Source organism: Rhodamnia argentea, chromosome 5, assembly GCF_020921035.1.
Source record: "Rhodamnia argentea isolate NSW1041297 chromosome 5, ASM2092103v1, whole genome shotgun sequence".
Lineage (NCBI taxonomy): Eukaryota > Viridiplantae > Streptophyta > Magnoliopsida > Myrtales > Myrtaceae > Rhodamnia > Rhodamnia argentea.
Genome location: NC_063154.1, coordinates 3,526,691 through 3,666,185, shown reverse-complemented (window position 1 = coordinate 3,666,185; position 139,495 = coordinate 3,526,691). Strand labels below are relative to the sequence as shown.

The 139,495-nt window shown below is 40.1% G+C and overlaps 13 protein-coding genes across 31 annotated transcripts; 7 read left to right on the top strand and 6 right to left on the bottom strand.

Moving 5' to 3' along the window:
• Positions 1-49,822: 49,822 nt before the first annotated feature.
• Positions 49,823-53,061, bottom strand: LOC115753556 (zinc finger CCCH domain-containing protein 11). Its single transcript, XM_030692209.2, has 8 exons — positions 52,679-53,061; positions 52,370-52,454; positions 52,056-52,196; positions 51,852-51,940; positions 51,130-51,318; positions 50,847-50,977; positions 50,663-50,765; positions 49,823-50,222 (listed from the first exon to the last, which is right to left on the bottom strand). The coding sequence occupies exons 1-8, from the start codon at positions 52,847-52,849 to the stop codon at positions 50,040-50,042; spliced, it is 1,092 nt and encodes a 363-aa protein (XP_030548069.2). The 5' UTR covers positions 52,850-53,061; the 3' UTR covers positions 49,823-50,039.
• A 631-nt stretch (positions 53,062-53,692) lies between these two features.
• Positions 53,693-57,147, top strand: LOC115754010 (probable adenylate kinase 6, chloroplastic). Its single transcript, XM_030692906.2, has 4 exons — positions 53,693-54,304; positions 54,518-54,658; positions 56,235-56,507; positions 56,771-57,147. Exons 1-4 carry the CDS (start codon positions 54,002-54,004, stop codon positions 56,912-56,914), a joined length of 861 nt encoding a protein of 286 aa, XP_030548766.1. The 5' UTR covers positions 53,693-54,001; the 3' UTR covers positions 56,915-57,147.
• A 7,100-nt stretch (positions 57,148-64,247) lies between these two features.
• On the top strand, positions 64,248-76,430 carry LOC115751088 (two-component response regulator-like PRR37). 3 transcript variants are annotated; one of them, XM_030688813.2, is made up of 11 exons: positions 64,248-64,481; positions 65,198-65,365; positions 65,493-65,576; positions 65,884-66,386; positions 68,960-69,121; positions 69,237-69,370; positions 69,635-69,790; positions 73,986-74,169; positions 74,266-74,692; positions 74,777-75,584; positions 76,060-76,430. In XM_030688813.2, exons 4-11 carry the CDS (start codon positions 66,017-66,019, stop codon positions 76,165-76,167), a joined length of 2,349 nt encoding a protein of 782 aa, XP_030544673.1. In that variant the 5' UTR covers positions 64,248-64,481; positions 65,198-65,365; positions 65,493-65,576; positions 65,884-66,016; the 3' UTR covers positions 76,168-76,430. The 3 variants fall into 3 exon arrangements, with proteins under 3 accessions (XP_030544673.1, XP_030544682.1, XP_030544666.1); XM_030688822.2 differs by lacking the exons at positions 65,198-65,365; positions 65,493-65,576 and having other exon boundaries at positions 65,895-66,386; XM_030688806.2 differs by lacking the exons at positions 65,198-65,365; positions 65,493-65,576.
• Positions 76,431-77,973: 1,543 nt separating this feature from the next.
• On the bottom strand, positions 77,974-92,612 carry LOC115751123 (elongator complex protein 6). The gene is made up of 6 exons (XM_048278548.1): positions 92,580-92,612; positions 79,724-79,981; positions 79,477-79,549; positions 78,848-79,050; positions 78,608-78,754; positions 77,974-78,344 (listed from the first exon to the last, which is right to left on the bottom strand). The coding sequence occupies exons 2-6, from the start codon at positions 79,955-79,957 to the stop codon at positions 78,222-78,224; spliced, it is 780 nt and encodes a 259-aa protein (XP_048134505.1). The 5' UTR covers positions 79,958-79,981; positions 92,580-92,612; the 3' UTR covers positions 77,974-78,221.
• Positions 80,164-84,251, top strand: LOC115751133 (CDP-diacylglycerol--glycerol-3-phosphate 3-phosphatidyltransferase 2-like). 6 transcript variants are annotated; one of them, XR_007198311.1, is made up of 8 exons: positions 80,164-80,707; positions 81,748-81,845; positions 81,929-81,979; positions 82,073-82,186; positions 83,175-83,231; positions 83,322-83,407; positions 83,519-83,741; positions 83,885-84,251. XR_007198311.1 is itself a non-coding variant. In XM_048278547.1 (7 exons), exons 1-7 carry the CDS (start codon positions 80,206-80,208, stop codon positions 83,634-83,636), a joined length of 1,026 nt encoding a protein of 341 aa, XP_048134504.1. In that variant the 5' UTR covers positions 80,164-80,205; the 3' UTR covers positions 83,637-84,251. The 6 variants fall into 6 exon arrangements, 1 of the variants encoding a protein (XP_048134504.1); XR_007198312.1 differs by having other exon boundaries at positions 83,519-83,751; XR_007198313.1 differs by having other exon boundaries at positions 83,519-83,751; positions 83,869-84,251.
• Positions 85,503-91,053, bottom strand: LOC115751116 (probable protein phosphatase 2C 38). Its single transcript, XM_030688845.2, has 5 exons — positions 90,658-91,053; positions 89,756-90,247; positions 88,710-89,077; positions 86,185-86,421; positions 85,503-85,977 (listed from the first exon to the last, which is right to left on the bottom strand). The coding sequence occupies exons 2-5, from the start codon at positions 90,078-90,080 to the stop codon at positions 85,747-85,749; spliced, it is 1,161 nt and encodes a 386-aa protein (XP_030544705.2). The 5' UTR covers positions 90,081-90,247; positions 90,658-91,053; the 3' UTR covers positions 85,503-85,746.
• Positions 92,613-93,075: 463 nt separating the features above from the next.
• LOC115754032 (deaminated glutathione amidase, chloroplastic/cytosolic) lies at positions 93,076-97,306 on the top strand. 2 transcript variants are annotated; one of them, XR_007198516.1, is made up of 10 exons: positions 93,076-93,367; positions 93,795-93,931; positions 94,123-94,251; positions 95,098-95,156; positions 95,638-95,750; positions 95,825-95,917; positions 96,036-96,138; positions 96,462-96,544; positions 96,791-96,951; positions 97,005-97,306. XR_007198516.1 is itself a non-coding variant. In XM_030692938.2 (9 exons), the coding sequence occupies exons 1-9, from the start codon at positions 93,140-93,142 to the stop codon at positions 96,830-96,832; spliced, it is 987 nt and encodes a 328-aa protein (XP_030548798.2). In that variant the 5' UTR covers positions 93,076-93,139; the 3' UTR covers positions 96,833-97,306. The 2 variants fall into 2 exon arrangements, 1 of the variants encoding a protein (XP_030548798.2); XM_030692938.2 differs by having other exon boundaries at positions 96,791-97,306.
• A 1,135-nt stretch (positions 97,307-98,441) lies between these two features.
• LOC115753802 lies at positions 98,442-99,258 on the top strand. Its single transcript, XM_030692620.2, has 2 exons — positions 98,442-98,577; positions 98,674-99,258. The coding sequence occupies exons 1-2, from the start codon at positions 98,560-98,562 to the stop codon at positions 99,157-99,159; spliced, it is 504 nt and encodes a 167-aa protein (XP_030548480.2). The 5' UTR covers positions 98,442-98,559; the 3' UTR covers positions 99,160-99,258.
• Positions 99,259-99,355: 97 nt separating this feature from the next.
• LOC115752465 (COP1-interactive protein 1) lies at positions 99,356-104,824 on the bottom strand. Of its 2 annotated transcripts, XM_030690675.2 has the most exons (6): positions 104,708-104,824; positions 102,919-103,379; positions 100,812-102,792; positions 100,023-100,229; positions 99,580-99,882; positions 99,356-99,541 (listed from the first exon to the last, which is right to left on the bottom strand). In XM_030690675.2, exons 2-6 carry the CDS (start codon positions 103,275-103,277, stop codon positions 99,530-99,532), a joined length of 2,862 nt encoding a protein of 953 aa, XP_030546535.2. In that variant the 5' UTR covers positions 103,278-103,379; positions 104,708-104,824; the 3' UTR covers positions 99,356-99,529. The 2 variants fall into 2 exon arrangements, with proteins under 2 accessions (XP_030546535.2, XP_030546529.2); XM_030690669.2 differs by having other exon boundaries at positions 99,356-99,882.
• Positions 104,825-107,377: 2,553 nt separating this feature from the next.
• Positions 107,378-111,278, bottom strand: LOC115751809 (serine/arginine-rich splicing factor RS2Z32-like). Of its 7 annotated transcripts, none has more exons than XM_030689819.2 (8): positions 111,177-111,278; positions 110,347-110,457; positions 109,753-109,792; positions 109,491-109,586; positions 109,246-109,281; positions 108,804-109,000; positions 108,614-108,694; positions 107,378-107,994 (listed from the first exon to the last, which is right to left on the bottom strand). In XM_030689819.2, the coding sequence occupies exons 2-8, from the start codon at positions 110,451-110,453 to the stop codon at positions 107,601-107,603; spliced, it is 951 nt and encodes a 316-aa protein (XP_030545679.1). In that variant the 5' UTR covers positions 110,454-110,457; positions 111,177-111,278; the 3' UTR covers positions 107,378-107,600. The 7 variants fall into 7 exon arrangements, with proteins under 7 accessions (XP_030545679.1, XP_030545691.1, XP_030545684.1 ...); XM_030689831.2 differs by having other exon boundaries at positions 107,378-107,991; positions 111,177-111,220; XM_030689824.2 differs by having other exon boundaries at positions 111,143-111,210.
• A 4,981-nt stretch (positions 111,279-116,259) lies between these two features.
• LOC115749915 lies at positions 116,260-123,507 on the top strand. Of its 3 annotated transcripts, none has more exons than XM_030686956.2 (6): positions 116,260-116,330; positions 117,115-117,326; positions 117,404-117,535; positions 117,617-120,138; positions 120,242-121,689; positions 121,833-123,507. In XM_030686956.2, the coding sequence occupies exons 2-5, from the start codon at positions 117,303-117,305 to the stop codon at positions 121,542-121,544; spliced, it is 3,981 nt and encodes a 1,326-aa protein (XP_030542816.1). In that variant the 5' UTR covers positions 116,260-116,330; positions 117,115-117,302; the 3' UTR covers positions 121,545-121,689; positions 121,833-123,507. The 3 variants fall into 3 exon arrangements, with proteins under 3 accessions (XP_030542816.1, XP_048134371.1, XP_048134372.1); XM_048278414.1 differs by having other exon boundaries at positions 116,271-116,331; positions 117,108-117,160; positions 117,251-117,326; positions 117,404-120,138; XM_048278415.1 differs by having other exon boundaries at positions 116,316-116,330; positions 117,115-117,160; positions 117,251-117,326; positions 117,404-120,138.
• A 4,133-nt stretch (positions 123,508-127,640) lies between these two features.
• LOC115751256 (SAC3 family protein A) lies at positions 127,641-136,252 on the top strand. Of its 2 annotated transcripts, none has more exons than XM_030689062.2 (14): positions 127,641-128,025; positions 128,159-128,230; positions 129,565-130,407; positions 130,727-131,167; positions 131,539-131,640; positions 132,451-132,548; positions 133,009-133,171; positions 133,419-133,904; positions 134,003-134,143; positions 134,350-134,409; positions 134,727-134,857; positions 134,994-135,127; positions 135,203-135,438; positions 135,657-136,252. In XM_030689062.2, exons 2-14 carry the CDS (start codon positions 128,171-128,173, stop codon positions 135,756-135,758), a joined length of 2,997 nt encoding a protein of 998 aa, XP_030544922.1. In that variant the 5' UTR covers positions 127,641-128,025; positions 128,159-128,170; the 3' UTR covers positions 135,759-136,252. The 2 variants fall into 2 exon arrangements, with proteins under 2 accessions (XP_030544922.1, XP_030544913.1); XM_030689053.2 differs by having other exon boundaries at positions 130,724-131,167.
• Positions 136,253-136,489: 237 nt separating this feature from the next.
• LOC115751267 lies at positions 136,490-137,409 on the bottom strand. The gene has a single exon (XM_030689075.2). It carries the CDS (start codon positions 137,348-137,350, stop codon positions 136,769-136,771), a length of 582 nt encoding a protein of 193 aa, XP_030544935.1. The 5' UTR covers positions 137,351-137,409; the 3' UTR covers positions 136,490-136,768.
• Between the last annotated feature and the right edge of the window lie 2,086 nt (positions 137,410-139,495).

Genomic DNA, 139,495 nt, shown 5'->3' with positions numbered 1-139,495 from the left:
TGATTGAACTCTGCAATTGTCCTCTTTGATTAGGCAGAGAGAGACTATGAATAACTAGTGACTGTTTTTCTGCTCATGGATATGGTTAGCCTTCTCCTTCTGGTGTAGTACTTCGTGGGTTTAGATAAGAGAATGAAAAACGAACATAATCTTCCTTTGGAGCCAAAACCTACTTCTGGTTTGACATGGATGAAGAAGTTCTTGGGCTGTTTGGTCCCATCAGATAGAGAAAATGTCGTCTAGGTTTACTTCACTTACACATTTGTAGATTTTCTTGGGGGAATTTAGATGCCCAATTCCATTTTCGTGCGTAAATTATCGTTAGAATATTCAAATATTAAGTCGCCCTTTCTTCCACAAGCTTAAGATTCTAGAGCAATCGATTGTGATTTTACAAAAAGTCAAACGGTATCGGAATAGGGTTATGGGAAAAAAAAAGCGTTTTTCATTAATATCGCGAGAGTTTCGAGTCATGTATAATAATCGAAAGAAAAATGAGCATGTTTTCCATTCTATCGAAATTAATCAAGTCTTAACTCTAGATGTATCACTCACTCGCAAGTCTTAAAATCACAATTTCAGAAAAGGTTTCCGCTTGATTTCATTTGTTAACATAGCATGAGAGTGTCGGTGTTAATCTAGAGGAGAGTCCGGGTCTATCTAGTGCCCGAAGCTAATTCAAAGTTTCAAATTTTTTTTTCATTGTTTATATTCTATTATCGAGATATATTGTACAAATTAAATTACCAATGTGGAGATAAAGATGAAATAACAAAGACGTGGCATTCTTTCAACTTGGCAACTATTATGTACTTTCTTATATTATTAGTATTATTATTTGCAATTTTTCCTCTGCTCTGCCCCCACCACCTAGTCAATTCGTGTGTTAGAGAGAGAGGAACGCACATGCCGTATGATAAAATGCCCATGTGAAAAGCTTACTTCCTTTTTCCAAGTCATTTCCATGAACAAGGAGCAAAGATTAGCAACCGTAAACATGATCAAGTAGTAACTTTTTTTATTCATTACTAAAAGTTTCCTTCCTGTCGTTAGCTTTTTGAGAAAATTGCCAAGAAAAATCATAAAAATTGTCCACATTAACATCAGCCGTCCTCCTATGTAGTTTTGCCGGCATCCACCTCAATGAATTTTGATCAGAATTGATGAAAAATTTAAGATTGAATTAGCACGGAAGCAATATGTTTACCATTTTTTTTTATGATTTTTCTCAATTATTTTGAGAGTGAAAGTCATGGCGGCTCCGAGAGAAAATGATCTTTGGGACACATGGTCAAAAGGACGTAACTTTTTTTTTAGGGCATTCGGTTTTGTCGGTCGTACAAAGATTTACCGATCATCCATGGATCTAATGAAAATCCATCGACATGAGCTGAATCCAATCGGAATCCAGCCCACACGACAAGAATCCATTGCCCGATGACCATCAAGTCCACCATTTTTCAGTGAATCTATAAAAGCATTTTACCCTTCTTATAGTCGTGTAACTTCTTCTTTCAAGTCGAGGACCTTTTCAAATTCGAAAAAGTACCCAAAAAAAAAGAAAAAGTTATTAACCGATTGCACTTATATTATTCAGTTATAAACCTTTTCATTTGGCCAATTTAGTCTTGAACCTTTTTGACGTTTTGCCAATTCAATCATAAATCTTTCAATTGCAATAATTTAACCGTAAAAATTTTGAAGATTTGTTAATTTAGTCATTCGGACTAATTTTGGCTGAAAAAATTTATAAAAATTATCCACGTCAACGTCGGTGGTCCACATAAGACATCCGGCGTTGACTAGACGGCTATCTCATCGATTTTCAATCAAAATTGGTCGGAAGAACTTAATTCGTAAATCGTCAAAAGTTTTATGAGTGAATTGAGATGATTGAAAGGTTCATGACTGAATTCGCAAATCTTCAAAACGTTCATAACTAAATTGGCACGAAGGTAATAGATTTAGGACTATTTTTGGAATTCTCCCTCTCAAAATCTTTTAAACCAATAATCCACGAGTTATAAGGAGGGATTCATTAGAGACTTATTTTTTGAGAAAGTATTAGTTGCTTTCGAAACACTATATGCCCGTCTGCCCCGTTTTATTATGGGTCATCCCGTTACACGATCTTTCTTAGCTTTCCTTCAAAGAAGAATCGCTTCATATTTTTAGGATTTTTTTAGTAATTGGGTGAATAATCTGGTGATTGATGCTGCGGTGCTCTAATAATTTCTCCATTTTGCAAAGGGAAAAGCGTAACTGACGACTGTCACCCTTACTATTGCAAGTAACGGTGACATATACGTCACAAGATATAATTTGAAAAAGGCGCCTGTGGTCTGCATTCCACCAACGGTGTTATGCTAGAAGGCCAACTGGTGGCTCACATTCCACCGTTGCTAAACGGTGACCGTCAGATAAGCACGGTCCTTTTGTAAATGTTTGAGACGATGCTACTTAGTACTTACAGAAAGAACACATTCTCCAACGTATTTATACGGTCGTGTTACCAGTTTAGTTATCTTGTTTGAATTAGTTACTCCACGTTATTTAGGATTTATTACTCATTTTAGTTATTTTCTGGTCGAATTCTCACATCAATTGCTAATAAACATAGTCCGAGGCCATAGCTCAGTAAACGTTCTTCTTAACTCGAATCGGGGATTGAGTTTTACGTGGACCGACTTCTTTTGCTCTCCTTCCCATTTTTCTCTTTGGCTCCGTTCGTTTCGCGAAAAATGTGATGTTTTTGAATACTATTTTCCAGAAAGTACCGAAAAATGACAATATTTTTCAATTTTTCAGTATTTAGCTGAAACCCGAAAATGAAGTTGAAATTGTTTTCCTTGTTTAGTAAAGAAAATATTTTTCGTTGTTTGATTTTCTGCATTGTCTTTTGGTTGAAAATTGCTAACATGGACCCAACCATCCTACATGGCACGACTAGCGCTAAAATGATTTTTTTTTAATTTTGAAAAATAAATAAATAAATAAATTTTCTTGTTGATTTTTGTTAAAATTTATTTTGAATTATCTTATATTTTTCTTTTATTTCTTCCTTTGTCGGCCGCCGACTATGGTGAGCTCGAGCCTCGCCTTGCTGACCTCGAGCGAGGCCGAGCCAAGCCTCGCCAAATCCGATGAGAATCGAGCTCGTTGGCTAGGGGAGAGGCTGAGCCTTGCCTGTGGTAGCCAACAACTGGTGGAGGAAAAAAGTAAACATAAAAAAATTATTACAAAGAAGATGAGTGTGAAGTTGTCTATTGATGGAAAATGTTTTTCTTGACTAGTTTATTTTTTGTGAATTGAATGTCGAAAATTCCAAAAAATAATTTTCTGCAAAACAAACAGAGCCTTTGTTTCTTTATGTTTCCTTGCTAGGGTGACTTCTTTCCCGATTCTACAATCTCGAATCTCTAACCTAGCTTACATTATTCCGTTGGCCGATCCAAATCGTCTACCATTTTTGTTCTTGCTTTATGAAAAGAAAATTATAGAGAAGGATAGCAAGTTGCAAGCATCTCTTATTATCAATGGTATTATCCAATTTCCCCACGAAAAATGTTAAAAGAAATTATAAACATAATGTACGGTGATCAATTTAGTCATAAATATATATTTTTTTTGACGATTTGTTAATATAGCAATTTTGTTAATTTTGGCCAGAAATTACTAACGTGTACGGAGGCTGTCCTAGGTGGCATGGTCGGTACTGTCATGAATAATTTTTATAATTTTTTTTTAGTGTTCTTGAATTTTTCTTTTTTCTTTTCTTGTTATTCCAACTCTAGGCTGGTCAGGTCGTGGGCTGACCCTTACCTGTTGGCCGGTGGGGGGCTCACGGCCCTCCCCTGCTATTAATGGTATCTTAGCTTCTAGAATGACTCAAAATAATTAACCGTCGCCCAAGAATCGTTGGCTGTCATAATTGTTCGTCCGATAAAGATTGTCTATAATCTGTCATGGGAAAAAGACTCGAAAATGGAGGGATGTCTTTGGATCGGGACCGGCACATATCGAGGGGGCCTTTCTGTTATTGCAGTTAAGCTGTCTAGTTTTCAAAAAAAAAAAAAAAAAAATTGACTGCTTGAAGTTCGTGACGGCGCATGGTCTCCTCACTCAAGTGAGAGACTCAGCCGGCCATTGCAGGGTTCACACATGCGAATATGTTTGAACACGACATGTCGCGAGTACAGAGATCTCCACTTCACAAGCGACCACAACACTCGTCGTCGCGCCGTAGTCGCCTGCCTCAGTGCTCTTTCGCCATTTTCTACCTGTCAACAGATTGAATCGAGCGATTTTAAGACCAATTGCGACCTTGCACGCACAAACCACGACCAAAGCCAGCACACCGATCCAAATCTACCAATCTAAGGTTTTCCCAGCACCAACCGAAATCACGAACAATCTTCACCAGACGATGCTTGGAACTTCTAAAGGAAGAGACAAATAGAGGCTAGTTCAGAGAGGATCGAATGTTCCAACTTCCATGGAGGAGGCGCCGGATATTGAGGTCCGGTGGACGGTGAAGGAGAGGGTGCCGGAGGAGGTGGACCTTACTGGCGAAGGTATAGTCGTAGAGGGTCGGAGGGTAGGGGAGAACTGTTTAGTCTTTTAGCTAGGTCGTCAGTTTCCTTTTCCATTTATGCCTGGCGCTTCGGGTCGATTTTGGTATATGAGCCAAATCGAATCGAAATGTCAAAATACTTATTCCTTTTACTCATCACCTGAACTAGAACGAGGCCCGACCCGAAAATACCCAAAACTTTTGATTCCAATTGGTTTGGATCGGGCCGGTTCGGATATTTTTGTCGGCCTATTTGACGGCCTTACATATGCTTGTTCGTATCGTTAAAGGAAAATGGAATATTTCTCGGAACATACGTTTACTTTGATATCAATATTTTTTTTGAATCACTTAAGTGCAAATCGGAAAAAAGATCACTTTAGTACCAACAACGAGAAATTCGAGCAACCTCACCGGAGTTGACACTTAAATAGTCATTTAAAAAAAATTTTGGTGCTTAAGTGATCCAAAAAACGATCAATTTAGTGCCAGCGACAAGAAATTCCAACGGCCTCACCAGAATTGGCACTTAAATAATCGTTTTTCAAAAAAAAAAAAAAGCACTTAAGTAATCCAAAAAAAATATTGACACCAAAGTGAGCGTCGTCAAATTTAAAAGATTTGATGGAACCACATCCAATCGCTCTAAAAACTTAAGCTTATAGAAGAATGCGTGATTTAATATTTATATATTTCAACACTTTCCCTCATGCTTATTCTGATCTTTTTGCCTAGTATTAAGCGTGGAAATATTCATTGTGTAGGTAAATAGAGATCCGAAAAGATTTGAACTAAGAACCTGTCTTTTGCCTAGTACTAAGCGTGAAATATTCATTGGGGACTACTCTAAAAGCTTAAGCTTATATAAGAATGCGTGATTTAATATTTATATATTTCAACAGGATTCATGGACCCATTTAGCCGCCTCTACCGACGTCGTGCCGAACTTGAGTTCGACAAGACTTATGGTCAAAAAAATGTCGTCACGTATTGTTTCTAGGGCCGAGAATTCATAATATTGTGTTACAATCGTGCTTATAATTTGTCAATTTTTGTTGGTCTAAAGTATTTTGATTTTGATTTTGATTTTAGTTGTCAAGTGATTGAATTGCGATGAAAACGTGTTGATTCGGAGCGTGGATTTTTGTGACAATCGACATTTCCTGTATGATATGTTCACAAAGAAACGATTGGTTTTCTAACCGCACCATGATTGTACTTTTGTTTTCTTTAGGGCCAGAAGTCACATTACTTATGATTCCTGCTATCCCCGTTGGTCTGAAGTATCTTGATTTGAATTTATATTTTGATTACCACATAATTAAATTACAATGAAAAAGTGATAATTCGTGTCAACATAGAAAGGTGGGCGCAATGTATCGTGTCGTGTTTTACATAACGTCGTGGAAATGGGTCGTGTCCTTTTTTTTTTTTGTTTTATTTTTATTTTTCAGAGATCACGCGCGGATGTCACGGGATTGGCGAAACTTGGTTGTTTTTTTTTTTTTTTTGGGTCGAAGAAATTTAGTTTTTTGAATACGCATGAAATTGAGCACAGGCAGAAAATTCCGCCCACTAAAGTTTGGTCTCATGAAGATGTATTGTATGACGTGATGATTGCTGTCGTCGTCACTTTGCTTCCGCCATTATCTAATTCGAACCCACCGCCGCCGGCGCCAACACCTTCAGCTTCCCGCGGGAGTTAAATACGACCCAAACCACCACGTACGTCTCCGTCGAAACACAGGCGGAGACTCCTCCGCCTCCTCTGCTTGAGATCTCTCTTTTGCGGAGGGAGGACCACGGAAAATGTCCAGTTCGTGGGCAGCGGGGAAGGAGAGCTCGAGTAAGAACTCGAAGGCGAATCTGCCTCCTAAGAGAGGACATGTCAAAGTCGGGATCTTCAGGATGGCTGCGGAGAAAGTGGCCGGGATAGCATCGATGGCAGGGCTCGGGAGGAAGAGAAGCCGTGTGGCGGACAAGCCGGACTCGGCCCCGGCGCTCAAGATAGGGCCGTGCTCACTGGCCGAGCAAGAGTTGCCTACCTCTGTTTCTTCGTACCCATTTTTTTTTGGGGGGCCGAAATCTACGTCTGGATCGACAAGAACGGAGCATCGGAAAATGTCATTGGGGGGGGTTTCCTTCATTCATACACAGCAAATTAGGATTCGGAGGTTGAAAGTTGGAAGGAGGACGGAAAAAAAAATCACAATTTCTAAAAAAAAAGAAGAGTCATTTTTCATAACTGCTAACTATTATAACAGGAGTTTGTGGGGTCCACGATTCATGGGGAGGCTAATAAAAATCCTTTTTGGGGTTTTGCAATGTTATCGTGCAATATTCTCCGAAATTACCAATGTCAAGAAGATGATAACATACTAAATTAAACCATACGAAAATCGGATATGGGGGCAAAGGCCCCAAAAAAAGAGAGAGAAAGAGGTGTTACTCTAGCGAGTCTGTAATTTTTTTGAGTTCAAGCCTCCAATCATTTTCACGTTTTGCACAATAACATTGAAAGAAGCCTCTCCATGATTATGACTTGAGCTGGTGTTATTAATATTGTCAAACCCATTGTGACGAAAAAGTTAAAAAAAAACCTAAACTGCTCGTATCAATTCATTGAAACTTTTGTTGAGCCAATTAAGTTAAACATTTTCGTATCAATTCGTTCCAATCATCTTGACTTAAATTACCGACATTGGTACTTTCTAAATTGGCCGGATAGCTAAATTGGACCACGGGCAAACGTGAAAAGGGAATAAAAAATAAATAAAATTAAAAATTTTTAAAAAAATGACTAATCCAGCCATGCCAGTGAAAAGTTTAGGATCAGAATAATGGTTTTCACCAAGTAAAATTTTTTAATAAAAATTTTATAAAATTAAAATTTTAGCTAATTGGTAATAATGCAATAAATTTATGACTTTTTTTATACTTGTTCCCAAATTATAATCGTAAAGCTGTAAATTTTCATGGAATATCAATCACTTTCTTGGTTATTGTATCAATCTTCGTGAGCGCCGATATTCAATTAGAGGAGCATGTGACCTTGTCCCCAAAGCTATTGAAAAGTTCCTATTTATTTATTTTTTTGCAATTTTTCATTTTTGGGTTTATTAGTGATATATGCCCTGGGAAATACCAATGGGGAGGCGCCGGTGACATCAGATAAAAACTCATATGTTGCTACACAGTTTGTTGTACTGAGGTGGTCTTTCTGGTATTGCAGTTAAGTTGTCTGGTTTTCTTTGAAAAATATGAATACTTGAAGTTTGCGACGGTTCGACCAAAAATAAAATAGTTTGTGACGGCGCATGATGGTCTCTTCCCTCACGTGACACACTCAGCTCCGCCATTACAGGGTTCACAAAGAGAGGAACTTTGCATTTACCATCTCGGAATTATTTTAATTTGAAGTGCGTTTATTTCACGAAAAAACTCAATATTTTTCAAAAATGAGTAGTTATATCGTTTGGAAAAAATTATTCAACTGGAAAATTTTTCATTATTGACAATATTTTATGCCTAGCTATTACCGTGGATGATAAAATTAATTATCATTTATTCATTTTTATAAGCGATACAAGCAATCATTTTTTTGAAAAATAATTTTCTAATCTCAATTTTTTCATGAAATAAACAAACCAAATTATAAGTATATGGCCGATCTATGTTGGCTTAGAAAAACAAGGGTTAGTCGTATTACAAACCTAATTTTTGGATTCAAATCTTTACAAGCAAATGCCCTCGTTTGTATGCATGACCTAATATCAAAGGTTGAAATGTTTTTTTTAAATGGCGAAGTGTGATCGATTTTAATAAAACAGCAAGAAGAATTAACGGATGTTTATTCTTTTTCTCTCTCTTCTCGTCTTTTAGTTTTCTTTTCCAGAGATTTTGGACCAAATAAAGTGGTGGAATGTTCCTCAGCCGATGCCTAGGCATCTCAAACGCGTGGGTTAGATTATTTTTAAATGGGTCGAAAGTGGTTCGACCTAAATCAATCCATTTAATCCATATAAACCCATTTTCACGTAGTACAATCTTAGCGATCCATACCCATCCAAAATCCGAGCGAAGACCAACCTAACCCGAACTCCAATTCAAGATAATAAAGAATATATATAAAAAAAAAAAAAAAAAGAGATGTTTGGCCTTTTTTGTTTTTAACAACAAGTCGATGTATATCACGGCCAACTATGTAAATTCACCCGGAGCAAGAAAAATCAAACAATTTTTTATAAGGGAATTCAAACAAGAGATGCTAACCCAAAACTAATCGACTTAATCGGAGAAAGGTCGGTAAATCACCCAAGATAAAAGATTGATAGTTCTTCGTGATTGCAGTAAATTTAAGGCCTTGGGAATAAAAGGTACGTCCGTGAGAATCTCTCGTGGTCGTGGCAGCAACAAATGATAGGGAGGCGAAAGAGAGCTTTTGATGTGACTCCCGAAAGAGATGGCAAAGAAGCTTTAGCGTTGAGATCGGCATCGACGCCGGTGAACCCGCAAAGCCTTTTCGCAGAAGGAGGCTACGTCCCTATAAACGCGTCGCATTTTGGTTCTTTTTTGGAATTTGATTTTCTATGGCTACGATAAATCAACGGCCAAAAGATTTGATATTTCACGATGAAATTTGTTCTCATATTCTCGAGCCGGATGAAATTCCAATCCAAACATTTTGTTCGGCTGAAAAGATGTTGAATCTAATCTGTACGAATTATCTACCGTAACCTCGAAAACGGGTGCTTAATTAGCTTACATCTACACCAAAAGGAAGGCGTGTATAATGATTGACTTTGGCTCCGTTTGTTCCGAGAAAAAATAATTTTCAGAAAGACATTTTTCCTCATTTTTTGGACGTTTGGTTTACTTAGAAAGAATGAGTTAACAAAAAACCTATGATTTTTAAGAATAATAATTTCTCTCTTTAAAAAAAAGTTGGAAATAATTTTCTTAAATATTGACCAAATATCGGCGCTTGAACCTGGAGCTCTAAGCTTGGGCATGGAAAGCCTGACCCTGGTTCTCGATTCCCCGGCGTCTAAGAGTAGGTCTCTCTAGTGCCCGGGAGCAGATTCAGTGAAGCTGGGCCTAGGACCCTTGTATTGGTGTACGGTTCCCAGGTGCTTGCTCATAAGTCCATTGAGGTGGAGCTCGATTCCTTGGCACCTGGGTCCCTATCCACAAAGACCGTGCGTAAATCCCGATACTCGAGCTCGGATCCTAACATTTGTGCCCAAGTCTTCAAAGGCTGTGCCCGAATCCATCGATTTTGGGCTTGAGACCTCATTGTCTTTGCTTGGGTCCATCGAGAACCAAGTGATAGTGTGCCGATCCCTAGTGCTCGAGTCAAGATCCATCGAGGCCAAACCCGAGACTCTAATGCCCATACTCGGTTCCTTGGTTGTTTATGCTCAAGTTACTAGTGCCTGAATAGTATATGTCTATCGAGAAAAATCAATAATTTTGCCATATCAAACGACGAAAAAAAAATTTTTAGTTCATTTTCAGATTTCAAATAAAAAAAATATCGTCATTTAAAAGAATTGGGTTTCTGAATTTTTTTTAAATGTCATAATCTTTCGCAAAACGTAGCCCTAAATTCATGTTCCTTTCTTTAGTGGCGTAATTACATTCGGAAATAAATAAGTAAACAGACAAGTAGAAGTCACCCCAAGAACTTCCCCGCTTCTTCCTCCTCCTCTCATTGGGACCCCCATGCAAAACTTCCCTTCGTTTTTAAAACTCCCCCGCTACCTCCATATGTACATACAACCGAACCCACATATTGCCTCCACCGCGACACAGCAACACACTCCGCCGCTATCTTCACCTGTCTGTGCTTGCTCATCCCTAGTAACCCTTTCCTTTGCAGAGAGAGGATCGCAGAAAAATGCCCGACGACAGGTGCTCGACGACGAAGAATTGCTCGAAGAAGAATTCGAGAGTGCGGCTGCCTCCGAAGAGAGGACAGATCAAAGCTGGGATCTTCAGGACGGCTGAGAAGAAACTGGCCGATATGGCGTCGACGGAGGGGCTCGGAAGGAAGGGAAGCCGCGTCGCGAACGGGCCGGCCTCGGCTGACCCCGCTCGAGATCAGCGCATGCGCACTGGCCAAGCACAGGAGTAGTCCTCAGGTTTTTTTTTTTCTGTAAGGGCACGATTCGACTCTGCAGTTGTACCGCCGAGGATTCCTTTTCTTCTCAAGGGTGTGTTTTTGCTTCTCCTGTTGTAATGGCATGTAGAATTTTTTTTTTTTGGTAGCTTTGAAATGTCCATAAATGGAATTGAACCTCGTACGTTGTATGTTTCTTTCATTTGGTCGTGTGTTACGACCAAATTGTTTGTGCACCCATGCCTTACGGCAGGAAAAAAAGAAAAACGAACAGGTTCACTTTCCATTGCATCGCGGTCGATTAGGTCCTTTGCCCTCGGCAGATCGCTCACGCGCGGCTCTGGAAATCACAACTCCAGGGAAAAAAAAGAGAGGCTTCAACTCGTTTTCATTTGCCGATGTAATTCGGAAGCTGATCGAAATCCGAAGGCATCGATGAGATCGAATGAAGCTCACGTACATATACATTCTTGAAGGAAAAAGTATCAAAAAAATCCAAAACCTATCGTATTGATATCAATTCGGTCATAAACATTTCAAATTGGACCAATTTAGTCTTGGGCATTTTTGCATTAGTACTAATTCAATCCATCCGATCAATTTTGACGGGGAAATAATTAACATGGACGTCGATAGTTTTACGTGACACGATTGGTGTTGACGTGGATATTTACGATATTTTTTTTAAAAATATCTTTTTTGAAGAATTTTGTTGGCCATACGTACACGTGTTCAGATCTAGCCCCTAAGAAACGAAATCTCTCTCAAAACATGTCACGTGCAAAACAATTGATTTTCAATATGTGCTGATGCTGTTGCTTACGCCAGCACGATGATGTCAGCCACACTGCAACCACGTCCTCACTTCCGGCCGTGAAAAGCGGGGTCATTAGATTTGATAGAATAGAAGAAAATGCCAACAATTAAAGAATTGAAAGTGAAAAAAAATCGAAGGAAGTAACATCTGATTTTTCAAAAGACAAAGAAAAAATCGCCAAAAAAAACCTACACATTTTACCTCAAATTTTATTTTAAGACACAAAAAAAAAACTCAAATTTATATTAGTGTACTACATTTACGTCAAACTTTCTTACATGATATTAAAAACCTCAAACTTATATACATGTAACACGTGTGACCTATTCACTGGTGACTAAATGCTAAGTGTGCTCTTAAATAAATAACTTAAAAATAAGCTCATTAGCCTCACTCCCATCAACATCCAAAAATAGTACAATTATTCCCTCGAAATTTCAATTTTCTTATAATAATCGTCCAACAATCCCCGTCGTTGGAAGCAGGCGGGCATCAAGAGTTAATATCCTTTCGATTTTTATACACATGATGAATGATTAGTCCCTATTTCTTCAAAAAAAAAAAGAAAACATGGTGATTCGAATATTGATTTTCCCTCCGGCTCGTTAATTTTCATTCGTTTTTTCTTTCATAATTTGTTTACTGTTCATACTAACCAAAGTACTAAAATCATGCATACATTGGTAGTCCAACTATGCCTATTCCTTTTTCGGTCGTAATGAGGAAGAAAAAGATTGTGGGACTGCCATATTGACCGTTTCTTATTGCTAACGTGGTGCGGTAGTGAAAGGGAGTCCTCAAAATTTGACTAGTCTACATTTTTAATTCAATCAATTTGCATAATATTAAGGCTCCGCTTGTTTTGCGAAAAATATCTTCCGAAAAAATATTTTCTTTGTTTTTCGGCGTTTGGAGCATGAAAAATGAATGGTCAAAGAAAATATTTTTCAATCAACAGAAAATATCCTTTTAAAATTGGAAAAAATAATTTTCGTTTCTGGAAAAAGGAAATAATTTTCCCCTCCTTCTGAAGATTTCCCTCTCTAAAATCCCTTCACTCCCACCCTCTCTTTCCTCGATCCCCTCCCAAACCCGCTTCCGATTCTCAGCAGCTCCTCCGCAACCAGTCATCCTCGTCTCGCTCTCTCCGCTGCCCTCTAAGCCCTGGCTCTACGAGGAGTCGCCGAATCCCCGCCGATGTAGCCCGATGTCCGATCACTCAGCTCCCAAGGCGCCGCCGTGCTCGGATTCGCCCCAGCCGAAGCTGCAGAACCCCCTCGATCCCCCGTTCCCCTTCTCCTCATATCGTTCAAGATTGCTCCGGAGAACTAGAGGCATCATCTCCTAATGGCCTCGTCTCTAATCGTCAGGGCAACTGCTTCGGCTCACTTCCCTTCTCTGTGTTTGGAGACGGCAATGAACATAGTATTGAAGACGGTGCCAGATTTAGTTTTATTGAAGAAGGCCAAGGTGAGGCTGAACAATGCATATGAGCGACGGATTCTAAGGGCCTGCCGAATGGTGTTCGAGGCGGCCATTTCGATTTTCCACTAAGGGGTGCATGAAATCCATCCAGAAACAAAATTTCTGTTTCGAACCTATTTCTGGAACAGAAATCTGTTTGGTAACGCAATTCTATTTTTCTATTTCCGAAACAAAAAGTTGTTTCAGAAATAGATTTGAAGAAGAAATGAGAAACAAAAATTTTCTACTTTTCCAAGAAATAGAAATAGAAATCTCAATTTTTCTCAAATACTCGCCGGCCGCCGGTCTCCACAGCCACCTCCCGCGGTCAGCCGGCCGACACATCTTTCAAAAGTAGAAATTTTATGTCGTTATCAAACACTTTTTTTTGCTCAGAAACTCATCCAAAAACAGAAATAGAAAAAATTATTTCTAGCCAGAAATCTATTTCTGAAACAGAATGGTTATCATTCACCCCCTAAATGTTGAGGTTACTAATTCTGCTCAAAAAGTGTTTGACAAATTGTCCAAGAAAAGAGAACTAGAAATTCCAATTGAAGTTACTGAGACTCTTTTTTTTTTTTTTTTTAAAGAAAGATGTCATTCATATCATAATAATAGTTCAAAAGTTACAACTTTCAAGTTTAGCAAATTTCAATCAACTACTAAACAAAATAAAATTCATAAAGCAAATAACAAAGCACAATCTACAGTTAGAAGCACACTCTCAATCCTCTAGAATAAATAAAACTTCGACGGCCAATCATTAACAGTGATGACCACACGACTAGATCTCCCACTCCAAGGTTCGATGCCCTCATCACCATTGTCGTACGAAAACACCAATATCAATATGTTTAAAAAACACAAATCTAATATCCGTAGGGAACTCCCATATCTATACTCTCCCAAACTAGATTTATATATAGATCTGAAGAGAAGACTAGCCTAATCTCGAAGAGATTGTGGAGCCACGTCATGAACATTCTCCTCGGCGGCCGTTGACTGGACGGATGAGCGAACTAATCTCCACGTACACCCAAAATCAGCTATAGATGTATTGGATCATGTATTGGATTTATGAGTGCTGGGTCCGGAGTTTTGATGAATTTTGGTTTGGAATGTTTAAGTGTACGGAGGGAAAACAATGGAACAAGCCAAGGAAATAAAAAAAAAATATTTTCCTTTCCAAATTACAAAAAATATTTTTCTTTTCATTTTTAGATTTCAGCCAAATACCGAAAAATATGGTTATTTCCTAAGAAAATGACTTCCTTGATAATATTTTTCAAAAATGTCATATTTTCCACTAAACAAACGGAGCCTAAGTATTATACTTGGCTGAAAAAAATAGGGATAAGCGCTCCGATAGCCCAAAACTTGTCACAAGGGGAGGAAGTTTCCATTTATCATCTCTGGATTTATTTAATTTAGATTAGAAGTATATACCGGATCTACACTCTATCTTTGTTGTGAATAAATATTTTAGTCACGACTCAAAAAAACAAGGGTTAGTCGTATTACAAACCTAATTTTGCTACTCAAATCTTTACAAGGGAATGTCTCGATATGTATGCATGACCTAATATCTAAGGTTGAAGTTTTTTTTTTTTTAAAAAAAGGCAGCAAAGTTTGATTGATTTGATGAAAGAAAATTTTTTTTTTTGCTCCTCGTCTTTAGCTTTTTTTTTTTCCTAGAGATTTTGGACCAAACAAAACAGTGGAACTATCCTTAGCTCATGCTTAGGCTTGTCAAACGCATGGGTCGAATTATAATTGAATGTGTCAAAAGTGGTTCACCCTAAATTGATCCATTTAACCTATATGGACCCATTTTCAAGTAATAATGTCGTAGCAATTCAAACCCAACCAAAATCCCAACGGGACCCAACCTAACCCGAGCTCCAATTCAAGATAATTAAGAAGAAAGCCGCTAGTATGATAGTTTGATAGTATTGTCGGTTATTTCTAATAATACGATATCTTAATTAATGAGTGCTTTATGAACACATGGTGATGTTGTGTGGGTCTACAATTGAGATTATGACACATCTGTCAGGGAAACATTTCCCAATTAAGAATACCAAAAACAAAGGTAGCTTTGTGCTGGAGAAAGATTTTGGCCTTTTTTAACAACAAGTTGATGTATATCACCGCCAAATATTTAAATTCATCCGAAACAAGAAAAATCAAATAATTATTGATTAGGAGCTCAAACGAGAGATACTTAACCCAAAACTAATCGGAGAAATGTGGGCAAATCATCCAGATAAAGATTTGATAGTTCTTCATGATTGCAGCAAATTTAAGGCCTTTCGAGGATTGGCAGCTACGTTAAACTTTCGACTTAGACGTCTATCTTCACCTTTGAATCAAATCACGGGGAGTCAACGATGTCCCGTGAGAATCTCTCGTCTCAGCAAAATGATTTGGAGGCAAAAGAAACCTTTTGATGTTAATTCCCAAAAGAGATGGTTAAAAAGCTTTGTGTTGATAGTGAACATATAAGCTTTTCAGGACCCAAATAAGTCTTTAAACCACTTCATTCGAGGGATCTCGAGATGTAAAACACTTACGAGGTATCCCGCCCTCCCCCTATCCCCCCAAATCAAGGAAGAAAAGGGTATGATGGCAATAGGGAGGGAGGACGGCGGGGAGTATAGACTCAATGTCATTTTAGATTGGTTGCTGTTGGATAGGCTCGTATAGTAGCGACCCATGCCCATGATTGAGTTGTTAGAGCTTCGACTCCTGCGTTGTTAGTCTCGTATAGTGTTTGTTAACCCTCTTGGTGACGACATATCCCTGGTTAAGAAGCTTTTTTGACGTTGGCCCCACAGTGCCAGTGGGCTAGTGCACAAATCAATCACTAGAGAAGTGATATATTCACTAGGAAATTTACCGTACCTTATGTACATGCACCCTTCTTCTATTTTGTCTATCTATCTATCCTTTTATTTTCGAGACGGGTGATATTCCGATCGAAACGACGTCCGATCTGTTTTATACAAATTAGCCGCCGTAACTTCGAAAATGGGTGTTTTAATTGCATAACGATTGGCATCAAATTCACGTCCATTTCTTTGCTCGCGTGATTATACTCCGAGACAACTAAATAAACAGATAGATAGAAGATACCCAGTAGCTTCCCAACTCCTTCCCAGTAGGATAGTACCCCCTCGAGTTTTGGGGGACCACAAACCGGCAAACCAGACCACGCCACCGCCACCCCCCTGGTTTCTCTCAAACCCCTCGCTTCCTTCATATATATAGCAAGACACTCCTCCACTTCCTCTGCTATCTTCACCTCTCTCTCTCTCTCTCTCTCTCTCTCTCTCTGTGCTTGCTTATCTCCTATAAGCCCGTCTCTTTGCAGAGAGAAGAGAGAAGACCACAGCAAAAATGTCCGACGCTCGCTCGGCAAAGAGGAATTTGAGAGCGAGGATGCCTCCGAGGAGAGGACAGATCAAAGCTGGGATCTTCGGGATGGTTGCAAAGAAAGCGGCCGATATGGCGTCGATGGCGGGGCTCAGAAGGAAGAGAAGCCGCGTCGCGGACGAGCCGGCCTTGGCCGACACCGCTGGGCTGGCCAAGCACAAGGGCGGTGGGCCTCAGGTTTTTCCGTGAAGGCACGATTCAACTCTGGAGTTGTGCTGCCGAGGAATCTTTTTCTTCTTCTTCTTCCTTTTTTTTTTTGGTCAAAAGGAATCTTTTTCTTCTTAAAGATGTGTGTTTTCGCTTCTTGTGTTGTAATGCTATTTACAAATTTTTTTTTTTTTGGTAGTTTTCCTGCGTCCCATAGGTTGCAAATTTGATGGAGCTTCAATCATTTTCTTGATTATGACAAAAAAAAATTTATTTTCTTGATCATAGCTTCATAGGGGATTTTCTTTTTTTTGTCCATGAACGGAATTGGAAACCCATTTGTTCCCCTATCGCTTTTTGGTCAGGAAAAGACGCCTTTGCCATCAAGAGAGAGAGAGAGGGAGACCGCATCGTCGGATCTCGTACGTTGTATGTTTTTTTGTTCTTTTTTTTCATTTGTCGCATCACAGAAGAGTTGTAAGCGGGCCACTTATCAAGATTAGGTCCGCCGCATTACCCGCATATAAGAACAAAGAGCAAATCCTCGCTAAATCGAGAGCGGAACTATTCGACCAAAAAAAAAAAAAAAAAGAGAGAGAGCGGAACTGGAATCCATTCGTGTTACGGATCGGAACTAGAATTCGATAGGCTGAGAATTGAGAACCCAAAATCTGGGCATGATCAACTTGTTGGTGCAGTCATGCTTTACGACAGGAAGAAAAGACAAAAAAAAGGTTCACTAGCCGATACATCACGATCGATTACGATTAAGTCCTTTGCCTTGCGGGGAATTACTTACACTCAGGCTCTTGAAATCATAACCTTGGGGGTTTCATCTCGTTGTCGTTTGTCGGTATAATTCAGAAGCTAATAGAAATCCGGGTGTCCGATGAGACCGAATGAAGCTCGCGTACATATACGTTCTTGAACATCTACGACTGCAAGACGGTTTCATGAACATAGTACGAACAAATGTCTTTATTTCCGTGGTGGACATTCGTGAATCGGTCAATGAGCCCTCTTTTCACAGCGGGCCCCTATGCATTTTTATTCTTTTATTTTTTGATCTTATTGCAATCTCTCTCTCACTCTCTCTCTCTCTCTCTGCTGAAAATGATTGTCGCCGTCAAGAAACCGACTCCTACTCGCACATGTTAAACTGTGGCTCACTCGATTTGTGTGTCGGATATATAAATTCGATGCAAATGCCCATGTGAAGTACATTTTATCTTTTTGCAATCGTTTTTGTAAACAAAGGAGACAAGATTAGGGACCCATGATCCCTATGGTGACTTGGTTTATCCCTATGAATTTGAAGGTAAGATGGGCAAGAATGTCCTAAACCTATTGTATTCTTTGCAATTCAATCATAAACCTTTATTTTCGAGGGTTCATAATTAGAAATGTTACGATAAATCAAGAGTAGGAAGCATGATATTCCACGTCATTTATTTGTAAGGGTTAATCCGCCCTGTGAATATGTTCATTTTTGTTTGATCTGTTTATGTCTCTATATTTTTGCACTGGACTAAATTTCAGTCGAAATATCGTTCGACTAAAGTGGCCGATTATTTATTTATAGAAATATCCACAATGACTTCCATAATGGGCATTCTTTAATAAACCTCACATCAACACCAAAATGACAAGTTGAGAAGGCCCTTATCATCTATCACGACCTCAAAGTCTAACTTCCTTTCTTTGCTTGCGTGTTAGCATTCGGAAAATATGAAAGTAATAAAAGTCACCCAAACAGCTTCCCCCCACCCTTCCTCTCAATCACTTTCTCTTCGATCACTTTCTCTTCTAACAAATAGCTGATAATATGTCAGACTATCGGGCTAACAGATTCCTCTATTTACATATACAAACCACAACCCACATAGCAAAGCACGTGTCCACTTAGTCTGCTTTCTTTACCTCTCTTTCTCTTTGCTTGCCTATCTCTAAATAACCCTCTTGAGATTTCTGTGTCCTTTTCGTCCCAAAGAGAGGATAAGGGAAGATGTCCAATGCGTGCTTGACGAAGAAGAGCTCGGGAAAGAATTCAACGGGGAGGCTGCCTCCAGAGAGAGGACAAATCAAAGTCCGGGTCTTTAGGTGGGTCGCGAAGAAAGTGGCCGACATAGCATCAGCGGCAAGGCTTGGAAGGAAGAAAAACTCCGTCCCCGACGAGACGGCCTCAGCGACACCACCGCTCAAGACCAGCGCGTGCTCACCAGCAAAGCAAGAGTAGTTCCCACGTTTTTCTGACCCCATAAATGTATGATTCCACTCTCAACCGCCCTAAAACATTTGATGAGGCAGAGAGAGAGACTATGAATACAGATGATAGTTTTTCAGAAAAAGAGAGGAAAAAAAAATCGATGATCATGCACTGATAATTCATTATGAAGAAAGGGAACAAAATACGGTTTGACTTGATGACCTTTCTTGGGAGTGTCTATGTTTACGTAAGTTTGTGCATGTCAAACAATAGTGGCATGTATGAAGATTTTATAATATTTTGTCCCATCAGACAGAAAAGGTTAGAGACAATATGAAGCAGGTTTACTTCGTTTCTAAGTATGTTAACTAATGTATGACTAGCCTCTCTGCCAACCCAGGTTATAATGGAAAAGCGGTTATTGTCAATGTACTTCAATAGATTGTGACCGAAAGTTGCAAATTTGGTGGAATAGGAATCATTTTTCTGGGTCGTCGGCTCGAATAATAGAGATAAGAACGTTCATTTCCATTGTATCAAAATAGATTAGGTCTTTACCCCCAATAGACCACTTGCATGCAAGTCTTATAATCTCTATTCTAGACAAAAATACAAAAAGGGCTAACAACTTGTTTTCATTTTTTTAAACATAATTCTAGACAAAAAAGAAAAAGCAACAACCGTTTTCATTTTTTTAAAATTGGACGAGCATTAAATTATGCATGGGTCTACCTTGTTCCCAAAGCTAACCAAAAGTTCCTATTTTTTTCTTTGTTTTTGTTCTGTTATCGACATGTACTCTGGAAAATATTAGTGTGGAGGCACTGACGAGATCGAATAAAGCTCATGTGCACATGTTCTTGAACATTTAAGTGTTTGATGACCACAGAAAATTTCATGAGCATGTACATTCGACCAAATGTTTTTAACTTCATGACATTGGGCCAAGAGGCCCCATAAAAATATTCGTAAGTAGGAGGTTTTTCTTGGTGAGTACTGGGGAACCAATTGGCAAGGTTTTTTTTAACCATGGTTGCACGCTTTCTTTATTTCATGAACATTTACATAACAATGAACCTATTGTGTTGAGGACAATATTTTTCTTTTCAACTTGATTAATTTAATCTTAAACCTTTTAATGGTCTTTCAATATAGCTTTTCTGGCCAATCTTGGATGGAAATCGATGACGTGGACAATTTTTGTAATTTTTTAACTTTGCTATAATTTTTTTCTTTTTTTTTTTCCACTGTGGACCAGTGAGGGTTGTCGTGGCCTTGGCGATGACCAGCGTCCCTTGCCAACCGCAAGTGAGGGCCTACATGCCCTCATTGGCAACTAGGTGAGGGCTTCGTGGCTCGTGCTCATAGCTAGCAAGGGCTTAGTGGTCCTTGCCTATGGCCAGGGAGGTTTGTCGAGGCCCCAATAACTCCCACCAACAATCTTGGGATTTGAATAGTGGAAAAAAAGAATAAGAAATTATAAAAAACTTTATAAAATTTTTAAAATGTAATAATTGTTCATGTTAGCAATTTTTTGTCAAAATTGATCGGAATGACTATATTGGAAGATCCTAAAGACTCAAAATTGCTAAATTGATAAAATTAAAAAACTCAAAACTAAATTGCTAATTGTATAATAGATTTAGTACGTTTTGGATAATTATTCCAAACATCGGTCGTTCCTTCGTACCTCGTACCCCCCACATCACTTACTACCACAAGCGTCATCTAATAATTAATTCACACCCTGGCCGGGCGTCTCTCTCTTTCCAAGATTTCTTTTCACACCCAACGTGAAGTCCATTCTGACTCTATCTCCAAGATTTCTTTTCACACCCAACGTGAAGTCCATTCTGACTCTACATATACATAAACCAAAACCACATACGTCTCCACCGCAACACAGCAAAACGCAAACCCCCCACTTCCTCCGCTTTCTTTACCTCTCTCTGCTTGCTTATCTCTAATATCCCCCTTGAGATTTCTCCGTCCTTCTCCTTGCACAGAGAGAGAGAGAGAGAGAGAACATCACTAGAAATGTCCAACGTGGGCGCGACGAGGAAGAGCTTGAAGAAGGATTTGAAAGCAAAGCTGCCTCCGAAGAGAGGACAGATCAAAGTTGGGATCTTCAGGTGGGTTGCAAAGAAAGTGGCTGATATCGCATCGATGGCGGGGCTCGGAAGGAAGAGAAACTGTGTCCCCGGCGAGCCGGCCACGGCGGCACACGGCAGCTGCTAATAAAATGAAAGGCGATCATGTGCTAATCATTTTTTACGACAATATATCAGTGGGGGGTAGATTTTCAGTTTCTCCTTCTATACAAGCACAGAGAAAGGGAACAAGATGGAGGTTGGCGTCATGACATTTTCTTGAGCGTGTCTATCTGTATTTGTGTAGGTTTGTCAATTTCAAACAATAGCGTGTGGCTTACCTTTGTAGAGGAAGGCATTTTGAATTACCCTGCATTTTACTGTAGCTCTAGTTAGAGAATATGCCATTGTAGTTTTACTTCGTTTATAAGTATGCCTCTATATCCACCGAAAGTTGCAAACTTGATGGGAATGTACGAGCCATTACTCGTACGCGAACTTGCAAAACCAACATTTTTTCCCATATCCCTTCTTGCCGAGAACATACGCCAATCGTTGGCCATCACATGAAAGAGGGGAGGAATCACAAAATCGTTGACTCGTACGATGTGAATCGGCCTTTACTCTTATCAGTCGCACAACAGAAGAGTTTCTAAGTGGGTCACTTGTCAGTTGTCACTTCCACGCCACCTTCTTCTAGCAAAAACGCAATCCAGATGGGTTCTTTTCTGTACTTTCCGGCTTGCCTTTCTTGACCGACTTCCGAGGAGGGACAAACAGAGGAAAAGAAAAGGTTCGCCCTTTCACTCCTTAGAACGACAAGGACAAAATGTCCACCACAGTTCGGACATATACACACAGTTAGAGACGACCCTAGCTAAACGAGAGTGGGCGAATCATATTATGAACGAAAAGAAGAAATTGACAGGCTCAGAATTGCCCCACCACCCACCCAATTTGGGCATGCTCGTAAGGTTTGCAATGTTGCGTATAATGATGAAAAGAAAAACCATTCGCTTTCCCATTGTATCAAAAGAAAAGGAAATATTTCGCTGTCATAGACGGTACAATTTCAACCGTAAATCTATATATTATTATCGTGTGTTTTGCAAAAACACTAATTAATTGAGAGATCGATGTTATCTATAAGATATTGTAATTCGATTCTTTTGAAATTAATTAGAATTGTTAGGATAAATCAAGAGTCGAAAACACGATATTTAATGTTATTCATTTATGAATGTTAATCTTCTCTCTCTATATATATTCTTTTTTTTTGTTTATGTATTTATAATTTTGAGCTAGATTAAATTTCAATCGAAACATCGTTCGATTGAAGTGACACTCGATTTATTTATAAAAAATATGCGGATGACTTCCATAACAGGTATTTAATAAAAAAATCTTCCATCAACATCAAAATGACAAGCTGAAAAGGCCCGCATCATCCATCTATCATGACCTGAAAGTCAACTTCCTTTCTCCGCTCGTGTGTTTACATTCAAAAAAGACGAAAAGTGAAAGTTCCCCCAATGAGGCTTGCTTTACTTCGTTTACAAGCATGTCATCGATCAATGTATGAGTGGTCTATATCTGCCAACCCAGGCTCTAATGAAAGTTCCAAATTCGATGGAATATGAATCAATTCTTTTGACCCATGATCATTGATCTCGTACCATGTTTGTGGATGGGTTTTTCCTTTTTTCCTTTTATAGTCACATCGCAGAAGAAGTTTTCAGTGAGTCACTTGCCACTAATTCCTTGCAACTTCAAGATCGGCAAGTGGGAATTTCCTTTGGGTTTACCTTGTTTCCAAAGCTAATCGAAAGTTCCTATTCTTTTCTCACGTTTTTCGTGACCCCCTAGATGTATGATTCTACTCTACAATTGTCCTGGAGGATCTGATGAGGCAGAGAGAGAGAGAGAGAGAATGCATAACTAATGATAGTTTTTCTTCCCAAGGATATGTGTGCACAAGGGGGAATAATTATCCAAAAAATCATAAACATATTGTATGGTGACCAATTCAGTCCTAAACATTTTGATTGTACACATTTAGTCTTATACATTTTGATTATTTGTCAATTTAGTCCTAAACCTTTTAAACGCGCCCGTTTAGTCTTAGGCATTTTAATTATTATTTTTTTTGAGATACTGTCATATGTCGGCTGATGATAGATTTTCGGTGTCTCTCCGATACAATCACAGAGAAAAGGGAACAAAATGGAGATTGGCGTCATGACATTTTTTGGGTGTGTCTAATCTATTTTTGTGCATGTCAAACAATAGCGTGTGGCCTACTCTTACAAAGGAAGGCATTTGGTATTTCTCTGCATGTTATTGTAGCACTAGTTAGAGAAAATGCCATCCAGTTTTATTTCGTTTGCAAAATTTGATGGAATATGAATCGTTTTTCTCGTCACGTCCTTCCATGCCCACTTCTTCTTCCGGCAAAAACACAGTCCACTTTGAAGTCACCAAAAACGGCTTGATTCTACTCTGTCCATTCCCACTGCCTTTCTTGACCAACTTTCGAGGAAAAGAAAAAGGGAAATGACACGCGCCCTTTCTAAACGAGGGGGGCATATCATGCTACGGACCAAAGCAAGAAAAAGGTGTAGGGCTAAATTAATCAAATTAAAAAGTTTAGGATTAAATTGACCGCTGCACGATAGGTTTAGGACTTTTTGGATGATTCTCAACTATTTGACTGAGTTTTGGTAGACATCAATTTGACCGGTCATAATCTTGATTAAGGCTTGGCGGATTTCATGACATGAACTTTAGCTGATGATATTGTCTGGGTAAAAAAAGGAGGAATTAGCTGAGGTAGCTAGGCAAGAGGAGAAAAATGTTAACTAATGGATGGGAAAGAAGTTTGCTAGATCATGTGAAACATCCTATTTTATGCCCAAAAAAAAAAAAACAAATTCTAATTTATAGTTAGCTTTTAGCGAAAATCAATGGTTTCGTGGGTTAAATACTATGGCGGCCGTGAGAGAAAAATATGTTCTGATATGATATCACCTTGAAGGAAAAAACGAATTTGGTTTGGTTTATGCCAACATGAGTTTTTATTCGATCTATTTAGGAATAATTACACAAATAGTTCCTAAATTTTGGTTCAATGTGCAATATCGTCACAAAACTTTTAATTTGTTCAATCTTGGTGTATGTACTTTTGTTAAATGTTCAATATAATCCCCAAAATATGTGAAAATATACAATATTATTATTCCATTAAATCAAGTCAACGGAAATTGTTGATTTGGCTTCTATTTTGGTAATTTGAATAATGGACAAAAAAATAAAATCACACGTCAACCCAAATTAGGCTATAATGCATGAGTTATAAGTTGGGACCCATTGAGATTTACTTTTGGAGATTACACCAGTTTCGACAACCGTCTATCCAATCAATTATTGATCACACCATTATATGATCGTCCTTAAGCAAATGAATTATGGGCCACCTTGAATATATTAATTGTCCCAAACTACATCAATTCTCCGATTTAGGATTTCTCTAACACAACTCATGCGCGCGCCCTAGCACCTTTAAAGAAAATTCGGTTCATACTTTCAGGGGATTTTTAATCAATTGGGGGAAAAGCCATGTGATTGATGTTGTGGGGCACCTAATAGTTTCACCTTTTTATGAATGTTTGAGACGATACTACTAAACACATTCTCCATTATTTTATTTGATTATGTGACTTGATTAGTTCTCTTGCTTAAATTAGTCCCTCCACATTATTTACCCTAGTGTTCTTGTTAACTTGAATTAAGTAATGAATTCTACGTGGACCGACTTCTTTTGGTCTCATTTCTGTTTTTCTCTTTCTTTCTCTGTCTTTCTTGCTATCGTGATTCCTCTCTAAGACCCTGCAACATTGAATCCAATCTAGTTTATGTGATTCCGTTGGCCAATCCAAATCATCTGACTCAATTTCCTATGATGAAATCATTATCAATAATCCAACGTTATGGAAACGATCACAAAGGATGATAGCAAGTTGTGGCTGTCTCCAACTATAAAGGGAATTATGCAATAACATCCCGAATGTTTGAAAAATTAATAGTTGCCTAACAGTTGTCGACTTTGTTATTTTCCTGTCCAAAGTTAACAAAGGACCCTTACCCTCCTTTGTTGATTCACTCATCGATCGAACTTGAATGGTCTTTTACTATTTCGATGAAGTAAAGGGATACTCTCGTCAACTTCGTGGTGGAAGGAGTTCTGCGATTCCGGAAGTTGGTCCAGTCGAAGTGCGTAAAAATAAGTACGAATATCACCTTGATCCGCTATACGAAAAAGGAAAACAAAAAGATCTCATATTTCAGTCCATAAATTTCTAAGGTAAGGGCGGTGCGGTATTCCGATTCGATGAGTTTACCGATGTCTATCGGAGCGAAGACAAACAACCTCTGGGTTCGGTTCCTTCATAAAGGACAAATAAAAACCAAATAATAAAGTACAAAGGCTTTGCAAAGCGATCTGATCTATAAAACAATCGATAGAGTTTGATTATCCTTTCCTTATCATCTAAGTTAAAAAAAAAAAAAAAGCAAACACAATTGGAATGGCTCAAAAAACGCTGTGCTGTTCACATTACATTATTCGTAGTAATGTAACTAATGCATTGACCCACCTCTCCTATCTGTCTCTCACTCGCCTTCTCGTTCCATATCTTTGACCCACATTGAACTCACCAAATAAGCTAAATTGTGTTCATCGTGTCAATTCGTCAATCAATTCCAAAAACATTCCAAACATGAGAGATTAACAAAAGGACTAGATGCTCAAATGGCCCTGATTTTAATCGAGTGTAATCCGTTCAACTTTGATAAACACAAACCTTACACCCCAAGACAACGATACCCCGAAAATTGTCTTGCGAGGTTGTCACTAATCGGCTACCTAATTCTCCGTTAACTTCCGAAAACTTTGACCTCCATTTTGACTAACTCTTTCGATGTAAAACTGTGTTTTCGCGTGCTTACGAGAGGGGTAATATGAAATTCAAAGTCTTGGGAAATTTTTCCAAAAGTCCTAAATTCATTGTACTTTTATCAATCATTTCTAAAATCTTTTAATTTTTTCAACTGAGTCCTAAATCTTTTTGCATTTTTCCAATTAAGTCATTTTGCTAATTTTGGTCGAAAAACGCCGACATGTACGTCGATTGTCCTATGTGGCATGACCAACACTTACGTGAATAATTTCTAATGTTATTTTAATACTTTTTATCTTTTATTTTTCTTTTCTTAGTGGCTGGCAAGGGCCCAAATGAGCCTGAACCAACACCTCCTACTCCACCGTCACCAAAGAAGTCAATCACTTCTCCCTTTGACAGAGTCTGTGATAGACCAGATTTGAAGATGAAATGCTCTAAGGCGTCCAGATCTAGGCGAGGCCCTGGGGACCCTCGACACCTGCTTAGAAAAGAAAACAAAGAAAAGGAAAAAGAAAAGAAAAAGAAAGCAAGAATTAATTAAAAAAAATTTATAAAATATCATTAAAATTTATTCACGTGACGATCGATCAAATTTTTTTAATTAATCAAAAAAAGGTTTAGAACAAAAAAGATTGGACTGAATTGATAAAAGTACAGTAAATTTAATATTTTTCGAACAATTTTTCTCAATTTTACAGGCTATCATGTCGTGGAAATCGCTCCTCCTGTGGACGATTCAAGTCAACGAACGTCTTTGGTCGATCCAAGGCAACGGCTGTAGAAACTATCCACTGCTGAGTCATTCACGGTCGTGAAACAGCTGCATCCCAACATCTGGGGTCTCAGCTTAGAATTGGCCTACGAGCACACGGAATTCTCCGTCGTACTGCTACACCATGCTTCTAGAATTCTTTTTTTATTATTATTATAACATGCCGGTGAAGTAAATAAAAGTGAAGAATATTGTTTTTCTTGTGTTGTTTGAAAATTATAATAAGTAAAAATGAAGGAAACATGGCAAAGATTTACTTGTACATCTTTTAGGGTTAATACCAAGAAAAATCTCAAACTTGTACATTTATGATCAATTTACTCTAAACTATTTTTTTTTTATCAAGAAAAATCCAAAATCGGTACACTTGTGATAAATATATCCTAAATTATTTTTTGACCACGTAAAACCCCAAACCGATACACTAGTGAAAATTTACCCAAAAACTATTTTTTCGATCATCAAAAATCCTAAACTAATACACTTCCGACAAATTTACCATAAACTTGTACACAAATTTACCATAAATTGGTACATTTATGATAAATTTAACCTCCATTAGTTTCCGTTAAATTGATTTAATATCTCAAAAATTTCAAAATTGATACACCTATAACAAATAAAGAGTAAAAATCCCTAATGAATACACCAATCAACGACCACATATCATCTAACTCAACAATTTGAAAGTAAAATTTAGTGAAAACTAACGGAGGGTAAATTTATCGCAAGTGTACCGGTTTGGGGTGAATTGGTCTCATGTATACTAGTTTAGGATTTTTGGTGGTAAAAAAAAATTGAAGTAAATTTGTCGCAAATGTACTAGTTTGGAGTTTTTTATGGTTAAAAAAATAATTTAGAATAAATTTATCATAAGTGTATCGGTTTGAGTTTTTCGTGATAGTAACCCTATCTTTTATTCATAAATGTTGTCTTCAAGCGCTAGTCCGTCACCGATTTGGAGAAGAAAGTCAAAGAGTGAGCTGAGTGAAAATTCTGCTAAGTACTCGAGAGGTTTTGAAGCCCCCTTGTTAATTTGTAAATTGCTTGTCAAATCAATAAAATGAGTCTATATGTATACATATCTAATTAAAATGACTAGGTTGAACAATGTAATTAAAATGACTAGATACAATGTCCCACTCCTGCAGGGTTGGAAAAAAGAGAGAATCGTCTTGGCAAAACTTGGAGGGGCTTCAACTCCTGTCGATCTATTCATCCTTTATTTCCTTCGCCAGCCACTGCTCGGCAACCCTGGCTGGCCATCATCACCCTCGTTGGCCCTTCTCGGTGATGGTGGGATTGTGGCGGTGAGGGTTGTCGGTCACCGACTGCGGTTAACGGAAAAGATACAATAATAAAAAAAAAGCCATGTATCATGCGAGAAAAGCGATGGTGGTTTGTAACATCTATTTTTTTTTTTATAGAAAAAGATTTAGCTTATTTTTAAATTAATTTAGATAAAATCTATATTAAAAATCAAATTTAGATCAAAATGACGTCCTCTTAAGTCTTAACCACTTCATTGCCACGTAGGATAGAGAAATAATAAAAAGAGCCACATCGGTATTTTCCGTCAATCAATTTGGACAGAATTAATGGAAGAATTCAATTGCATCAATTTGGTAAGTTTTAGGTTTCGATTGCAAATTTTTCAAATTTTATAATTCAATTACACCTTCATAATAAGGTTTAAAATGATATATTTTGAGGGGCTTTGATTCAAGCACGGAGATTGTACGTTCATAACCCTAGCTCATTCCCATTTAATTTGGGCGGAACTCCACGGATGAATTGAAAAAGAAATTTTTATTGGTTCTACCTCCTCTTTTTTATGAAAAGAACGAATCTTTTTATCGAAGGAAGGGAACAAACTATAGGTTGATTTCATGACCTTTCTTGGGTATATCTTTCTAGTTTTATGTACGTTGTGCATGCCAAACGAAAGTGGCCTTTTTTTTTTCCCTGCTCGTCTCCACTTCGTTTTCCTTTCTATCGTAGCAACAGTTAAATTGTTGTGTCTTCATCTATTTGATTTAATGCCCTTCGACATTCCCTACTTCTGTTCTTTTTTAATACTTTTTTGGGGCCAAAACCCGCTTTATCTGCCGCTTATTTTGTTATGAAAAAAGGGAAAGATCTCAACGTACTTTCGACAAATTGCCATCGAAAGTTGCGCACTTTTTTCTAGTAAAACATAATCTATTCCGTACGGGTACATGGAACCAGACAAGACCAGACCGCACTGCACCGATATATTTATCTTTATGCAAAATTTTCTTTTGTTTTAAATAGTAAAGAAAAGAAAATTACCAAAAACTTAAACTGAACCTATCCAATCAGAATATCGGATCGAGAACGATCAGTCCAATCCGATCCGATCCGATCCTCAATTTTAAAGCGGAATCGGCCGAATCCCGTTGACACCTAATTTTAACGATCCCATATTATTATTATTATTATTATTATTATTATTCGTTAAATAAGAATACGTCTAATTTATTTTTGTCTTATTGCAAAATAGAACAAGTAAAAAATATATATATAAAATGAATTTTAAAAGAAAAGGAAGAAAGAAAAAAAAAAAAAGAAATAAAATCAGATCGGGCCGGTTGGATCCGAGCTCGCGCAGGCGAAACCCGAATAGTGCGGCCCAGTTGGGCAATTCTCCTTGTCAGTCCATTTTCTTCTCTTTGTGTACTGGCCCACATTTGATTCATTCGGCCCAAGTTTTTTTCTTTCCTCTCCTTCTTATTTCTTCTTGTGCTATTTGCCTTTCTCACGTGTGTTTCTTGCTCCAGCCCACTCTCACGTCACTCTCTTTCACTTTATTCACGTCACTTTCTCCTTCACTCATTTACAGCCACACAAATTCACGGTCACTTTTCACACACATCACTCATTGTCATCCGCACAAAAAAAAACTTGGGGAAGGAGGCAACGTGCATAAAAGGAAGGAGAGAGGGCAGGCCTTGGGTTGGCTCGTTCGGCTCCAGGAAGAAAGTTGGGTTCAGCGAAAAAAAATAGAGAGGAGATAGAGAAGAGTTGAGGGGGAAGGTGCGAGTTATACGGTTGAAGGAGAAAAACCCTTCTTCCAGTTGATCTCCCGAGCTCATCGGCGGCTTCGTTCATAAAGGTTGGCCTCCTCTCTCGAGTTTGGTTGCACCCTTTCGGCCACGACACTCGCCGGTCCGAGAGCTTCGATTTCTCGGATCGGCGGGTCTCGAACAGGTTCCTATGATATTTTGGCCATCATAGATCCTCCTTTTGAGTTGTTGATGCGCATTGATGCAACACCCATCCCGGCCGCTAGGTTGTGACGCCTTTTCTTGGTTTGTCGTTCGGTCGCGCTCGTTTGCCTTTTAGTTTATTGTCTTTGTTTGGTTCAACCGTGGGTGTTCTTTTTGAGCGATTAACCATTCGGTGGGCCTGCGCCCAGTGAGATGGCGCGAGTTGGTGGAGACTTGAGCCTCGATCGAGTTCGTCGTTGGTAGTTCGTTAGTTGAGACCGTCGCCGGTGATCGTCGGTCCTTCGGATGGTTGTGGGTCTCTTTGAGCATGACCCGGCAGTGGCGCGGACGAACAACTCCAGAAGGTGCGGCGCGGAGGTGAGCAAAGCCTGGTGGTCCCGAGAGTGCAGCGTTGCCATCGACGTGGGTTCGGGCCGGGGCGACGCGAGGATGAACAGAAGTGACTCGAGCTCGGGCTGCGGCGACGCAAACATCAACGCACGATGACACCAACTCGAGCAGAACCGGCAGGCATGACCTGGTAGTAGTGCGACGAGCGGATCCCGGCGATGCGACGAGCGAACCACGGCGTGGTCGTGGCAAGGCAAGTGAAGGCTAATGACGTCGGAGGAGTTACGCCACCGTCTAGGTCACAAAGAAGGGCGTCGGAAGTAGGAAGAGTCGGTTGGCTTCCAACAATCCCGAAGGGTATGTCCCGGTGGTGGTGCGATCGGCGGTTTCCGGTGTTGCGGTGGCAAGGTGAGCAAAAAGCTAATGTCGTCGTCGTCGGGATGTTGCAGAAAAAGGGACCAGAGGAAGAAGACGGTGAATAGTGGCACGGCCTCTTCACGTTTTTTCCCCTTTTGTTGGCTGTCATGGGCTTCTTGGAGGGCTGGCCCTAATGAAATGAAGGAGAGTGGAGTCGGTTCGTTGTGTGAAATTTTGTGGAAGAAAAAAGACATGCATTTGGGCCGGGTTATTTTGTTCAAGAAAGGAGCCGGTCGTGGGCTATGTGGGGTGTTCGAGCGGGCTGAACAAAAAGAAGAGAAGCTTCTGGGCCTGGTCTGTCTTGTTCAGGGGAGTGGTTGTTTTGGGCGTGAGGGAGCCATGGGCGGAAGTAGGGTGAAGCCCGGTTCGTTTAAGAATAAAAGAAAGTGGGCCCGAACTCCTTTGTATCAACAGGCCCGGTTCGGGTCCCCTCTCCCGGGCCCGATCAGGTCCGACGGCTCGATCTAGGCCCGGTTCTGAGAACTCGACCCGGATCCGGTCCATTTTAATTAAAAAAAATATTAAATATCAAATAAAAAAATAAATAAAAATTCAAAAAAGTAAATAAAAAAATTCAAAAAATCAGAAAATTTTCAGAAAATTAAAAAAATAATTTTTGTGACCTTTTTACCCATAATGTGAATTTTAAGCCCGAAATTGGTGTTGATTGAAGACCGATGTCCAATCCGGTCTGATAATCGTTGTAATTCGACTTTCGAGTCGAAATTGTTTGTTTAAATATTGCCATTATAGATTTGGTTTGCATGTGCTTATCCCGATCTTTATTTGGCATATTTATCCGATTGAGTGTTTACATACATTGTCTTTTGAAAAATTGCCTGTTAATCGCTTTCCCTATATGTTAGGTTAAGGATAAATAGGTAATTGCACGAAATGACAGAAAAACATTATGCATGATCATTTAGTACCTGGTTAGATACCTGATAAGTTTAAAATGATATGCAGAATGTGTGGTCACCTTAAGGAATACCAACCGGTTAGGTACCGAAAGGGCGTTAATTATCTAGTTAGCGTAAACAAGTTCCCGAACCTAGAAGCTCTGGTTGCGTATGAATCGAGATAACCCTCCCGTGTCTCGATTGGTTTCTAGCCGACCCCAATAGGCTAGTGGCGACTCTTAATAGCGTTTTAGCTTGCTATTCAGTAAACGAAATCCAAATGTCACGCGAGGTAGGACTTGGGAGAGTCCAAGCCATTGACCGATGGCAATACCTCTAAACCCCGCCGAACCTTCTGCGGGAGGCCGAAGGCGAGGTCGCGACAAATCCGAAAACCGATCACCCCCTGCCATTTTGTAGTCGCTATATCTATCGGTTCTCTTCTCTCCTTTACCACTTTCCTTTCTTTGACCAACTTATTGGCGATATTTGCGGGATATCGGTGGATTTGCGCTTTTCCTATTCAAAGGAAAGGAGAGATTGTAGGCAAATTGTTATAGGCAAATCTGTATATTGATAGTTTTCCTATTTTTCGAGTTTGCTTGTTTCCTTTGTTGTAGCAACCGTTGTGTACAAATTGCAGAGTAATGGCAGCTGATCTCTCATGAAAAAATAAGAGTTTTTTTTTGCCCGAGGACATAGGCACATCGCCGAACCTCGTAATTCTTGTGTTCTTCTTTGTGATTACTTTATCAAAATTCAACATGGTATCGGAGCGGGTTTCAGATCGGCAATTCCTGTGAGTACTGTACCGATTTTCTTTTTGGTCGTCTTTTGTCGTCTCTGCAATTCCTTTTTTGTCGGCTTTACATTATGGGTGATAAAGAGAAGGCTGTTGTAGGGACGGGGTCATCGAAGACCGTTGTGTAGGAGGCACACAATCAGCAACTCACATCCTTGTTGCTGAATGGGAGGAACTTTTTGCGGTGGTCCCGAGCCGTCACAATTACTCTTGGTGGATGATCTCGGTTGGGCCACATCACTGGTCGGACAAAAATTCCTCAAAGTCTGATCCCTCTTTTGAGGAATAGCAAGCCAATGACCACAATGTGATGTCTTGGATATTCAATTCCATGGAACCGAAGATCTACGAGATATTTGCATATTCAGAGTCAAGAAAGGCGTTGTGGGATTCGATATACGAGATGTATGGTCAAGCCAAAAATGCATCTCGGATCTTTGAGCTACAGCAAGGACATGCTTGTTCTAAGCAAGGTGCAACATAATCTTTCACAAAACACCTGGGAAAAATGAAGAAGCAATGGGATGAGCTTCGTTAGTATAGACTTGCGACCCAGAATGCGATAGATTATATCAATCGAGAAGAGCAAGATAAAATCTTTCAGTTGTTAGCAAGCATCAGATCCGAATTTGAGGACACCAAACGTCAAATTCTTATGAGTCCTCAATTGCCTACTTTCAATGAAGTTTGTGCCATAATCCAAAGTGAGGAAACAAGGAGACGTCTCATGCCTTCAGCCCCAATTGCATCGGGAGAGCTCGGTGAACAATCGGCCCACATTGCTATCAACATGAAGCAAGGAGATCCCACTGCTCGGTTTGCCAAACGAAAATTCAAGAAACCAGCACAATATCATTGTGACCATTGCAATCGTGATGGCCATTTCAAAAAGAGGTATTGGGTCCTTCATCCGCATGTGCATTTTTTCAAAGACAGGGGTGCGAAAGCTAAGGTGACAGTCCAAGACAATCTGAATATTTTTCAATCCAAGTTGGAGGCTTTGTCTCAACAAGTTCAACAATTACTTCAGATACATGGCAATGGAACAAACGCCTCCAGCATTGAAACTAGAAATTTGGCTATGACATCCGGTAATGTTCATGCCTACTCAACTTTATCCAAAACTCAATTTATTGTTGACTCTGGGGCTACATACCACATGTGTAGTTCTCCAAACTTGCTATCCAATATTACTTCAGGTGTGTCATATCCACCTATTACTATTGCTAATGGTGGGCGGGTTCCAACTAGAGGTGTTAGACAAATTGAATTCTTCTCACATAACTCTGAAGCTTTATTGGAACCCGAATTATCCTCAAATTTATTGTCAGTTAGCAAATGCACTAATCGGTGGAATTGCAATGCTATTTTTACCCCTCATAAGGCTTTCTTCCAAGATCAAACCACTAGGAGGATGATTGGTGAAGGGCGGTTGCGAAATGGGCAGTATATGGTGAACTTCAACAACAAAGTGTTGATGGCACAAAGGAAGACCGTTAACATATCCCGGTTGTGGCATTGGCGTTTTGGTCATCCCTCCGACTAGGTGTTACATGCTCTTGATATGACTTTAAGTTATTATTCCAATTGCTGTGATCCTTGTCATTATGCTAAGCCGCATAGGTTACCATTTCCACATAGCACACATAAATCGAAACGGTTATTTTATTTAGTTCACTTGGACGTTTGGGGGGCTTCTCCTATTGATTCTAAGGAGGGGTTCAAGTATTTTGTTATATTTATTGATGATAAATCCCGAGCCATGTGGCTTTATTTGCTTAAATTCAAAAGTGAAGTTCCGATCGTGTTTCAAGATTTTTGCAATATGGTGAAAAATCAATTTAACACTACAAGAAAGATTCTTTGTACAGACAATGGAACCGAATATACCAATCGGGCTTTTCAAGTGTTCTTGCGTGACCTAGGAATCATTCATCGGACCTCTTGTGTGGGAACTTCACGGCAGAATGGAGTTGCGTAAAAGAAAAATAGGCATCTACTTGAAGTTACCCGAGCGTTATTATTCTCAAGAAATTTACCCAAGACATGTTGGGCAGATGCGCTCCTTACTAGCTGCTACTTAATCAACTGTTTGCCTAAAAAGGTGTTGGAATATGAAGTTCCAATTGAAAGCCCGTATGGCCGAAAATTTGGTATCTCTCACCTAAGAATTTTCGGATGTGTGTGTTATGTGCATTTTCAATCCGGTGACAAGCTGGATTCGCGAGCTTGAAAGTGTGTGTTTTTAGGATACTCGAATGTCAAGAAGGGATATAAATGCTATGAACCAAGTACTAGACGCGTTTATATTTCTCATGATGTTGTCTTTGATGAGACTAACATGTTTTTTTACCAAGAATCAAATTCAGGGGGAGCAAGATGACTATTTTGAATTTTTGCTTCCTATCCTACCTATCGAACCTTCAATGTTCGATCAAGAGGAAATTCCAACAACGGCTGTTCAATGGAATCAATCTATGAATATAGAAAATGTCAACACTGCTCTTGTTCAAGTTGCAACCGATTTGGAAGTCGGGGCGGATTTGGAAGTTGGGGCCGACGATGCAACGGAGGGAGTTCCAGCAGATGCGGTACCTATTATCTCAGCCCCAATCAACAGATCTTCGCACATTCCAAGGCCTTCAACTCGACCCCATGATTTTTCCACATATTATACTGCTCAGCATCCTATTCAAGATTTTATTGGGTATGATAGAATTTCCCATAAGTATTTAAGTTTCTTGTCCGCTATTGAAAATCAACAGGAGCCCAATACCTTCTTGGAAGCATGTAAAAACGGTGTGTGGGTGAATGTAATGAAAGATGAGCTTCGGGCATTGGACCGTAATCGTACTTGGGAACTTGTTAAATTGCCAAATGGGAAGAAGATAGTTGGATGTCAATGGATTTATAAGATCAAATATAATAGTGATGGGTCGGTTGAGAGGTACAAAGCCCGGCTTGTCGCAAAAGGGTATACTCAAACCTATGGGATAGAGTACAAGGAAACATTTGCTCTTGTAGTGAAAATGAATACAGTTCGTGTCCTTCTATCCGTGGCAGTTAATTGTGGCTGGCCGTTGTTTCAGATAGATGTGCCAAAAGCCTTGGAAGAGGTCTATATGAATGTCCCTCCAACACATTTCTTAGAGAATGATAAGGGAATGGTTTGCAAATTAAAGAAGGCAATATATGGTCTCAAACAGTCACCTAGAGCATGGTATGGAAAACTAAATTCTGCACTCATTAGATTTGGTTTCAAAAGGCGCACAACCGATTCTTCAATGTTTAGTAAAGCGATCGGTGAAGGTATTGTTGTCATTCTCATTTATGTTGATGATCTTATTATTACCGGAAGTAACTTAACAGGTATTGCGGAACTTAAGCAATTGTTGAACAAGGAATTTGACATTAAAGACCTTGGAAAATTGAGGTATTTTTTGGGCATAGAGGTAGCAAGTTCTGACAAAGGTCTATTCTTGACTCAAAGGAAATATGTCCTAGATCTATTGAAGAAGATTGGTAAGTTGGGCGTTAAACTTGCTAGCACTCCTATGAATTACAAAAGTAAGACTGTGTCTAATGAAACACTATTAGAGGATATTGGGCAATTTCAATATATGGTAGGGAGATTGATTTACCTAACCATTACTAGGCCCGACATTGCTTGTTCTATCGGCTATGTAAGCCAATTTATGCATAAACCTACATAAGGGCATATGGAATTGATAAACCAGCTCCTTCGATATCTAAAAGCTTCCCTAGAAGAGGAATATTGTTGAAGAATAATGGTAATACAGAGATTGTAGGTTTTACCGATGTTGATTGAAATGGCAACCCTATGGATAGAAAATCTACCATAGGCTTTTGTACCTTTATTGGTGGAAATATTGTTACCTGGAAAAGTAAGAAGCAAACAGTTGTGGCTAAATCTAGTGCGGAAGCCGAGTACCGAGCCATGACTGCTGCCACTAGTGAGATCGTATGGCTCCGTCTATTACTTCAAGAACTGGGCTGCGATGTCATGTCCAAACCTACGAAGCTATTCCGTGATAATCAGGCAGCAACACATATTGCTTCAAATCTAATCTTTCATGAGAGGACCAAATAGATAGAGGTCGATTGTCACTTTGTAAGGGAAAAGGTTCAAGACAAGACAATAGAGATGTCATATATTCGTAGTAAGGATCGACTTGCTGATGTCTTCACCAAAACTTTATCCAAGGGAGTATTTCAGGATATGGTAAACAAGTTGACCTCTAACGATGTCTTCGCTCCAACTTGAGGGGGAGTATTGGCGATATTTGCGGGATATCGCTAGATTTGCGCTTTTGCTATTCAAAGGAAAGGAGAGATTGTAGGCAAATCTGTTATAGGCAAATCTGCATATTGATAGTTTTCCTATTTTTCGAGTTTGCTTGTTTCCTTTGTTGTAGCAACCCTTGTGTACAAATTGCAGAATAATGACAGCTGATCTCTCATGAAAAAATAAGAGAGTTTTTCGCCTGAGGACGTAGACACATCGCCGAACCTCATAATTCTTGTGTTCTTCTATGTGATTGCTTTATCAAAATTCAACACAACTTTCAAGGATGGACAGAAAGAGAGAAACAGAAAAGAATAGAACGTGCAATCCTTTTCACTTCTTTGAAGGACAAGACAGAGTCCCCTACATTTCCGACATATGTATCATGGACGAAAAACTGAGACCCCAATTTGGGCAATGATAATAAAAATGTTTGTGTAGCTGTGCATAATAATAGAAAGAAAAAAGTTCACTTTTCCATTGTATAGGAATAAATTAGGTCTTTAATACTTTACTTCCCTGTAAGTCTTAAAGATCAGAAATCCGGGGAAAAAAGTTTCAGGTCGTTTCCATTTATTAACATAATTCAAGAGTGCCGGTATTAAATTAGAAGAGCATGTGGTGCTAGCGTGAGCTGCAATTCTCTAATTTGTAGGGATTTTATTTTTCCTCCTGATTTGTAGAGGATTCTTTTTCTTAATTTATAGAGGCTTGACTTGCAGAAGAAGTCCGTATGATTGTATATCTATGAATCTGTACATACTTGATGGAATAACAAAGAAGAAAAGAAAAAAGAGAGAGAGGGTGAGGTGTTTGACCGAGGACGTAGGCATATTGCCAAAACTCGTTAAAATCGTGTGTTCTTTACGTTCTTTATCTGCTTTTCAACATGGTATTAGAGCCTAGGGCTTGCTTCCCGTGAGTACTGTACACAAATCCTCAATTACGGCGGTCTCACTGGACTCAATTAGCAAAATTTGAAAATTGTTAGGACTCAATTGACAAAAAAATGGTTTAAGACTAAATTGATATAATTGTAATAGATTTAGAATTTTTGTGATAATTTTCCGGGATAAAAATCCATTTTTTGAGGCCAAATAAAGATAACGCGTCTAATCTTTAATTTTTCATTTTGTTTGGTCTTTTTTTAGAGACTTTGGACCAACAAAGTGGCGAGCATAAAAATACTAAAAGTGCCAAAGTTTGTGTATAATGCTTACTTTGATGCCAAAATTTTTCGCCGGCTCACTTAAGTGCCAAATCAGAGAAAAAACGACCACTTAAATGCCAACGGCAAGAGATTCCGGCCAAAAAATATATGTGACATTTATTATTGAAATATTTTAATGACACGTCATTTATAAAAATCAGTTCACGTGATAATTTTTTTTTATTAGTCCAGGTGGTGAATTTTTTAAAAAATTCAATCTCAAACTTAAAAATAAGCTAAAAAATAAAAAAAAGTATTTATCAAATTTTTTAAATTTTTAAATTTTTAGCTTTTTTTTATTGCTAATTGGAATTCTCCGATGAGTCACATAAGATTAGGTTAAATTTTCATGTAAGATTTCCGACAAGGTTCAACGGAGTTAGCACACAAATAATCATTTAAAAAAAATAGGTACTTAAGTGATCCAAAAAAGAAATTTGCACCAAAGTGAGTGCCATGTACAAACTTTGGTACTTCGATGTCCTTCTACCAAAAGTGGTGAAGCTTCTTCACTGGACTTCAGTTTGATGCAATCTTTTGATCATGCAATCGAAGACCAGCACGAATCTTCAATGCGTCCTTTTTGTGTTTATAGTCCGTGTCAATTTTTGTCGCTTAAAAACATCTTGATTTTTATTGTAATTGTCGAATAGTTGGATCACGATAAAATTGACTTAATGTGTGTCAGCAAATAAAGTTAGGCATGCCGTGTCATGTTGCGTAATATTGAGATTTTTTTTTTGTAATATATGTTTTATTTGTGCCAAGCCAACAGATCTTGTCCAAATAAAAATTTCCTTCTTCTTGTTTAAACATAATGCCATTCGTGAAATTGGGTAAAACTCTTTTATTGGTCTTATATATTTCCTAGATTCATTTTTACCTCTTTTCACGTGCAATACTCGTACTTCTATATATTATCATATTTTTGAGCTAGATAAATTCAAATAAAAACACCATATGACTAAAGGTGCATTTGGTTGGGGGAAAAATCCATGATAAAGGAACTAGAAAGCATTTTCTAGAAAAATAGTTAGTTTTCCTGTGTTTGATGATCCGTGATCGAAAATACTAGTCGGTATTTAGACCTCATTCGAAAAATGTTTCAATTTCATAACTTTATCTGAGGGAAAAAATGTTTTTACATATATTCTTATATTTTACTTTTTACTTTTTTGTTTCTATTATTTTATTATGTTCTCTTTTTTTTTCCTTCTTTCTCAATCGATGGGCCTCGCCTATTGCCGGTCGAGAAAGAATAAAATTAAACAAAATAATAATTAATAATAATTAAAAATTAAAAAAGTGAAAATCTAAAATCTAAAAATATAAAAGTTATAAATACAAAACATAAAATGTCAAAAATAAAATTAAAAATTCGAGATGAACAATACCGGAAAGTGTTTTCACCTCTTAGATTTAGTAATTCACTTTTCCAATTTTATGTATGAATTTTTCGTTGATCAAAAAGTGAAAATCCGAAAAATCAATTTCAAAAGAACACCTCTCACTAAAACAAACGCACCATAATGCGATATTCGATCTAGGCAAAGTACCCCACTGTACCTCGAAAATGGGTGTTGAATTACCTTTACATCAAAACCAAAAAAAGAGAGGTAAAACTCCTTTCGACTGCGAAGATGGAAAATGACAAAGCTGAAGAGGCTTGTAAAATCTAAAATGGCACTAGCTTCAAATCCCTTTCAAAGCTTTTATGCGTGTACCTTCGAAAAATTAAGATAAAGTCCCTTCGTTTTGCCCCCACTCATTTCTCATTATCAAGAGTGCCCTTAAAAGATGCCAGCAAATTGCATGGAAACAACAGCTGTTCCTTCGTACCTCGTCCCTCCACATCAGTTGCTACCACGACGAATCATCTCTTTCACACTTTTCTGACTCTCGGTATATTTTTAACCAAGCCCGCATACGTCTCCACCTGTCCACCAAAACACAGCAGAATACACCTCGGCCCCCTCTTGCTTTCTTTACCTCTCTCTCTGCTTGCTTATCGCTAATAACCCTCTCGAAGTTCCCCTTTCCTCTTCCTTGCAGAGATAGGATCGCAGAAAATGTTCAATGTGCGCAACCCGAAGAAGGATTCGAAGGCAAGGCCGCTGCCTCCGAAGAGAGGACAGGTCAAGGTCGGGATCTTCAGGTGGGTGGCGAAGAAAGTGGCCGATATAGCATCCATGGCAAGGCTTGGAAGGAAGAGAAACTCTGTCCCCAACGAGCCACCCTCCCCGACACCACCGGTCAACTCCAGCGCACGCTCACTGGCCAAGCAAGACTAGCTCTCACGTTTTTCTGACCCCGTAAATGCATGATTCCGCTCTCAGCTGCCCTAAAAAATTTGATGAGGCACTCGAGAGACTATGAATATTGATGATAGTTTTTCTTTCCAAGGACTATGTTTTTTTTGTGCTTCTTCTGCTGTGTAGTGCTTCGTGGGTACGATGATTGTGTACTTAATAATTCATCATGACCAGGGATCAAAATCTAGGTTCAGTTCATGACAAACAATGGTGGCCGGCGAGAACTTACATTATTTATATTTTTTACGAAGGAAAGCATTTTGTTTTTATCGCTTTTTTTTCTTCGGCCTTTTCGCCTTTTTTTTTTTTTTTTTGACTTTTTTATTGGAGAATGTATGAGAGTGAAGGTCCTACGGACACGTGTGGCATGTGCATTGGCAAGATTTGGGTACGTGGCTTTTTTTTTTTTTGGCCTTTTTCCTTCCTTTTATGAGTCTCCTCGCATTATGGGAAGAGTTCCAAGTGGACCACTTGTCACCTCCATGCCACTTTCTTCTTATAAGCCAAAATCCATTTTGAAGTCCTCGCATCTATCGGGTTCCATTGTCCCCCATTCCTACTTGCTTTTTCTTGACCAATTTTCAAGGAGGGACCCGAAAAAAAAAAAAACGAAGAAAAGAAAAGAAAAAACTCTCTTTTTTGACGTCTTAGAAGAACAAGTCAAAGTCCACCCCATTTCCGACAGAGAGGCGTACAGTAATGTCGTGGAGCAAAACAAGAATTTGATAAGCTGGGAATTGACCCCCCAATTAGGACATGATCAATTGTATGTGTAGTTATGCATTAGTGTTACAAATAAAAACGTTCACTTTTCCATTATATCCAAATAAACGAGGTCTTTTTGACCAAAAATAAATAAATAAATAAATGAGGTCTTTGGCCCTCGATGGATCACTTACATGCAACTCTTAATATCAAATTTCCCGAAAAAATAAAATTTCAACTAGGTTTCGTTTATTAACATAGTTCGAGAGCGCCAATATTGTATTAGAGGAGCACGTGGGGCAACCTTGTCCCCAAGCTGACCAAAAGCTCCTCCGGTCCTTAGGAATCACCAATGTGGAGGCACTGATGAAATCAAGTAGAGCTCATACACATATATGTTTTTATTGACTGCAACAACTTAGAAAAGGATACAGGCCAACTTCAATTTTATAGGATAAAAACCCACTTGAGGCCAAATAAGAAAAATGCATCTTTTTTACCTTATTCTGAAGAGGAGATGGTTTGCTTGTTGTCTCCAAATGTAATGACAAGTGTGGTCAGATCGATATCAATTTGTATCCCACTTCATCAGCATCAATTTGACTAAGTTTTGTCTGACATCAATTTGACTGATTCCTAAGTTCAGATTGAGGCTTGGAAAATCTCATGACATCAACTTTAGCTGATCCAGCCAGACCAGAGGAGAAAATATATTAGCTAATGGATAGGAGAGGATCTTGCTAGATCCCGTGAGACGTCTTTCCTTATGCTAACAATTTTTTTGTTTTTGTTTTGTCGTTATCTTTTAGCAAAATTCGATTGTCTCATGAGTAAATACCGTGGTGGCTACGATGGAAAATAGTTCCCGGACATAAGGATAATGGCCCCATAAAAAAAAGTAAAAATTGGTCTTTGGGACCATTATCCTTATGTCAAGATGAACTTCTATCTGACTGCTTAGCTGAGAGTATTTGCTTAGTGCCTAACAAGTTCACGTGCAACTAAGCCGAGACCCATCGATACTTACTTTTTTGAGAAAAATAGTAGTTGTTTTCGAAACATTATATAACCATCTATCCAATCAATTCTCGATCGCCCTATTACACGACCTTCCTTAGCTTTTCTTTAGCGAAAATTGTTCCACTCTTTCAGGGTTTTTTTTATTTGAATAGCCAGGCGATCTATGAATCGGAGCACCTAATAGTTTTGCCATTTTCAAAATGACCGAAATGATGCTACTTACCGAAAGAACATACCTTCCATCACATTCATCTAATTACGTGACTTGATTAGTTCTTTCCCTTATATCGGTTACCCGCATGTTATATTCTAGTCCAATGCTTACTTAAAATTGCTCATAAACATAGTGCAAGGCCATACCTTAATAAGTGTGCTTTTTAGCTCGAGCTAAGTATCGAGTTTTACATGGACTGACTTCTTTGCTCTCACTCTTTCTCTCTCTTCATGCTATCGTGATTTTTCTGTGGATTTGTCGAATCAAATCTAGTTTACGTGATTCCGCTGGCCTACCCAAATCATCCGTCATTATACTCAAATCAACAGTCACTATCGTATGATCAAATCATCATGGACAATCCAGCTTTATGTAAGGAAAATCATGGAGAATTTCAGCCAGTTGTAGCTGTCCCCGGCCATGAATGGAACTTCACAACTTTCTGTCGAGATGAACTTCCAAAATCTTACTTCTTCGTCCTACGAAAAGTCATGCCTTTTGGACTCTTTTGTTTCACTATGCACATGCTATTCTTCAGTGTCGTAATCAAAGCGTGTTAATGGATTGTGGGAAGTCTGTTGGATAAGCCTTTCGAGTTCGGGAAAGAAGGACCAAGAATCAAGTTTAAGATCTCCAAAGAGGGCAAGCGATCTTGACTTTTTGCACGTAAAAAGCTTCTAACATGTGATTACTTTTGAGACCATGATTTTAAAAGACTCCCCACGCAGTTTAGGCAGACTTTGAGGATCGGTCTCATCATCGTCGTGGAGTGGCGGCTCCATGACATATGCCTTTATCTCCTCTCATGTGATCTGATTAACGTTCTAAAAATAGAACCTACATAATAGATAAATAAATAAAGCTTAAACTTAAACTGCATATAACGAAAAGAGCACTGCTAGCATGACCGTATAACAATGTAACGGTGAAATATTAGCTACAAAATCAGAGAAAGGCACACCTAACACTTTCATCTTTTCTTTTCTATCCATAATATTTGTGTTTGATGTATGACTGTTGCACTGTTGCACGGTTATGCAAGCATTCCTCTAATTTTAAAATTACCTTGGAATAAAATCCCCAAATGGGCCACGCTGAAATAGGGAAGTGCGTTGTTAAAGTCACCCGGAGAGGTGGATCAATCGAGGTGGCGAAAATTAGCCCATTATCGTATGTAGAAACATGCAAAATCTACGTTCTAAAATTGAACCTACACAACAGATAAATAATGAAAGACTAAACTCAAAACTCGCGTAAATCAAAAATTGCCTTGGAATAAAACCCCAAATGCGCCATGCCGAGGTAAGGAAGTGCGTTCTTAAAATCGCCTGAAGAGGTGGATCACTCGAGATCACGAGAATTGGCCCACTATTGTACGTGGAGACATACAAAATCTTGTGCTGTTCACATTGCATGCGAGTGCTAGCGATTGGTTCAATTGTCACATCCTTTTATGCTTCTTTTAGTCAATCACAGCCCATGAAAATGGTAAATATTAACATTGTAATAATGTTAGCTTGCATAGACCCACCTCTCCCCTATGTACTGTCACCCACTTGCCTTCTCTTTCTATCTCTTTGACCCACATTGAAACAAAGGAAATATGATTAATTGCAAGAATTTCGAGTAAATAAAAAGTATACACTTTTTTCTATTATACTTCGACTTCACATTCGTCAAGATTAACATAGATTGATGAGCAATAACAGGACAAAATGTTTGAGCGGCCCGGATTTTGATCGGGTTTGATAGACACCGACCTTATATCCCTAGAGAATGATACCCCGACTACGATTTTGCTACATAATTGCTGATCGGCTAGCTAATTCTCCATCAACTTGCAGCAAATTCGATCTCGAATTCGAACTTCTTGTAGACGTTCAATTGAGCTGAAATCGAAACCATCTATTGCTGAGTCATTGACAATCAAGAAACAGCTGCATCCCACATCTCTGGTCTCAGCTTAGAATTGACCTTTGTCGACAGAGAATGTACTCCTTTGGTCCTACGTTGTTGCCAGAAGATCTTTGTCTATATCGGTCAAGAAAATTATTTTTCTTGTGTCATTTGATAATAATATTACGTTTTTTTTTTTTCTTTTTGTGGAGCATGCCAGATTACCATTCCATCCTTTACGATTTTATGTATTGGTTTTACGATGAGGGTACATTTGGAACAAATGTGAAATTCTCAACTTTTCTCACTCCAATTTTTTATCAGGTAATCCTAATGATTGCTAACTGTGATCCCGAGGGGTTTCGTTTTCTCAAAATCAACACTCACATTCTCTTTACTTTTTCCCAACCAGAAAAATCCAAATTTCCTTTTTCTTAAAAGAAAAGTTTATAAAGATAGTATAAATGAATAGCCACAATAATTAACCATTCGTCTCTGAATGTATTCACTTTCTCCGATTAAATTTTTTGAGCATTTAATTTGTCTAATCAAATCTTAGAATTTGCATCAACTTTATAATTAGGTTTCTCACATATCAATCTGAGCAAATATGACCGTTGAACCATGCCAAAATATGGCCTGAGAAAATTTTTGTCTATATGGATAAGCGATTGTATAAGATTGTACAACTTTTCAGTTCACGTCGTTTCCCGCTGTGGCTTGTCTGCAGTACCATACTCCGACATTGTTTGATGAAATGTTGTGATAACAAGTTGATCAGAAAACTTAATGCACGTTAAAAGATCTTAGCATAATAATTTGAAATTCGAGGATTTACTCGAAAAAGTGGGAGTTCAAATGCGAGAAGTAGAGTCTTGTCGATGCGTGAATGAATGCTATATGGGAGAATTAATCATATTTCGCATCCTTTCTTTTAGTCATTAAATGTCACTTTATCTCACATTTTTTCAAGTGATTACACTTTACATTTTAAGGGTAATAGTGTGGCAATCTCTGCCATTATGATTTCTGAATGTACCATTGGACCCCAATATTTTATAAGAAATATTACCCTCAAACTGTGGTAATTATTGCAAAATATAAAATAATTGAAACAAGAGACAATTCTAAATAATGGCTTGAAGCATGGTCATTTTCTCAAAAAAGTATGGAAAGTGAACCTTATTTCAGTGATAGGGCTAGAGACCCCTAGGGCCAGGTCTCCCGAGGCTCGGTTTGGCTCCCTAATGCACAGACTCGGGCTCAAGTCCCTAGGGCCAAGCGCGGGACCTCAACACATGAGCCTAGGACCTCGTGTCCCTAATACTTTTAAGGTTTTTCAAGTAAGTCGCAGTGAACAGTTAAGTGATCGGTGATGCGGAACACCTAATATTTTCACCATTTTATAAATGTTCTAGATGATGCTACTAACAAAAAGAACATATTCTCCATTATATTCGTATGAATACGAGACTCGATTAGTTTCTTTTGCTTAAATAAGTTACTTCACATTATTTTCTAGTCGAATTCTCGCATAAACTGCTAAAAACATAGTCCTAGGCCATACCTTAACTAGGGTTTTTTTTGCCTTCTGTTAACATGGATCGGGCATTAAGTTCACGTGAAGCGACTTCTTCTGCTCTCTCTTTTCCATGCTATCGTGATTTCTCCCTCGAGTCTAGAGTCCCGAATCTAATCTACTTTACGTGATTCAGTTGGCCAACACCAAATCGTCTGTCATTATCGTATGATCAAATTCATCATCCTACAGTCCAGCTTTATGAACAGAAAATCATGGAGAGTTGTAGGGGTCCCCAACAATAAATGGAATTATCTTATTTACTGTCGAGATGAACTTGTAAAATCATACTTCTTCGTCCTAAGAAAAGTCATCTCTTTTTGGACCCTTTTATTCCACTCTGTACATGTCATTCTTCAGTGTCGCATTCAGAGCATGTTCTTTAAGGTTAGATTGTTTTGGATGTAACATTCGGGCATCGCCTCTTTCATTACAAGAAAAAAGGATAAATACATCGTGGAAGAGTCTGGTTGATAAGCCTTCCGAGTTCGGGAAAGGAGGACCAAGAATCAAGTTAAGATCACCAAAGAAGGCAAGTGATCATGTTTTTTTTTTGCACGCAAAAAATTCTATCATGTGATTACCTTTGAGACCATGATCGTAAAAGACTCTCCATTCAGTTTAGGCAGGACCTATCTCCTAAAACGAAGGCAACCTTTTTGGGGTTGGTCTCTCTCGTCCATTATGGGAACATGACTATCAAGAGCACAAGCTATTTAAACTGTGTTGATTAGGTGCGAGGATTGGCTACCATGGCGTACCGGGCTAGGTTATCAGTTGCTCGTCGGAGTCGGTGCACGATTTTGCGAACGCCATGGTCTTGCATATGTCCAAAGATATTATACGTGAGAGATCTCACAATTTCCGCCATGCATATTGAGAAGAGAGACTCCGAAACTAATCTGACATTTAGATGAACGCTAGAGGCACCCGAAAACTCTGATATGATTATAGAAAACTTTCACACAACTTGTGAAGTTAAATTTTGGCAGGATTGGGGCACTCTCATTTCGAAAATAATGTCTCGGTATTAAGACGAATCTAAATTATCCCACTAATTAAGGATGTAAACAAAACCACTGAATTGTTTCTAATTAATTGAGACATTTAGAGGCAAGGGACACTCTCCCCATCTTTGTGGCGACGATTTTATATCTATTTAATTTATATAATTGGATATGCACAACAACCGAAAAACCATGTGTTTAAACTCAAACCGTGTGTGTTGGCGTTATCCCACATCAGTTATGAAAGGAATTGGTGGTCGGTTTATAAGTGTGAGAGAAAGTCCTATCATTTGAGTTAACTTTTGGGATAAGAGAGGCTCAAAATCACCCAATAGTGGTATCAGAGCCCAGGTTGCCGACAAGGTCACATGGGAGAGATATAGGTTGTTGCCCTTCGACCCAGGGGCCCGATGTGTGAGGGGAAGGCCCGATGGTAGTTGGTTTATAAGTGTAAGGGAGACCCGTTGGAAACAATTCCGATTCATAAATTTCTATGTTAAGCTTTGGCATTACATTAGTCCAGATTAACAATACCCCGAAAATCATTTTGCTATGCAATCACTAATCGACTTGCCAATTCTTTACTTACTTCCAACAAATCCGATCTCCTTAAAAAAAAAAAAAAATCTTATGGACGTTCAAGTGAATTGAAACTTTGTCTATTGCCGAGTCATTGACAATCAAGAAACAGCTGCATCCCACATCCCTAGTCTCAGCTTGAAATCGACCTATGTGAACACAGAATGATCCTTGGTCCTACACTATGTTTTCAGAAGATGTTGTTCGATAATCATGGAAGGTAACAATGAAGGGTATATGGGTAATTATATTACCTTTTTCTCTCCATCTTTTATCTTCTAATCTAGATAATTGATTCGACCCACAAAAAAGAAAAAAAATTCTGGATGATTGAGAGTTGTGATCTCGATTTTTGTTTTCAGAGTCAACATTCCACGTTCTCTTTACTTATTATAGCAAAGAAATCTTGGATCTTACGGGTTTCTAAAAGAAATGCGTGAAAGATGATATAAATGATCAAAGGTATAAAATTCGACTTTTCATCTTTGCATTTACGCACTTTCTTCAATTAAATTGCTCGAGCTTTTAATTTGTCTGGTCAAATTTTTGCATTTCAATTAGTTTTATGTTCAAGAACCTCCCGTATAAATTTCAGTTAATTCGAGCTAACATGACCGTCTGAATCATGCCAAAGTATTTCGTGAGACAGATTTTATCTCATTGACAAGCCATTTTGAAAAGATGCCTCCATTAAATCGCATAAATTTTCTTTCGTTTTTTTATTTTATTTTGGTCGAAATAAAGATGTCATTCATATATCATAGTAATACTTAAGAGTTCCATCTTTTGAATCTAGCAAACCCCAAATAACTGCAGAACAAGGCAAAAGCTATAAAGCAAATAATAAAGTACAATCTGCAGCTTGAAGTATACTCCCATTCCTTAAGAACAAATCAGTGAACGTAAAACTTCAGCGGATGATTATCAGATTTAGTGCTGAGAACACGTTTAAATCTCCTACTCTATTTGCAATAGCTTGTGGTGCAAGTCTAGGTTTAACGTCCTCATCACCATCATCGTGCAAAGACAACAACATCAATACATTGAAAGAACACAGATCAAATACCTATGGAGAACTCTAAGATCAATATCTAGATATAGCTCGGGAGAGTAAAATTCCCAAATCTTGAGCTAAAACTAAATGGGGAGAGAAGAGCAGCATAATCTCAAAGAAGTTGTAGAGTCACGTCATGAACATCCTCCTAAGTGATTATGGATGGATGATTGAGCTTATCTCCATGTTCACCCAAGATCAACTGCAAAATTTTATTCCCGCACACAAAAGAAAAGTTTCAGTAAAGTGAGAAGGGAAACAGAAAGGGAGAGAGAGAGAGATTCTCTCCCTCGAGAAAAAATTCAGCAAGCTTTCTCAAGGAAAGGGAGGAAACCCTAGGCGGTGGGTTGAGAGGGAAAAGAGAGACTCCCGTTTAAATTTTCTTTTCTGTCAACGTCATTTCCTACAATGGCTTGTCCAAGGTATCTTACTTCAACATTTTTTAATGGGAAAAATTGTCCAATCAACCCTAAACCTATTATATGGATGTCAATTTAGTTCTAAAGTTTCAATTTTGCCAATTTATTCCTGAATCTTTGCGCGAAATTTCAATGTAGCCATTTTGGTCAATTTTCGCAAGACCTCACTAACACGACAGTGTGCCATGTAGGACGGCTAACAATGATTAGACTACACGGTATGCAGTTTCTAGCGAAAATTGACCGAAGAAATTGTTGGAATTGCGGGCAAAAAATTTAAGATCAAAATTGACAAAATCGAAAAGTATACTAAATTGGCAATCCATGCTATAGGTTTAGGACTGATCGGGTAATTTTCCCTATTTCGATAGTTACACTGCTTGAATTGATCAAAACTAATAGAAGAGGAACTTGATTAGAAAATTAATACAAGTTAAAGGATTTGATTAGAACAAAGAAAGGTTTAAGAGTTTACTTGGAAAAAAGTGTGAGTTCAAAGTGGAGGAGTAAAGTTTTTAACGAGCAAATGATTGATATTTTGGAGAATCATGTTTCGCATCTGTTTTTTTTTTTTTTTTTGTGGACATTTAATTATGATTTCTGAATGTATCATTGGACGCCGATAAAACGTATAAATATCACCCCCAAACTATGGTATGGTAACTTTGCAAAATATAAAGCATTGAAACAAAAGGACAACGCTGCCTATTCTTAATTTTTGCAGAATAATAAAATTTATAAATATCCCCGGAGCAGCTTGAGCCCAGGATCCCAACATTCGTGCCCGAGTCCCCAACGATTAGGTCAGGGACCTCGAGATCGGGCTCGGGTTTGAGTCCCCTAGGGCAGAGCCTAGGAACCTTCACATGAGCCAACTCGGGTCCTTGGTTGTAGACCCAAGCCCTAAAATTATATTCAAGATTTTTTCTAATGTGTATTTTTCTTAATTTTTTTCGTAACAAACATTAGTGATTAGACTATCACATTATTTTAAAATTTTAGCCAAACATAAGAAAATCATTTTCCTTGAGGTTAAGTTCGTTTGAAAATGATTTTGACCATTTTCCAAACAACCCGAGACTCAAACTCTAACTTTGCCATTACTTCCAAAGTTTAGTTTATGCGGATGCTTCCAAAATTTATTATGCGACTGTGTTTTCCATCTATCAATAAAGCATCATTAGGACTCACAAAAACGAGAAAAAGACAAAACAAGACAGCAAGCAACCTCAGTACTTTCAAGAATGCAACCTTAACCAGTCTTTCATATGGGAATAATTACATTATTCAGCTACACCGGGACGACTAAATCAAAACTCGTATCACCCCTAAACAAGAACAATTAATGACGCAGAAAACGGGTCCCAAGAAGACGGTTTAACCGGAACATCTAATCTCCTCTCAAGTAAATCTTGGGCAAGCTCCCAGAGCAACCTCTCTCCCACTTGATCTTTCAGGATGAAGTTTCAATTCCTGGCTCGCGGATTTGAATTGACGTTCTTGACAAACTAGCTTCAAGTTCATTTAATTCATCCATGTCCAGCTCATCCTCATCCTCGTCGAGCAGGACCTCTTCAGATTCAGCCAATGCACTTCTTGACGCGCTCGGTTCTCCCTCTGCTGATTTGTCTCTAGCCTGAAATTGAACAAATGCAAAGGTGAGGAGCAAAGGTATAGAACCGTAGAACCCAAAAGATTAACAAGCATGGGTCTCCTCGAGCCAGCCTCCACCCGTCAAACGTCGCTCCATTTAAAGGGATACTAAGAGGTGATGGGTATGCACTAGTTCATTCTTTGGACACAGCAATGCATATTTGACATGCTTAGCAAATTCGTCAATATGAGCAGTTAGTATGAATTACCACTTCAAGACCCGTATATAGTAATAGGGTCACTTGAATTAAACAGATGAAAGTTTTGCAAATTTAAGAGAGCATTTTGATACCAATGCTCTTTAGCCAAGCACAATCTGCAATTTACGGTCATACTCCAAAGCTATAAGCAATCTTTACATTCCTAGCTGCTAGGAGCCTAAAATACTATATAACGCCAAAAAGAAAGGTGAAGAGGGTTTACATTGTCTTTGGCATCTACTGGTTCTTCCTCTCTTTGGTACTTCTCATATGCCTCCGCATCATCCACAAATAAGCTAGCATCTGATAGAAACAACTCACGGCCGCTGGAGTGACGGCAAACCACGTTAGCATTGTATCCTCCCAACAAGTTTCTCCAAGTTCAGCAGGAAAAAAAATCATAATACCTCATGCGGTCATTCTTGGCCCTTTCTGCTCGCTGAGCAGCCAAACCAGCTTCCCTTTCTTCCATCTTTTTCTTCTTCCATTGCATGAACAAGTCGGGAGTCATTGGAGTTGAAGCAGTCAATTTCGATCGCTGAAGTAATCAAAGAACTTGATGGATAGTGATGGTACATATTAAGCAGATACTTATCAGGAAAAGACAATTTCTGGCTGCCTTTGAAAAAAATCGGAAGAAAAAAAAGTAAGTTTTCTTGTTATGACGGAAATATTATCAATGCTGATAACCTGGTCTTCAATCTCATCTTCAATGGGGGCCTTGTCAGCTTCTTCCTCAATAAGTGCCTTCATTTGCGACTTTAAAAGATATCCTGGTGGTAAAGCATGTCTGTAGTGGCAATCTTTTCCACCGTTTGGGCACACCCAGAACCAACCATATTGTTTCTTTTCAACTGCATCCAAAAAGTACTTGCAAACCTGTTTACACAAAACCATGATTATATGTTATTATAACAAGGAAAAAACACATCAAGGTTGTTCCATTAGAGCATAACAAAGAGTTATAGAACAATGTTGGACAGGTATTTCAATGCCAAAAAACATCTCCAGAAAATAAACATTAAAGTCAAGCATGGAGTGCTGTGAGGGTGCACGTTTGAAAAGATTTTTCCTCTAAAGTGAAATACACGTTATGTCTTCATTCACAAGACAATATGTAAGATTAAACTGATGAGCCAGTCCTTTGTCCATTTTTTTTTAGACCAGATCATTAGTTTTGTAATAAAATTACAGGAATAGGCAATCTTAACTATCTGAGGATAAGTTACAATTTCCAGATATTTTACATGGCATTCAGCGACAGAGAAAGAAAATTCACCTGACATTAAGCAATACAGAGCAGTTGAAAGCCTATAGCTTGTTGACATGCGAGCACGGGTTACTGTGTACATGGATGAGAGCGAGAGAGAGAGAGAGAGAGGAGAGGGACAGAGAGAGACAGAGAGACATACAATCTCAGTGGGCTTATTCTGATTATATTCATTCTTCTTTGACTCCACAACCTTCTCCAGTGTCTCTTGATCCCAATCCTCCATTGTTTCTTAAATACGAAGTAATCATTATTATCAGACTGTAGGGTAGCTCAAATATAGGATGCAAGACAACTAAAGGAAAGCATGTGGACGACAATCCACAGTGAAAGTCCAGTGAATTACCTTCGTCGCGTTTGTCGCTGTAAATGTCTATCTTCTCACCCTTCCTTTGGACATTCAAATCATGGGAAAATTTGCATTTAAACCCTTTAGTACATTGCCCCGCCTTGTAAAATTCGCATAATATAGATTTGGGATCAACACCTATCCACCAAAACACCATACTATATTGAAGAAAGTAAAATCTACAGATAAGTTACTTCCCGCTATGAATCACCAAAAACTATAAATACAATTCGTGGACGAGTCAACAATGACTATTGCTCCAGAGAGGCTAAAAGTACGAAGTAATCACAATACAAGTGCACATGACGTACCAACTGGCACTTTTGGCTGGCTGACAGCAATCTTGAATAGATCATTTAGCTCCTTCTCTCTGGCCTTCTCTTCCTCCTTCTTCTTCTGCTCACGACATGCGCTTTTTTAACAGGGGAAACAAAAAAACGGCAAATCTTGCCAATTCTCTACCATTATTATTCCATTTCACCCACAAAATTAAACACTTGTTATTCTCAGCATGAAATTACAGAGGGGGAGGAACCTACGAGCTAATCAGGACCCATTGCTCTATATGCCCAATTCGCGAGTTGGCGTTTTCGAATATAAGCAAAAGAGAAACGAATGACCTTGGCGGCGAGTTTCGATTGGTCGGGTTTTGGCTGGACCGATTGCTGGAGAGATTGGACGTACTTCTGGACGTTCTTGCTCTTGTTCTTGTTCTTGAGCCCGAACGTCTTGTCCTCCACAACCTTCTGCTTCTTCGCCACGTCCGCCTTGGATTGCTGCTTCGGAGGCATTGTCGCTCGCCCCCCGCTCGAATCAAAGGCTGGAAGATAGAACAGAAAACAATCGAATCGAGCAGGCGAATAGGATGGCGAACGAAGATCGGCCTGGTGAAAGGGGATTGGTTTTCGGTCGGGGGCTGGGCAGAGTTGGGATTAGGGTTGTTTGTCGGGGGAACAAAGCTTCAACTTTCGAGCTTTGGTCGGAGAGAGAGGGAGAAGGGAAAGGGCGACAGTGGCAAATCGGGAAATAAGTGGCGAAACTTGAAGGGCCGAGAGAGTGGGCTTGGGCCCACTCCTTTCCTTGCACCTGGCCCATTCCATTGCTACTCATTATTGATTTGTCAATTCGCCTTTTAACATTTTGGGCACTTGGTACTTTCAAATTTTAACATAGGAGCTTCAACTGCAAGTCCTATCCTAAGCCGACCGTTCGGGACTTATATCTAATAAATCTAGCCCCTTGTCTGAGTAGGCCCGACCCGCAGACAAGTCGTGTTTTTTTTTTCTTTTGTTAAGTAGTGGAAATGTTCTTTTTGCCCTCCCACTGCATGTATTCATCGATTATCCGATTATTCGATGTGCAGGTTACTATATATTATGTGTAAACTTTGCATGGTAGTAATGAACATTTTTTGAAGGCATTGCTACTCTTGACTCCTTCGTTAATCTTTTCGTAAGAAATATGAAAATGACCCATGCAGTATTTCTCACAGAACGTGAAGTAAACGACGACGTCCTCTACGCAATCATGCCAAGCGAAATGAATAAAGAGAAAAATTAAATACATGTCTGATTTTTCAGCCCGTCCTCTTTAGTTAGGCGAGTGGGAAAAAGGAAAAATCCGAGGTAGATTCCGTTGGCACCCACCAAAAGTCCGCCATTAACGATCACGTTTTCTTCGTTTGCTCGTGGAAGCATCTCTGAAAAGCGCCCCAACGTCACACGCGACGAAGAAGACGACAACGACGCCGACACGAAGGAGAAGAAGAACCCACGTCGCGTCACCCTTCCCGAATCCCTCACCTCCGAGGACACTCCATGGAACCATCAACCGCAACTCTTTCGAAACCTCCCTTTGTCTGAAACTCTCTCTCTCTCTCTCTCTCTCTCTCTCTCTCTCTCTCTCCTCTCTCTGTATTGGCTTCCAAAACCCTCGCCGACCCAATGGCCGTCTTGAAGGGACTCTTGCTCGCGAGAGCCTCGATGGTCGCGCGAGGTCTCTGCTCCTCCTCCTCGACCGTGAGCTCCGGGTTCGAGCTCAGATCGGCCCCGAGCTTTGCCTCCAAGCAGCTCCCGCTGCAGCGGAGTCCTACGGGGAGGAATTACCAGTGGGTCTTCCTCGGCTGCCCCGGCGTCGGCAAGGGAACCTACGCCTCGCGGCTGTCGAATCTCATCGGCGTCCCTCACATAGCCACAGGCGACCTCGTCCGAGACGAGCTCGCCTCCTCTGGTCCGCTGTCTTCGCAGGTTTGTGTTTCCGCTGCATTTGAATCTTGGAATTTGTTGCTGTTGTGGGCATGGAGCTTCCCTGAATTTGGTTTAGCTCTTGAGCTAAAACCGAACTGATGATTTTGTGGAAACTTTTGGGAGGGAAGGGAAGTATTGTGGTGAGAGTGGAGGCTTTTACATCGCTGCGGACATGACTGGTCGTTTTGATAGTCTTTCATTGATGTTTTGCAGCTTGCAGAGATCGTAAACCAAGGGAAATTGGTTTCAGATGAAATAATTATAGATTTATTGGCGAAACGTCTTGAAGCTGGAGAAGCGAAGGGTGAGACTGGATTCATACTTGATGGCTTCCCTCGGACTGTAAGACAGGCGGTGAGAATTTCTGCAGTTTGGCTTTGGGTACTGCTTAATTTGCTCCTACTGCTTAATTTGCTCCAGTAGCTTCACCGAAGTGACTGTTCTCTGTTGTTGAATGGCTGATTTTATGCGCAATTTGTCGGTTGAGTTGCTGAGTTAGCAGGAAAATTCAGGGGCTAATAGTGTCAAACATTTCTACGAATGTAAAAGCTGCAAATAATTCTGTCAAGTAATTCACCAATTAAATTTTCTACATCTTTTTATCTTATTTTAGTAAATGAGTAAGAAATTGTTGTTTGTGGATCCAGTTCTTCTGTACCTTCTGAGCAAGAAACTGTCTTTACGTCTAAATTCCAGGAGCAGTTTCTGTTGAATAGGAAAATTTCCCCAGGCTGTTACCAGAAAGAATCATAAGGCTGATCCAATACCATTTCAGCTCAACAGGCATGTTTGTTCGCTATTATGTATGCCATCTCGTGAGCTCCTCGTGGGCTATGTCCCCCATTGACTGCACATGCTGGGATTTGAGAGGCTTATATTCCATGTTCCACAATTCCAAAAGCTGATTAAAAGCCACCTAAACTTTTGGAATTTGGCATGCTTGCTCTTGTAAGCTCTCATTTGCTCTACATGTGCTACTTTTTCTCTTTGTTATTGAGGTAAAGTCAGTCTATGAGACTACACTCAGTGATTTTATAGTAAGGACACCACTGACAGGCACAATCATCACCTATATGTGGTAGTTTATCTAGTTGCAGCTCCTTTTAATTGTTGGGTTATATGGTGAAGTCATTTTTCTGCTCCAGACAATTTACTTCTAAATTTTTTATCACACTGATGAAAATTACATGCCCAGGGGAGGAGGATAGACCTTTGCAGTAATTAGGTAAAATGACACGGGCCATCCCTAGCATTTTTTTCCTTGCTGTCATTAAATCGATCACTATCTCAACCCTCTATCAAAAAGTAAAGGTAGATTGCAATATGAATTCAAATGGATGTGTTCTTAGCCCACCCTGCCTTTGTTGCACATGTGATCTTTATAGTAGGTACTAACCTGCCTTGTTTTTCAAAGTAGATCTGAGTCCATCCGTTGGGCATGCCCGGTAGGACAATAACCAACTTTTTGCCTGTAAGTCTTCCTTATAGTCCAGAATGTACGTGATTGAGATTGAGTTTTACACCTATGTTTGAATCAATCTACTTCTCTGAGTACGAAGGAATCCATGTAAAAGTTCATCTGATTGGTGTGTCATGTCGTGTGTGTGTGCATGGGATCATCCCTGGCTCTTGTTCCTGTGTGCTTCTCTGTGTGGCAAACTAGTATATTTCAAATGATTGTCCCTAGCTCAGCTTAGGATCGATGTGTGGTGAAGGACCCTGTTTTTTAAGATGCCTAGCATCCTGCTGTCTTTCTGCTGTCTTCCATAGCACTTTCTTGTTGAGAAAATTTTGTTTATCTATTTAGTGAGGAACTCGTCTTATTATGGTAATTTTCAGTGAAAACTGCTTTTAGCATGGTCATCGTAGTTTCTTTATGTTTACGATTTTTTGTTGGTGCAGTTTCTTTTACATCTTCAGTGATTTTCAGGAGATATTGGAAGGAGTAACTGACATCGACTTAGTGGTCAATTTAAAGCTCCGTGAAGAAGCTCTACTGGCAAAATGCCTTGGAAGGAGGATCTGCAGTCAATGTGGAGGAAATTACAACATTGCCAGTATTGACATCAAGGGTGAGAATGGGCAACCTGGAATGTATATGGCTCCCCTCCTTCCTCCTCCACAGTGTGCATCGAAGCTGATCACTCGGTCTGATGACACTGAAGAAGTTGTAAAGGAACGACTTCGCGTATACGATGAGCTGGTATGTCTCCATGATTCTAAAACTTCCGACCTTATTGTAAACTCGCCGTTGTCATTGTCATCTATGTCATCTACTTCTCAAAATACAATTATACTCATGATTCTCACAGTATCCCCCAAAGGAGGAGCATAACCCGAGCAAAGCTCAAGTATACATTCCTCTTCATGTTTCTAATCATCTCTGAAATAGTGATCAGATTCCGAGTTTGGTTTCTTCTTTTCAATCATGTATATCCTTTTATCTGTGAATATTTGATTTGGCAGACAAAACCTGTGGAAGAATTTTATAGACTGCGTGGCAAGTTATTAGAGTTTGATCTACCAGGAGGGATCCCAGAGTCATGGCCAAAGCTGCTTCAAGCTTTGAACCTTGGAGACAATGATGATAAAAGATCTGCAGCAGCATAATTTCTAACGTATTGTATCCAGAAGATGGGGAGTTAGTTCATTCTTTGTATGCCAAAGATGTCATTGCTATTTATTTCGAATGGTACCATTGGAATGTATACACGATAAGCATGAGTCTGCCGGAGCAATTTTGTGTAACCGGTTGCAGGCGAACATCTCTGGAATCATAATTGTATTTGGATGCTAAAGGATTAACTGTATAATTTATCTAATTGATTGATGATTCGTTCTCACTTGAGCATATTCCAGTTGAGAGCGAGGGGGAAATGGATTATTGGGAGTATTTCGCATGCCAACATGAAGTGTGAATACTTTAGTGAAAAAACATAAATTATGAACAAAATTGGACCGATGCCTCTACTACTTATTTCTCGTGCTTTTAGAATGCTACTGTACTGTTTTTGCCTTTGGTTGCAAAAAGTCCGGACAGTAGTTAGTTTTTTATTTTTTTGGGAGAACCGGCACAAATAGTCATTAAATTTTGGCCTAATGTGCAATATTATCCTGCATTTTTAATTTGTTCAATATAATTCTTGAACTTTAACTCAATGTTCTATGTGATCTCTGAATCTTCAATTTGTTCAATATAGTCCCTCAAATTTGGATACATGTTAAATTAATCTTTGAGTTATGTGAGAATGTCCAATGTTATCCCTCAATTTGAATTAATAGAAGGGTAACCTGAGGTATTTTCATGTAGTTTATGGATTAGATTGAACAATTTATCAAACGTTCAAGACCACATTAAACAAATTAAAAGTTTAGAGATCACATTGCGTATTGAGTTAAAGTTCATGAATCATATTGAAGAAATCAAAAGTTCAAGACGATATTGTACATTAGGTCAAAGTTCATAGACTATTTGTGTAATTATCCATTTTCTTGGGGGTCCTCGGTGTAAGTTGTGCAATTTTGCATCTGGTCTGAGAATTCCGGTTTATGCATATGAGTTGCTTTGCCTTGATCTTTCTAGTTAAGCCCCCCTTGGTAGGATAAGGCCAAATTGTTAGTAATTGTTGTTGGTCTTGCTTGATGGAAATGCTTCAGTTAGGATGTCCAATGAAAGTGTGGATGTGCAAGGAACTTGCTTATTACAGCAGTACTAGATTACTGTTTTTTCACCCCCACCCAATACTGGCATCCCATTGTTGTGCCTTCAATCTTTGTTTTGAGAATAATTCCTTTGATTGTCACTTTTAGTTGTAACTAATTAATGTCCGGTCAGTGAATTCTTTTATCAAACACATTAAATCATTCGCAATATTTGACCCCAAAAAAAAAAAAAAAAACTTATTCGCAATCGGTACAGCCACGTTGGGATTTTCCCATGAAACTTGGTGACATCCCAATCATAGTGCAGCAATTGCAAGTAATGTTCATTGCTAATCGGAAAACCGAAAATTAAAGTCCCCGGACCAAACATATTGCTCTAGAGAAGAGGGAATACCATTGCACCATCGTTTAGTTTGAGAAATTTTGAATTGCATGTGCCTATCAAGGGCAGTGTCTTCGACCCAGAATGTCGTGGAACATCAATTCCTCGATTTTGATCACATAGGTTGCAGTACCCCTGTCAAAGTTCCAAACTTCTTTTCGATGATGCGGTCACTTGTTTACGACGGATTTATTCTTCGCAAGAAAACTAAGAAAATTGAATAATATTATTGGTTCAAACTCGGAAGCTAAACAAAAGAAGTTATAGTAATGGTATTGATCTTTTAATTGAACAACAATTGAATAAGGAGTTGCTCATTTTGACCTCGAATTGCAAAAAAAAAAAAATTAAGAATTTGGCAAATACGTTTAATTTAAGCCACATTATAATAGAAGCGATTAAATGTGTCGTATGCGGTAATTCATTAAATAAGTAGTTAAATGTTCCGTATTGGAATCCAAATGTGCCTAACTCAATTCAAATATTTATATACGCGGTAGCAATGTCTCCTAATTAAAAGAAAATTATAAATAATAAATATAGGATGAGACAAAGCAAACTTAAATCAATCTGTTAAGGAGGATGTTGGCCTTTTGATGCATGCATTCACCAAGGCCACGACAACGAGAACCGAACAGAACACGTGAATGCACAGGGTGTCGGGAGGCAAGTTTTGCGGGTCAGCGAGAGCGGGTTAAAGTGTCTCGTGCACGTGGGAATCACGTGTTTTGGCAATCCCCCCACCGATGCCACGTGTTGCTCTTGAGTGGAATCACATGATTCAAAGATTTTGGGCGTCTCTATTGTCACACCCGGTGCACCTTATTGTATACTTCTCACCTCATAATATAGAGATCAACATTGGAATTCCCAAATGCCGGGAAAAGCATCAATTCAGCCTTAAACATATTGTACCGATGCCAATTTCGATATTAAAACTTTTCACTTGTGCCAATATGGTCCACGGCTTTTGTGCGTAATTTTGTAATGTAGTCCTTTCGACCGATTAACAGGAGGAAGACGCGATATGGCAATCCATATAGGTTAGGCGGCGATGACTCGATGCCGTGTGAGCAATTTCTTACAGTTTTTTAATAAGGATTATGTTGGAATTACGTGCAAAAAGTTGAGAACTGCATCGATAAAATCGAAAAATTTAAAACTGAATTAACATACGTATAATTAGTTTAAAACTAGTTTGGTAATTACCCCCCCCCAAATGCTACCAAGAAAGGTGCAAATAAAGAGTGAGAAAATGGAAAAAAAAACACTCTCTAACATATTTTGTATTGCGAAAAAAATGAGAATAATAGGCGGACGACCATCTTTATATATATATATGCACAAAATAATGATCTAAATTCATGTACTAAAATGATAATAATAGGCCGATTTATATATATAATAAAACATAAAATAATGATCTAAATTCACGAACTTCTCTCGCCCTTGTGATACGTGCCGTGTGGAGTCTTGGAGAGTTCAAGAATCAAGACATTGAAACCCCGTTCGTAAGGCTTCTCGGATAAAAGCAAAAGGCGTAATGCTCAAAGAATAAACTTTTGCCGTACTTATGCTCATTTTTATACGTCTCTTAGTTAGAACCACCGATGGAGAAAGAGAAATGAAATTCTCCTCGGGCACGCAAGCACCGTTCTCAAGAATAATTTCTGCCTTTTTCAGAAAGTTGCTTCGCATGTCGTTTTTTAGTGCTTGGAATGGCAAAGAACATGTTGATCATGTTCGTCGGAACAACATACTTACAAAAGCTCGAAATCAAATGGTAAATAGGTTTATTTTGGCTATAGCTTCTGGATTAACAAAATATATATATATATAGAAAACGTGGTAAACAAGAACCTTGGTTCGACCCTAGCTTATGCACGAGAGGCCAACCTCCCATCTTCTTTTTTTTTTTTTTTATCTGATCGTTTCCAAATTAGTAAAGTCAACCCATTAATAAAGTAAAGAAGAGAGAGCTTCTTAGATAAGAGAAATGATCCGACCAAAAAATAAAAATAAACAGAGAGAGAGAGAAACAAGAACTTCTCAAATACTTTTCTACAACACATATCTCATACGGCTATACCACGTCATCTCGAAAACAAATTCCATAACCTAAACTTAGTTTGCTACCGACGCGATGGGTTTGGCTAAGTCATAAACAGAAATCCACATCCTTCTTACTCGTTAAGTTCATATCGCAGGTCCGCACGATTTCGATCGATTGAATCTGCAACTGCATCATCAGATTCAGGCGAGTTTTCCCATCCGACATGAGCATAGAAAAGGAACCACAAACTGGCTTTTTCAGAAAGTCGAGCAACAACAAGTAGTTAGAGAAGCAGACCAGACAGAGATTCCTTGCAAAAGAAAAGAGGAGGAATCAAAGCCTTTTTTTCATTTGAACTTTTCGCCTCACTTTATTTCGGAATGCTCGATGATATATGAGTGGACGATGAACGAGGGCCGCAAAGAAGGCATGAGATTCAAAGCAAACCGCAGGGAAACTCATGGCCTCACATATGGCATTTTGAAGCAGAAGTCAAAATCAACTTCCAATGAGAAGCAGAGAAGACACCATAAAAGAAATATTATTGGGAGCTGGCCGCATAAATCTGGTACCTTCACCTAGAGAGATCCTCAAAGTGAAAGCTCAAATCCGATCCCATCAACATATCTAATCGAACTACATTCACTCAAAAAATCTTAAACTAATGAGTTATGAACAAACTATGATATATTAATTGCTTCATAATTCTTCGATGTGGAATTTTTCTAACCCAATTTACAGGTGCATCCCAACATATATGGAACCAATACATCAACAATTTTCTTTATGTGGCCAAAACCCTCTATTGATGGGGTGTGGTTCATACTCTCTATCAACATTAAGGTACGGGGGTCATGCTCTACTATTATATGTAATCTCTTTATCTTATAATTAAAATTTGTAACCGAGAGGTGAAACCCTCCATTGAATGTAGTCTTAGTTTAAGGGTGAATTGAGATAAATATTGTGTCTCAATTTCTATTTCTCGCCTTTTATTCTATATTTTCGTCGTGTTTGTGTCTCCAATCTTAACACCCCAAACTTGTACATGACAAAAATATCCTCTATCAACCACAATGCCCTAAACCAGCGACGATAAGCAAAGGTAGCAAAATGGGTCAGGAACTTATATTTGAGAGTGTGGATAATGAATGGATTTCTAAACAAACTTAAGTGGGTCATTATTTTGAATTCATTCATATCGGTAAAATCGACCGAACCATCCATACGATCAGCTAGTCCAATGTAGACCGGAGGAGTCATAAGAAGTAAGTCATTTGCACAAATAGAATACTGCTTTCGATATTGCACCAGAAAAAAGCAAAGTTTTCCATGTGATTTAAGTGAAAGCCATTATAAAAGGCATCTGTGCATTAAGCAATGAAAAGTGTCACTCAACAACTTAATAGGTCTTAAATGGGTTACATTGCCTAACTATCTTAAACGAGTCATAAAAAGGTTTTCTGATTTTTAAAATTTAAAATTTAAATTTTTATTCATTTTTTTCTTTCTTTTCCTTTACTTTTTGTCCCTGACAAGTCAAATGAGGGCTGCAAAACCCTCGCCAGATTTGGAAGGAAGAGAAAAAAGAAAAGGGAATAAAACAAGGAAAAGGAAAAAAATAACAATAAAAAAATTTAGTTTTTTATTTTTATTTTTAATTTTTAAAAAATCATAGAAATTATTCACGGTGTTTTAGTAATATAATTTTTAATAATTTATAAGTTTTGCTAAATTAGATTAAATATGGATGTGTTCTAATAATATGGGTCGGATCGAGTATGGGTTGAGTCGTGTATGGATCGTTATATTTATACTATATGAAAATGAATCAAAATAGGTTAATATGGATCGGGTTGAATATGGTCCGATCCACTCTTTTGACACATCTACCGTTGAGGCTAAAATAATTTTTACCATGTGGATACAAGTTGAAAGGTTTTTGTGACATAAAAAGAGTTTGGGGGTATCGGATGTCACACATACACAATTTTGAATTTTTGGTAATACGATAAGAAAGTTGAGTTATTAATGTCACGGAACATAACTTGAATTTGGTGGTATTAACCACAAAAAGAAAAAGTTTGTTTTTTCAGGAGCAGTACACAGCCAAAAACAAAAAAAATCACGCCCTAATCAACTTCGAGTTCATTCAGTAGACAGAAAAGTTCGAATACAAACTAGAAATTGATAATTGAGACTAACTTTTCTTTGGGCCTTTTTTTCAAAATATGGTAAAAAAATTTTACAAATTTGAGTAATTTTTAAAAAAATTTACCAGTTTAGGGCATGTGCGCCTCTTTGAGAAGTGCACAAAATCTTTTTTTTTTTCATTTGCTTTCATTTTTTTTTTGTCGAACCTTTTCACTCATTTAATAACTATGGAAAGTGTGCATAGTTGTTAGATCGACGGTCGATCTATTTGTAGGTATGGGAATTGTCGCAATTGTTTCACCATTCAATAGCAAATGATCCATGGTGTAAAAAGAAAGATCCGTTTGAGGTGTGATCATCAATTTGTGAACTTAAATTTCATTTCTTTATCAGAAAAAAAAATAAAACTCAAATTTCATTTTGCATTTTGTTTTTTTTTTTTCATACTTTACAAACACAAAACTTCAATTTCATATCAAACAATTACATTTTCATCCAACTAAAATTACATTTAATTAGCTAACACCGCATTTGGCCGAAAGAATATTTGAGATTAATAAGTTGCCGCCCACCTCGGGACCCTGGTCACGAAATTCGGCACATGTATGTGTAGATGGTGAGCACATGCCGTCTCCGTAGTTCGGCAGGTTTAATGATGTACCGAGGATAAGGATGAGGTTCCGGAATCTACACTTCTTACTCATCCGAAACCTTGTCCTCGTCCTCGGTACAACACTAGACATTCAAGACATTCTTAGAACCATTATGAACTCATTTTCCTCAAATAGAGCCTCGGAATTGGGGAATTTTCTCAAAAACAGTCTAGTTTAAATTTTGTCTCAAATATTCCCGAGGTGGGCGGCAACTTATTAATCTCAAATCTTCTTTTTGGCCAAATGCGGTATTAGCCGGTTAAATGTAATTTTAGTTGGGGGGACTGCTAAGTCAAACTAGTTAATTGTCGTCACAAACGGTATAGCGCCCAATTAGATACTTGCTGCATCAAGTTGCATCCTAAAATGGACCATGTCTACCCACGACCAACCGAGAAGTAATGTCTCAAGAATATAAACGATCGGTTTTAGAAAAATATTTTCAAATCGCTCATTGTTTGACTACGAAAATTTTTGTGAACAATAAAAATATTATTTATTTAATTTTTTTTATGTAATATAAACGATCATCTTTAAGAATTTATTTTTTTAATTATCTATTTTCAACTAAATAAATAAGAAATTTTCCCCTGTTATTAATGGGAAGCCGCTCATTTGTCTTCCCGAAAATTCAAACGTGGAATTATAGGATATTTGTCCCTGTTTTCAAGGGGGGGAGGGGGGGGGGGGCGGTGCCAACTCGCCAGACTCGAGCGCAGATATTTCCACGCCCGACCGAGGGCAGTACCGTAATTTGGGTCCCGCCCACCCTCCCAATCGCCGCTAGTGTCCAACCATGACGAACGTGGGACCGCCGTAGCGAGCGCGCAAAACGACACCGTCCGAAGCATCTTTAACTCGCCCAGTGACGCGCCACGTTTCCCGACTCGGATCTGAAAAGATCGCCCGAGATCTATCGGCAGCAACTCGCGCCCCGGCTTTTGATCCTTGTCCAGCTCACCGCGGGCCCTGTCCGACGTGGCGCTTGCCGAGGCCCTTCTTTGCTCTTTCCTCTTTTCGTTTCTTAACCAGTCAAAAAGCCCCCCAACCATTTTTTTAACCCCTCCTCGTCCTTCTTCTTCTATTCCAAAACTCCAACGTCCTTCCTTTTCTAATATCTCGCACAAACCCTAGCTTAATCAGAATGCCCTGAAGAACGCGCAAGAAAGAGAGAAATCTTGGAGAATTTGCGTTGCTCACAGCTCCGGTGTTCGGATTTCATCGCTGTTCTTGTTGACTCGTGCCGACAAAGTGAGTTTCCCCTCGAAAATGGTACAGTCCATGGATCAATTGAGCTTTAAAGCACCATTCTTTTGCTTCTTAATTGAAGAGTTACCGTAACACGAGCCTTTTGATGTCTGAATGTCTTTTTCCGAACAGTCGTTCTTGGTGGATGGAAGTATAGGAAACTAGGTGAAAACGAATTTGATTTTGGGTGCATAGTTTTTTTCGATTTTGCTGTCTGAGAGTTTTCACTCCACTAATTTGTTTCTTCGCCAGGAGGATGATTTTGCTTAGTAAGTTCATGAGTTATCAGTTTCGAAATCTTATTTAAGAGCTGTAGTAGTTCAGGAAAAGATATTTTAGTTTGTAGATCTGAAGTTCTGTTCTTCTTCTCTGATAAGCTTTCTTCCCAGGCCAGTGCCTTTTTCACTTCTTTCAAATTTTGGTGCAATATTTTGTCGTTATATGGCTGGATATCACTGATGTTTGACACATGAGGCTAATCTCTTTGGTTGACGAGAAAATAAAGAAGAGGAAGAGAATGAAATTTTTTCGGCGGTGATGCTACAGGCTCGTTGTTGTTTAAAGTTTCACAGGATCTACAACTTTTAAGTGCTTGCAAATGTTAAAAACTCAGCTAATACATAAGTCAATGCTTCTTTTTGTGAACCCTGTTATGTTGGACCTCTCCTTCCTTTATGTGCTGAATCCGGGTTCATTATCACATGGATGGCTCAAGAAACTTGTCCTTGTTGGTGGCTCAGTGATAGAAACAGAGGGTCCCTTTCTTTTCATTCTCAATCGGAGCTGGTTCCCTTCTTTTTGAGTTTCGCAGGAACTGAGAAATTAATGTTCTTGACCAAGTACCTCGTAATTCTTTTGATAATTGAAGCGAAGACGAGAGAGGACAAAGATGTAATTAGGCTTATTGAGTAATTAGCTCGTCATTCTGCTGGCTAGTAGATTAGTACTCATTTTTTGTTTACACACTAGAGAATTCTAAACTTAATTTTAACATTTTATGAGTAATCGAAGGAGAACTTATCACTATGGTTGCAGAGATGATTTAGAGTATCAATGTCTTGTGAAAATTCTGGACAATGGATTCAGCTCTGCACCTTTAGTTCATATTTTCAGTTCATGGTCAGTTCTGTTGCTAATAAAACTCTCTGGTCTCATTCAGTTTGATTGCGTTTCCCTTCTGTTACCAGCTGGATAATTTTGTCTGTATTTTCATCAATAATTGAATTCACCCAATTGAGCTCTTCTATTACTTTAATTGGCAATAGAACAGTCGTTCAAACTTCAGACAATATCTTAAATGGAATATTAGAAGTTCTTATCAATGTGGGATGTTTTCTCCTTTCATGTACGACTCTGATTACGGGTTTTAAGTTACATGTCCTATTTCTGGTTGATCTTCTAATGGCGGTTTGCTTTTTGGTGTTAGATTTTTTGAAGTCGCCTAAATTTCGAGCTCATCATATCGCCAAGAACGGGATGCGCATTCAGTTGACTGAACTCGAGGAAGTTTCTTTGCCTACTCGATCCAGAATTATTGTTGGACTTTTTGAAACTGGTTGATGCCGATTGTTCTGATGACCAACAATAGACCTGGGACTAAGGGGCTTGCAGAAGAAAATCACCATAAAAACGATGAAAACAAGTATAGAAGGGATGGAGTCACAGGCGATGGCCAGGAGCTGGCAGAGGAAGATGAGTTGCAGATCAATGAGGATGTGGAAGGTGCATTGAATAGAAAGGTTGAAGAAATCCAAACGCAGGATTTGGTGCATGGACATTCTGTTATTCCAAGGATGCAGCAGTCAGAAGAGTCGTTGGTTCACTGGGAAAGGTTTCTACCATTGAGGTCTCTGAAGGTACTGCTGGTGGAATATGATGATTCGACTAGACAAGTCGTCACTGCACTACTTCGAAATTGTGGCTACGAAGGTAAGTGCATAATACTCTCAGTCAGAGCGCTTACCTAATAGCCAAATTCTAGCATATGCAACATGAATATGTTTGTCAAGATAGATTGTTGCAGGCATAAAGATGGAAATGTATATGCTCTAAGTCCATTCAAAAATCATGGCAGAAATATTTGTGTGATTATGATAGAATATATACTACTTTAAGTGACATCTGCGACTTGAATGAGTGCCATTAAACCATGTCACATGGAGAAAATTACAATCAAATGCCATGTTGCCTGACAACTGAAATTCGTTGAAGTTGAGTATGTCACCTCAGGTTTCTATCAGTCCAAGTGATATTCTGGCTGTTGTTTGTCCCTGCTCTAAAAATGTCGGATTTAGAAATGACCATGATAAGGTGAGATAAAATACTCTGTAAATGACACAAATAATTGAATAGGATTGCAAAATCTGTTTAAATGACACAATCTGCAAATGATTATTGAAAAATTATCCAACTAAAACCTTCTATTAAAATGGGACATTCCTTATGCACATCAGCAGCCAGCACCTTTTCCCTCCATAATCAAACAAATATTTTTTATTTTTCTTTTTTTAATGGCTGGTGAGCGAGGGCTTTGGAAATGTGTCATGACATGAGTGCAAGAAGGCTCAGCATCCAGTGATGCTTCTATTATTTTAGTTGCAAGTTCTGCGCTGTCCATTTGGAAACGTGTTAAGTTGCGAGTCTCGGAAAAGCTTCTCCTTTGGTTGCTTCTATTAGGAGTTACACAAGAAGTAGGGTCATAGCTGTTTTCTTTAAGAGTTTTAGTTGTCCATGCCCAAACTTTTGACAGAAGCTTAGTAAAAATTAGGCAATTATAGGACTGTTCATCTTGAATGGTCATCTTAAATGGTAGCAAACAAATAAGTTTCTAGAACAGGTGATACTGGGCTAATACATTGATTCAAGTTATGTGCTCATGCACTTATTCCAGATAAATAGGCCAATTATTCCTTTTGCCATTCATTTTTTAGTCTATTCTAGATCTGTTTTCTGTACTTTCAAAACGCATTAAGTTATCATACTATGAAACGGTTTTGATCAAGTTATTAGTGACTAACCAATAGAAAGCAATGGAATGTCGAGGAGATGCGTCATATGGCGCACAAATAGAGTGTCACACAAGTCTCCATTAAGTGCCTCAGCTTTTTATGCAATTTTAAAGGTATGGATGACAATCTGTCTCGATTTAAACTACTTCAGAAGTGCAATGACCCAACTACAGTTTTGAAAAGTAGTCCAAGGATAGATGGCTTATTAACTTAACCTACGGTTATCTGTTTATAAACTCCATTCATATTATTTGTTTTTGTTGAATGCACAAGAAGCTGCTTTGAAAAGATTGATCGGAATGATCTATTGTTGGCAAGTGGCAAGATATGGCGGATTGGGCAGTTCTATCTATGTCGTGCATGATGCATCTAAGAGTCATTGGAAGTATCTAAGAGTCATTAGAAGTGTCCAAAACTAATTGTTGAGTCTCTGATTTTGAATTTCAAATGGTACTTGCCACCTTTTCCTAATGTACCAAAATGCTTAGGTTAACATGTTTAGAGTTGTTTTTCATTTACTAAGCTTGGCCAACTCTTCTAGCTAAAACAATTATAAAATGGAAATGTTCATGTTTACTATTAAGAATTTGGATTATGTTCCGTGTAGCTTATACCAACAGAAATCTTTGTACATGTATTATTGAAAAAGCAACTTATATTAGTTAACTGAAGCTCTTTTTAATAACAACATATTGAATTTATTAGACGCTGTCTCGTTCAATGTCAGATTATAACTGAGAAACAAATTTAAAAAATGGCTCTTTTAATTCGCATTCTTTTAAATCATCATAACATTGGAGCTTGTTTGTTTTGCTCCGATTTTAAATGCTTGAAGGAAATGTTTCATTTAGCATTTCTAGGTGCATTGACCTCATTCTTCTTAAATTCAAGAACAGCTATGTCAGGACCATATAGTTACTTGTGGAAATGCAATTAATTTCTTCTCTTTTCACAACTACTGTGTCTCTGCATGATTCTTCCATCTTCAAGTTTGTAGATATCTTGACCTTCCTTTTGATGGCTGTGATTTGGTGGCTAGTTGGTGAGGTTCACAACCACCATATCCTGATCCACATAGAATCTTTGCTACTCATCCTCTTCTCCTTTGTCCAAGATACAGATCTTCTGCATACATTTACTAGTGATTTTGTTCTTAGTAGAGAATCATCTTTACCTTTACAAATCACAGGTTTAGAGACATCCTTTATATATAAAACAGCAGATAACACTTGAAGGATTGTAGTGCATTCCTTCATGTCATTGTGACTTATAATGATGAAAATACAAAAGAGCATGTATTCATTGACAAACATGAAGATTTAACAGAAGCATAGATATTCAGTCCATTATTTAAAACCGTTTTTTTTTTCTGTTTTTCTTTTGTTTTGTTGTCTTCTTTGAAAATGTTGGTATGTTATGAAATTTTCTTCATTCCACTCTGTGAATTACTTATTTGCACTGAATTAACAATTTAACATAGAAATGTTCTTGCAGTTACAGCTGTAGCCAATGGTCTACAGGCATGGAAAGTCTTGGAAGATCGGTCCAATAACATAGACCTTGTTTTGGCTGAGGTTGCCATGCCTTCTTTTTCGGGCATTGGACTCCTATGCAAGATTATGAGTCACAAATCCTGGAAAAACATTCCTGTAATTAGTGAGTAAATTACTGAAAACTTCCTGATATTCATGCTAAATTATTCTCATTTTCTACCTATTATCTTATTGGTTAGATACTTTTAATTGCTACACCTGGTGAGTTTTGTGTGCAGTGATGTCATCTCACGATTCCATGAGTGTAGTCTTCAAATGTTTATCGAAGGGTGCAGTTGACTTCTTAGTGAAGCCAATAAGAAAGAATGAGCTTAAAAATCTCTGGCAGCATGTTTGGAGAAAATGCCACAGTGTGAGTCACTGAAATATTTCAGCTCCTTTTCATGACATTGCGTTATGGATTAGCTTTGACTTCTCATTGTATTATTCTATATGTGTATAAGTTATGACATTTAGTTTTGGCTACAAATGTCTGAACTCTTTGCTTTGAAAATACTAGGACCACAGTTGAACCATATTTAACTGTGAGATTTTGCTCTTTTACACTCATATTGTGAGAATATTACTGTGGCCCCTTTGTCTTCTGTTTTTTATTCGTTGCTCATACTCTTAGCAGTCTAGTGGTAGCGGAAGTGAAAGTGGTATAAGGACTCAAAAATCTACCAAGTCAAACGGTTGTGAGGACTCTGACAACAACACTGGCAGCAATGATGAGGATGATATTGAGAGCATCGGCGTTAGGGATGGAAGTGACAATGGAAGTGGCACTCAGGTAATGATTTCCTCCTTTTGCATAGTACAAGTAGAAGGCTGCTGCTTTTGATTTTCTCTTTATTTCATAATTCAATGCATTGTCTAAGCCCGTATATGATCAGTTTAATAATACATGTTCGGGGGATTGTTTTTCTCACGCATTGAAGTCGTGGTAGTTTTATTCATAGATCCAAATCGATGCACTTTTATGGTTAGTCACTTGAAATCTGTATACCCTGTTAAAATATTCACATTCTCACTTGTGTTATGTAGGATAAGTGCCTTGTGATGCCCTTTAGATGTCACGATTGATAATTTGTGGAGGGCATGGATACTCTTAGAGAGACAAAGGATATTTGGAACTGAACCATTAGGGTTTCTATGCCCCTTTTTCTATATTTATGGTACAAAGATGACAAAGATCCATTTCCACAAACATATGGAGTCTAACCTTATATTGTTGATTGCAAAGAGGTCTCTCAACACTCCCCCTCAAGTTGGAGCTTGGAGCTTGTATGTCGTATGTGCAATCTTGTTACGAAGATTAAGTTTTCCTTCCATAAAAAAATACAATCAATCTCAATTTGTTTAGTACTCATCCCCTGGCAACAAACATGCATGAACCATTTCCTGAAATCTGGAAGGCCCAAAGTCTCGATAGTTAGCTCTTGGTCTTCCGGTCGAAAAACTTCGATCCACAAAACATTGGGTTAGAAGTGTGCATTTCTATAAAGACCGACCGGATCCTTGTGGGCCAAGCAACCCCCAAAAAAAGTATCCATGATATGACCACTCTAGGTGACCATTTGGAGGCGAGTATAACTTATGAATCACTTCTTGAGTTATCTTCCATCGGATGTAGAACTTTGATTACAAATTCCTCCATCAGAGCACTATTGTACTCATTAGTATCTGTCTATATCGGCTTGCGGTGCTCTCCCTGTTCAATATGTAACTTGATCCATCCTTGCCCCCTAGCGATCCTAGGAAGTCTGCCAGTTATCACACCTTGTTTTCAAGCCCTCATCATTGCGATCACTCCCTGGCCTCGTCAGATTTGTTAAGGGCTAGCCTGTCCTTAAACGACAAACCTACTAGAGGGGATCCTGCTTTATGCCATCTACTATTGCTTGGCTTGGTTCGCGTGGCCAAGCCCCAAAAAGAGAAAGTCAAGATGTGACCATTCAAGGTAGTGGAGGGTGGGTCTTTCTTATTGATCATCTCACAGGGAATTTCCCACCCAAAGGGTTGGTCTTTCTTATTAATGATTTCATAGGGAATTTTGCACCCGATGTGGGACTTCATGTCTTACAACTTTGGCCTGAAGAAGTAATCACATGGCCTGTATCTACAAAATTCCCAAAGAGGCTATAGCTTTATATTTGCCTTTGCACTAGACCTAGCCACGACTGTTTGCTTCTTGTTCTTTTATGAGATAAAGAGTTCCTCCAATAAAAACAGAGTGTACTTAATTTGCTAGACAGCTTCTTTAATTTGAGTTGGCGTATGTCAAAATAAGATTATTCCCTAATCTGGGCATCAACTGCCTTTATTGTACCTAACAATATGAACCATTCATTCCAATGCCTCAGTGCAGTGAATCAAGAAGCTGACTAACAGTAAGGTAGTTCAATTTACTAATTGGTTGGTCAGTTAAGTTCGCACTTTGTTACCAGGATCAGCACTTTGGGCTGACAACCCTGTGTCGACACGACACGACACGGTTACGGACTTGGGATCCATGTTAGATTCGCCATCTGAACGGTGGACAGGGCTTGCCATGGCAGTTGAGTTATGGTTCTGTGTTTTTTGTCCTCTTTTCTTTTTTTTTTGGTTTAGAATATGAAGAAGAAAAAGGAGACCAAAAAAAAAAAAAAGAAGCCCAAGATGAAGAGAGAGAAAGAAAGTGCAGGCAGTCTCTCTCTGGAGGCATGCTCCTTTTTAATTTTTTTTTTTTGCTACAGGAATGCAGTGTCCTTGCTGTTTTGTGTTCACTTGTTAGGTTTAAGTGGTTCACTGGGCCACAAAAATAAGAGAAGAAGGCCTGAGAAAGGCACAGCAGTAATATAAGCTTTCTGACCCAAGTCATGCTTAATGGAATGTTGGAAAAAACAATTGTTTTTAAACAGAAAACAACCTAAAAACATGTCCGTGTCAAGAAAAAATTGAAAATTGAACTAAAATTTTTGCTCTTAAGCCTTTCTAAATATTGAGCACAAGTGTAGCTTAAATTATAGGTACCTCGGTACTCCTTTCCATTCCTTGGATCCTTCTTAGACGAGTCCCTGTGTCTAAGATTTTTTCAAGAGGCAAATCCAACATGTGGATTGGTACCCACACCGAGGTTCGAGTAGCGTCGAGTTCGCGCAATCCGCTACTGTTTACCCCTAGGAATAGCAGGAGTACCAATTGCCCTTGACTCAAGAATACCAATTGCCTCTAGAATGTCTGATGCAAATGTGCTACCTCACTTGGACATATGACAACTTGCCCTGTCCTTGGGTTGAAATCATTGATGGAATGTTGTTGTCGAGTAACAACACTTATGTGACCCCCCTTAATGATAAAACATTTAAGCATGATATAAAGGTTCAATAGAAAACTAAATGAATTGTAGCGTACCGATTCATTTCAAACTCCAGGTTTACTGTAAGTTTTCCAAACCATGTTCATGAAGATTTTTTCAAACCATACAAATCCTTATTTAGTTTACAGATCGTACCACCGTGCCTTCACAATCTGCATTTACTCTTCAAGTTCTAGAAGCTCCATGATAGACGTTGTACTCATTGGATCATGTTGTGGCTGAATTCCCTTTGCTTGTGTGATTAACAAATGGGCTTAATTGTTGAGGCTGGAGTTGGCTTATGAGTTAATTCATAGAATTTCCAAGTTATGATTCTCCCAACACCAGAAAGAGGAAACACGATCTCTAACTTTGAAAAACAAAGAAAAAAAATTATCAAAAGCTTAGAGAGAGGGAGAGAGCACCAAGAGGCGCATTGGTGAAGGGATCCATAGCTTAACACCGTCAATCTAGTTCCAAAACTTTCATTTTTGTGCATTTAAGTCCTAAAACTTGTTACAATCTCCGCTTCAGTCCTTCCGTCATCTCCATCAAGTTTAGTAGACGGAAACTTTATGGGGCACTTTTTATTAAGTGCCATATGTAATTGAAAAACTGTAAAAAGAACCACGTGACATTTTGCATTCATTTAAAACTGACAGAATTAACGGAAGGACTCAAGTGCATCGAAGTTGCAAGTTTTAAGATGAATGCGCAAAATGGAAGTTTTAGGACTCAAATCGCATTATTGCAACAAGTTCTAGAACATTCCTTGTAATTGTCTTAAAGGAAAACAACCACTTCAAAGACGGTTCAAACTGGTTCGAGCCTTGGAAATGGGTACCTACCCGGCAAGAGACTGTTTCCATGTCTCTAGAACCAGGAGTGAACTACTTCATAGGTTACAATCCAGAACTAAATTGACCAGGCTTGCTCCAACAGGTTACTGGGTTGAACTGCGCCGAACACTCACCACTACTGCTCTTTGTTCCCTTTTGGTTTGAAATGAACTGAATGCAACTTTTGGCACCACTAGATGCTTTGAAAAGCACTCTAATGTCCCTTTAAACCATAACCGCTTGGTATGATGTGGACATCTTAGAAGTTCACACTTGCTGTGGCCATTATCAGATTGGCCTCTGAGGTGTAGTAACAACTACCCTAGGTCATCTTGGTAGCAATTTAAAAACCTGAAGCACTTAAAGTGGAATTCACATCTTGACATCAGTGGCTTGTATGGTGCCATATGCTTTGTGAATGCATCTGTTCTATATTTGGCTTCACTTCTTGGCCCCATCTTGTTAGCTCGGTCATGAATTTTGGGTGTAAAAGTCTGTCTGTTCTTGATCCGTATGAACATAATTTCTAATATCTAAAGGGCATATAACAAAATTGAGTACAACTAAATTCGAGAGAAAAGCATACTCCACGTGTTATCTTATGGACAACTCTGATCTCAGGTTTGCTTGAGTACAACTAATCCTTAGAAATTAGAATATGTTGTTGCTGAAAATATCTGTTTGAGCGTGTAAGCATCACCATTGACTCGCTCTGTACATATCAGCATGCAGGTTCGAGTTTTGCATTGTTGTGTAGAATATTTTGACCTTGTTTAGAAAAATCAAGTGGCATATACTCTTCTTTGCAGAGCTCTTGGACGAAAAAGGCGGTGGAAATTGACAGTCCTCGGAAAGCGTCCTCTTGGGAGCAGTTGGCTGATCCTTTAGATAGCACCTGTGCACAGGTTATGCATACAAGGCCTGATACACTCAGCAGCAATTGGGTGCCTATGACTGCAATGAGGAATGCTAAGGGAAAATATGATGAACTTGGTGCGTACGGCTCTGTTTGCGGCACCTTTATTTGGATTTTTATATCCTCAAATGTCTAATGTTGTTTTCCATTCATATGTCTTTTCGTAATATTAGGCTTGGTTCCTTTTCAAGACAAAGATATGATGCGCAAGGACTTGGAGATAGGAGCACCTAATCTGCAGACTGAAGAACCAAGTAAAAATGATAAAATTACTACAGATCCTACCGCCAATGAAACCTCTGAGGTTGGCTACAGAAAGAATAACGAGCAATTGGAGAATAGGCAATTGGAGCTCAACAGTGAGAAACCAAATGCCAAAACTGGTGCTGTAACTAATGGTAGCAACCCTCCGATGCAGAGAGTCAATTTAAATATCGGCAACGGCTTATCCAAAGTGTCTGACGTGAATGATAAGGCCGCATATGATACCAAGGAGATGCCATCTCTTGAGCTCAGTTTGAAGAGGATGAAAGATGATGTTGAGAGCAATCCCCATGGCAAAAATATTCTAAGACATTCTGGCCTCTCAGCTTTCTCAAGGCAAGAAAATCCAATTAGACTGAACTCAAGGAAAAATGAAAACCATTACTTGTTGCTGTCTTAAGTACTATTATTCTTGTGCAGGTACAACTATTCTACTCCTAATCAAACTCCAACCGGAAATGTCGGTAGCTGTTCCTCAGCTGACAATTGCTCAGAAGTAGATAAAACAGAGTATCTGCAGAATTTCCGGTCCAATTCAAGCAGCCCTCCGCAGAATCAAGGTTCCAATGGAAGCAGTAACAATAATGACGTGGGTTCCACCACTAACAATGCTTTCACAAAGGTAGAAACTGTCACTGATAAACCACCGTCTAAATCTATGTTAAAATATCTCCATCAATCTTCTGCCTTCCAACCATTACAAAATAGCGGTACGTGTCCTCAGCCTGCAATAGAGGGTATAGCAGAACCAGCAATGGCTCACATGATCGTGGCACAAGCTAGGGGTATGAAACATCACGTTCAGGTGCAACACCACCACCACCATTACCACCTCCACCACCACCACCATGCGCAGAACGTAACTCATATGCAGGAGCCAGCTAAGGATCATGACATGGTGTCGGAAAGCACACCAACTGCTGCTCCACAGTGTGGGTCATCTGACGTCTTGAGTACACCATATGAAGGCATTGTTGCCAATAACAGCTGCAACAGGAGTGCCTCTGGCAGTAATCATGCAAGCAATGGGCAGAATGGGAGGAACCTCCCCACAAATGATCAAGAAACAAACATGGATGGAGATAATAAGGTAGCTGAAGAAAGTGGAGCCAACAGCGGGATTGGATATACAAACAGGAATGGAGTTGAACAAAGTCGGAATGCCCAAAGAGAAGCTGCTCTAAACAAATTTCGGCAAAAAAGAAAAGAAAGGTGTTTCGAGAAAAAGGTAATAAGAAAGCAGTCCTGTTAAATGTGCCCTAAGGTTGGTGGTCGAACCTTTCAAAGCTATAAAAAAATACATATTCGTTACAACGAAGATAAGTAATTTGTAGTAATCTCACACAGAACTATAATATCAACTTCATAATATAAGTGCACATTTATAGTAGCTTGTCCTGTCTCCCTACAGTACCTCTCAATAAAGATTTACAAACCTCTTCTGAGGCATGCATCAGTTCTGCATTCTGATTAGGTACGAGTTGTGCTGTCCTTTCAGAATCATGTAGGTAACATGATGTGCATAAAAAAAAATGTTAATGAAGTCAAGAAACCAAAATTTCTATGGGAGTATAATTACTTGTGATGAAGCAAAATGACATTGGAATGGTAGCATGGTCGTGTTCTCGGTGTCTTGATTTTGTTTCTTCTATTATAAGTGTGAAGGAAGAAGAATTGAACCCTTCAACTGACCTCTTTCTCAGGTTCGATACCACAGCAGGAAGAAACTGGCGGAACAGAGACCCCGCATTCGTGGACAATTTGTGCGGCAGGCTGTCAATGAGATCAAAGGGCAGGAGACAAGTTCCTGACCTTTTATCCTGATGAAGATGTGGGATTTTGTGGTCAATCTGATCTGCGCAAGCACACAACATTTATTATGTGATTGAAGACATTCAGAAGACACCATGGTACTATATATATATATATATAGCGTGAACTCATGTTGCTATTGCTATTGTACTACGAGATGGTATGCTGTGGACCTAATCTAGGTTATCTCTAAAGACGTTGTGTGCTGATTGTTTCCACAAGACATTCTGCACAAATAAATGCTAGAAGTCTGATTTTCACATGATGATCTTCTCTGTGATTGAATTTGGGGAGATTTAGGACCCAACCTGAGAATTGAAGCATCTTTTGCAGTCTTTGAGTCCTTGACCAGGTGCTGCTTTATAACATCATATACAAATGAAAGCATTCTATGCGAGAATCCAGTGATGCTAAAATCAACAATCGGGGAACCATGTCCACTATCATCCTAGACAACCGAATCACGTGTGATATTAACTCACACTGCTATTCATCATGTGTGGATATTGAGGAAACCGGTGACAAATACTGGCGATGCATGACTAAGCTGGTGTGAGAAGATTAAAGCACCTCCACCATGTCTTTCGTCTGAGTTTTCTTGAGAGAGAGAGAGAGAGAGAGAGAGTGATATCTAACCTTTTAATGAGATGGAACTCAATATGAATTCCCAGGTGCTCCTATGCAAGTTCTTTTAAACAATCCAAAATTGGAGAATTTGAAGCAGAGCATTTCCTCAACTCCACGTCCTTTCTGCCCAATGTGTGCTTGTGAGGTGATTTTTAGCCCTCGGCTATTCCAAGGCAATGCATACGGATCACACTTCTTGGTAACAACCACAAATCGCAGTGTTAGCAGCCACATGCAAGCAAATAGCAGAACTTTCAACATCGCTTTTCTAACAGCTACGGCTCCTGATGATTGGCAATGGCATTTCCTCGGCCAATGAGCTGCATGTGAAAATACATACTCGGAACTGTGGTCCTTTCCATCGTCCTACTAATTAGGCAGATGCTAACTACCAAATGGAACGTGTCCTCTTATTTGGGTGAGAATTTTTGTGGCGGCAAGAGCAACTGAATAACTGGTGAGAAATTGATAACTTCTCTCTTGAGACTGGAATAGTCAGCTGCCGTGCATTCAGATCCACCTATTGTAAGACATTTGCATTTCTTTCGCAGCACATCGCTAACTACAAGAAAAACCTTACTTGCATTTCTTAGAATGCCGGGTGGAAATTCTAATGAAAGAATTACGTACACTTGAATCTTTGGGAATTCTGAACAAAAAAATAAAAATTTTTGGGAATGATCTATTTCTTGAAATTCTTAGATCACTCCACCCGCCTTTCTATCATGAGACCCGTCATTAGATCATGCGAACCCCAGTATCCGAATCAAAGGGGATTCAAATGGATTTCAACTCAAATTGTCACCAATCACAAAATATGACAGAACCACCCCAGAAGCTGTCACAGAGAACAAATTAATGCACAGAACAGATGAGGGACCCCATCAAAGACCATCTTTCAAAAGGCGACTACTTTCCTGATCGCAAACTCAGCAAATTTAATTCTAATAGCCTAAAGGGCAGACCTTCAGAAACAAATAAGCTGTGTGCAACAAGAACAGATAAACCGTTCGGAACCATCGAACATCATGATTCATGAAAGCCATCTCAGCTAGCATTATTAATTCGCACTACCATTATCCTGGGGAAGATCAACAAGAACACCAAGTCATGCAGATGCAAACGAGGAATTACAGTTCCTTCATGAATTTAGAGTGGTCTATCAACAAAGACATTCTCAAAGGCAATCAGATTTCATGACAAGTCTGACTAGAACATGTGCCAAAGAAGGCCTCTCCACTCTCCATCAAGTCAGCTTATAGATCTAATTGCTATTATCCTGACTTTCCCATATGCTAGTAAATAACAGCTTTTGTCCATCACATAGGTAACAAGAGCACGTGCATTGAACAATTGCCAATTGCCCCCTTTGTGGTACATGTGAAAGGTAAAATATGTTCCCAATGTCCCACAGCTGCAGCTCTCATCAGCCACGGCCTCCGGGATAGAAAAAGTCCACACTATTTTCCTTGACCCTGAAATGGAAGTTATGTATCTTGCTGCCTGAAGTCCCCTGCCTGTCACGCTCGCCCTTATCGAAAACCATCAACTGCATATGAAACATGAACAATCATGACAAAATCACATAAAGGCTCATGCTTTAACATACACACACATTAAGATACAAAAAGAGGTCCAGGAATTCATCAACATTCTTCGCATATTCTTTGAACTGAGATATTTCATTACTTGACTTCACTTTCATCATAATGAAGCAAATTCTGTTCTACAAAATAGACCACCCAATATTCAATATTCTTCAGCCACAAAAGGAATCCCCCACTACAAGCAGGTAATGTTTTCAGCAACTACCTGTCCGTGCACGTCAACTACTGAACCAGTAGCCAAAGGTTCTGCTCTCACCAAAATATTAGATAGGTACTCCAGATTCAACATAAGCATAGGCTTTTCCATGCTCGAGTAGATATCCCCATGATTGAGAGCAACTACTGAACAATCCTGAAACATAAGTGAGAGCAAAATGATAACATAAGGAATACATGTATTTTGTGCAAGGAGAAAATGCATCATGATAGCAGCCCAGTGTCTTACGAATTCTGATGTTAAAGTGCGGCAGTAGTGCAGGAAGTCCAAGACACTATCTGAAGAACCATTAGCCACCACCTCCATAAGAGCAATATCATCTATCACGATGGTAATGCAGCTATTTTCTGCAGATAAGGCACAGACTGCGTTGTATATTTTCTCAAAGAGGGAAACAAGAACACTGCTTCCAATTTTCGCATCTTCTCTGTCTACAAAAAGAAAAGAAATATTGCATGCGTCAAAATTATGTCCCACCAAACACATATCCAGGGAAAAGCATGCAGGGTGTGCATACACACTCATACACCCGGATAGGAAAAATTAATACTGTTCAACATGATTTCTCAGAACAAATCAAGACTACATTTGTCAGAGCGGAATTTCATTGAAAGGACAAAGCCCATTCTGTCTTTTGGCTAAAGTCCTTAAACGATCAAGAATAGTCAAAGTTGAAAGGCTCTTGCCACTAGTGGAACCCCAAACTTAGGGCCTAAACCCATTACGCCTGTGTTAGAGATTTCAAGCCAACACATGAGATTCTGATGCAGACATGATTAATCCCAGTGAGGTTGATGAACATTTGAAAGGTTAACAATACATCACTATGGAGCTAAATTTTTACCTGAATTCCTCACCTGGGAAGCGGAGATTGAGCATGTCAAAGAACAAAAATCTGTTGTTATCCCTTTGGGCAACTAAATTGCAGCCCTGTAAACCAGAAAACAATCAATAAAGTTTTGGCTGAAACATCCATAGTCCAATGCCAGTAGCTTATCAAAGAAGACAAACTCAGTCCGAAACAAGCAAAGACCAGTACTTTCCACACTGAGACTATCACTAGCACCGACTCATTGCCGGTAGAGATAGAGAGAGAGGGGTTACCAGTTTTCGGAGGACGCGATCGTAGTGAGAGAGAGGCTGAGAGAAGGCGACCAAGATGAGGGAATTGTTAGAAAAAGCAGAGGACTGAGGAGAGAGAAAGCGCTTGATGATGTGGTGGATGACGAATGCTCCGCCCGTCTCCACGCAGTCTTCGACGAGAACCAGCTTGCCACGGAGGGGCCACCGGTCGCTGCGTCCGTCCAGTCCCAGCGCTCGGTCGAGCAGGTTGTCCATCTCTCTCTCTCTCTCTCTCTCTCTCTAGGGTTTTAAGCGAGTGCTCGCTGTGGAAGAAGACGACCGAGAAAAATAATAAAAAAAAAGACATACCATTTCCCGCGAAAGATGAAAAGGGAAAAATAAAACGAGTTCTTGACACGTGGCGATTAAACTTGAGAAAGCAAAATAGCAGGCTTTGGAGCTTAAAATCGCCCGAAGATCGATTCTCGTCCGCCGTCGAGCTCGCGCCGCCGCCAAAAACCGCCATGCCGAGCGTCAACCTAAAATTCTCGGCCTCGCTTCGCAGCTCCCACCCACACAAATTGATCCGGTTCCTCACGAGCAGTGCAGCCACCCCCACGATTCCGTCAACTCGGACCAATTTGTCGCTCCTCGCAAGACCTAGCTCGAACGCACAGAGATCGCCGGCGGCAGCATTGTCGCGCGCGTGGGTTGCGACGCCGTTGAACGTTCGCTGTCAAAATCTTCGTGGAAGAACCTCGAATGGCGTCGGATCGTACTTTATCAGGCGGGCGAGTGGCGGTTGTAAGTGTGTGGCTAGTTCTAGCTCCTCCGGCCTCGAGGGTGGCAAAAATGGTGGCTCGTTGAGTAATGATGACAGAAAGAGCAGTTCGCAATTGGAAAATGAGAATCAACGACCGCCATCGCCGACGGTACAGAATCAGGGAGAGAAGACTAATCAGCTGTTAACGTTGCCGACGATTTTAACGCTTGGTCGTGTCGCCGCCGTGCCCCTTCTTGTTAGTAGTAAGTTCCATTTTACTTGCAAAGTGAATTCTGTTTTTCTTCTTTTCATTTTCTTTGTTTTCCTCGTCGTCCTTGGCGAATGGTGATTTGCTTGGTGCTTTTATGTGGAGAGGAGAAGTTTTTGAATGGCTCTGTGTTGTCAGTTCAAACAATTTCAATCCTTTTTTTTCCTCGTTTTATGTTGGTTTCAGCCATATGAACCATTTCGTTCTATTGTTTGCTCTCCTCGTGGAATAGAATTTACATTGGAAGTTTTCGTGCTCTTTATCAGCAAGTAGTGCTACTGCTTGGATGTTAATTTTTCTATCGGGCTTCCAACCGCCACCACTGCCGCCAACAGTGGCTGATGCAAGATTTGAGGTTGTCAGATGCGAAGTGATTAGCTCACAGGGATGAGAAGAGAAATTCTTCTCTCTTTATGAGAACAGTAAAAAATCTTGTTTGTAGAGGGCCTTTGGTTCCTTGTGCAAAGATAATTTGATTGGTTTTCTGCAGAACTGGTGACACTTGCTTATTGGATATCCTGCAATCAAAGCACACATGCATGATGCATTAAACAGATGCGGGGTTTAATTGCCTCTGTACTTGACGCGTCATCTTTGTGCTAAAAGCCATGATCCAACTGGAGCATTAAGCTTAGAAATGGCTTTGTTCTGACTTTTTGTTTGAGAGAGAAAAGAAGAGAGAGGGTGCTTTGGTTTGGTTTGTTTTTTTTTTTTTTTTGGGGGGGGGTTTGAATTTCATGTGCCAGAACTTGGTGCGCATTTGCATCTTGTTTTAAGAAAATACAGCTTGGTTGCTCATTACTCCCTTTTAATCTTTGAGTGTGATTAGCCCCAGGACATTTGAAGTTTCTGCAGTGTATGGGTTCGTGTGCTGTGTTAAAAGGGCATTTCTTTTGCCGCTTGACATTTGTGATAGCCGTGGCAGAATTCTAATCTTGCTAGCATGCATTCCCCATGCAGTATCATTCATTTGAGTATTTGTTGTACTGTAAATTGTGGTAACTAAGGAGTTCTAACATCTCTTTTTATCTGTAGCCTTTTATCTGGATACAAGGTGGGGTACTACGGCTACAACAAGCATATTCATTGCAGCAGCAATTACAGATTGGCTCGATGGATACCTTGCTCGTAAGGTATAATTTTTCCTGGAATTATGAAATTGTAACAATTGTTTCCATGAAACTATATGTAAAAAAAAATTTCACCTTCATTTCAGATGGGTTCGGGCTCTGCATTTGGTGCTTTTCTGGACCCTGTAGCTGATAAGGTATGATTGAATGAGTTTTTTAACAATTGGGATGCTTATTGTCAGGTCAGCGTGCAAAACTTCTTGATTAATACTCATGCTCACTGATTGCAGCTTATGGTCGCAGCCGTATTGGTCCTGTTGTGTACCAGACCTTTGGAAATTTCTATGTTTGAACAGGTGCCATGGCTAATCTCTGCACCTGCTATTGCTATCATAGGTAGAGAGGTGAGTTCACAAACTCTGTATCTAAAATTAATCCCCACTTTGATTATGATCTAACTCTGAATGATCCGTTTGGTGACAATATTATCCATTACTATGTCTAATTAACAGTTCGATCCTTTTTTCTTTTTCCAATCGGACTGATCCGCACAGCCCACAATGCTTGTACTGAGATGTGATCTTTTGAAATATTCGATAGGTTTCCATAGCACAAATATCAGCATGTTCACTTTAGATATGGAGGTGAAGGATTATGATCGTTAGATCTGGGTGTTTCTGCTTTAATCAGGCTCAGTTATTATTATTTAGGGTTAATTCCACAAAAAGCCCCAAACCGGGACACCTATGACAAATTTACCAAAAACTATTTTTTTTTTACTACTAAAAATCCCAACCTAGTATACCCGTGATAAATTTACCTCAAACTATTTTTCCAACCACCAAAAATTTCAAACTGGTACATCTATAACAAATTTACCCTAAACTAATTATTTTGACCGCCAAAAACTCCAAATTTGTACATATGTTATCAATTTACCCTACATTAATTTTCATTAAATTGAATTAATACCACGAAAAATCCAAATTGATACACCTGTGATAAATAAAGGGTAAAAATCCCAAACATGTATCTTCGGCAATTGCCACGTGTCATCTAACTCAGCAATTTGACGATAAAGTTTAACGGAAACTAACGGAAGGTAAATTTGTCATAGGTGTACTAGTTTAGGGCAAATTTGTCATAGGTATACCAGTTTAGGGTTTTTGGTGATAAAAAAAATAGCTTGGGGTAAATTTGTCACAAGTATACCAATTTGGGATTTTTTGTAGTATTAACCCTATTATTTATCACTACTTAAAATATTTTTATGTAGTTCAAAAAAATTTATTAAAATTGATATTTTCAAATCTCTTCTTTTTCTTCCAGTGATCTTGTTTGATTTGGATAACCTGGTAAATTATTAGAACAAACATTTGTACTTGTTTCCAGATAACTATGTCCGCGGTGAGAGAATGGGCTGCTTCTCAAGATAGTAAGCTTCTAGAGGTAAATTCTACGTGTACTGCTGTAGTAAAATTGCTGTGAAGAATCAAAGCTGTTGTAAATTCTACCGTAAGAATGGCAAAAACATCTCAGGCTGTTGCTGTAAATAAATTGGGGAAGTGGAAAACTGCTACCCAGATGACAGCACTTACCCTTTTACTGGCTACTCGAGACAGCAGGTCAGCTTCTAGCTTCTTTTCATTCTTCTCTATGATGTATACTTTTAGCATGGGGTTGATCATCGAATATTTACAATCATAATTGTTTTTGTGCTTACTATGTTTCCACAGTCTTAGAGGAGCTGAATCCTTGGTGGCTTCTGGAGTTGTGTTGCTTTATACCTCAGCAGGGCTAGCATTATGGTCTTTAATAGTGTATATGAAGAAGATATGGAAAAGTGTTACTTAAACAGCACTCTTAGCCTTCAGATCGCATTTTTGACCAACCTTGCCTTGCCTTTTACTTGTTTGGTGCAAGTCCGCAGTTCAGGCTGCACGGTCCTCCTCTGATAAGGTTTTGAGTGGTGGTAAACTTGACTCATAACACCATTCCTTAGTACACTTATTTAGTGATTTTCTCTCTTTGGAATTTGTGCAAAGGTCAGTAGCCAATATTGTCGGTTTCTTTCCCCCTCTTGTAGATTCGGCGTTGTGTAGATTTCACCAGCATCCCTGTAACAAATCCTCGAAACTCTGCCTCTCAAGGAAGGTGTAAAGGGTCAACAATTCAATATCTTTATCTGGCAGAAGACCTCTCATAGAGACGCATATAGGGTATGGGGTTCTCCCTTGGATTTCTTTTCCCTTGATAGTAGTTTTTACTGTTGACAGAGTTGCTGGTGTCCAGGGTCACGTTTCATTAAGCATTAATTTGTTGGATTCACATTCTTGATTTAAGAAAGTGCAGAATGAGTTGTTATATTGGTGCACTTTTGTATCCCCTGAGGAGTATGTCAACTTTGCGAGCATTGCTAATCTTTTGCAGGTTTTGCCTGAGGTATATACTTATCCACTTTGCAGTCTGGATCAAATGTTTTTTGTTTGGTCAATTGCGGTTTGGACATAATTGCAAAAGGGTGAGGCTAGTCCTGACTGCCACCTCCTCGACAATGCCATGCCAGCCTTTCGCCGCCACCATTGCTCTGAGGGAGAGAGAGAGAGTCGTGGTCGGATGGTGGTGGTAGCTTTGACGGCTGGGCTTTGATGGGGGTGGTAGTCGCGGAGAGATAGGATGGTTGCAGTTTAAGTAGAGAGAGATAGTGGTGTCAGCCGTTAACCAGTGGTTGATGGAAGACGTGATGTGGGAGAGAGGTGAGCGGGAAAAACAGAAGATTAAAGTCGTGACGCCAAAAGAAAAAAACCAGTCAACTCATCGGAGGCAGCGGCGGCTGCATCTATTCTGCTGACCAGTCAGCAGCGTCGATGGTGCTGACCTTGCAGCAGTTGATGCTGCTTATCGGAAGGCTGAATTTTGCTGCTCATAGCTGCACCTCACCCCTTTTGAAAATCCTCCATTTTTGGATCCGCACAGCTACTACACCCGATCTATGTAATCCCCTTCAGATGAGATAGGCCTCACACATGACTTGAGCTAGGCTCATGTTATCCGGATTCAAGAATTAGAGGAAATTATCAAAAAGAATTGTAGATCTAGTGCACCTATGAAAATTTAGTCCTAAATATTTTAATTGTGTCAATTTAGAAATAAATGTTTTAATTATATCAATTTAGTCCTAAATCTTTTAATAATTTGTTAACATAGTCCTTCTGGTCATATTTGATTGAAAAAATGCTGACGTGATAATCCAGTCAGCATCATTTTATGTGGCGTAATCGGCGTTGACGTGGATATTTTTTAAAATTTATTCAATATTTTTTTTCTATTTCTCTTTTTTTTTTCCTTTCGCCAATGTTTGTCTGAGGTGAGTGCCGACGTCACTTGACGTTGGTTGTCCTCACCACATCTAGATGAGGTCCAGCTGCACTATAGAGAAAAGAAGAAAAGAAATAAGCATAGAAAATAATAAATTTAAAAAGAAACAGAAAATTTTTCAAAAAATTGTAAACATTACCTGTTTTCAGCCAAAATTATTGAAAGGTTTTTTCTAGAATTAGCATAAGTACAACAAATTTAGAACTTTTTCGATAATTATCCCCAAGAATTAATCTCTATGTTGGACGACCAAACTTTCGCCTACTCCTCATCCAAACTCGGCAAGGAAGCGTTAAAAGGAGGATGGAGTGCAACCTCTAGAAATTTGCCAGGCGAAAAGACTTCTGCCTAATGAGTGGATACTTTTGCTTTGTGTGTAATAAACTTCACTGATGCAATGTGCTGTCCAAATACAAAGAGCTGGCTTATGGCATCGTGGGAGGAAGATCAAGTGGCCTATACAACATTACAATATCAATTTTCGAATTTCCGAACTTTTAAACTATAGAAATCTTTCTCATACAAAAGAAGAAAAAAAAAATGCGATCTGAAAGGCTTAATTTGATGGATTCTGTGATCTCTTTGACTAGGTCTTCACATTTGCAGAGGGACCGCCACCTCCTCGGACTGAGAGCAGAGGCCCCCGCCAGGAGCTGCGACGGATCAATTGCGAATCCAGAAACAAAACTATGACGGTGATATCGTCATGAAAATGTCTCCTCACCCCGCGATCTATCTTCTTCAAGTCGGAGTACCGCATCTCTCTCTTCTTTGCCGCTTCACGGAGCGCGGTTTTGACAAGCTTCTTCGCAACACCCTGCAGAGACATGAAAACTCAGATAAGGATCTTGAAAGCATGGCATAAGATAGGAAAAAAAAAAAAGGCCGACTCCCACCAAAGACAACGAGAAGCAAATGCACCAATGTCCGACTCGATAATTGCAGAGGAATCACCTCAAGCAAATTTAGAAAAATTTTGTCGCTCGCAAATAACGGAATTCTAAAAATGTGGGGAATATCCTACATTGCGTGGACAGTTGTGGACAATGTCAACCGCCTCCTGATTGCTAAGATGCTCCCATAAGCCATCTGATGCAAATATGAGAAACTGGTCTTCAGGGTAAATCTGTTGAACTAGTATAGAAGGCTCAGCTTTGAGGATTGGTCGAGGAAACGGTTCCGGAAGCCTAAATTTTGGCAACAGAGGTTCCTTATTGAACTCCGCCTTCTTCAAATAAGCATCACCGATGGATCTTGAAACCTGCAATATAAAGAAAAAATAATTTCATTAAGCAACAAAATCGCTCACCATTCACAGACAGGTATTTTATAGGAACTTTGCTCATTATCTACCATCACAATGATTTATTAAAATATCAAATGGAAAATCATACTGCTTGTCTGAGAAGAAAATGAGGTCATGAATTGTCTTTTCTATATTTTCTGGAAAAAGCTTGAGGTCATGAACTCTACTCATCTTACAAAAGCTTGCAGGCATAGAACAAGAAGACACATGCCACCAACACTACCAAAACTCTCTTATGTATGTCGAGAGACAGACATGAGGACTTCTTACTTGACAAAATCTCACTTAAGCTGGAAGAACAATCCACAAGGAACCATATGTAGCTTTATTAAGATTCTATGGCTTCCCACAACTCCAAACAAGTATGGCAAAGTCAACATGTTGGCATGGAGAAGTTCTAGAATTAAAATGACAACTGCAGGATGTGGAGAATATGGCATTGCATTTATACCGAGTTAAGAATGATCCAGGACATTATGCTGTTAAAATTTATGGACTTCTGTCTGTCGAAGCCACATTCGAAACAATATGTAATGAAAATGCAACTTGTATATGCCACATGAACCTCCTCTCATAATGCAGTTTTATAAGGCAGCCCTTTGGTTTGCAAACTCATTGTTCGATCAATTAAATAGTGTGCCTGCCGCGTACAAATTGTTGGCAGAGAAGGTGCAAATCTTTTGCAATTATTTCATCAATAAAATAGAATTTATCATCAACAGAAAACATAACATTTCAGTCAAGTCAAAACCTAAACTACGGTGAACAAACTTCAGCTACGTAGTTCCAGCAGCTTCCCACATTCTTTTTTGAGGGACTGCGATAACAAGTGTCCTTAGAGCACCAATTAAGCCTACTTTGGCAACAAAAAGTAAAACACCGGTTAAGCATACTGCACTAAAAGGTTGAGATCCTTTCATAAGGGTCTTGTTAACAAGTGGCCCTAAGGCACTAATTAAGTAAAGTGAAAATGGAAGAAACACTTCGCAAGACATTTTGAAAATGAAAGAATTGCACATTTTAGTAAAGTTACTTGAAAAAGTGAATCCCAAAGCATTTTTGGTAAGGCCTAACAAGTGCCCAAGGTGCACTTTTTAACATTCTCCTATTCAAATTACTGGCCGCACAAATCACAATAAAAAAGCTTCTAAAAAATTGATTACTAAAGAAAATGCCCTAAGCACACTAAATCAACAAATACTTTTTTCAGTTGGCCTTAATTCTTAATTCATGAAGTAGAGTAAGGCTTTTAGATACCAAATCACAGCTGTCATATGAAAAAGAAATGATGAGCTAGAGTGAGATAACTGTAATTTTCTACCTTTAGGATCGGTTGGTAAAATTGAGAAGTAATTTCCCAATTGGGTCCTTTTTTTTTGTTTTTGGAGTACAACAGTCAGGCCACATGTGACCATCATCATACAACACACACTAATGGTGAAGACACAGTGCTATGAAAATTTTCAATTGGATACATCAACTAAACTTCAAGTCTGACAATTTTGGAGCATCTTGAAAACACTAACATACAAACTAGTTCAGGTGTATTTATTCATCATCTTTTTGGCCAACGGCCTTAGATGCATTTTAAAACCTGTGTTAAATTAACCTCCGTCTGGGATCTAAAACCGAGCTCCAGAGGTACCCACCATTCAGAGTTACAAATTAGGCCACTAATTAAGAGGAGAAATCACCAAGAGAGAACCACATCAAAAACCCTTAATTCCCCACAGAGGAATGGGAGGAGGGAAAAAGGAAGAGCAATTTGAAAAATGACAAAGAAGTTTTCTACTAAACATGCTTTTAAGTATTGCGTTGCTGCATATCATAAATTTGTCTGTGAGTTCCCCTAAATTGAATGGTAGCTGACATTCAAATTATAGCCAGCAAAATGTTGCAAGAAAAGATATAATGAAAAGAAAGATGCTACTTTTCTCACCGTAGAGAAGAGACTCAAGTTCAAAAACTTAAAATATGCCATCAGCAAGCACAATTACTGATTTCAAAGAAACTCAAGAAGGAGATGGAAAATGTTAAAAACCATGAACACAAACAGTATGGTAACTTAGAAACTACCAAAGGGAGGAAACCATTCATCCGACATGGAAAAGTCAAAAACTCGTTCATTCCCACAATGCGAGAGCAATGACATTAGAGTTGCATTTATTGCAAACTAAGTTTGCAAAAGACCAAAACACAAAAACAATTTATGCAATAAGATGTTCTATTCAGTAAAAGGTTACCTGAATAAGACCCTTCACACGCCAAACCTTGTGCTTTAAAACCACAATCTGTGGATCATCGGGATGCAATAGACGCAATTCCTCTCTCACAGATTCAAAACTGGCATTATGCTCGGATGACAACTGGATTGCTTTGACCTCCTTGACAGTCTTTTCCATTCGTCCTAACACGACCCTCGAGTCTCCAGCATTTGCAATGTATAGCTGGCCACCGCAAATGATGCCCACCAAACAACATGAGCCGACTGAAGCAATCTGTGGCTTAATATGCCACTGCTTTTTAACTATCGAGAGAAATTCCTCCTCCGTAGCTAGAAAAGCTTTCTTGATGACATCAGCGGACATTCCCCGGTTCTCTGAAGTGTATTCTGCAAATAAACAGCTGTTAATTGAGGAGAATATTGACACATATAAACATCCAGAGCAAAAAAAAAATAGGCAGATACAATATTACAGGAAGCTTTTGTGCTCGTTAACATGGATGAGTTGGTTTGCAGTTCCTGGACACCCTCTATTACTCCCGGTAAAGCACCCATCTTTCCTAAGACGATCTAACTGCAACTTGCCTCATAAATTTCTCAAATAGAAGCTCAGACGAGTTAAAAAAATTGCAGATATCCCAATGTTCAAATGAAGGATGATGCAAAGGTTATAATCCATCTGTAAATTCTAGTTTTCCAGCAATAATTCACAGATCTTCTCATAGTTTGCGTTATATACAGCAGGGATTAGAGCAGATATGGAGAAAGTGCTTGCTTCTGAATTTACTCTCAGTTTGATATAGTTGAAAATGTTAATACAATCAAACAGGAGTGAAGCATAGGTAAAAATGGCCCCAAACATCAAAATGATGGTGCACAGCCATTTACATAGTTATCCCATACTTCAGTCACGATTCCAAAACCCAACAGGTTTACTTACTAGACTGATAAGATATGACACTAACATACTGTCTAGCATTTTTCTTTTCCATGTGATATTTTCGATGGCTAAATTTCTGTGCCAGTGTGTAAAAGTCCAGATGCAGCAACTGCCAGAAAACATACTTTTAACATAGTCATAAAGCCGGTCATTGACAAACCGGGAGGTTTCAGGGCCTCCATGGCCATCGTAGACTCCAACAAATGTTCCTTGAGGACCAGATTCAAGAGAGCTCATCGGCCCTGATTCAACTTGACTCTGGTCTTCCAGTAGAGTATTTGCTTGAATTACCGCCATGGAAAATTCACCATTTACATGGTGTCCTGAATCTTTATACCATAACAAGCCATCGACACGACCGCTCGCATCTCCACTTTTTCCTGAGTCGTCGCCCTCGACCGAAGGTTTCCAACAAGGCGATACAATTCTCATCAATGATCCGGATACCATAACTTACATGTTCTCACCCAAAAGATCCAGCAATCAATGTATTCCCAAGGTAGTTATCTAAAATGATATCAAAGCCCAAGTTCTGCTCTAGTTTCTTTGCAATTCTCAAAGCCACGCCACTAGTCCCAGAAGTCAGATTTGCACTGATTATCGCAGACACCATTAATCTGCAAAATGTCAAGAACATAGGAAACATCAATTGCCTGGTATCTACAAAGATTGCATGAAGTTCACGGGACAATTGATGCGAAAGCATAGGATAATGCACAAGCGGGATTATACAAAAACTGCAAATCAAAACAAAAACAACATAGTAGGATCAAGCAAGAGGCCTGGTAAACCAAGGAAACAAGATCCCGGAAATAAATAGATGCCGAAAAAACAGAGGGAAAAAGAACATTTACAAAACTGAACATATCTCTGATTCGCATTTTCATCTATCCAGCATCCGATGGGTTGAAACATAACCCATGCGGAGGAAACATCAAATTCTAGAGAGACTCGAGAAATGCACGAATCCGTCAGATGCCAGTAAAGATCAAAACTTTCAGGCAACGATCAAGTGCCCAACGCATACCTTTGATCAATGCACCAAACTGTGCCTGAAAGACCCAACAAAACTCCGAATCACAGCCCTAGGTGAGCATAACCCATCTCGGGCAACAAGAAAGAAATTGAATTTCCAATCGGGTGGATTCAAACGAAACGGTGAGATTCGGCAGGAACGATCGAAAGAAATGCCCGATCGCCGGGATAAATAAATGGGGGCAGGACAAAATCGTGGGTATATTTTGTTTTTCCTTTTTACCTTTTTGAGTTGGTTTCAAAGACAGAGCTGATACAACAAAGCTTTGAAAGGAAGGGGGGCTTCTAGTCCATCACAGAGAGAGAGCTTTTCTTCTTCTTTCTCTTTCTCTGTGGACAGGGCAATGGGAAAGAATTCTTTTCAGCCTTTTTCGCTCATTTCTCTTTTTTCTGTTTTCCTCCGATTTATATACGGGCGGTTTTGAGGGGTTTTCTTCCCTTTGACCTTTCAACAGACCACCATTTTAGGCAATATTTGCTCTGTCTGTAGGCCGAGACGCGAAGGAGCCGAGAAACGAGACTCGGAAACTGAAAAAGATTCCTTTTTGATTTTCCCCCTTTTTCCGTTTTTTACTTCTATCGAGATTTGACTTTTGATTCTCTTTCATATTCGATTCCATCGAAAGTTCAAGTCATTTTAATGGATGGTTGTGCTTAAAAACATGATTTTTACCGAGGTAAAATGAAGGAAAGTTTTAATTTCTTATGCGGATGGGTTTGTGAAACGTGAGCGTTTTGATTCTAAAATATCAATATTTGACTTTTGATTCTCTTATATATTCGATTCCCTCGAAGGTTCAAGTCATTTTAATAGGTGATCATGCTTAAAAACGTAATTTTTATCGAGGTAAAAAGAAGGAAAGTTTTAATTTCTCATGCGGATAGATTTGTGAAACATGAGCGTTTTGATTTCGAAATATCGACATTTGATTTTTCATTCTCTTTTATATTTGATTCCCTCAAAGGTTTGAGTCATTTTAACGAGTGATCATGCTTAAAAACATGATTTTTATTGAGGTAAAAAGAACCAAAGTTTTAATTTTTCACGCCGATAGGCTTGTGGAATGTAAGCATTTTGATTCTTTTGAACTTTCGAATCAAAATAATAGGCAACACTAGACATTGAGACACATTTTATCCTCCGATTATGTGAGAATTTTACATAGTTAGAAATACGGTCTTGCACTTTTTGAATCAATCATCCCGTGTCAAAAATATTGCAAATTTTCAATTTTCTTTTTTCTCAAATAAATCGGGCTTAATATTTGGTAATTGATTTTGGCAGGACAGCACTTGAAAAATCCTTATCTTGTTGAAGGCTCTGTAGTTCAAATTGCACTACGATTCGTTTAGTGTACTATCAAACTATTAACATTCGAACTATTCTAACAATTGACGTTGAAACTATCCGATTTGAAGAAATCACCTTCCCCGTGACTTAATTTCTAAATGTGTATAACTCGAACGAAATTCAAAACTTTACATTCACTCGGATGAGAGGACTTATAGTTGTTTTTAAATGGGTCGGTTAAAGTGAATGTAATGCATTTTATAATTTTATATTTGCTACGCATATTTTGAGAATAGGGAGTTTCAAATACATCCGACTGCTAGCGCATAATGTTTTTCTTGAGGATCGAGATGGCACTTCTTACTACACATGAAGCTAAAACTCTTTCTACAAAAGATTGTTATATTATTAGAGAGGCAGAGAGTGACTATGCAATGAGAGGTGAAAAACAAAACCTCGTACATGCAAAACTATTGACTCTCCAACAAGTTCTAAAAACAAGGCTTACTGAAAAATGACATATTTGGAATGGTGTTGGTTATTTATCAGCAAAAGCAAATTGCAAGAAAAATGTCTTCGAGTTTTCTTTTTTTTTTTTAGTGGAGAGCGCAGGCAAATTAAACCTCTCTCTTTCCTCCCTCTCAGTAGCTTACCCTAGCTAAACGAATTTTTAAATAAAATTACTCAATGCTTATACTAACTCTCATGAATTACGAGTGTTAAATATCATCACACTTGGTATCCTAAATATTATGTCAAGTTTCGAAAGTTCGATTTTATTTTTAAATGAGATTACTCAATTTCAAACTTAAATGTTTAGACTGAAAAGGCCATAAGAAATATTTTTTTTTTTGTACTCGCCTTATGGATTTTGGGATTTAGAATTCCATAGTCGACTAATGTAAATATTTAAAATACATTTTTCAAAAAGATAATGGCTTAAATTACTTATTTTTGTCATTGAATGTTAATGACGTAATTAAGCCTAATCTTTAGGACTTTCTTTATACGTGAATCGTTATCAAATACTTCACAAAATGATGCAAATTGCAGCGGTTTTTTTTTTTTTATCATTATTATTCTCTCAAAATGCGACAACGTCAAGCCAAGAAAACAACGAAAAGAAGACGGACAAAGACAAAAATTTCCGGTGGCAGCTTGGGCATCTGCCCAGAAACAAACGATGCCACTTGGTCTCTGCTTCAATCCGGCGACCACTCTTCTTCTTCGACCAATTACATCGTGGACCCACCTCACCAGCTTCTCTCATCACCCTCGCTCCCGGTCCTCGATCTCACGCGCCACCACCGACTCAGCCATGGCCGTCAGCTCAGTCCGAGTCGCCGCCGCCCAGATGACCTCCATCAACGACCTCGCTGCCAATTTCGCCACTTGCTCTCGCCTCGTCCAAGTAACTCTCATGTTCTCGCTTTTCTTTCCCTCTTTTTTTGTTGCTGTGTTCTGGTTCCTAATCGTTTCATTGCACTCTTATTTACGCTTTATCGATCAGTAATCATACTGAAAGATTGTAAAAGTTCGTTTTTTAGCTTCCTCGTTCATCTAGCTATCAAAAGTTCCGGTTTTTCCATGGAGTACGTGAAATTAACTCGTGGCAATGAATTTTAGATGTACGCTTAGGTGTTTGATGATTATATCTGCTTATGAGCAATTTTTCTTCCCGATAGTGGTGAATCATAGGGAGCTTGACACTGCTATTTGCGGGGTTGACTCTGCTAACTTCCGTAAAAGCTGATCTTTGCAGACAGTTATTACGGTTTACACTGTTAATGTGGTGTGTGTGATTTGTTCTTACATTAATCGGGTTGGTGTTGGTAAAGGAAGCCGCTTCTGCGGGGGCTAAATTGCTTTGCTTTCCGGAAAGCTTCTCCTTCATCGGTGCCAATGATGGGGACAGTGTTAAAATTGCGGAACCGTTGGATGGACCGATCATGCAACAATACCAGTCTCTTGCAAGGTGATGGATGGTGTGGATGCTTTGTTGCTTGAATCTGTGGAATCTAGTGTCCATTGGCCACGAACCCCATCCTGTTGCTTTCGCTGGGTCACATTTCTTTTCCTATTGGGTCATGAAGTCACAGCTTTAATTTGCTCGTCAATTATGTTTGTTGTGTTCTAAAGCCGGTTCACTTGATTTCTCGACTGAAGGGAGTCGAAGATCTGGTTGTCACTTGGAGGATTCCAAGAAAAAGGGTCAGATGAGGCACATATCTGCAACACACATGTTGTGATCGATGATGCTGGTAAAATTAGGAGCTCTTATCGGAAGATACACTTGTATGGTTATCAACTTCAACACCCTTAGATATAATGTCATATGAGAAGTTTCCTTCAACTTATTTGCCTATTGTGTTGCATTAATGTAGTGTAGACTTCCACATCAGATTGTGTTTTACTTTCATCACTGGATTATAACTACACAGCTAATGCACATGCTCCTAGGAGGATGGATGTCTTCAGCAGTCTTTGCCTGCAATGCACTCTCACAATTTTGCTTTTTTAACCTACTTATAGAAAAGAAAAAGAAAAAAAGAACAGGCTATGGCAGGAGCATGTGCAAGCGCGCATAGAAATTCGACCCAAAAAAAAAACTACTGATAGAAAATGTAAACTTGCATCTCTCTCTATATTTATGTGTGTGTGCGTGCGCGCGTGTGCGCACATGTGCAAAATGCACAACTGTCACATTTTCCAGTCATCCATTGACAGGATGAACAGGCTATGGCAGGAGCATGCATGCGCGCGCGCGAGAGAGAGAGAGAGAGAGAGATGCAATTGTAGACAAGATAAATTCCTAATGCAAATGAATCTCTAATTGAACGATCTCTGTCTCAGTCTACTCGATTTGTGGCAGATGCCCGTTCAGAACCATGTCTCTAGATGCCAAAGTTATCTTGTCATTTGAATTGGGAAACAGCAGACCACTGTGAAGTATTTTATAAGGAAGAACAAGAGCTAGCTCAAGTTTAACTGATTTCTATTGAATTTTGCTTACACTTACAAGATCCTTTTGTTGGATATTTCTACATTTGTTATGGGAATGCGTCCTTTTAGTTGAGCTACAATTTGCCTGTTTCATTGGCATCGATCACAAAATAAACTGTGCTTTTCCTTTTGCCTAAGGTTTGATGTGGATGTTCCAGGCGGAAGGTCATACAAAGAGAGCAGCTTCACTGAACCAGGTATATTAGTTCCGCACGTTCAAGTTAAGGATCTACTGTTTATGTATGTTGCTTTGTAAATTGTCATCTTTGGCTGGTGATGTCATGTATCAGATATTCTGATGAGATCATCGAGTAATGTCACATTACAATAATGCTGCACATTTTTTACGCCTACTGTAAGCACCTTTATGCTGATTCAGAAAATCATCTATACTCTGTTCCAGTTATCATTTCTCAGCTCAGAGAAAAAGCCCCTTCGAATATTCAAATGTTATTTTTTGAGAACGGTTCAAGTTAAAAAATAGTCCTCAGTCTTTCTTTTCTGTTACATAGTGAGCGTTTTATTTAATTTCTCCCTCTTCTTTGGTGGTACGCAATTATAGGAGTGATTGATGTATAGTCTTTGTTGTTTCTCTATTTTGTAAATCATGCATATTATTTCTTAAAGACATGCCTGGATGCTATATTTCTTCACCAGTTCAATTTTCATTACTTACAGGAAAAGATATGGTTGCTCTGGACAGCCCTGTTGGACGTCTGGGGCTGACAGTTTGCTATGATTTGAGATTTGCAGAGCTTTACCAACAGCTAAGGTTCCAACATGAAGCACAGGTAGCAGCCAGATTTGTTGGATGTTCATATGCAAGTTCTTCTAAATCTGACTAGTTCGCTATGACCATCTGTAGGTTCTTTTGGTGCCTGCAGCTTTCACAAAGATAACGGGTCAGGCACACTGGGAAATTCTACTTCGTGCTCGTGCAATAGAGACTCAATGCTATGTATGTCACTGTTTTGCTCAACCTCTTGCAAGGCTACTGAAGCAGAAGCACTGTCTGAGTCCCTTTCATAAGGTTAATTTGTTTTGTTTTGTGAAACACTGCCTTGATGCATTATTAGGTCATAGCTGCTGCGCAAGCTGGACAGCATAACGACAAGAGAGAGAGCTATGGCAACACACTAATCATTGATCCGTGGGGCACCGTAGTTGGTCGTCTACCTGGTGAGGAAGAATTCCACTTTTTTTTTCCTCTGACCAATATCTGATTGGGACTTCTACGCAGGAAAACAGTGTGCTTAGCCTTATCTTGCTCGTTTTTATCGGCTATACAAACCCTTTTTACACCATTGCTCTCTTTTAATATCAACTTCCATACCGAGCAGAAGAATATATTTAGCGATGTTAGTCTGCATGGACTGGAGATGCTATTATACAAACTGATCTGCATGAATTTACGCTCCGGTGTAGCTTCAGAAATATTCTTCCTTCACTTTTGGGCAATTGCAACCCTGAATTTGTTGTAACGTCTTTGCTTTCTATCTCAGATCGTGTGTCAACAGGGATTGCGATAGCTGATATTGACCTATCGTTAGTCGATTCAGTGAGAACAAGGATGCCAATAGCCAAGGTGCTTTCTGCTCTATAGTTACCGTATTTACATGTATAAAAGTAGTGACGGCGCCTGAAAGCTCGATCTCTCGTTGTACTTTGAATTGGATGACTTTAACGCAAATTATCAACCGTATCGACTCTAAGCTTTAAGTCTTTTCTCGAGGTTGGGAGCTGGAGAAACCCAACTCTCTAAACAAGCTTGATTGCTGCTTATGGTTTTATTTCATGTTTAATTCTTGCGTCTGTTTGTGCCCATCTTCAGCATAGGAAGCCATTCGACTTCTGGAGACCCGCATCCGCGTGATTCCCTTTACCGTGCATGTCCAAGCTGAATAAAGTTGCCAGAGTCCATATGCTTCCTGTTGCCGAGAGCTTGATTACTTTTGCATCCGTTGGCTTCAGAGATAAGGCAATCCGACGTGCCCTAAGATCGGCGAAGTGATAGGAATTGGACGCAGACAGCATCGTTCTGTACTTATCATTTAGATTCGTGTACCTGGTTTTTCATCGCAGTTAATCTCCGGATCAGCATTGGTCATATGTGCATGAATGCTCCCTGTGCAGGCGTTTGGCCCTTCCAAACGTTTTTAGTCATTTTGAAGCGTTGAATCTACTGGTGTGATTCTGGGTTGAATTGGATTTGATACTGACATTGTGATTCTGTGAATTTGATACCCTGACCCGGGGACAATTTGGTCAAAGAGTTTTGAGACAACTGATAAATCCTCATAAAGCAAATCGAAGAAAGGCAATTAGGCAACTCCTTAGTTGGGTGATGGTGTCTGATTGGATCTGTAATCTTCCCAGCACATCATTCGCTGACGTCATATTTTTTGCGCATTTTATTTTCCCTCTCGCTCGGGGGGAAAAGAAAACCATGACTCGGCTAATATAACCAGTTTCTGAAAAATGTTTATGAGAAAATTACCAAGAATGTCTTAAACTTATTATATTTATATCAATGTAGTCTTAAGTCTTTTAATTTGGCCAACTTTTTATGATTTTTCAATATAATTTATTCGGCCAATTTAGGCCAATAATCATTTACGTTGATGGTGGGTAATTTACATGGCATACTCGGCGTTGGTGTTGACGTAAATAATTTTTAATAATCTTTTCTTTCCGTCAATGGCCATTGGTCGGTGAGGGTTGGCGCCAATGAAACCTTCCTTTCTAGATCCGATCGACCCTCGAGAGAAGATCGCATTAGCTAGATCTGGCAAGGAGAGCCCGAGCCCTCGCGTGGGGGGCATAGGCAAGGCTAGCAATCGCCCACAAGGGAAAAAATTTCAAAAATTTTAGAAATTAAGCAAGGAGGGCCTCACTAGTGCCAACCCTCGCCCACCATTGGCATGTAAATTTTTTTCAAAAAAGACCAAATTCAAAAAATTTTAAAAATTATCCACGTCAACGCGGTTTTGAGATGTAGGATAGAAAGTGTCCACGTGAGCGATTTTCGATCAAAATTGACTAAATATTTTACATTTATAAAACGTCAAAAGGTTTAGAACTAAACTATTTAAATGGAAGAATTTAAAACAGAGAATTAGCATAAATTCAATAGATTTTGAGCTCTTTCGGTAATATCCTGAGTTTCTGCAAAATGACTAATGATTAAAAAAAAAAACTAGGACGTCGTTAAACCGTTTCAAAAGTCGTAAGATGTTCGGGAATTACCGAGCGATACCAAATCATGAATCAGTTTATTAACTAATTCTTTTTCTTTTCTTTTTTTTTGGGTCGAAAAGTTTATGAACTTCAACCTGTCATCGTCTGATTGGCGACATGGCGCGGTGACCAGCTCCCACGTGTATCCTGTCCCTTCTCCAGCACTGCCACGTGCCAACTCCCACTCTTCTCCATTGCGCTACGTGTCTCCAGAACTCTCTCTCCTTCCCTCTGTGTCCGCTCTTTTATATTCATTCGAATCAACCCAAAGTCCATCAACAACTAGACCAACAGGCATCGCATCGCCGTATCATCGACTCCGTCGGATCAGACCTCCGGCTGCACAGTCCCAGCACGTCTGTCATGGCTTTCCGGTCACCGGTACGCCTCCGACAAACTCTTATAATGTTCTCTTTCCCACTCTTTTCTGACGGAGTCGAATAACGAGCTGTACTCGTTACATTTTTCATCTCGCAGGGCCACTTGTACTCGATGCTGCGCCGCGCGAGGGGCGTCAGTGCCGGCACGTCCTACGCTACTGCCACGGCGCCAAAGCTGAAGGCCTATGCCCCGTCGGCTGCGGGGGACATCGGGCGGGCCGAGCGGAGGGCAGGCAAGCCGTGGGGGGAGTACGTGCCGGTGTGCGTGGCGGTAGGGATGATACTGCTGTCGGTGACGCTGGGGCTGCACACGGCGAAGCAGCATATAATGTACTCCCCGATGGTGCGGGTGAATAAGTCGAGGCGGGAGACAGTGCCGGAGGTGGTGGAGCCGGAGCGGGTGGTGGAGGAGTCGGAGAACTTCCTGACCCGGTCCTTCTTCAGGAAATTGGCGCACGTGCAGGACATCGTCACAGGGGAGGCCGTCGACCCCGACCCGATCAGGAAGGACGCCTTTGCTCACCGCCCCAAGGCCGAGACGCTCCGGTCAGTCAGCGTCAAACCTGCGCCCAAGCACCCTTGAAACTTCCACAGAAAAACTCTATCCATCTCATTCCTGTTACTGTTTTGCCTGGTCTGTTTTGTAATGTACACAAGAGAGTAGGTTCTGTCTTCTATTTCAGGCAGTTCATTAGCTTGAAGTTGAGCAAAAGCGTGAATTTGTCGGTCAACGCGACCGACAAAGTCAAAGCGATTACAGGTCATTCCTCCTCATTTCTGGAATTGTGCAAGAGTTTTCACTTTGCAGACAGAACTTAGTACGAGCAAAAGAATCGCTTCATTCTTTTTGTTCACTTCCCAAAACCAACAGGCAAGAAAAGATGTACCGAACTTCTTTGGAATCAAAAACCAATCCCTAGTAAAAGAAGGTGCCACAATGTAAGCATATGTATTTACAGTATGAATCACGGGTCACGTCGCGATCGCGTCACTCCAGCAAGAACTCCCGAGCAAAGTCGGGGCTCGCGAGGAGGTCAAACGGCTTGTTGCCCAACGAGTCCTTCAAGATTGTGATCTGGCCTTCCTTCACCAGTATGTCCTCGTCGAGGACGTCGATCTTCTTCTTCAACATGGAGATTTCAGAGTTCAGGAGCATGTTCTTCTCGCTGTACTGCTTCACCTCATCCCACATCAGGTCTCGCTCCTGGGACACCTTCGGCAGTATACCCCTCAGGACGCCCATCTCCTTCCGAGCGTCTTGCAGGTCATTCTCGAGCTCGCTTATCCTCTCGTCCTTCTTCAGCATCTGTTCAGGATTCACATGGGGAAGTTTTTCGGGGGAGTAAATCAAATGCTTTAAGGAGTGATACAACAAATACGATTGCCTAACGAAACCCAGCGTGCTGATCATTCTCACAAGTTGTTGTCGTCAGAGTATGGAAATACCTGAAGTTCCAGGTCCTTGAACTTGTGGGTGACGCAGGAAAGATTGTCTAATGCGTTCTGAACTTCGTATTTGACGATATCAGCGCTTCTTACTGCTGTTGCAAGTTCGGCTTGGAGCTGCTCAACTTCCAGCTCTTTGCAGTAGAGCTTCTCTCTCAATAAGCTCGTCATCAAGCTCTCTGCTTTAAGCTCTGATATCAAAGTATCCTGCGGCAGGAACAGAAAAATTCATTAACTCCCTATGGGGAAGTTGTGGAGCAACAGTTTTGGGTGTAATGGAGAGTAAAATCCTTCAAATAAATGCGGCTACTGTGAAACTGGATGCTCAAGCTAAAGTCAGGAGCTTGAGGATATTACTATAAGCCATCATGCGTCGAGCATGAGCAGGCGAATAACATGCGTAAAATCCTTTGTAGACCACAACGGAAAGCAGTACGATGTGTCGGGAAGGGACAAATCAAAACAAACTAAATGGACGATGGAGAAGAAAGTATCTTGCTGCCGGAAAAGATAAGCAAACGTTTGGAAAAAAGGGCATGGACCTAAAATAATCAAGAACCACAACGGCGTTTACATGAATGTTGCTGTAAGAACCACAAGGGGATTTACATGAATGTTGCTGCGTACGACAACATTAAGCAGGACTATGTTCGCTTGAGAAAGGAAACGAATAACGAAGGATAAGATTACATAACGAGAAAAGTACGAATGCTAGCGTCCATGGAGAACAAGGCCACATAAACATACCAGGTCAACCTATTAATCAGTAACTACTGATTAGCAACTTACCTCGCATGTTTGATCATTTAGCTGCATTGAACCTGAGGCATCAGCACCCTGTGTATCTTTCGAAAATGGTTTTGACTTCTCACGAAGCAAGCCAGATATTGTTTGGAGACTCCTCATTAAGCTTTCAGTCCTACGCTTGATCCCATGCACTTTCATGTCTGATTCAACAATAAATTGCTCATCAAGACTATTTTTTATAGCTTCCGTACCTTGCTTGGTCACTTTAATGTGACTGAATTCCAACTTAATGAAGTCTAGTAACTTTGAACATAAATGGGAGCTGTCGTTTACTGTTGACAAAGCTTCATTTTGCAAGCAGCAAAGACGAGTGGAGATTTCCTGGTCTAGCTGAAACATCAGGTCACCAGAATCTTTTCCATTGCAGTTCAAGCGGCTTAACAAGCTGATATTCTCACGTCGAAGAGAATCCTTTTCTCGTCTAGTTGATTCCAACTCTCTTCTTAAAGCCAATTCAATTCCTGTCAGCCTGATTTGCTCCATCCTCAATTTCGCCAAGTGCTTGTCAGTCATTTCTGGAGATCGCGGCTTTCCAAATTCCTCACTGAATCCCTCTCGAAGCCCTTCGATTGTTTTTTCTTGGTCACTGCAGGTTCTCATTAATCTCGCTATTGATTTGTGCAACTCCTTACACTCCTTCTCCTTCTCGTGAAAACTTCTTTTAAGCAACTCTCCATTCTCCTTCGTTGCTACATATTTTTCCTGTAACTCAGAGATTGTTTGCTCAAATTCATGATTATTCATGCTAAGTTCCTCCAGCTTTTCCATTAGCTCCTTAACTTTCTGTTCTGAATATGTCATCGAGCTTCTGCACTCTGTTTCCTTTTCACTGACTAAACAGACCTCCCTCTGAAGCGAAACATTCTGCTCTGCTAGCTCTCTAACACGTTCACGGAGCCTCTGCTCTTCTATTTGGAATTTCTCAAGCTTGGATGACCAGTCACTTGACCTTCTGTCGAGTTCCTTCTCCAAACCCGACTGCAGCTCCTTCTTCTCCTTTTCCAGTCTCCGGGTTTTTGATTCAAGCTCCATCTTTGCCAGCCTAAGTTCTTCTTTGAGAGAAGCCCTGTCCGACATTCTGGATTGTAGAAGTTCTGAAACCTCGACAGCCAAGCTCATTCTGTCTTCTGAAAGGTTTCTAACTGTCTGGATGAGTGTTGGCACATCAAAGCTAATGCCAATAAGAAAGTGATCCTGCTCAACTTCCTGAGAAAGGAATGCAACCCTTTGCTGTGCTCCTTCAAGCCTCCTTTGCAGTTCAAAGTCCACGTCTTCTCCAATTACATCCTCGCACAAAGGCTCACACTTTTCCATATGGAAGACAAGTGGCATATGGAGACCAGAGGAATTCTCCCTATGGCACCTTTTGGTAGTTTCATCAGTTTCATACGAAGGAATGTCATCATGAATAACTACCTCCCCATGAGAGCATTTATTCAAGGATTCGCCATAGATATCTTCAATTGTTATAGGAATATCCTGGTCAAACTCCTTTGAACTTATTTTAGGGAAAACTGTAGTTTGGCTGAGTCTCTCAATCACATTCTTAGCAAGCCTTCTAGGGGATTCATGACCAAAACCACTCTCTACCCAATCTCCAGAGAAATAGTGAGGGCAAGCACTTTCAGCTTCTCTAAAGGACTGAGCCCTTGGTTTACATTTCACGCTATCAGTTGGTGAAGTGGGAGCTGTGTACTGGACACGTGGGGGACGATTCCCACCATCCTTACCAGTATGTATCTTTTGAAAGGTTTTCTTGGGCCTGCTCCTCTCCTGGTGCTGCTCACCATCAATATAGCGGTCTACGACCTTATTTGAAACTCTACTAGAGCAATTAGAAGAGAGTGATGCATCATCATAAGTGACAATGTAACCTGGCTTCTTGAACCCATGTCCATTTCTGTAAGCTGTCCCATCAAATTCTTTCAGCTTGGATCGCTTCTCCGGACTAATGGTTTGACGACTGGCAGAAACCCATTTAATTAGACTCTTGCGAAATATTAAAAAGAAAGAACACTGCACATAAGGATGTATAAATCATAACAAGTTCCTGAAATTAGCTACAAAGTTTCAATGAACCAAGTCTTACCAAGGTGAATATTCAGAATGCTGATGTCGAGCGGGAGATCTGCTCTGATCACTCAAAGAGGAAGATGAGTTCTTTTGCTCCAAAGCTTCTGCAAGGAAGTTAGCAGAAGACAAAGAACGGCTCTTCCTCAGTCCTGAACCTGAAAAAGTACTTGAGCTTTGACTGTCAGATGCTTGATTTCGAGATTTGGTGACCAAACCTCTGGGGCTTCGGAGATTATTCGAATACTTCTCTCCAACTTTATCGGTCGACCTGTTGTCAAACAGGGGATAACATGTCTTATCCGTTGACGATGGAGAATCCCCAACACTATTAGCACTGCCAGATGCAGATGAGCGGAAAGAGAAAAGCTTTTTCATCTGCAGATCTTTAATAGGATGCGTCAAGCTGGCTCATTAAGGATCTTGGCATATGATCATAACCTCGTTGTAAATGTTACAATGACCCAAGGCTCAGGGAACCTGGAACAAACCGTTATAAACCATTATACTGCTATTCATAAGATGGTAGGAGAAAGGAGGAGCTTGCATACAGCAAATAAAAGCTTAAGAGAGAAATAAATAAAACAAGGAACAAATATAACAATGTAGAGAAACATAGGAAGCACCTAGCATGGAGATAATCATGAGAGGCACCTGAGATATTTAAAATATGCAACAGAATTAAAAAGGATGAAAGGCCTCACTTATTAATCACGTCACTTACATGTATTAAATGTAGACGAATTCCAGGATCATAAATCTAAGTCGAGACCAAAAAAAACAAAAAGATTCCCATTATCAGTTAGAAGAATTGAACTTTATCGTTCACTTTTCAGAATGACAGAGGAATAACTTCATGCCGCATGTTGACTCTGACAATCAGCTCACTCTAATTATCCCACTGATAAACGAGCATGGAGTAAGGAACACCAAAAGGAAAGAATAAGGAGTTATATTAATGACCCCTCCTGCACTAGAAAGTTGGATTATCAAATGAATGTTAAAGAATCAAATGCTAAGTTGTATTTCAAAGGACAGACAATGTTGAAGAAGAAAATTTCAACAAAGGACCTGCTTTTAGACTTTATTTAGCCGTTAGGTGGTGTCTGAACCAACTTTCATGCACCTCAACTAATTCACCTCCCCAATCATCTTAATAAAGCACTCCCCACATCTTTTAAAGTTCAACAATAGCTATCTGATATGATAGAATGCCCACGCATTGCAACGACTAGTTTCGATTTAAATCATAGGGAAAGTAAAGCGGCAAGAAAGTCCCCGGATTAAAAATTAGAAAAAGCAGCAATTAAATAAGTCAAGAGGCAAATTGACTAAAAGATTTCAGTAACGGGAGTGTCAGTGCTTCCGATCTGCTCTTCCCAGGATCTAAGGAACAACATGGGTGTACCAGACAGAAGCAACCCTAATGACTCCTTAACAGTTTCTCTAAACCCTAGAACCCTAAGGCACGGACGCGCCGAACAGAGGGGATTAGTGAGGAAAACACATGAAACCTCGAATCAAATGCGTCTCTAGCCAAATCGACAGAATCGAAGCACGCAAAATCACTGTGAACCGAGCAAAACAATTCCAGAATCAACGCTGCATAAAGCTGGCTACAATTTGAATGAGAAAAATCAGAACGAACCAAATCAGGCAGGAGAAATGAGGAGAAAAGCAGAATCAGCGAAAAATCATCAGCTCCGGTGGCCGACAAAACCCAGCAGCAGCAGCAGCAGAAGAAGAAGAAGAAGAAGAAGACGAGAAATCCAACTGAAAAGAGAAAAGACAGAGAGCAAGAATCTCACCGAGCGCGACCCACGCGTTTCCCAACTCCGATCCTCTCCTCCAACGGTCAAAAAACGGGGCGGCTCGCCGATGTAAGTACCTCACGGTTCAACCGAACACTGCATTTGAAGAAAGAAAGTAAACACGAGAGCACGCAGGAGATAAAGAAATCTGGCCAAAGAAATAGACGTTACAGACTTACCATATGAGCAAAAACACCAAAACAACTCAGATAGACCCCCCCACCCCAAAAAAAAAAAAAAGATTCAGTGCGAGTCAGGCTCCGGAATTCTAGGGACGCCGAAAATCAACCGACGAAAGCCAGACACTGAGAAATTTAAAAAAAGAAAGAAAGAAAGAAAGATCGAGTTCATTTTCATTACCGAGTCTTCGAACCAGACCGTGTCAAAGGCCGGCAAAGAGCGAGGCGACGAAATGAACGCGAGTCGGCGATCGACTGAAGAGCAATGATTGTGCTTTTAACTAAGAGAGAGAGAGAGAATGTACGCTGTGGGTGTGGGATTGGCCTTTTCGGCTTGCAGAATTTAGTGAATGTAATGATGATGCAGAGAAGAGAGAGAGGAGGAGGAGGAAGGAGGAAGGAGGAGGGACCGGTCTCGCTTTGTGGTTTGGCGTGGGAACGGAGGGCAGTTTCGTCATAACGCGAACTTTTTTAAAATTTCGAGGACGCGGATGTTGCGGAGGGGAGGGGGGAAGGAGCGGGCTTTTGAGGGAAATGATCGGGAGAGGTAGAGCGCACGGAATCTTAGGATGTTCCCCTCCTTCTCCTTCTTCTTCCTTTGTTCTTTTCCAACGGGGGTTGACAAAAAGGGAAAACGGGAGTTGACAAGAGAAAAGCCGCATGCACGAAGAGATTGAAAAAGAAGATTAGGCTTTTAATTATTTTAGAATCATGTGTGAACATTTTGCTTTATACACGCTCCTTCAAAATTTTGTGTAAACTTGCAACGATTAAAAAGTTCGATATCAATCTGGCATGTGAAACGCTTGACATCTTTCGAAATATTCACATACCGACATGTAAACTTAGATATAATTTATTCTTGTATTATTTTTTTCAAAACTGAAACCTTTTTTTTTTCCCTTTCTCTTCGCTCTCGAATTTTTAGAAGAAATGAGGAACAAGTTTGTATTGAGATATCCCGTTCATTTTTTGTTTTGTTCAGTTGATCATTTCGGTTGGATTTATTTTACAAGTATTTTTTGCCGATACCCGGTAGTGTTTGGCAAAGATCCAAGTAAAGAAAACTCATCATTTTTCGAATCACTGTCGTTGTCGTGAACTCGTAATATGCAATCAATGTATTAAAATTGAAAAAAAAAGATCATTAATTGTGGCTAATCGGTGTCTCCAGACATTCGTTAACAAAATATCATTCACACTCATTTGACAAAATCATTTTTTGGCCAAGAAAAGCAAGATCATTTTTTGAAACACCGTTTTATCCGGTAATTATTGTTATATAGTATTATTTGTTGCATTATCTCTTTCAATAGCGTGCATGCAAAAACTTAATTACAAAACTTCGCTCTTCAACATGGGATATTCGTCCGACCAAAAAAAAAAATTTACGGGATGTACGAGTCTCGGAGTCTACTAATCCCGTAATCCCCACCAATTGGCGCACACCACTCACATTCACATGCATCGAGTAAAGCTCCACGTACAAAACGGCGAGCCTAGGCCTCGAGAGTTATTTTCAACAGGAGACATTATGATTCGAGGACGGAAGATGTTGCGGACCCGCATTTAGAAAACAACCATTTTGAACCCCTCAAAGCTGCTTTGCCTCCGATGATCCTGTACGAGAAAGCACGCGCTCTAGCTAAATAATCATAGTATGTGCCACGATCAGCATAGAGATCATTCTGTGTCGATTCTCTCGTGAATGTAGCTCTTAAACTTCTCATCGACGAGAAAGGCCAAAAAAAAAAGAAGAGAAAAAAATTGCCAACTCCATCACAAATGGTCATGCTTGAGTTTGTGCATTGTGACTATTAACCATTCTTGACGAGGCTCGAAAGCAGTAGCCGACGCAGAACTCTAGCTCACAGGTGCGAGATAAAACAGATTTCCGATACCTAGCTCGAGGAAGAGGCGCGACGATTTTACAAAACATTTGCACCTACTACAAAAGGGCGGGGAGGGCGGCCTCCAACTCTCATTGCTTGAATCTTTGTTTCTCCTGCTTTTAGCTAAAGGAAAGAACGGGGAGGGAGGCCTCCGCCTCTCATTGCTTGAATATTTGTTTCTCCTGCTTTTAGCTAAAGGAAACAACAACAATTATGACAAGCTCTTTATCATGTTTGCCGGCGTAGGTCCAGAATTTGGCACTAGCAAAGCTTAAGCTAACTTAGCTCGGTTGCAGATGCTGGGCAGTTCTAATAGCGAGAAACGGACGTCCCGAAAAGCTCAGAGAAATGGACAAATCTCCATCGACGATAAAAAGCAGGCTCGAGCATATACCTTTTTACGAGAAAGGGATCCATCCGTAAAACTAACTGCGCCTGCACCGGAGAAAAAGTATTTACACGACTGGACGCACGTTTGGCTGTTTCTAAGGAACCACTTCGATGGACTTACAAATGCGCATGCACAAAAGCGCGCTCATCAACAGCAACAAAGATAACCAGAGGATACTAGGGAAGAAGATCCATCCAAAACACAGGAGAAAACAAAACAGCATTACAAAATATTTCTAAGGTCCAAACCCAAATTATCTCTGATAAATACGACGACCCTTCCGGAAAGAAACACAAAAATATAAGAAAAAGCTTAAAGCAAATTATGAATGTTGGTGGTTAACTAAACAAGCGGCGAAACTCCCAAATCAAGTTCTATCCATACAAGACCAGGAAATTACTAGATGTCGCGCATCACACAGGCGATGCTCACTCACTGCCTCTTGGAGAATCGCGATTATCATCATCTCCAGCAAGGCCCTCTTCATCCCTAGGCATCGGGCTGGGGCTCCGACTGCGGCCATTTTCCTCGGCAGGGCTTCTGTAGTTTCTCGCACCATCAGCTTCAGCATCATTGACAGGGCTCCTGCTCTTCCTCCTGGGGCTGTTGCTATAATCCGACCCATTGGCATATTTCTTATCTTCAGGGGATTGGTCAGCTTTGTCTCTCAGGGGGCTTCTCTCGTCAGCAACTGGGCTGTAATCTCTTCCTCTAGATGGTGGGCTCCTTCCCCGCTTAGGGCTTCGACTACCAATAGGGCTCCTTGGCCTTCTTTCAACATCATCAAAACTCCGCTCCCTCTTTACCGGGGAGATTGACCTACTAAAGACAATTGTTACTAACCATATGGCCACAATATTTAACATAATCCACTTTCATCTTAACATGAGAAGCGCAAGTTCATCTTTCATCAACTACCTAGCTCAAGAAAAATGAATTTTTTAACGAGGTGTGCAGTCAAGCACACTGCATGTCCCATTTGCATGCAGACAAACCTTAATAGTTAGCCCGCAACTTTCATCTCAAAAGTCTCCGTTCAAATAGTAGAGGCTAAGTTTAAAGTATATTACGATTAGTGAAATTTCGAGGAAGGCAGTATCGTCATGTAAAACTAAACAGTAGTGAAGTCTGAGGCCAAGTAAATAGCCTGCAACCATGCTAACTAAACACAGGAAGAGACCTAGACTCAACATCCTGTGCCTGGGGCAGGGAGGGGCATGCAGCATGCAAACGACTATGATCAACCCCTTATTACAAATTAGGAGTCGACCTTAGCGAATCAAGATGTAATACAAATAAATTAGGATAGTCGGCCCAAGCAAATTAGGGTAAAATGATCAAAATATCATAATCTATATCACTATAGTCTACATCAGACTAGTACAGAAGTTTCTAAGAAAGGGGAATTTGAAATGACAGATAAAGAAGTCTATGAACATACCTGTAACTACGACTACGACTGTAACTCCGGCTCCTACTCCGACCACGTCGAGGACTAGGAGACCGAGAGTAATCCTCACGTCTAGATCAAAAAAGAGTTGTGTAAGCAAGTAAGCGAACAAGGTGATATTGCCTTCCACGCCCCTCCCAAGATATCATCAGCAACAAATGAAACAACATCAAGAGAATACCTTAATTTCCTTGGACTGTTCTGACAATTTCTTTCTATATGGCCCCTTTCCCCACATCGATAGCATTTATTCTTCCAGTCCCCAGCTTTGCAATCTCGAGCCCAATGGCCATCAATCCCGCAATTAAAACAGCGTCCAGAACCAGGAGGAGGACCCCTACCCATGTAATCACGAGATCCTCCAGGAGCACGTGGTGTCTGCACACAAAGATAAACAGTTGCTTTCCTTGAGAACATACTTATTCCACTCCCTCATTAAGGGTGCTTGATGTGCAGTAACATCATATATCAACAGACAATGCAAAACGTAAAGTAAACCCGGATCGTCAAGATGAAGCAGGCAAACAGGACACCCCCACCCCTACCCCCAAATCCAAAAAAGAACGACTCACTACTGCATTATACATAAAGTAGGAATTTTCAAAAAAGCAGAGTGACAGAACCTCAGCAAGTCCAACCGAGGGATGGGAGTGATTAATCTGAGAGAAAGGGCAAAGTGATGTCAATTTGGTAGTTTTTTCCTTTAACATGGCAAAGCACACCAAAAAAAGTTGCAGTGAGTTGATCCAGCATTTTAAAGTACAAGTGGCTCATCGAAGACGCCCCATGAATGAAAGTAATAAATGAGAGCGAAGCAACAAGTAGAGCAACACATAAAGAAGCCTAACAAATTGATCCAATTGCTTACCCCCTTCGAAAATTCCACGATAATACGGCTTCCTTTAAAATCTCTGCCATCCAAGCTATATCTTGCATCATCAGCGTCCCGAGGATCACTGAACTCCTGTAATTTATCATCAAAGGGAAGAAGCAAAACACAGACGCATTTCGCATTTTATCATTTTGTGAAGGCATGCATAAAAAATACTTCCCAAAAAGTAGTTCTGGCCTTTCTTCGAAATACCTAGAAGATGGTCATAACTTATAAGAATGGGTAAGAAAGAACGTACAACAAAGGCGTAGTCTCGCTTCATATCCACAGCACGAATTCTGCGCAAACGGTTTGCCACAAACAGTAAGGCCATCAAGATATCAGGAAGGATTGATACTTCGCCCCTCAAAGGTTAACAAAACACCACTTTGGAATCTTGCCATTTCCACTAATATATGCATAAATACTATAAACACTGGCCAGTCCACCAAGGGTGTCCTCTTACGACAGAAAGAAACCTTCAACAAGATCATCCAAGTTAACCACATGGACAGGCCGAGGCGTGGAACACTCTTGCAGAGAAAATAGAGTAAAAAATACAGGTCAAGCACATAAAAGGGATTGGCCAAAAGCTTTAAGATCCCAATGTACTTCCACCACATAGACCCTACTTGAAGTACCACTAATGATACACAAATAAATTCCACCATGTAAACTTACCAAGTTGAATGAACAAAACACGAGGAATTGTTCTTCAATAACACTAAAACTTCAGACTTTGTAAGCCCGATAGAAATGAATACAAATCTAGACATGAATTCTTTAGATTTGACAAAAGTCACGACTCTATACAGTCTAAGGATGATTACTAGATTGAACTTCGACTGGATACCTTCCATATCTAGCAAACAGATCCTCCAAGTCACGTGTCTTTGTTCGCGAAGACAGGTGACCAACATAAAGTCGCGTGTTGCTGCGACGGTCATCATAGCGAGGCATGTTTTCCTGCAATGTGGAAAAAGGATATATCACCATGTACTCCCTGCATCAACCGAACTAAAAGAGAATTTCTGCTGCACCAACATCAAAATCAACCAGTATTGAGACAATCAAGACAGAAAGGTTGCTAATTGAGCCTCTAGCCAAATCAAATTTATTAAACACAAAAGTCACCAACATGAGTCGTTCGTGCACACCAAGCGTTTAATAGGAAATCAAGATAGAAGTAAAGACACCCCAACCGATGTAAATGCTGAATCAAAAGGCACCAACTTCAGTCATTCGGGCACACCCAAGCGCTCATTAGAAAAAGAAGATCGCGGACAGGCCACTCCAGCCGACACAAAACCGAAATCCCATCACACCAACTTAACAATCAAAAGTTCGTCCACCATTCTCGAAATAAACAAGTCTGTTTCGCCAATCTTCAACAGCCTCCAGAAAAAATTGAGTTTACTTCGCCAACATGCTGCAGAAAACCTTCCAACCGGAAGGTACCAAGGAATTAAAAAAGGACTGGATAACTACCATCACAGTAAACTCGATCCTACATAGACAGCCTCGAGCAGTGCGGGACGCATCGAAACGATAGACAATGCATGGACATGAAATTTTTTCAGATCCACCGATATAATCGAACAATCCACAACTTAAAGGACCAAATAGAGCCCCAGATGCTTCGAATACGACCTAGATCGAGGATTTGAATGAAGATGACACAAACCTGCAGGACTCGGAACTCTGGCTAAGCGCGATTCAAAAACCCTAATTTTCGCCTTCGCTCTTGGAAAGAGGTGTCTATCCAACCTGTCTCGCCCGCTTTTATAGTGGCCAGCCAACGGCGTCGCATCGATGGGGCCAAATCGGGTCCTAAATGGCAAAAAATCTGCGCGCGCTTCCTGATATTACGAAACTGCCCCTCAATTGGCAATTCATCTGTTCTTTCGTCGGTTTAATTTAATGCCTGGCCTAGCGATGGCCACTGGGCCGTACCGGCCCAGGATCCTTTGAAAATGGGCCTAGCAAATTATTTTGGACTCGATCAGGCCCATAATTCTTTAGGCCAAGTCCGTTTATGTCTCTTCCGGGGCCCTTGTGGCACACCTTCACCGACCCAGGAAGACCAAAGAACTCCATACGTACCTGCTCCACCTAACCCGCAGGCAAAACAAGAAGGAATAAAGCAAAAATCCAAAATTGCCCAAAAAGCGGGTCCCGATATTAGCGGGACCAATTGGACCCGTTAATCAAATAATTAATTGATTTGGTCAAGTAGATATTGAGATAGATGCTAATTAGCACGCGATGTGTACAGCGCAAGACCCGTCGAATTGTTAACAGGGTTGATGAGGTGTCCACGGACACATCGTACCATTACAAAGGCACGGCCCCAGCAAGTTTCCTTAAAAACATAAATTCAGTAGTCCAAATAAGATGTCGAAATAAACAAGATATCCAAATAATAACATGCAGGCCCAAACCGATAAACTATCCGTACCAAATGGGTTATATCCATTGATAAGTTGTAAAAAGTTTACCCATAGATAATCTCTTAACGGAAGATATTTTCTTCATTTATATATCCAAGTTATCTTGCCTTTTCTCCAAATGGTATTTCTTTCCCGTATTTCAAATACTTCGTACAATACGTAATAAGTTATTGGGTGTTCTTTTAATGATTTCAATACCTACGGGATTATTAACAGTACATTTTTTTGGAGAATGTTAATAATACATATCGTAATAATAATTGAATTTTCTTTAATAATTTGATATATAGAATCTATATCAAAGAAAAATTGAACTTTTGGAATCGGGGTATGCATTGTTATTTGATACATTGTGGTTAGTAACATTGGTAAATTAGTTTAAGGTACGGAAAGAGAGGGATTCGAACCCTCGGTAAACAAAAGCCTACATAGCGGTTCCAATGTTACGCCTTGAACCACTCAGCCACGTAATGAGAGGTAACTAACCAACTTCTAGGAGAAACATAATTGATTGCATTGATCTCGGTAGAGACACCACCCACGAAATTTAAAGAACCTAAAGCAGCATGAGTCATATATTATGCGGAACGCCGTTCTTGCCAAGGTTGTGGGTCTTTTTTCAACCTACTCAAGTCCAATCCATTTGGACCCCTTAGAGGTTCCAACCAGGGAACACGCAGATCCCAAAAACGCATAGTTTCCCCTTCAAAAATGACTAATGTAGTCCGGGAACGCATTTAGATATTTACCTAAACCATTATATCCTTGAGCGGATCCCACGTTATCCCCAAGATGTTGATCTCTAACTAGAAAAGTAAATGATTGAGCTTGAGAAGCGTCTAGCCCAAGAGGCCCGTAAAATTCAATAGGATAAGAAGTATTACCGAACCAAACAATAGATTTCCCATAGGAGGAGCTATCAATAACCCGCTTATGTCTTTGAATAAATTTATCAATAGTTTTATATTGGAGATCACTGCCATATAAAATTCATTTGGACCCCTCGGAGGTTCCAACCAGGGAGCATGCAGATCCTAAAAATGCATAGTTTCCCCTCCAAAAATGACTTCTCTAGTCGAGGAACGCATTAGATATTTACTTAAACCAGTAGGTCCTTGAGCGGATCCCACGTTAGCCCTAAGATGTTGGTCTCTAACTAGAAAAGTAAATGATTGAGCTTGAGAAGCTTCTAGCTCGGCGGGCCCGTAAAATTTCACTAGGATAAACGGTATTACTGAACCAAACAAGGCAACAATCAATGGTTTGGATAATAACAAGACCAATCAAATATTTACATGATTTGGTCAAAATTATAATCGAGATATATGCTAATTTGCACGTGATGCGCAGTACAAGACCCATCAAATTTTTGACGTGGCTGCTGAGGCGTCCATCGATACGTGGTACCAATGTCGATGGGTGGGTACATACTGACGACATTGTAGCAGAGGTACTTTCTTTCGCACCAGCAAAGACAAAATTGAACTGGAGCTACAACAACCCCGCACGAGGGCACGAAGAAGCACGACCTCCGCGTGCAAAACGCGACTCGCATGGCTGATTGTTCGGGTTGGAACTTCAACGAGGCCACTGCGACGATCGTTAAGATGACCATATTTATTGTAAAACGCAAGTAAGATGATGCCTTTACCAAAATAACTGTGAACATGTGCACTTGAGTTTTGACTCGCGTCACGCCCTAGTGGTAAAATTGAAGAGGATTGCTAATTACTTTTTGGCCATTGTCGTTGAGAACAACTCCTTCTGGGCCGATAAGATATCGTACTTTTTTTTTTTATGGGTCGAATATAAGATATCGTACTTGACTATTTGCAAGATCTACACTATATGAACGGCAATCGCAATGGATTTGACCAATCCAAAATGGACCGTATTATAATGAGAATACTTGCAATATATTCAGCGACCGTATAAGGTACATATATCAAATATATCTCTACTCGATAAAGTTCACTTTTTCTCTTCCACTCCAAGCTATCTCAACTAAAGTCTCCGTCTTCTCGACTTAAATTGAGATTTTCCCGATTTGATCCTGGAGCATTTTTTTTTTATTTATTGTTTTTGCTCACTAATAATGCTCTTCTCTGCATGCTTGCTGGGCGTACCTACTGCTTCCATAGTGAGGAATAAACTCGTTGCTTCAGATCCTCCAAACCAATAAGCCCAATTGGATTGAGAAGGAATATTACGAGTTTATATTGTGCTAGAAGCAATTATATGACTTTTCCAAGCTTTGTAAGCTCTTATCTTCCGATCTAGATTTTGATCCGTGAGTTCCTTATAGACGTTTCCGTGCTCGTTCCATTTCTCCCAATTTAGATCTAGATTTGGAAGCACGTTCAACCTATTTTTGGTGTCTCCGTGCAACGATGATCGTGAGGACGTTGAACCTAAGCGTACATCGCCCACCGGGCAAGCCATATTATTGGAAAATGAGATCATGATGCATGCTTATCACTTTATAATTATTTCGAAAAAAGATATATAAAATATTATCTCGAGATCTTGAGATATGAACGAAATATTTACATCCTACAAAAATAAAGACATGACAAACCACTTTTTTTCGTATCATATCCATTTTGAAGCACCGATCGACTTTTTTGAAAAGTAAATAAAATCTTCATATACACGTAGCATTTGATTGATCTAATCCTGTTAAATCCACTTGCTTCGCAAAAATACTTTTCTCATTTTTTGGTATATGGATGGGTTAGAAAAAAGGAGTTAATAAAAAAATATTTTCATAATCAGTGGAAAACATATACTTAATTTTGCCTTTGCTTGCATTCCCATCATCCGTACGAGTTTCTTTCTTCTTTTTTTTTTGGGAAAATGATTTACTCTACAAAAAATTGAAGATTATTTTCCAAAATATGACTAAATATCGGTGTTTGGATAAGAAATCCTATGCTCGAGCACGAGAACTCCAATACTTGTTCCTCAGCGCTTGGAAATGGGACGGGTCTAGGTAGAGGCCGAGTCCACATGTCCGTCTAAGGAGGGTCGGGACTCCACTTCTCGTGCTCAAAACTCGACGTGCGGGCCTCGGTTCCATCGAGTTCGAGCACGGGACTCCCGTGCTTGTACTCAATAATTACGTGTGCTCCTACCCGGTCTATTTAGTCCGGGCTTGGGTACATTAAGGCCGGGCTCGAGACTTTGGTGTTGGTGCCCTAGACTTCTGTGTCGGCGCTCGAATCCATTAAAGTCGGGCCGAAACTCCAACGCCCGGGCTCGGGCCCGTCGCGGTTTAGCCTAAGTCCATGAGGTTAGGCCTAGGACCTAGGCGTGGGGGTATTGAGCCCGATCTCGAGGAATGGGGATCCGGGCACGACTTCGATGTAACCGGGCGGGGGGATTTGCCTTGATGGACCCGAGTCCGGCTTTTGTGGACCCGAGTTGGGGGTGCTAGGGAGCCGAACACCGGCACCGGGTTCTCAAACTCGTTTGGTAGACTCGAGACTAATACCGGTGGTGCTCATGCCCGACACCTCGGCGTCCACTGCGTAAGTCACCAACATTCGAATAATGTAAGTTTATTTTGGAAAATCAAGTAAGATATTTCTTACAAAATTTATTTTTGGATTTTAGCCAATTGACAAACATTATCATTTGAAAAAAAAAATATAATATATATTTTGCGAACGAGACGGAACCTAGATAATTGAAAGAAATTGCCCCTTCGATTCACATGATCTAACGGCCAGAGATGCGTCTCCGTTGGCCCCATGTCGTGCGCCCATTGTTTCATTTCCCTGAGACCAATAATTACGGAAAGTATAATCGAAGGCAAAGGACGAAGGTGCGAAGGAAAGTATCAGCGAAAGCGACCATTTTTCCAACAAAGAAAAAGTTGTTCGGGCCCCACCCCCAACCAAAAAAAAAAAAAAGAGAGAGGAAAAAGCACAAAGAAGAAAAGGCAAAGCAAACCCCCAGCCACAAGGGAAAAAGCTCGGTGCGGGACACGGCACGAAAAAAAAATTAAAAAAAAAAGGAAAAATCGAAATTGCGAAAAAAGAATTGGGGAAGGAAAGGACAAAACACGCGTCGTCACGCGGTTGGTGGGCCGAGTCGGCTGAGGCTGACAAAGACTCCCGAGCACGGCGAGCACCAAAAAAGTCAAGCCTGGGAAGGATCGTATTCACCTCCCAAAAATCCCTTCTCTATTAAAACACTCCACCACACCTTCCTCTTCCCTTCTCCCAACGCCAAACCCTAATATAACCAGCACAACTAGACTTCCTCCTTACTCTCTTCCTCGAACTTTCTCTCTCCATCATCACTCTCTCTCTCTCTTCTCTCTCTCGGCAAAGAGGCTTCAGTCTCGCCTGGCCTCCTCCTCCTCCTCCTCGATCGGAATCGGGTTAGTCTCTCTCTGCGAGCGGTCGGGTCTGTGAATCCGTCGGTTGCTTTCTTTGACTTGCTTCTTCCGATCTGCGTCCTCTGCTTGCGTTGTCTGTCTTTTTGTGCGGTGGGATCCTGTGTTCTTTTTTCCCTTCATTTCCTCGATCGGGAGCTTCCCCCGATGGCGGTTTCTCCGTCGCTCCTCTTTTGATTCTGTTTCGGCGTGGTTTTCTTCTTCTTCTTCTTTTCTGTGGCAATCGGAGGTGTTTCCTGATTTTTGCGCGTTGATCTCGATTGTACAGTGCAGAGTCAACGCCTTGCCGATCTCGGTTTGGATCTGGCTCGTTCGTCTGGGTTTTGATTGGACGTCGTCTAGCTTTGATTTTTCTAGGGTTTGGTCGCGTCGCCTGGGTCCGTGTGGAAAGAGCGATTGACTTTTTCCTTTGGCGGGACTTGGGAGGAATACGTGGTTGTAGAGGTTTCTTGGAGATGAAGCACGATTTATCTAAGGGTTCCGGTAGAGTAGAAAAAGCTTCTTCTTTTTCTAGTCCTGCTTTCTTGTCATGGTCTGTACAGAGTTGATTCGGTCTTTCTTAGCTTTAGAGGTTTCTCATCTTTATTCTACTATCATCACCTACTACTGATTATGTCTCTGCATATCTTAGCCGCTTGTTATGGGTCCTTCTCCCTCTTAACTTTGTTTCACCATTTGAAGTTCACATCCTCTTTATTTGACGCCATTGTTAGACACTTCTGACCCACAACTTGATCTTTATTGTTTACCCCTTCCTTTCTTTGTGCAGGTGTTACGACTGCCCAGAGCAAGAGCATCCTGCAATTCTCGGAGTGGTAATTTCGAATAGCTAATACGATATATAGAGTGTTCCGTATATGCTTTCAGGAATCATTAAAGATTGAGCTTCTCATATGGTCACACAGACAGGACAGTAAGTTCCTAAAATATAGAGAAAGGCTATAAGGACCTTGAGCTATGCCCGTCTCAGAGAGCAAAGAGGTGTTGATTTCATTCATGAATCATTCTTTGGTAGTATCAATATTTGAAACATCCATTGATTTAGTCTTTGTTGGCAGACTGGGGTTAGATCAGCTGCCCCGCCCTCTATTAATTATGGTGCAGGAATCCCCATCAAGAAACGAAGGTTCCCATTTGTTCGTCCGCCATCTCCGCCGCCTAAGGAACCATCACTGCCGCCGCCACCTAAGGAGCCATCGCCGCCGCCGCCGCCGCCCCCTAAGGAGCCCTCACCGCCTCCACCACCCAAAGAGCCCTCACCGCCACCCAAAGAGCCCTCACCGCCACCTCATGAACCATCTCCACCACCTCATGAGCCATCTTTGCCAGAGAAAATTGATGAACAGCTGCCGATGGGACATGCTGCTTCATTTCAAGGCTCCGTGCCCTCAAGTTCTGGCGTTGTTGCGGCCCCGGGAAGCGAAAAGCAATATTCCAACATAATTGAAGCTAATGTGGGTGATATTAGTGTAGGGGAGCAGGATAGTCTTAAGGAGAAGAATGATTGCATGGACAAAGGAACTTTTGAGCTTTCTACAGCAGTTGTCCAAGAACCAATGTCGATGTTTGCTTCAGGTTCCTCATATGACAAGAATAGGACGGACAAGCCCATGAAGGATGAAAATCTTGTGAGACATGATCGGATGCTGGGAAGATCTGATTTGCCAATGGCTTTGAGCGAAAGTTGTCATTTAATAGTAGAAGGATCTTGTACCAAACACAAACTTGAAGTGGATGACAAATCAGGTAAATCAGTTGCTTCGTCAATGTTGGAGGCAGGTGTGGCTTGGCAAAAGAGTGAAGGGACTTGCCTGGATCAAGATAAATTTGAAAACATCTCTTTAGATTTGTCTCTGACCGATGAAAAAAGCAGTCCATCTACTGGCGATGGGAAAAGATCAAATAGCGATGCTCCTATTCTTTGTGCTAACAGGTCAAATTGGGATCTTAACACAACAATGGATGCATGGGAGGATTCTGTGAGCGATTCAGTCTGTGCCAGTGCTGATTCTGTTTATGGTGGGATGAATGCCACCGACGGCAACCATGACATGAAGCCCTCTACTCATCTGCCTGGAAAGTCATTAGAACACAAATCTATGGGGAGCGAATGTAAGGGGGGTGCTCTTTCCATGTCTTCCAGAGCAATTGGTGATAATTTCATGTCCGAAAATTCTCTTAATTTAGGCCTCCAACCGCCGTTCCTTCAATCAGATCTCTTTCAAGAGCCACTTTCGTCTGCTAGCATTCATGCAGGGGTGAAATATCCCCAGATGCTGGCATCTACTTGCAAGCTGAATGTTGTTGCTCCTGTGATTGTAAAATCAGAACCCGTTGTTGAGTCTGTTAAACAGTCGTTTGGTATTCTGAAGACAGCAGACAGCAGAACTGTCAAGTGCGAGTCCAGTGATGAGCAATTTCCGGAAGCCCATGGGAGTCCAGTCTGTGCTACCCTACAAACTGTTAATTCCAGATCGATAAAAGCTGAGCCAGGTTGTGAGGGCATGGAAGCATCCAGAACAAATGAGGGTGCATGTCTTAGATCTTGTGAACAGACGTCAAATGGTTCTGAGTTATGCTCACTGGTAAAACAAGCTGGAGACACGAATCACTTGTTGGAAACTGAATCTTGCCCTTCTGAATCAGCTGTAGATCGTGGCATGGTTGGCACTAGCGAACATCATGCAGAAGAGGTTCGTCATGATGAAGAATCATCTCAGGTTCGGGAAGCTTCTGAAAATGGTATAAAGATTGGTTCAAATACTATTACAACAAATATTGGTCCTGGTAGTAGCGAACTTCCTTCCAGCATGGAGAGTGCACCGGAAGCGGAGAACACTGAGATTGCACATTACCACGAGCGTGGTTTCAAAGCGACTGACAAGAGCCCTTCTAGTTTGAAGGAAAACGCTGAGGATGCTGCTAGTGATGGAGAGAAAATTGAAATATCTGCCTGTATGATGGAAGAGGATTGTTATGACTCTGAATATGATTCAGATGGAAACCTTGGTCCTTCAGTGGCTGTAGATGGAGAACATTTCCACCGAGATGACAATGAGTACGAGGATGGCGAGGTTCGGGAACAAGTCTTGCTCAGTACATCAGCAGGACACACTGGTAAGACAGAAGTCGAAAATGTCGGCAATTGTGTATCTGAGCATAATAGAATTGATTTTGGCAAGAGCTCCTGTTATGATTGTGCTGCTCAGCCCTCAGAGGGGGATGATGCTAGAGCCCAGGTCGATGGTCAAATGAGCGAGAACCTTATGACAGTATATTCTACAGCTAATGTGGACGACAATCAAAAAAGTGCTGATGAAGTTCCCCATTTGCAAGAATCATCTCCGATCGAAACGGTTGCTGTTAATTCTGAAATGACGAGTCTAGTGAATACAACTGGGAAGAACGTGCTTGATGATTCGGTGAGCCGAAGTCCATCAAAGGACCTGGGATCAGATCCATCATATAGTGAAGCCATTAAACTTCGCCCTGTAGTTGTCACCACCACTAATTCTGTTGATGAAGAGGCTGCAAAAACTGACAGTATTGTGTCTGCTGGTAATGGCGATGAGACTGATGCAGGTTTGCCCAAGGCAGAAGCATCGTTGAACAGTGAAATTGTATCAAAGGATGGAATATCTGAGGGCAATAAGCGGCGGATTATAAATTTGTCTCGATCTAATGTTTCATCTCCTGACAAAGCAAGATCTATACCCGACAGATCTACGCTATGTGCTGGCAGGAAAAGATTACCAGATATTGCCCTTGAGGGAGATAAGGCACTCAGAGGGAGGTGATTAACTTTATTTTGCAAGTTCTACTGTCTTATTTCTTTTCATTTTGCATGTGTTCATTATTGTAGGAGGTTTAATTTTCTTACCTGCTACCTGCACCAGGGACGGATATCGTGATGATGGTTTTAACAAATTTCCAAGAGAAAGGAATCAAGATATGTTTTCTCGGAACTCCAGATCAAACTTTGCGCGCGATAGGGGGAGAGTTTCGTATGACATCAGTGGCAATTGGGATTCTGAGCAGGAATTGGGTCCAAAAGTTTATAACGGTTTTTCAGAGTTTCGTCCTAGCAGATACAATTTTAGAAATTACAATGGTGCAACAGAGGATGGTGTTGGTGGTGCCAGGCGGGGAGGAAGGAGGCTTTTGACCGATGAGGGACCGAATTTCCGTCATCTGCCCTCGAGGAGGCGCTCCCCTGGAGGAAGAGATGGGCCTGCAGCTCGAGGCCAACCTATGGTTGGTGGAATACCAAGAAACATTAGCCCTGCGAGATGTATTGATGTTTCTGATTCTGAAATTGTCGGTTTGAGGCATGGAAACAAGTTCATGAGAGACTTCCAGGATGATAATATGGAACCAATTTTTGCTTGTCAATCTTCGTATGGGGAAACTGATGGTTTTATTCGGGGGGACAGGAATATTACATCCTTCAAGGGCAAAGTTTTTCCTCATGTTCGTTCCAAATCTCCTTTGAGATTAAGTAGGTCTCCTGTTGAATGGTCGCCCAGGAGAAGATCTCCAGAAGGATTTGGTGGCCATCCGCCATTGACTCATAGGAGATCTCCGGCATTGTACAGAAGGAACAGGATGAGATCACCTGAGCGCACTTGCTTCCATGGTGAGATGATGATTAGAAGGCGGAATTCTCCTCCTTATGCGACCCAACCGCTTGATGAGTTGAGAGAGATGAATTCTGGAAGGGACCACGGTTTTCCTCGGCCTATCATGTCCAACAGAAGCCCATCTGGGAGGATTTCACTGAGAAATCGAAGATACGATATTATTAATTCACGAGAAAGGACACATGGCGAGTACTTTGGGGTGCATATGCGCTCTAGCCGTTTCCATGAACTAGGTGGAGATGGAGACACTGATGAGAGGAGAAGGTTGGGTGAAAAGCATGGGCCTGTTCGCCATTTTAGGCCTTATGGTGCTAATGGGGAGAGTTTTATGTACAATGCGGATGAAGCATCTAGGTCATATAGGCTTTGTCCCGAAGATGATCCAGCATACCATAAAAGAGGCAGCTCAAGGGAACCGCAATTAGACAGGAGGAATAAGAATCGGGCTGGAGATGTGCATAAAGCAAGAACAGTTGACGAGCAGGAAGGCAATCACAGGCATGGAGGACTGTCTGATGAATTTGACGATGCTTCTCGGAGTAAAAGAAAAAGGTTTTGATGAGGTCCTAGTATGGATTTACATGAGGATGGCATGTCTTGCTGGGGATGACAACTAATGTACAGAAACATCTTTTGATAAATGGTATCCAAATTATTGATGCATGTGGTCCCAGCAGCAAGTTGAGGGGACATGATCTATCCAAGTGAGTACCGGAGGCACTGTTGGATCTGCATACTTTTGATAATGGAAATGGATGTCTCACTTCCTTCATTCAATCGGATTGTTATGCTTTTATGTTTGCTTCATTTGAACTAATCTTCTACAATTCCTATTTTGGCATTGCAGGTAATAATTCCGTTGTCAGATTCATCATGCAAATTTTTGAGCTGACTTGAATTTTGTGAATCGAGTAGGGGACATTTTGATGAATCAGACCTTGTATAAACTGGGAGGCCCCTTTCAGATGTTGATTTGTGCTTAATGAAGAAGATACTTAACAGCAAGCATTCCCTGCCTGATGTGGAATCATTAGTTCGTCCGTAACTACCTGCTAGTCATCGTCTCTACAAGGATGACATCCAATGAGTTTTTTAGCCGTCCTAGTACATGTGTAAGGCTGTTAAAAGAAATCCATTTTGATGAATTGTCTATCTCGCGTTAAAGCTTCTTTGGAGACTTCTCTGCATGGTCAACTTGGATAAACACTCAGTATATGATTCCTTGCTTGTGAAGATGCATGCTTCTTAGTCCAACTCATCTATGCTGGCACCGGGAGCTAATATTGCTTAGGGCCTTTAGATGTTTTGGATATCTGGCTTAAGAGTCGAGTTTCTCTTTCTTCTCTTGCTGCAACTCCTGCTTGGGGTTTAAAGAATTACTGCATTAGTCTCATTTTAATAGAGAAGCTGGTGGAGTGGATACTGATGAGTCTGCTTATGGAAGACTTCTTACCTTGAGGTTCTGGGGAGAAAATGCACTAGCATTTTGGTATCTTCAGCATGTTACCAATGTGAGGTACCATTGAGTCCAAGGCAATGTTTGGTTGGTGATTGCTTGGAGGTATTTTGTCACTGCAGAGTTCATGGCAGTAATCCTTTGAGGCAGGGTTTTTGGAGGCTATTGGTTTGCCCCTTGTTGATTCAAATATGGAGACGGTTGATTTGTTCATCAGCATTCACTGTCGCCAGGACATGTTTTTGTGTTCATCCGAAGAGGAGTCCTCTATTGACTTCAAATTTCGAAGTGCTCAAAGTAGTCTCTCTAAGCTGTTCTGACTTATTTTAGGAAGCCACCTACTCTGATCTTCTGGTCGACCTTTCAGTGGACATAGTTGTCTTTTTGCATAGTCATTGGAATTGGCCAAGAGCAGGCAACTCATTGGAATTGCCCCCTCCTCCAGTGAAGTCGCTGAACAGGTGATTGCCAGAGAATATTTTGTTTGACCATTGAGGACGAGGCTTCTGGACTCAAATCACCTCTGCTGCCTCAGTTGGCAAATGATGAGTCCATGAGACTGTATTTGGCTGGTCATGTGTGTGGGGTTTCAGAACTATGACCGCAAAAATGTGTAGGTTTCTGCTCTTATTTCTCTGGGCATGACATCACAAAGGGCAGTGATGTTCTGCTTCTGACGAAGGGTGTTGATGTTCCGTTTCTGGGTGGCTAACAAAGTTTAGTCATTCTTGCCAATTGCCATATGACTCTCTCAGTCCATTGCACTGTACCCGGATTGCTTTAGATATTCGATTCACCGATGATTTTCAAGGCTGTAGCTCGTTCCAGCCTTCTGGACTTAAATGATGGTAGGAATAGGAATTGAACTTTTAACCACATCACCTAATGACAACAGCAAGACCTAGAGCAAATGTGAAGATGGTTTTGTAGATCTTGAGATATCACTGTGACGATTACTATCACCCTAGAGAACACTCTACCCTGGGATGCAGCCACTGATGTGTAACCTCCACACTTCTGTTTCTTACAGTACTCTGACCATGCCAGACACAACTGAATTTCCATACCCAGAAAGGTGTGAGAAACAGTAAGCTTTCAAATATTGTCCTACTGGGGCAGAAATTAAGCAAGTAAAAAATGCCGCGTAAAAGTATGGATTGACCTCTGAACAAAGAAAGGAAAATGAATCCGGGTGAGCCGTGCAAATGTGATAGGTTAACTTGTGTATGTTCAGTTTTCTTTCCAAAATTCAGAGAGTGCGACTTTAGAGCAAGCGAGCGCGATGCCTTTGGTTTTGCTCTGCGCAAGTGACCATTGTGCCATATGCCTCTATACACACTTGCAATTGATCGGACAACGCTTTGAATGGTGAGTGAACTCGATGCGCTCGGATAACTCGCCGCCGTACAAATCCTCAACGTACCTTTCACTTGTCTTGAGCACGCAAATGGAATGGCCTCCTCTCAAAGGCTGTGCTACAATGGGCGGTTTGGGCGGAACAACGAGGATGTGACGCAGGATGGATAACCTAATGACGACTAAACTTTGATTAAGGTTTACTCCTCTGGCTTGTGTCGTTTTCCATTTGCGGAGCGATCGAGAATTCATACCCTCCAGCTTGGCGAGACCTTCCAAAATTTGACTTAAAACTGAGATGGGTCAACTTCGGTATTTGTCAATGATTAATTTTACTTTTTTTCCCCGTTCTCTTTGGCCCACGGTGACGCCAATCATTGCTAAGTCAATATCTTGGCCAATTAACGACCTCAATCAAGACGGGATATAACGATTGGTTTCCACGTTACAATCATTACAACTAAAATGTGAAAATTACCGAAAAGTCTTAAATATATTATAATTGTACCAATTCGATTCTTTTTTTTTTTTTTTTTGCAATTCAGTTATAAACCTTTTGTAATTGTGCCAATTTAGTCCATCCGGCGAATTTTGATTAGTCGGCACCGACGTGGACACCGGCCGATCGGCGACATGATATTTTAATATTTATTTTTTCTTCCTCTTCCTTGTTCTTCCTTTAGCCGGTTGCTTAGGTCCGGCGATCGACGAGAGGGACGGTTGGCCTTGCCGGCCCAGATCTGCTAAGGTTGAGCCCGCCCAGCCATGGCCGGGCTCGACCTTGCCTGCTGTTTCTCCGGCTGATCGTCGAGGTCCGGTAGACGGCTAGAGGAAGAAGAGGGAAGGGGAAGAGAAAAAAAAAACAAAATAAAAGGAAAAAGTAAATAAAAAATAATATTACAATATTATGTCGTCATACGGCCGACGTCCACATCAGCGTCGGCCGATCAAAATTTACCGGATGGACTCAATTGGCACGGTTACAAAAAAATTTAGAACCGAATCGAAAAAAAAAAAAAAATGAATTGGCATAACCGCAATAAATTTAATACTTTTTTTTTTTTTGTAATTTTCCCCAACTTATATCTCCATGGTTTTATTGTCCCTCTTCCGATTGAAACTAACTTGGGATATTCAATTACAAATTGGCACAGTACGTTCTCATGATTGACTTTGACTTGATGAGAACCAAAAAATACGAAATCTCTCACTTCGATTCTTATTTCGCTCCAATTTTTTACCAGCCCAGTTGAAGTGCGTTATGTAGGTTTAATGGGCCTTGGGAAGTTCACTGGTACTTCACGGATCCGGATCTCTTTTTCATTTGGTTTTTTTTTTTTTTTCCTTTGCTGGGAAATCCATATATTCATCTTTTTACCGCCGTGTTAAAGACCTGTTAGTAAAATTTGAAATTGTCAAACGTAATTGAAAAATTACCAGCACCTATAGAGATTTACTTGTCACCTCATTTTCGGGGTCGTTGGTTCGTAGAGTAGAGAAAATTATAGATGGAGCGAAGGAGCAAGAGGAAAGAGGCAAGGAATACGTAACTCTTTGATTAGCTTCTGTACAAAAAATAAATAAAATAAATAATCTTTAAGCATTTGCTAATTAAGTTCGTAAATTAATCTAGCGTCTAATTATGTTTACTTTTCAAGTGGAATTCCTCATTTTGATAGCTATGAGTCGGGGATAAAGGCATGTGTAGAGAGTACGAGTTCAGACATTCAAATGGTATTCAAATACAATCATAGCACCACAAAGTTCTACTTTGTGTGACGTTCGCAGCTTGGGAAATTATTCAAAAAGTTCTAAATTCATTGTTTAATAATCGATTTAGTCATAAAATATTTCAATTGTGTCAATTCAATCCGAAATCTTTTGACGATCAGTCAATATAATCATTTCAGCAAATTTTAATCGAAAATAACTGGTATGGATGTTGGGCTTCCTACATGGCATTACCGTCTCTGACATGAAAATTTTTTACCATGTTTTAATTCTCTTAATTTTCTATTTCCTTTTTTTTGTTACTGTTTGTAGTCAGTCGAGGGCACTAGCCCTTAACAGTAAAAAAAAAAATGGAAAAAAGGAAAACAAGACAAAAAATTAGAAAAATAATTCAAACAAATTGAAAGTTTTCGAAAAAAATTGTCTAAGCACCGATTATGCGACGTAAGACAAATGGCCGTAAAAAAGACGTGACAAATCGTCAAAAGGTTTAGGACTAAATTAGCATAATTGAAATATTTAGAACCGAATTGATTATCGTACTATATGTTCGGGACTTTTGGATAATTATTCCTTAATAACTTCACTTGGTATACCAAACGGAGATGGAATGAGTGCGAAATCATGATTTAACATTTTGGTCGGTGGTCAATTGAGGACAGTTAGAAGATACTATTTTGGTCAATTGAGGACTTAAGATTTTAAACAAATCCTAATTGTTTTTTTTTCCCCTTTTCCTTAAAGACCTAAATTCCTCGCTTGGCAAAAGTTAAGGTCTTAAATCCTCAATTGAACGAGGACCAAAATCTCGAGTCATATTTTCTCACTTGTCCTCAAATAAGATTTCATGTTGATTTTGGCCATTCTTAATGTCCGTCTAAAAATGAAGTACCGCCGCGAAGAAATCTTTTGTACTTTATAAAATATTAACGGGAAAATCACCAATAAAATCTTGAGCCTATTACAATCGTGCCAATTCAATCATGAACTTTTTTTTGTTTTATCGACCTAGTCTTAAATATTTTGTCGTTGTGCCAATTTAGTCCATCTAGTGAATTTTAGCCGGCTGACATTAACGTGAATGTCGGCCGGCCAGCGATATAATATTTTAATATTTTCGTTTTCCTTCCCCTTCCCTCTTGTTTCTCCAACTAGTTGGCCTCACCACACCTCGCCAAATCTGGGTAGGCGAGGCTCGGCCTCGTCAGCTGTCCCCATGGTTGGTCGCCAAGGTCTAGCGACCGACCGGAGGAAGAAGACGGAAGGAGAAGAAAAACAAAAGAAAAAAGAAAAATATATTAAAATATTACGTTGCTAGTAGCCAAAATTCGCTGAATAAACTAAATTGGTATAATTTCAAAAGGTTTATGACTATATCAGCAAAAAAAAAAAAAAAAAAACCATATTGGTACGATTGCAATAGGTTTATAACTTTTTTGGTGATTTTCCCAACTATTGACTAAAATTGAGTTTCCATCAAATTATGAATGATAGATACATACATGTATAAATTATTTATACTATCATCGACGATCGACTAATTATAGACTCACATTAGAAGCTAGATATGCGATTCACCAAACACGTGCTTAACAGGCAAGTCATCGAAGACTCGCATCGAATATTTAATGTGGATTCCATATTTCAGAAATTTATTCTTACGGTTCTTAATGAGCGACCTATCCTCCGACCAACAAAAAAAAAAAAAAAAGCAAGTAACCTATCCGGATATCGCATCACCCGGCGACTTCTTATTTAGGATGGTCTTTCGCGCCACTCTCAACAACCGGCTAATTACAGGAACGTATCGATAACATCGGAAGAGAAAACGACATTTCTGCTCGAAAAGAAAAGAAAGTCGGGAACTCCCTTTATATCGTCTTTCTTGAAAAAAATAAAAAGACGAGTGTAAAATAATAACAAGCCCAATTAAAAAAGGAGGGGAAGAAAAAGGGGAAAAAGGGAATAATGCTTTTGCCTCTTTTTCTTTTTTTTTTCCGGCAAATGAAAAATATGCTTTTTGAAAAAAACACCCATAAAAAATATGGATCTTCTTCCCGTGTCGCCTCGAACCTTAACCCGTGTACCACGGTCCAGGTCCGGAGACGACGCCGTCTTGATCTTCAACCCTCCCTCTCATTCTTTCAATCATATGTAAAAGTCATATACGCCCATCGCCATAATCACTCACGCACATACATAAGATCACCCGTGCCTGAGCTCGTTCTTCCTTCGTGCTCTGTTCAATCCGTTCTGCCGTTGAATTTGATCCTTCTCGACGAATCGATTGGATATGATTTCTTGTTTTTTCTAAGCAGTAAGAACGCGCGAACGATTTGGTGCTCCCGGGGTGATTTCATCTGATTCCTGTGTTTTCTGTCCTTTTTTTTTTTTTTCCGGGGTTCGTCTTTGTTTGAATTTGCGTTGGGATCTCTTGAATCGGGCACGGCGAGGTTATAGCGATTCGCGAACTCGGTTGCTGGGCGTTTATCCGCAGGTACGGAGTCTGATGATCCGGTTAGGGTTTCTCGTGTTCCGTTTAGCTGCCGCATTGCTTTTTTTTTTTGTTGCGGCTGCTGTTTTTCTGATTTAGTTCTGCCACGGCTGTTTATGCTGACCGTGTGGACCAGTATGCTTAGGAAATGATGAATCAAGGAGGAATTACGGAGACGTTGGCTCCACCCGGGACGAATTCGCTGGAGGTAATTTTACTTTTTGATCTTCTTTCTGTGGGTGGAACTGTTTTTGAGTTGGAGAAATGCTTGAAATTACTTCAACTAGAAAGTGGGGTTTATCCGGTAATATCAGTGGTGATGTGCTTGTAAAGCCTTGAAGCTTATGAGCCTGCTCGAATTATCTCGAGTCTCGTCGGTTTTTCTCCCCCTTTTTGCCATGTATTTCGGGTCGATATATCATCATTTTTGGTAGGTAGTTTCGAGTTATATGTCTACGTTTTGCATTTCGGTGTTTCTTTCGGCATGTTTGTTCTCCGATTGTTTGTTTGTGTCATTGATGCGTCAACTTCTACCCTGGCCTTGGTGTTGCGGCTGCATTTTATACTTTATTGGGTTTGGTTACACGATCCTTTTGATTTAATGCATCCAATTTAGGCCTCCATCTTCTAATGCTCGCTAGAACCAAAAGTTGACTTGCCACGTTTTCTCAGGTCTTCCCCATTCCTATGGTGATGGTATTAAGTCATTGCAATAATTACTAGAGCATCTTGAGTTCATCATTCCACTGAAGTATGTTAGATTCCAACCTCGCATATGAGCTTTGCAAACAATTTCTTGGTTTCATCACTCTGCAAATCTTTTGCATACGGTGCGTGTCCAGTGAATTTTGAGATTTTGGTGCTGGTTTTGAAATGTGGAAGACTTCTGGTTCGTTGGTGTCATAGATGTTTTTTTCTTTTACAATAACGAAAATATTCAAATCAGGCCTATTACATGGAAGCGGGTCAGAGCTTATTGTGATCTCGAAAACTCGAGTCACCTAACATGCCTTGGTCCATGACACGTCTTCTGTAGATCGTATGACGCAACTTCCACCCCCATTTTGTTGGAAGAACTTCCTCTAGGATCCGTGTATCTATGAAGCATAGAATATCCTACTTGTCTATCACTCACTTTTTATGTCTGATATCTGACTCACAGTACATGGAAGACAGAATCATTCTTTAGAACACATTTAATGAATCAAATTTAGAACTACACATCTTTTCGTGTTAGTTTTCTCTTGATTCCCTTCTCCTATTTCGTAAGACGCGATAATGTCTATTGTGACTTCTGCTGGAAAAAAGAAAATTGGATGAGACTGTGAACAAAATATGTTGTCATATCCCCTTTTCTGTTGTTAAGGTAGTCTGGACTTGCTTCAATTTGATGCATTTGGTGGATTGCAAGTTTTTAATTCTTTTGGGGGGTTATTTCCTCCTATTGCCAACTTATTTGTAACTTTCGTCTACAGCCGGCTAAATTATGTGATTTCTTCCCCTGAAGATTTGGTGTTAATTTGTATTGCTTATGTTGTTTAGGATCGACATGTAGTAGATGCAAGGCATGGGCAACCGAGTTCATATTCTTCCTCTACTGTTGGGTCTGAAGCATCATCTTGGACCCCACACAGTGTAAATAATAGCTTCACAGGAAATGGGTATTCTGCTGGTTCAACATATGGTTTTGAGCAGCAAGCACAACCACCTCGGAGAGATGACATGAATAGTGCAACTGAGGCAAGTTCATTGAGTTTAGGTTCAACGAGTGTACCGCAAGATTACAATGGTTATGTGACATACCAGAACCCCACTAATTCGTATGGGTATGGAACTACCGGATACACAGGTTACTATAGTGGTTATCAGCAACAAAGTAATCATTCTTACTCACAGCCAGCGGGAGCATATCAAAGCACGGGCTCCCCTTATCAGCCACTTTCTTCGTTTCAGAATACCGGGTCTTATGCTGCCCCACCAAGTTATTCAAACACATATTACAGTCCTGGTGATTACCAGACAGCTGGAACATATCCAAATAGTAGTTATGGTTCTCAGACGTGGAATGATGGAAATTATGCAAATTTCAGCACTTACCAGTATCCAAACTATCCTTCAACTTCCAGTGCTTATGGTTCTGGTAATTCTGCTGCTGCTTCAGTGCAGTATCAGCCACAATATAAGCAATGGACAGATTATTATGCTCAATCAGAAGTTAACTGTGCTCCTGGGATGGAAAATCTGTCTGTTGCTAGTTCATCTAATCCCCAATGTCCAACTCCTGGAGTTCCAGATGGGACTCAAGCTTCAAATAGCCAGCCACCACCAACTGCAGTCCCATCTTGGAGGCCAGAACCGGTATCTTCTGGATTGCCTTCCCAGCAGGTTTGTAATTCACTTGTGTTACAATGATGAAAATTTTACTCCCCTGAAACTTTTTACTTTACTTCTGATTGGGTGCTTTATGGTTGTGTGCTAATGTTCAAGTCGCTGTTCACCAGAGTAGAGCAGCACAAAATGTATGACTGTGTGCTAAGTTTTTCTTTCAAATTTTCCCTGCGAAAGATTTCAGAATGCATTCCTTACCCTATTATTGAGATAAGATGGTTATAGCTTGGTTGTCCATATCGATTCTGGCAATTGGTTCTTTGAATGCTGTACACAAAATTTTTAACATACTTCTATGACTTTGCTTGATGTTCAGCCTAGTGTCGTTGCCAGTGCTGGTCACGACAGTTATTGGAAACAACATGCTGCTCCAGGATTCCAAAACTACAACAGTGCTGCTGGACATTCAGCATTTTATCAGCCTTTGGATTCAAAAAATGCCTATGGGAGCTATTCGGATGAACAAAACAGTACCTCTAATCAAGGGCCCAACTTGCAATATCCTGTTGTTCATCAGGTTCCTCAGATTCATCAAGCATCCCAACAAATTTCCCCGACTTTAGATCCTCGAAGAGGAAGTAAAGTGCAGATTCAGACAAATCCTAGAATAGTTTCAAACTTGGCTTTGGGATTAACGAAAACCGATAAGGCTGGCTCAGGGACCACGGCAGTGGCAAAGCCTGCATATATAGGTGTTTCACTAACAAAGCCAAACGACAAAGGATTGTCTAGTGATGCTTCTGATCCTGCACTTAAGGTGAACCCTTTGCTCCTCGTGCATATCCTTTTGTTGTGAAGTCTTTCGAGCTGCAGCCTGATTGCACTGTCACTTTTGTCTGTTCCTGGCACTGGTTGATTTTGATGCTGGTGATGCCTCAGTTTTGATGCTGTTGTTGTTACTGGGCTTATTATGATTCACTCATCACATCTTGAAATGGCATTTTATCTGAAATAATAGGCTTTCCTTCTTAAACAGATTTTGCAATTTTCCGTCTTAGTACAGGTCATTTAATGAGCAATCAAAAGCGGCATATGTCAAATTATCTGAGGGTTCTGTATATTGGACTTTTTACTGTTCTTGTGGAGTTTTGTGATGATTTATGCTGAAGTTGATTTTCTCTTTTGCAGCCTGCCACTTTCCCTAAGTCGTTACGTGGTTATGTGGAGAGGGTTCTAGCTCGCTGTAAAGATGAAGAACAAATTGCTGCTTCTCAAGCAGTCTTAAAGGAGGTTAGTCTGATAGAAATGCCCTCTTCTTAAAAGTAATTGCTTGTTCTTAATGGAATTTTACTCCGTGAAAACTGGAAATTAAAACTCATCGTTGATGGTTAAAAGTATCTGCTTAGAACTGGATCAGAGAAACTTACCTCCCATCCCATGCGATTTCATGTGATGTCGGAATAATCAAGACCACCAGAAATGCATATGACTATTTTACTTCCACATCTGATTTACCAGTTATGGGGTCTCTGCATTGATCATCCCTCTTGTACCCAAGGGAAAATTTCTTTTAACTCATTGAATGGGTTTTTCTTGCTTGGTCATTGTTGTTCCATACTCAATGGGTTTTTAAAGCCTTCTGCGCCAGTTGACTTTCTTATACCCTTATTGATTAATTGAGCGGCCGATAAATCAAGACCAAGTGACATTTTTGCTGAAATCAACTGGGCCTTTCTCACAAACTGCTACTCTCTTTATTGGTATAAGATGAACTCCAGCTCAAACGCATCCAAGTTGGCGAATGTCTTCCTGCATCACTGTAGAGCACACCAGCTTTGCTTTTGTGGACCCTGGTTAATAGATAGGTTTAACCCTTTTTAAGGCAATAATTGAGAAAAGGAAGCTTGTGCAGAAGTAGAAAAATCTGCAGAAGCTTCACTTCAGAACTTGGTGTTAGGAAATTGAGATACGTGGTTGTTGCAAAGACGATGTGAATTTATATGCTCTGTTGCACATTCTGGCTTCATAAATACTCTTTTTTTATTTATTTTTTTGTTTTTAAATAATCTGCAACTTTTGTATGTGCACTCTGTTTGTCAGTTAATTACTAGCGCAACTGCCGATGGGACTCTTTATACACAAGATTGGGATGCTAAGCCTCTTTTCCCTCTACCGGACATGGATGGACTCAGTAACACGTATGATCACACTGCTTATCTATGCATTGTCATTACGTGTTGCATTATTATGCCGTCATATTCTCTGTGGTTACTACTTCGTTTAGAGTACCATCATAGAATGTACTGTCATATCATTTGAAAATGCTAAATAAAAGTTTTGGAAATTGTAATAATTAGTCTCTTAAAGTGTGATTTATATGCATATAAGCCATGCTCCTACTATGCACAATTTTTTATGATCGAGGATATTATTGCTGTACTCTCCCCAGCACATTGCTTCTTGACTTTGCTCGAGTAGGCATAGGATGAGTTTCTATTCATATTATAAAGCTACATCATTTCTTCTGTCCTATTCGTAAATAAGATTGGATTAACACATTTAATTCTCGCGCTTTCCCTTTGTTTCTGTTAAGGTGCACTTGTTGGCCTTACATTCCTATTCGTTGTCGTGTGTCATGATAATTTTCTTCTAATGCAGCTTCCAATCTCCTTCGCCATTACCAACATTGCGAAGAAGTCCAGGTAGAAGAACCAAAAGTAGGTGGGAGCCTTTACCAGAGGAAAAGTTAGTCAATAAAACGCCGCCGCTTACGGCTGAACCACTAAAATACGGTGGATATATGAACGATAGGAACAGAAAGGTACTATTTATCTAGCTTGCCAATTTGGCCTTTGGGTAATCTGTTTTCAGTTATTGGATGCTTCTTCAGGGGTTATCTTTTTCATTTTTCTCCTACATTTCCAAATCTCGCTTGTTTGTGCTGGTTAATTGTGACTACAAGTTGTTGCATGTTTCCCAATTCTCGAGTCTGGAGGGATTTCATTGGTCGTTTGATGTGCGAAGCAGGTTTTAGTGTATGTATGATCATCCTGGTATATATATTGCAGCCATTTGTTGGCAATTTGGAGAGCAAGGATGGGTTGAACACCACAAGCTTCTTGGCAGTGGAGCAGAAAACTGCTAGTTTTCAAAAGCCATTCAAGAGACAGCGTCTGTCCAACAGCCTGACAACTGCTGATAATGGCGATGCATCAAGTGATAGTGACAAGGAATCGAGCTTGACAGCCTTTTATTCTGGTGTGATGGGTTTTTCCAATACACCGGAGGAAAGGAAGAAACGTGAGAGCCGCTCTAAGCGTTTTGAAAAAGGGCACGGAAATCGTGTAGAAATCAGCCATTTTAAACCAAAATCTGCAGGATCTGCAAATCTGTACACTAGAAGGGCGACTGCCATTGTGCTAAGCAAAACCTTTGAAGAAAGTGGCAGCAAAGCTGTTGAAGATATTGACTGGGATGCCTTAACTGTCAGGGGGACCTGTCAGGAAATTGAAAAACGTTATTTGCGTCTCACCTCTGCACCTGATCCCGCCACTGTGAGTTTGGCATCTTATTTGTAGCACTGTGTAATTTGTATAGGAACGACCATCTTTAGGGAGTACAATTAATTGCGGAATTACCTGATTTCATACAGGTAAGACCAGAAGATGTTCTGGAGAAGGCTCTCACTATGGTTCAGAACTCACAGAAGAACTACCTCTATAAATGTGATCAGTTGAAGTCCATTCGTCAAGACTTAACTGTTCAACGGATTCGCAATAAGCTTACGGTCAAGGTACTAATACTTCGTTTTGCTGCATACGAGCATAATCATTTGTGATTATGTTCAAATTTTGTCATTTGCCCTACCTTGAAAGACAATTTCATGTGGAAAATTTAGACGACCCTTCTTTTTTGTGGCCATTCCTCCTAAACAAAATGCATTCTCATGGTAATCTCGCTTGGATGTGAATGTCACCCAATATTCGTGTTAATTTGCAGGTCTATGAAACTCATGCTCGCTTAGCTCTTGAAGTCGGTGATCTGCCAGAGTATAACCAGGTTATTGTTTGATACGATGAAATTAGCTTAATATATGCTATAGAGCTATTTCATTAACTCATAAGAAGAGGTTACGAAGGGACTAAGATTAATTTACAAAATGCCTTATAGTTTGAGAAATGTATTCGCAATGTCTGTAACAATTTAGTGGTCGACCTTTGAGGTGTATGAAGCAGGGAATGGACAAAGAAAGCATACTACTCTGTATACGGTCATCATGTAGAGGATGTTAGAGATATCTGATGTATTATCTAGTCCCTATCTGTAAGTCATCTATCAGTCTTTTAGGATGTTATTGATGTCCTTTGTATTTACAGTGCCAATCACAGCTGAAGACTCTTTATGCAGAAGGGATTGAAGGTTGTCATATGGAGTTTTCTGCTTACGGCTTGCTTTGTGTCATCTTGCATTCGAACAACTACAGAGATCTCTCATCTTTGATGTCAAGGTCGGTAATCTATGATAACCATAAAGTGTGTCAGGAGGAAGGTCCATAATGTTGTTGCTTGTTTTTATGACGTGGATTGCTTGTGCTCTCCTCTGATTGCCTTGAAACCTAAGATATAGTTTTCCTGTATTATCAGATTGTCGAATGATGCAAAGAATGACGAAGCTGTAAAGCATGCTCTTGCAGTCCGCAGAGCTGTGACATCAGGGAACTACGTCATGTTCTTTGGACTGTACAGAACAGCGCCTAATTTGAACTCGTGCCTTATGGGTAGGTGAAACGTATGTTTGTTTTAATGAATTATCTATATGAAATGCTATGGGCTTAACAACAATGTACCTGCAGATTTATTTGTTGACAAGATGCGGTATAAGGCTGTAAATTGCATGTGCCGGTCATATCGACCAACAGTTCCTGTTTCTTATGTTGCAAAGGTTCTAGGCTTTGCGTATGCTTCATCTGTGAGTGGAGGAAGTGACGAGAAGGATTCGGATGGATTAGAGGAGTGTGTGGATTGGTTAAAAGCTCATGGTGCATGCCTAGTTGCAGATAACAATGGAGAGATGCAGCTTGATACAAAGGTACTGAAACTGTTACCAACTCTCTGTAATGAATCTGGACTAACCCTAGTGAGATCCAAAAAAAGGTTCTACCTGAGGCCTTTGGTTTGGCTTTGTAAAAAGGATCCTTCGCGGTGTTAATCAACCAGCCTTTCCTAGCCAAAGCCAGTTCTATCTCAGTTCAGCACGCGTGGCTCGTGCCTATCTGCTTAGCTTAGTTTACTGTTTTTTGAATGCAGGCTTCTTGTTCCAGTCTCTACATTCCAGAACCTGGGGATGCAGTGGCTCATGGAGATTCTAGTCTTGCCGTCAATGATTTTCTGGCACGGGCGTCCTCATAGAGAAGTTGACTGCAATGCATTGCAACTGTTGCAGCCAATGGGAAGAAATGGCGTGGAAAACCGTGCCATTCTTGACCCCCTTTATGTATAACAGGTAGTGCATGTTTTTTTTCTTCTTCTTTTGAAGCAGCTCAGAGATTGTAACGAGCCAGGGCTGGCGAGACATCACCTGTATCTGTGGAGAGATGGAGCGATGGGAAGAGAATTGAAGAAGGGGGGCTACAATTCTTGTTGTGCAATGGGATTTCGTTGGTGGAAAAGAAAAATGTAAATTCCTCATAAAAGGTGCTCCGCCATGGATCGAACGGACAAGCACTCGACATTATTAGGGGTTTTAGCATCCGAGCCGAGGGGAGTTCCTGCGATGTAACATATGAATTCATTCTTTTCATAACAGATATTGGGGTAGAAGATGGAGGAATTATCTATCGCAAGGATACATGTTGTACATTCGCTTTCAAGATGAGAATTTTACTTCCTTTTTCCCAGCTTTATTCGGTTCTGTGGATGGCATTGTTCGGTCCATCTCGCAAGGCGAACAAACTGAATTCGTGAAAAAGAATGTGATTTAGGATTGATTGTCTATCATTGGGTAGAAAGACCTAAAGGATCTTATTTCTGTTATTGATTTTGATGTCCTCTTGATATCTTCCTTTGGCTATGGTAGTCAAGTATGAACTCTCTGAATGTGAGCATTATATGCACGACAATCAGCCTTTGCTTTCTTGATGTCTTCTCAAGGGGATCGCCTTTGAATTCTTGGAAAACTATGATTTCTTACAAGCATCAACTTCAATGTTGGTTTTCATAATCATTCGTAATCGTCTTCTTTATTGGTCATTGCCCTTCGCCTTTGTCTGAACGTGGCAACAGCAGCTCACGAAAGAACGATAAGCCAAACTCCAAATCTAAAGAGAAGCTGCTGAGCGTAAAAAGCAAACGTGTAGTTGTTATACACAGGAGAAACGAAAAAACAATCGCCGCCCCTCGCCGCCCCTCGCAGTCGCCTGTCATTTATCGGGAGATTGGGGCCAGACGCTCCCTCTCTCCTTCTCGTACTTCGCGTACAGCGCCGCCACCGCCGCCACGAAGTACACCTGGATCAGCAAGATCGCCGGCGTGTGGTAGCGGATCACGCTCTTCCCCGTCGCCAGCTCCACCAGCAGCAGCGCGGTCAGTCCCAGGATCGCTATCCTCCCGTTCATCCTCTCGCTGTAGGGGGTGAACCCGAACTCCACCTTCAGCCCCTCCGACACCGGCTCCTTCAGGGCCACGGGGGGCAGGTACATTCCGCCGGTGCCGGACGGAGACGATCCTCTCTTGGACTTCTTCACCTTGCGGACCTCCGCCTTCTTCCCGGTCCCGCTCCGGTACCGGAGCCGGACCCGCGAGAGCCGGCTCTCGAACGGGTCGCCTTGGGGCTCGGATCCGGAATCGGTTGCGGTGGAGGCCGCCTCGGAGGGGGGCTCGTCGGAGTCGGTGGCTCGGGCGGGGAAGGGGAGGTAGGGCTTGGGCGCGTGGGGCTTACGCGGGGAGGTCGATGAGAAGGGCGTGGAGATTTGGAGGGAGGAGGATGGTATGGCGGTAGCCATGGCTGGTGGCTGGAGGTTGCCGATTCTGTCCCTTATCTCTGTGAGTGTCTCGTTTCGTTTCTAATGGATAAAAAAATTGTCTTTTTATTTATTTATTTTGTATTTTGGCTGCGACAAAGTCTTGTGAGGCTTGGCAATCGTCCACGTTATTTAAAGGAATTTGGTGAGATCGCCTTTTGTTTTGAGCGCTCCCACGGCCATAGTCGCCCCATGTCTGAGCTCTTTTGACCATGGCGGCCACGGTCAGCGTCACTCCGGTTTCGTGTTCGTGTTCGTGGCGGCGGCCGCCCTCTCTCTTCTCACTCGCTACCATGACTTGACTGCCAGATCTCCGAGCTCCAAGCTTCGGTTCGTCCAGTTTCGACCTCTTGGCTATGGCCGCTCCTCCTCACTCGTTCCCCTTTAGCCGCCCACTCTCACCCGAGGCCGTGAGCCGAGCCCCAACACATCGGCCATGGAGGTGGCAGACCTCGCGCAACCACATACCTATCGTTGTGCGGGGGCTACCGACCTCCGTTAAAGAGTGAATCGACGAAGGTCGCGACTTCCATAGACATAGGTTTGTGAGCTCCGAGCCCATAGGAAAAGAGATGGAAGGCTTAACAGATGACCCGAACGGTGCTCTCTGTTTGCTCCTCGCCCGTCCGTCTCCTCAAAATAGGGAAAAAGCCGTCTAAGCAGTCGATTCAGCTTGAAGATTTGGCCGTGAGATGTCGAAGAAGAAGGGAGGTGGCGCAGGCTTGGTAAGCGGGAACAAGGGAGGAAAACAAGGGAAAATCACTAGAAAAATTCTAAACCTATTATAATCAATTGTATCAATTCAATCTTAAACTTTTTTTATTTATTGATTCGGTTTTAAATATTTTACAATCATGTCAATTCAGTCCATTGAACCGACGATATAATATTTTAACATTAAATTTCCTTTTCTTTTTCTTTTTTATTCCTTCCTCCCCTCTTTCTCCTCCAGCCGATTGACCAGAGGGATGGCAAGGGACCTTAGCGATTGGCTAGAGGGATGGCAAGGTGAGTGCCAAAATTGTGCGAGGTTAAGCCTCGCCGGCCATCCCCCTGGCCGATCGTCGAGGTCCGGCGATCGGCGAGAGAAAAAAGATGGAAGAGAAAGAATGAAAAGGAAAAGAAAAGAAAAAATTTAAAAATTAGAAAATAAAATTTATGTCGCCGGCCGGCCAAAATTGGCCGGTGGGCTAAATCGGCATAATTGCAAAATTTTTATCACTGAATCAGTAAAAAAGAAGAAGATTAAGACTAAATTGGCACAATTGTAATGGGTTTGAGACTTTTTGGATAATTTTTCTGAAGAAACAAGAAGGGAAAAAATAATAATAATAAAAAAGGAAAAAAAATGATATGCTTCAGACATGACATGACATAGAAAGAGGCAAGTGCTCACCGAACGACAAAGATGTCTATTTCAAAAACTTCTTTTTGGGTCAATTTTCACGCTGGGGACTATTGAGAAAACAATCTCGCTCAACTGCTCTATTTGAAAATTTCTATAATTAGTTTTTATTTTATTTTATGTGAATGAGGTTCATTACCTGTGACCCACTATTCAAAAGGATAAGAAAAAGAAGAACACATGGCCCGTGAAAAGATCTGTGCTAACCTCCCCTATTAAGTTCTCGCACAATTAACCTTTTGTTTTAATGCTTGCTGGTGAGGTTGGATGAGAAACGGATGAACGCACCGGAGCCCGCAATCAATTTGGCTTCGTGTTGACCGGAGGAGTCCGCGGCATGCGCCGGGACCGAGTCGGGACGACGACGTGTGGGTATGAACAAGCGGCGCCGGATACTTCACTCTCGCCTTGTGATGAGTCGGGGAATATATATAGCACTATGACTAAGACACGCAAACCCTAGCACAAGTCAAAAAAACGGGGGACATAAATCGGATGCAAAACGGGTCACCCTAGCTGGTCTGCATGGAGACGTGATGCCCTTATATCCATTTAACATATGTGCTTTAGGAGGAAGGATAGCGATAGGTTTAGGTGCATTTAGTTTTCTTTGCGAGGTGTGAATTTTACGATGATTTCTTCACATCGTAGACATGTCGTAGGTGACTACCATGTGGTCCTCGGTCGAATTTCCAAGATTTGAGATTCACAAGTTATTAACA

Coding starts and splice junctions, on each gene's coding strand:
- LOC115751088 (XM_030688822.2), top strand. CDS start 66,017: ATGCCGATTGTTCTGATGACCAACAATAGACCTGGGACTAAGGGGCTT. Junction 66,387..68,959: donor TCGAAATTGTGGCTACGAAG/GTAAGTGCATAA, acceptor ATGTTCTTGCAG/TTACAGCTGTAGCCAATGGT. Junction 69,791..73,985: donor ACAATGGAAGTGGCACTCAG/GTAATGATTTCC, acceptor TCTTCTTTGCAG/AGCTCTTGGACGAAAAAGGC.
- LOC115751267 (XM_030689075.2), bottom strand. CDS start 137,350: ATGGCTACCGCCATACCATCCTCCTCCCTCCAAATCTCCACGCCCTTC.
- LOC115752465 (XM_030690669.2), bottom strand. CDS start 103,277: ATGAAAAAGCTTTTCTCTTTCCGCTCATCTGCATCTGGCAGTGCTAAT. Junction 100,230..100,811: donor TAAATGATCAAACATGCGAG/GTAAGTTGCTAA, acceptor TTCCTGCCGCAG/GATACTTTGATATCAGAGCT. Junction 99,883..100,022: donor TCAAGGACCTGGAACTTCAG/GTATTTCCATAC, acceptor AATCCTGAACAG/ATGCTGAAGAAGGACGAGAG.
- LOC115751123 (XM_048278548.1), bottom strand. CDS start 79,957: ATGGACAACCTGCTCGACCGAGCGCTGGGACTGGACGGACGCAGCGAC. Junction 79,550..79,723: donor ATCGCGTCCTCCGAAAACTG/GTAACCCCTCTC, acceptor TCTGGTTTACAG/GGCTGCAATTTAGTTGCCCA. Junction 78,345..78,607: donor TAGTTGACGTGCACGGACAG/GTAGTTGCTGAA, acceptor TTTCATATGCAG/TTGATGGTTTTCGATAAGGG.
- LOC115753556 (XM_030692209.2), bottom strand. CDS start 52,849: ATGCCTCCGAAGCAGCAATCCAAGGCGGACGTGGCGAAGAAGCAGAAG. Junction 51,319..51,851: donor AGAATAAGCCCACTGAGATT/GTATGTCTCTCT, acceptor TTGTGTAAACAG/GTTTGCAAGTACTTTTTGGA. Junction 50,766..50,846: donor GCCAAGAATGACCGCATGAG/GTATTATGATTT, acceptor CCGTCACTCCAG/CGGCCGTGAGTTGTTTCTAT.
- LOC115754032 (XM_030692938.2), top strand. CDS start 93,140: ATGCCACTTGGTCTCTGCTTCAATCCGGCGACCACTCTTCTTCTTCGA. Junction 96,139..96,461: donor CGTAGTTGGTCGTCTACCTG/GTGAGGAAGAAT, acceptor TTTCTATCTCAG/ATCGTGTGTCAACAGGGATT. Junction 96,545..96,790: donor CAAGGATGCCAATAGCCAAG/GTGCTTTCTGCT, acceptor GCCCATCTTCAG/CATAGGAAGCCATTCGACTT.
- LOC115751133 (XM_048278547.1), top strand. CDS start 80,206: ATGCCGAGCGTCAACCTAAAATTCTCGGCCTCGCTTCGCAGCTCCCAC. Junction 80,708..81,747: donor CGTGCCCCTTCTTGTTAGTA/GTAAGTTCCATT, acceptor TTTTATCTGTAG/CCTTTTATCTGGATACAAGG. Junction 82,187..83,174: donor TTGCTATCATAGGTAGAGAG/GTGAGTTCACAA, acceptor ACTTGTTTCCAG/ATAACTATGTCCGCGGTGAG.
- LOC115751116 (XM_030688845.2), bottom strand. CDS start 90,080: ATGGTATCCGGATCATTGATGAGAATTGTATCGCCTTGTTGGAAACCT. Junction 89,078..89,755: donor GCTTTATGACTATGTTAAAA/GTATGTTTTCTG, acceptor GTTTATTTGCAG/AATACACTTCAGAGAACCGG. Junction 86,422..88,709: donor GTGTGAAGGGTCTTATTCAG/GTAACCTTTTAC, acceptor TTTATATTGCAG/GTTTCAAGATCCATCGGTGA.
- LOC115751809 (XM_030689819.2), bottom strand. CDS start 110,453: ATGCCTCGCTATGATGACCGTCGCAGCAACACGCGACTTTATGTTGGT. Junction 109,001..109,245: donor CCTCGGTTGGACTTGCTGAG/GTTCTGTCACTC, acceptor CTTTGTGTGCAG/ACACCACGTGCTCCTGGAGG. Junction 107,995..108,613: donor AGTCGTAGTCGTAGTTACAG/GTATGTTCATAG, acceptor AATTGTCTTTAG/TAGGTCAATCTCCCCGGTAA.
- LOC115754010 (XM_030692906.2), top strand. CDS start 54,002: ATGGCCGTCTTGAAGGGACTCTTGCTCGCGAGAGCCTCGATGGTCGCG. Junction 54,305..54,517: donor CTGGTCCGCTGTCTTCGCAG/GTTTGTGTTTCC, acceptor GATGTTTTGCAG/CTTGCAGAGATCGTAAACCA. Junction 56,508..56,770: donor TTCGCGTATACGATGAGCTG/GTATGTCTCCAT, acceptor TTGATTTGGCAG/ACAAAACCTGTGGAAGAATT.
- LOC115749915 (XM_048278414.1), top strand. CDS start 117,303: ATGCCCGTCTCAGAGAGCAAAGAG. Junction 117,327..117,403: donor CCGTCTCAGAGAGCAAAGAG/GTGTTGATTTCA, acceptor CTTTGTTGGCAG/ACTGGGGTTAGATCAGCTGC. Junction 120,139..120,241: donor GATAAGGCACTCAGAGGGAG/GTGATTAACTTT, acceptor TACCTGCACCAG/GGACGGATATCGTGATGATG.
- LOC115751256 (XM_030689053.2), top strand. CDS start 128,171: ATGATGAATCAAGGAGGAATTACGGAGACGTTGGCTCCACCCGGGACG. Junction 128,231..129,564: donor CCGGGACGAATTCGCTGGAG/GTAATTTTACTT, acceptor TATGTTGTTTAG/GATCGACATGTAGTAGATGC. Junction 134,144..134,349: donor GCAATAAGCTTACGGTCAAG/GTACTAATACTT, acceptor GTTAATTTGCAG/GTCTATGAAACTCATGCTCG.